The sequence below is a fragment of the Canis lupus genome, chromosome X (assembly GCF_003254725.2).
Source record: "Canis lupus dingo isolate Sandy chromosome X, ASM325472v2, whole genome shotgun sequence".
In the NCBI taxonomy this organism is placed as follows: Eukaryota; Metazoa; Chordata; class Mammalia; order Carnivora; family Canidae; genus Canis; species Canis lupus.
Genome location: NC_064281.1, coordinates 54,454,163 through 54,598,341, shown reverse-complemented (window position 1 = coordinate 54,598,341; position 144,179 = coordinate 54,454,163). Strand labels below are relative to the sequence as shown.

The 144,179-nt window shown below is 41.4% G+C and overlaps 3 protein-coding genes across 4 annotated transcripts; all 3 read right to left on the bottom strand.

The window, feature by feature from the left end:
- Nucleotides 1–14,586: 14,586 nt before the first annotated feature.
- Nucleotides 14,587–21,535, bottom strand: AWAT1 (acyl-CoA wax alcohol acyltransferase 1). The gene is made up of 7 exons (XM_025466282.3): nucleotides 21,403–21,535; nucleotides 20,381–20,488; nucleotides 20,041–20,111; nucleotides 18,947–19,151; nucleotides 18,078–18,249; nucleotides 16,596–16,795; nucleotides 14,587–16,183 (listed from the first exon to the last, which is right to left on the bottom strand). Exons 1-7 carry the CDS (start codon nucleotides 21,476–21,478, stop codon nucleotides 16,029–16,031), a joined length of 987 nt encoding a protein of 328 aa, XP_025322067.2. The 5' UTR covers nucleotides 21,479–21,535; the 3' UTR covers nucleotides 14,587–16,028.
- Nucleotides 21,536–42,857: 21,322 nt separating this feature from the next.
- DGAT2L6 (diacylglycerol O-acyltransferase 2 like 6) lies at nucleotides 42,858–77,918 on the bottom strand. The gene is made up of 7 exons (XM_025466281.3): nucleotides 77,834–77,918; nucleotides 48,325–48,435; nucleotides 47,428–47,498; nucleotides 46,861–47,065; nucleotides 46,052–46,226; nucleotides 43,589–43,800; nucleotides 42,858–43,159 (listed from the first exon to the last, which is right to left on the bottom strand). Exons 1-7 carry the CDS (start codon nucleotides 77,916–77,918, stop codon nucleotides 43,005–43,007), a joined length of 1,014 nt encoding a protein of 337 aa, XP_025322066.1. The 3' UTR covers nucleotides 42,858–43,004.
- A 10,623-nt stretch (nucleotides 77,919–88,541) lies between these two features.
- On the bottom strand, nucleotides 88,542–142,058 carry IGBP1 (immunoglobulin binding protein 1). 2 transcript variants are annotated; one of them, XM_025466092.2, is made up of 7 exons: nucleotides 141,917–142,054; nucleotides 114,915–115,156; nucleotides 114,261–114,554; nucleotides 105,365–105,560; nucleotides 103,261–103,340; nucleotides 102,389–102,501; nucleotides 88,542–89,015 (listed from the first exon to the last, which is right to left on the bottom strand). In XM_025466092.2, the coding sequence occupies exons 1-7, from the start codon at nucleotides 141,926–141,928 to the stop codon at nucleotides 88,870–88,872; spliced, it is 1,083 nt and encodes a 360-aa protein (XP_025321877.1). In that variant the 5' UTR covers nucleotides 141,929–142,054; the 3' UTR covers nucleotides 88,542–88,869. The 2 variants fall into 2 exon arrangements, with proteins under 2 accessions (XP_025321877.1, XP_048963507.1); XM_049107550.1 differs by lacking the exon at nucleotides 114,261–114,554 and having other exon boundaries at nucleotides 141,917–142,058.
- Nucleotides 142,059–144,179: the final 2,121 nt, after the last annotated feature.

The following is a 144,179-nucleotide window of genomic DNA, read 5'->3' as shown; positions in this document are numbered from 1 at the left end:
GGGCTTGGGGATCCCTGGGTGGCGCAGGGGTTTGGCGCCTGCCTTTGGCCCAGGGCGCGATCCTGGAGACCCGGGATCGAGTCCCACATCGGGCTCCCTGCATGGAGCCTGCTTCTCCCTCTGCCTGTGTCTCTGCCTCTCTCTCTCTGTGTAATTATCATAAATAAATCAAAATTAAAAAAAAAGAAAGTGGGGCTCAGGGGTGGCACTTGGGTGAGTTCCTCAGACTCCTTGACCACATTTCATTACCCATAAAACGAGGATCATAATCTCAGCTTTAAGTACTTCAGATTGTAGTAAGGCTCTGCAAATCTAGAGAGCTAACCAAATATAAATCATTGTTATTATATCACCCCATTTGCTTAATAAATGGGGCTTAATAAACATTTGCTGAATGATTACACATTAGTAATTCAGTTTAATGTTTCTGTTCCTGGGCATATTTCCATGTTAAGAGGCCACAGGAACCCCAAGAAACCTAGATATAGATCTAAGGGCACTTTAGGAACAGTGGAGATAGGAAAGGCATTAGAAAGCTATTGTGAAGGAAAGTAGGCCTATCCAGCATCTCTCACATTCCACTCCATTGGCTACTTACTAGTTGGACTACCCGTAAGGCTAACCCGGATGGGAGAGGAAAAGGTGGTTCATCTGAGCTTTCATTTTCCTCACATTTTCTACTACTTCATCCCATAATCCCCAATCATTTAGGCCACATGGTTCACCTAGGATGCACCTAGGACTCTATTCTCCTTCACTGATGTGATGAAAGCCAGCATTTTGGTGAAGAAGATGATGAGAAGTAGTAGAGACAACAAACATTTTTAGTCAGATAACCAGACTTGGCTTTAAATCTTCAATCTGCTACTTGCTAGTTGCATGATCTCAGACAAGTTACTTAATCTCTCTGAGCTTCTGTTTCCTCATTGGTAAATTGGGGGTAGTAATACTCATTTAGCTGGGCTGTTGTGAAGTGTTAATGGAGTAATGGATAAAGAAACATCATTTACAATTCCTGTGGGTGGGAACCAGTTTTCAATAGTTCTCAACTTTTGTGTAGTTGGATGAGGAACCAGAATTCTAGATTTGGATTAAAAGTGATAGTTAAGACCATGACAAAGACTGAACCCTTGAGTGTGAGAAGCAGAAGGCTAAAAACTTATTATTGAGAGATGACCACAGTGATGAATTGGGAGAAAACAGATTGAAACTTTGGCATTGCATCAAGGGAGAAAAGAGTTTCAAAAAGAAGAACTTATAAAAGTTATTTTTTAAAAAAAACTGAATGAAAGGAAAAAAGAAAAATTAAGGAAGTAAACAGCAATGAATGTGTAAGAGAATTCATGGAAGATGATACTCTCAGAAAGATAATAAAAAAAATACTTGATTCCTTGCCAACCTGCCTACAAAAGATATTAGCCAATGGTATTAATTAAAGAGGCCAATCTCAAATAGCTTTTGTAATCAAGATCTGTTTACATGTATTTATACTACTCCTTCTCTTTTAGTTCCTATAGGTCTTTGTCTCTTTCCAAAGATTTCAGAATAACCCACTGAATGAGTTACTTGCCACAACCTATAGACCTTATATTTCAAATAAGATTTAGATGTGATTTGTCACCAAAAGGGAGTACAAAAGATACTTGAGTACAGCCAAAGAGTTAGTCTATATATGAGGACACTTTGGTGTATGTTTGATTGCCAGAGCTTATGTATTTAGGTCACAAAGTGGGAAGAAGACAAATTATTTTTCCTTGAGTCAAAGGGTAAATTATCAAAATGTGAGACCTTTTCAAGACAAAAAGATAAAATCCTTTTTGGGGCTGGCTGGCTATTACTGTATATTTTGTATCGCAGTTTGAAGCCCTAGTCGTGGAACTGCTGATGGGAAGAAGAAACCAGATGTACTTGGAAAACTAAAGAGAAAAATCAATGAATGCCCTCTCAGAGCATTGTGATGTTGGCACCAGCTCAATTTGTTTACTTCTTACTGATATTTAAATTACTCCTCATTGTAAATCCCATCCCCTTTACAACACCAGTAACTCTTTATCTCCAGTGTGAGTAAAACATTTCTTTTTACACACTCAGATCTTGATGGATTTCTTTCAGAGTGTAACCATTGCTCTAGTTCTTTGAAAACGTAACCTAGTTTGATTTTTACAAGTTTTGGTCTTTATTCATTTCTCTACTGCAGTTTCCCAAAGCACATATTCTGGGATATTAATACATATTATTAAGTTTTTAAGGGGTTGGATTAGAAGGGGGTTCCAACATAGTGACATAGGCAGACCCTTGAAATCACTTCCTCCCATGGACACACCAAATCTACACCTACATACAGAGTAATTCCTCCTGAAGAAGAATGGAGGGCTGAATGAACAGCTTCAGCATGACAAAGAATAGAGGGACTACATAGAGAATGGCAGGAGACATTGGGATATAGTAACAACAGGAACCTCAACCCCGGTGCTGTAAACTGCAGTGGGGGAAGGATAGCACTGAGGAACCTGTGCATAGATTTGCCCTTGTTATATCCAGAGCAGTGAGTTATACAGATGGATGGCATAGTCAGAAGGCCAAATTAAGGAGTCTTTATTAAAAGCCAGCAGCTGTGAGGGAGCTCATGCGCTCCAAAATCTCGCAGCCCCGAGTAAGCTCAGGGATAGGTTAATAAAGGCATAAACCACATCCTGTTGACAGTTTCTGTTGAGCCCTAGACATTTGCTAAGCATTGTACAGAAGCAAAAAAACTGGGTTAAGTTAATGTCTAGGGTATACTTCCTGAAACCCTGGGTATTGAGGCATTTTGCAGTTTAAACAGACATAAGGTTACAAAAATAGTGGCTATATACAAGTTGGTGTCTTTTATGCTAAGTCTCTGGTATTTCACTCTCCATCAGGCACAGGAAAAAAGCCATGGTTTAAAAGGCAACTAGACTATAAATGAATTAATGCTAGGGCATCCCCTAAATGGCATAACTGCGGGAACACTATGCAGGGTTGGAGGTGCCAGTGAGCACCATTGTTTATATCCCCCCTCCACTTTGATACTGCAGATTGGAATGGGGTCTGGGCACTCTAGCCAGCCTGCTGCCTCAGTGATCCCAGGGACCCTAACCCATACCAGCTCCAGTCATTCCTTCAAGGTGCCCTCCCCTACTCTTGACTACCTGAGCTCCACTTGTCCTACCAAGGTGGCCCCAGTGTGGTGTATATCAGGACACCCCTGGACTGTGTTCACTACAACTCCAACCATCTCACCTAGGTGGTATGGGTGCAAAGCTCTCCAGGACACTCTGGCTCTTTGCCCACTTCAGTTGCAGCCAATTTGCCAAAGCAGCCCCTGAATGGAGCACCCCAGGGAAACCTCTCCCACCTGTGTCCACTTCACCTCCAGCTGTTCCACCAGGATAGCCCCTGTGCAGAGTGCTCCAGAACTCAGACTGTTCCTGCTAACCTCAGGAAGGAAACATATATCCAGATCCAGGAAGCAAAGAGAGTCTCAAACAAGATGAACCCAATCAGGTACACACCAAGGCATATAATAATTAAAATGACACAAAGATTAAAGATAAAGAGATTCTTAAAAGCAGCAAAAGAAAAGAAACTAGTTACATACAAGGGAAACTATAAAAGGCTATCGGATTATTTTTCATCAGAACCCTTGAAGGCCAGAAAAAAGTGGCATAATATATTCAAAGTGCTGAAAGAAAAAGAAAAAAACCTACAACCAAGAATACTCTACCTGGCAAGGTTGTCATTCAGAATTAGAGGAGACATAGAGTTTCCCAAACAAACAAAATTTAAAGGAGCTTGTCCCCACTAAACCAGCCTTTAAAGAAATGTTAAAGGGACTTCTTTAAGTGGAAAAAAAGGGTCATAAGTAGAAGTAAGAAATTCATAAAATGAAAAATTTCACAAGTAAAAGCCATCATATAATAAAGATAGTAAACTAATCACTTATAAAGTTAGTATGAAGGTTAAAAGACAAAAGTAATAAAATCAATTGTAACTAAAAAATTAGTTGAGATTTACAAAATAAAAAGATGTAAATTATGATTGCATATATGTGAAACATGGAAGAGGAGAGTACAAACATAGTGCTTTGAGATTGTGTTCTAACTTAAGTGACCATCAACTTCATATAAAAAATTGTATATTTATGATGAAATATATGAACCTCATGGTAATCACAAACTACAATCTATAATAGATACACAAAAAATAAAGAGAAAGGAATCCAACCATAATAGTAAAGAAAGACACAGTCACAAGGACAGAGAGCAAGAGAAGAAAGGAATAGAGAACTACAAACCAACTAGAAAAACATTGAACAAAATGGCAACAAATGCATACCTATCAAAAATTACTAAATGTAGTTGGTCTAAATGCTCTAATCAAAAGATATGGGGGACTCAATGGATGAAAAAAAAAAGACTCATCTATATATTGCCTACAGGAGAATCACTTTATTTTTATTTATTTATTTTTTTGAAAATCACTTTAGACCTAAAAACACATACAGACTGAAAGTGAAGGAATAGGAAAAAAAAATACCATGCAAGAGGAAATGAAACAAGAAAAACAACTCAAACTCAGGTAGCAATATTTACATCAGACAAAATAGACATTAAAACAAAGATTAAGAGAGACAAAGGGGGCATTACACAGTGAAAAAGGGATCAGTCCAACAAGAGGATATAACAATTGTAAATACCTATGAATCCCAAGTAAGAGCACCTAATATAGAAAGTATATTAACAAACATAAAGGGAGAAATTGACAGTAGTATGATAATAAGGGACTATAATACCCCATTTATGTCAATGGATAGAGCATCCAGAAAGAAACCCGATAAGGAAACAGTGGCTCTGAATGACACATTACACTAGATGGAACTTAACAGGTATACCCAGATCATTCCATCAAAACCCAGCAGAATATACATGCTTTCTTTTTTTCTTTCTTAATTTTCAAAATTTATTTTAAATTTATTTTATTTTTTTAAATTTTAGTTTAAATTCTAGTTAGTTAAGTACATTCTTTTCAAGTACATGTGGAACATTCTCCAGGATAACTCACATATTAGGCCACAAAACAAGTCTCAAAAAATTTAAGAGATTGAAATCATATTATCTTTCCAAACACAATGATATGAAACTAGAAATCCACCACAAGGAAAAAAAACTTGAGAAAACACAAACACTTGGAGGCTAAACAACATGCAACTACACAGCCAATGGGTCAATGAAAAAAATCAAAGAGGAAATTTAAAACTTCCTGGAAACAAATGAAAAAGGAAACAAAATAGTATAGAATTCTGGTGATGCAGCAAAAGCAGTTCTTTTTAAAATTTTTTTAGAGTGAGAGAGCACAAGTTAGAGGATGGGGAGGGGGCACAGGGAGAGGGGTAGAGAGAGAGGATTTTAAGTAGGCTCTACACACAGCTTGGAGCATGACATGGGGCTTGATTCCAAGATCCTGAGATCATAACCTGAGCTGAAATCAAGAGCCAGATGCTTAAGGAGGAAACTTGATGGGATGAGTATTGGGTGTTATACTATAAGTTGGCAAATTGAATTTAAATAAATAAATAAATAAAAAGATTCAGATGCTTAACCCACTGAGCCACCAAAGCGCCCCACAAAAGCAGTTTTAAGATGGAGGTTTATATTGATATGGGTCTACCTCAAGAAACAAGAAAAATCTCAAATAAACAAATTGATGAATTGTATGATGATGAGTTGTATGTAAGTAATGAATCCTTAAATTCTACTCCAGAAACAATTATTACACTGTATATTAACTAACTGGAACTTAAATAAAAACATGAAACTAAAAAAAAAAAAAACCAACAAAAAAAGCATTCTTAAAACTTAAATGATAAAAATAATTCAAAAATTTTCAGATGTGGAGTTTTCCTCATACCTTTTTGAGTTTTATTTCTAATTCATTCTTAGACAATTATGCCAGCTCTGCTGGTTTGACGATACCTTCACAAATTAAAAATGAAAAATACCTCAAAGTTTGAAAACAAAAATGTTTAAAGATTCATAAAAGGTTGTAAACCATCTCTGGTTTACCAAAATTACCAATATGTGAAGAATCAGTAACAAACCGCTTTTGTATTTTTTAAAAGATTTTATTAAAAAAAAAGATTTTAATTAATTAATTAATTAATTAATTAATTTATTTATTTATTATAAAAGGGAGGTGAGCAAGGAAGCAAGAAGGGTGCTAGGAGGAGGGATAAGCAGACTCCAAGCTGTGCAAGAGCCAAGCCTGACACAGGGCTCAAGCTCATGACTCAGAAATCTAACCCTGACATCACAACCCAAGTCCAAAATCAAGAGTTGGATAGTCAGCTGACTGAGACACTGAGGTGCTCAAATACCAAACTACTTTTGAATCAATTGTTGATTCTTTCTGTATTTCTACTATCTTCTCACCTGGCAAGCTGATCTCTGCATACTCTGGGGCTGGATCTTCATTGATAAATTGGGGCCCTTAGGTCTTTCTGGACACCTCAGATATTTACTAATTTATTCACTTCATTCAGCAATATTTATTGATTACCCATTATATGCCAGGTACAGGGGGAACATAAATCAGACAACTACCTCAAGAAGTCTATTGGATGAATATTCAAACATGGCTGACAGTTATTAATGTTGACTTACTATGTAGCAAGCATTCTCACATGCAGACTATATAAAGCTTTACATGTGAAAGAGTAGTGATGATGTCCGGCTACAATAGAATATATACAATGAGTACAAGACAATTGAAAAATTTAAATTGTTTAAGATTAATTAGGTTCTTGGTTTTCAAAAAAGTTGCTTAAGTCCATTATAAATATGCAAAAATGATATACTGTTAATCTTGTTTTTGTACATGAGCTCTTTCAGAAAGGACTTTAATGTGTCACAAAAATTGACTATGGGAAAACCAGTTTTTAAATCGGAAATAAGCCAAGCAATATATAACAGACTCTGACAGTATCTTACCCAATACCCATTATCCCAATCTTTCTCACCCAGAGAACCTCAATTTTGTTTGGGGCAGCAATAAACCAAACTTCTCAAATATATACCTCAGGGTGGCCACATGACCTAGTTCTAGCCAATGAGATTTAAGCAGAAATCTACTGGATAGGGTTTCTAGAAGGGCTATTGTTTTCCTACTAAAGGAAAACAATTTAGTTTACTAGATCCTTTAGCTTTTTGCCTTATGCTTTTTACCCTTTTCTTCCTGTGTAGAACACAAATGAGGTGTTTAGAAATCGAGCAACCATTTTACAATCATAAAGACATAAAACATACACTAAAAAAGTTGTGAAGCAGAAAGCTGTAAGGATTATCTTGAGCAATGGACCCACCTTTGGGCTGGAATTTTTTTTTTTGCCTAAAAAAACTACCCAGGTGTGCCTGAGTGGCTCAGTCGGGTTAAGCATCTGCATTCCTCTTGGGTCATGATCCCAGGGTCCTGGGATCAAGCCCCAAGTGGGGCTCCCTGCTCAGTGGGGAATATGCTTTTCTCTTTGCTCTGATCCCCCACCATTCATGCTCACCTGCTCTCTCTCCCTCTCCCTTTCATACAAATAAATAAAATATTTTAAGAAAACAAAACAAAACACCTATTTTGTTGCCCCACCACAAAAGTGTTTTTGTTACATGCAGTCAAATGTGGTCCTAACTGGTACACTCTATCTCAAAAGGGAAAGGTTTGCAGGGAAAATATTTTAATTTTTATTACAAGAATGAATAAAAGTCTTCTGATTTGAAAAGCAATGGGATTTCCTGCAAAATAAAAGTACTTTTCTTGATCTTGTATTTGCCTGTGGTGGAGAGCAAGATATCTAGGAGAGCAGGAAATATAAGCTAACTCCTGCCCTCTGATCAAGTGAGATTGAGATATTACATTTTACTTACTGGAGCAGTGTCTCCTAAAATGTATCATAGCACAATAGATTCTTGAGATATACCTCAGGAAAAAAATAAAAGAAAAAACATTTTCTTGGTCAAGTTGATAGATATTGAATATAGAACCCATTCCTCTTAGAAATTCACAGTAGGCATTATGATGTTAAAAGCTCTGGATAAATCCTGTAGTAAAGAAATTGGCTTAACATTGTTTGACCTGGCCTCTTAATAAGCTATTTTTTAACTGTAGTAGAGTTGACATATAATGTCTTATTAGTTTCAGGTGTACAACATAGTGATTCAATAATTCTCTACATTAATGCAATGCTCACCACAATAGATGTAGTTACCATCTGTCACTAAACAAAATTATTGCCTATATTCCCTATGCTGCATTTTTCATCCCTGTAACTTATTTATTTTATAACTGGAAATTTGTACCTCTTAATCCCCTCACCTGTTTTACCTATTCCCCATCTCTCCTGGCAACCACTAGTTTGTTCTCTGTATTTGTTGGTTCATTTCTTTTGTTTTTTAGAATCTGCCAATAAGTGATCATATGGTATTTGTCTTACTCTGACTTATTTTACTTAGCATAATATACTCTAGGTCCATCCATGTTGTCACAAATGGCAAGATTTCACTCTTGTTTATGACTAATATTCCATTCGTATATACCACCTCTTCACCCTTTCATCTATCAATAGACACAGGTTGATTCCATATGTTGGCTATTATAAGTAATTCTGCAAAAACCACAGGGATGCATGTATCTTTTCTAATTAGTGTTTTTGTTTTCTTTGGGTAAATACTCTGTAGTGGAATTACTGGGTCATATAATATTTCTATTTTTAATTTTTTGAGGAACCACCATACTGTTTTCCACTTGGGCTGCCATAATTTGGCTATTGTAAATAATGCTGCTATAAACATAGGGATGCATGTATCCCTTTGAATTAAATGTTTTTTTTTATTCTTTGGGTAAATACCCAGTAGTGTAATTGATGGCTCATAAAGTAGTTCTATTTTTAATTTTTTGAATAACCTCCACACTGTTTTCCACAGTGACTGCATCAGTTTGCATTCTCACCAACAATCTTTCATGTTGAAGAATACATTCTAAAGCATGTACTATGAGACAAACAGTGCATGAGGGTTCCTTTTTTGCCACATCCTCACCAATACTTATTCCTTGTGTTTTTGGTTTTAGCCATTCTGATAGGTGTGATATCTCATTGTAGTTTTTTGGTTTGCATTTCCCTGATGGTGAGTGATGTTGAACATCTTTTCATGTGTCTGTTGTCCATCTGTATGTCTTCTTTGGAGAAATGTCTGTTCATGTCTTCTGCCCATTTTGTAATTGGATTATTTGTTTTTTGGGTATTGGGTTGTATAATTTCTTTATATATTTTGGATACTAACCCTTCATCAGGTATGTCACTTGCAAGTAACTTCTCCCATTCTGTAGGTTGCCTTTTAATTTTGTTGATTGTTTCCTTTACTGTGTGGAAGCTTTTTATTTTTATGTGGTCACAATAGTTTATTTTTGCTTGAGTTTCCCTATCCTAAGGAGACATATCTAAAAAAATGTTGCTATGGTAAATGTCAGAGAAATTGCTGCCCGTGCTCCCTTCTTCTATATTCATTATTTATTTCTAATTTTACTCTACTGTGTCTTGTGACTATAGTATATGGAATTTCTACCTTTTATATTAAGAGCATTTTGAATTCAAATACTAAATAATAGTTGTAAAGATTCATGTGCACTTTAAAAGAAAGTATTCCTTGTCCTAATCATTATCATTTGACAGTCTAGTCTACATTACTTGTATTATTCAGCACCATACTTTTTAAAAATTAGCTTTTTGTCTACATGACTTGTCATATTCTGATAGCCAAGTGTTGAAGTCTCCAATCACACTATATGGCAGACCCTTGATGTATGAGGAATTCCAAAGCATGTACTGTGAGACCATATGATTTTCATCCATAAATGCAGAGAAAGTAGAAGTGAAAATTTCAAGTTTCTCCTTTACACCCTTAATGAGGTTAACCATTAGTAAAGACTGACAAAATCAAGTTCTTATTAGTAGAGCCAACAAAAGGCTAAGGAAGAATGGAGGAGGGGGTTATTAATTTTGCCTAGTGAAGGCTTCACTGAGAAGGTGATATTTGATGTGGACTTAAAAGGTGAATATGCTTTACTATGTAGAGAGAAGGCAAAGAAATGTGAAAATATTGAGAAAACATGAAGAAGTCCAGTGTACTACTTTAGACTATGATAGTGGTGATTGGATATTCATGGGGGTCAGAGTATGAAGGGTCTTTGTTGAACTTCATGATGGGGAAGCGTTGAACTCTGACTATAAGTACAGACATCCCCTCTATGAGGCAGCCCTCTGGATATCACTCAAGTACTCTGCTTACTTTCTGCCTCCGTGATTACCTCTGGAGGTCCCTGGACATTTGGCCCACTAGGGTTACCATTCTGGACACTCTTAGTAAATGTTCCTTCCTGCCTTCATATTCCATGATTAAATCTTACTGATTATTTTCCTTGATGATCACTTCATACAACATTACCGTAACATCCAGAGTGAGGAGCAAAACCTTAGAGTATTAGAGTATCTCAAAAATATTCAGGGATGGAGGAGGAGACAGAGGGAGAGCAAGAGATTGCATTGTAGAGGAGAGTCTGAGGCTGAGGAGCAAAGATATGGGGGGAAAGAATTTTTGAGAAGGAGTATGTGACTGATGCTACTAAGAAAGCTGAGTCTTACACTGGAATCCCTTTGTTATTTCACTCGTATAGCCTCATTCCCATGTGTGCCCTTAAGGTTCTTTTCTGGAAAAATTCTGCTGTAGAATGCTCCTCCTGAACAACTCAAACAGGTGAGAATAAATTGAAATCCAATTCCCCTTTTTATTCAATTACTTTAGGTTACCTCTTATGAGGTTTTGACTCATCCAGTTAGTCCCAGTGACTCCTACCAAGGTTTCTCCTACCTAATCTGATAGGCTCCCAAATCAAATCAGCTACTTTCTTTATATTACCAGCAGCCTTCTCTGCCATATCAAGGGGTTTGAACTTTATCTTGTAGACCAGCATTTGCAAGACTCTATTTAGAGAAACACTTAATGTTCCATGAGATGTTAATAGGTGTTATTTGAAATAAGGATTCTATTATCAGGTAAGCTTGGGAAATACTAAATACTCCCTCTTGGATAGTCACAATGCCCATTAGTGTAGTGACGATTCTGAAAATAATTCAGTAAATACATCCATCTAACTTTGTTTAATCCAGCATCTCCCACAGTTATTTGACCACATAATAATTTTTTTCTTTGTAATATTTATTAACATCTGTGGAACATTAATGGTACCCCAAACGTAATTCAAGATATGCTGGTAGAAGCACTGTAGGAGCAAAAAGGGATTTTAAGCAGAGGTCTAACAAGTCAGACTTAGCATTAATAAGAGCACTCTGGCACCAGTGTGATAAATGGATTGGTGATAGAGGACTCTAGTAGAAGTAGTGGCAATTATCTAGAAATTGCTTTGACTAGGTTCTGACAGTGGAGAGGGAAGATGACACATTGGATTAATATCAAGGTGGTAAAATTAACAGGATCTGGTGATAAAATGTGAGATTGGGAGGGTTAAGATGTTTCACCTGCTATCGGATGTGTTGATATTAAGGTGTTTGTTAAAAATTGGTAAGCTGGATATATTGGTTTTGAGGGAAATCACTTATGAGAGAAATCTGGGTTAGAAATAGATATTTCAGGGATCCCTGGGTGGCTCAGTGGTTTAGCGCCTGCCTTCGGCCCAGGGCATGATCCTAGAGTCCCGGGATCCAGTTCCATGTCGGACTTCCTGCGTGGAGCCTGCTTCTCCCTCTGCCTGTGTCTCTGCCTCTCTCTCTCTCTGTCTTTCATGAATAAATAGATAAAATCTTTTAAAAAAGAGAAATACTAACATTCAACAAAGCAGGAAAGACTATCCACTTTCCAGTGAGACAGTCTCTTCAATAAATGGTGCTGGGAAAATTGGACATCCACATGCAGAAGAATGAAACTAGACCATTCTGTTACACCATACACAAAGATAAACTCAAAATGGATGAAAGATCTAAATGGGAGACAAGATTTCATCAAAATCCTAGAGGAGAACACAGGCAACACCCTTTTTGAACTTGGCCACAGCAACTTCTTGCAAGATACATCTATGAAGGCAAGGGAAACAAAAGCAAAAATGAATTATGGGGACTTCATCAAGATAAGAAGCTTCTGCACAGCAAAAAAAAAAAACAGTCAACAAAACTAAAAGACAACCTACTGAATGGGAGAAGATATTTGCAAATGACATAGCAGATAAAGGGCTAGTATCCGAGATCTATAAAGAACTTATTAAACTCAACACCAAAGAAACAAACAATCCAATCATGAAATGGGCAAAAGACATGAACAGAAATTTCACAGAGGAAGACATAGACATGGCCAACAAGCACATGAGAAAATGCTCCGCATCACTTGCCATCAGGGAAATACAAATCCAAACCACAATGAGATACCACCTCACACCAGTGAGAATGGTGAAGATTAACAAGACAGGAAACAACAAATGTTGGAGAGGATGTGGAGAAAGGGGAACCCTCTTGCACTGTTGGTGGGAATGTGAACTGGTGCAGCCACTCTGGAAAACTGTGTGGAGGTTCCTCAAAGAGTTAAAAATAGACCTGCCCTACGACCCAGCAATTGCACTGCGGGGGATTTACCGCAAAGATACAGATGCAGTGAAACGCCGGGACACCTGCACCCGAAGGTTTATAGCAGCAATGTCCACAATAGTCAAACTGTGGAAGGAGCCTCGGTGTCCATCGAAAGATGAATGGATAAGGAAGCTGTGGTCTATGTATACAATGGAATATTACTCAGCCATTAGAAACGACAAATACCCACTATTTGCTTCAACGTGGAGGGACCTAGAAGGTATTATGCTGAGTGAAATAAGTCAATCGGAAAAGGACAAACATTATATGGTCTCATTCATTTGGGGAACATAAAAATTAGTGAAAGGGAATAAAGGGAAGGAGAGAAAATGATTGAAAATATCAGTGAGGATGACAAAACATGAGAGACACCTAACTCTGGGAAATGAACAAGGGGTAGTGGAAGGGGAGGTGGGCGGGGGGTGGGGGTGACTGGGTGATGGGCACTGAGAGGGACACTTGACGAGATGAGCACTGGGTGTTATGCTATATGTTGGCAAATTGAACTCCAATAAAATTTTTTTTAAAAAAAGAGATAGATATTTCAGATTGAAACAGTATAAAGTGAAAGATAGGGTGGGACCCCACCAAAACTGAATATTTAAGAAGTATGAAATAAGAAAAGTAAAAAAGGTAATCTAATTTTCCCCTTTATTGAGATACAATGTATAACATTGTGTAAGTTTAAGGTGTACAACATGATGATTTGATATACATATATATTGCAAAGTGATTACAATAAGGTTAGTTAACATATCCAACACTTCGCATAATTACACTTTTTTGTAATAAGAACATTTAAGATCTACTTCCTTAGCAATTTTCGAGTGTATATTATTGTTAATTTAAATCATCATCCTGTACATTAGATCCCCAGAAATCATTCATCTCTAATTGGAAACTTGTACTCATCAGCATTGGCCAACATCTCCCCACTTCCCTTATTCCCTAGCCCCTGGCAATCACCATTCTATACAATGTTTTTATGAGATTGGCTTTTTTTCTTTTAGATTTCACATATAAGTGAGATCTTACAGTTTTTGTCTTTCTCTGACTTATTTCACTTGGCATGATGCTTTCAAAGTCCATCCATGTTGCAAATGGCAGGATTTCCTTCTTTTTAAAGGTGAATAATATTCCATTATATTCCACATCTTATTTATTCATTCATCTGTCAATGAACACTTAGGCTATTTCCATGTCTTGGCTCTTGTGAGTAATGTTGCAAAGAATACGGGGTGCAGATATCCCATTGAGATAATAATTTCACTTCCTATGGAAGTGCCCAGGTGTGGGATTGCTGGATCATATGGCAGTTCTATTTTTAATTTTTTGAGGAACCTCCATACTGTTTTCCATACTGGCTGCACCAATTTACATTTCCACCATTAGTGCATGAGGACTTGCTTTTCTCTACATCCTTGCCAACACTTATCTTTTGTCTTTTTGATAGTAGTCATCCTAACAGGTATGAGGTAATATCTCATTGTGGTTTTGATTTGCACTTCCCTAATGATTAGTGATGTTAAGCATCTTTTTTATGTATCTGTTGGCTATTTGGATGTCTTTAGAAAAATGTCTATTTAAGTCTGCTGCCCACTTTAAAATCAGATTTTTTTTGCTATTCAGTTGAATGAATTTTTAAATGATCTTTTCACTTTTGTTCCTTCACTACTTTTTTTTTGTATAGTTGACACATAATATTATGTTAGTTTCAAGTGTATACCTTTGCTGTGTTTTTTTAAAAATTTTATTTATTCATGAGAGACACACAGAGAGAAGCAGAGATATAGGCAGAGGGAGAAGCAGGCTCCCTGCGGGAGCCCAATGCAGGACTTGATCCCAGGACCCCAGGATCACACCCTGAGCTGAAGGCAGACACTCAACCACTGAGCCACCCAGGCGTCCCTTTGCTGTGTTTTTAAGAGTGTCTTTTGTTGGTTGCCTTATGAAGGAAGAGACATCTGTATTTTTATTTACTCTTTTAAAATTCTCAGAATGCAACTTTAGGAAAAACTTTTAAGCAGAACTTAGTAAGACTTTAAAATATAGTTATGAAGCAGATTTCCCATGGTAGACTCTTGTATGGTAGCAAATGCCTTGGGATTATGGTGTTAGAGGACCATCATGAGGACAAAGTGACCTCTGTGAAATGCCTCTGCCAACTGAAAAGTAATCCTGAATAAGTTCCCTTTGATTTATCTGAAAGGCACACTTGTTAGCTTAGTGGTGTGGAGATAAAGGAAGCCTTCATATTTGTAGACAGAAGATTGCCACACAAAAATCTGTATATGGGGATCCCTGGGTGGCGCAGCGGTTTGGCGCCTGCCTTTGGCCCAGGGCGCGATCCTGGAGACCTGGGATCGAATCCCACGTCGGGCTCCCGGTGCATGGAGCCTGCTTCTCCCTCTGCCTGTGTCTCTGCCTCTCTCTCTCTCTCTCCTCTGTGACTATCATGAATAAATAAATAAAATCTTTAAAAAAAAATCTGTATATGAATGTTTCTAGCAGTGTAGGCATAGTAGGCAAAAAGTGGAAACAATCCAAAAGTCCATCAACTGGTGAATGGATAAAAACTGTTGTGTATACATGCAATGGAATATTATTCAGCCACAAAAAGAATGAAGTACTGATACATGCTACAACCTGGATAAACCTTGAAAACATTATGCTAAGAGGAAGAAGCCAGTCCTAATAAACCACATAGTCCATTACTCCATTTATATGAAATGTCCAGAAATGGAAAATCCATAGAGACAAAAAGTAGACTAATGTTTACTAGTGGCTGGGAGAGATGAAGGAATGGGGAGTGACTGCTAATGTGTACTGGCTTTCTTATTTGTGGTGCTGAACAATGTTCGAAAATTAGTGGTTGCACAACTCTGTGAATATACTAAATATTACTGAATTTTACAATTTAAACAAGTTAAACTTATAGTATGCAAAATATCCCAATTGAAAATGCATTATGATAAAACAAGAACAACCTGAGTGGTAGCTACTCAAACTGTTTGGTTATCATTTGAGTCCTTCAGGACCCAGGGGGTTGGGCTTAGGGAAGAAAGCCAGTAAGGGGGGAGGCAGGAAGCATGTCTGCCCCTAGCATGCCCATGGTTGGGTCAGAGGGGCCTCAGGATGCCCCCTTTTGCAGAATGACTGAGTAAAGCTCCTCAGAACAGCAACTACAAGGGCTTTGTGGCAAGGAAGGAATTCCTAATGTCCTCCCCTACCATACACAGCCTTCCTTTATCTCCTTTTCTCTCCCTTTTGGTTAGCAGCAAATGAGTCTCCTCTCCAAAGAACATGCTCTTGGGCATGCAAGCTCATTCGGTCACACGAAAAGCAGCTTTTGGGTCGCTGAGCAACCATACTGGGTCTTATGCTGGTCAAACAGTTTGCACAGGGCATCCATATAGAGTGCATGATATTTGTCCACCACTTCCGGGCTTGGTTTTTCAATTTTGGGCAGAGGCAGAGGCTCCCCAACTGGAGATGGAAAAAGAGAAGGGGCAAGTGTTAGAATCTTCTCTTCCTTTAACCACCTTCTTCCCTGAGCCAGATCCTTTCACTTGCCAAGTCGGATCTCAGATTCTCCCTCTCTGCCACCCTTTTCTTTGGTGGGGGTGGGGAGGAAAGGGCTGAGGTTGAGGTCAAGAAAAGTTGAGGTAGGGCAGTCCCGGTGGCTCAGTGGTTTAGCGCTGCCTTCAGCCCAGGGCGTGATCCTGGAGACCCGGAATTGAGTTTCATGTCGGGTTCCCTGCGTGGAGCCTGCTTCTCCTTCTGCCTGTGTCTCTGCCTCTCTGTCTGTCTGTCTGTCTGTCTCTCATGAATAAATAAATTTTAAAAAATCTTTAAAAAAAAGAGCTGAGGTGGCCTTGGGGCTAAAAGCAGCACTCACCTACAGTGATGATGGGCAGTGAGTATGGCAGGAGCCCATTGGAGCCTTGGCAGAAGCCTCTTCCATAGAAGATACAAAAATAGAAACCAAAGATACTGCGGAAGCAGCTCTGGAACTTGTACATCCAGCTGTCCTTATGGAATAACACCTGTTCATATACCTCAGTTTCTCCAAAAGTGAAGGTGGGAACCAGATGTGCCCTGAAAGAAAACCTCAATTTATTTCTCAAACACAGGCTACAAATGAGAATCACCCAGGAAGAACCCTGGCCAGGCTTCTACCTATATAAAATCCCTGTGACATAAAGCATTTCTTCTTGCACTGAACAGGGCTCCTGTATTTATTGTCTTTTGTCTTGAAATTTTCAAGTCCAGTGAGAATGCTATCTCTGGGCAAGATCACAAGGGCAAGATATGGGGGTGTAGGGAAGGAAGAGGGTTTTGGGCAGAGATCCCCAAAAACCTATATCATGTAAAGAAAAGCTTCCAAGGGGATCCCTGGGTGGCGCAGTGGTTTAGCGCCTGCCTTTGGCCCAGAGACAGTGCAGAGACAGTGCAGGGCACAGTGTGTGTGTGTGTGGGGGGGTATTTTCTTTATCTTACAGATCCAGAAGCCCAGGTTCTGAAGGGAAAAAGTCATTCAGGCAGTCAGTGAGTGACAGGACCTGGACTAGAACCCAGGATTCCTTCCTCTCATCTCAGAACTCTCTCCTATGTTATGCTCCAAACTGATGAACAGGCCCTTCAGGCAAGAGCCTTAGATGAACTACTTCCCTTTCCTTTGAATCTACAATAGGACAATTGTCTCTGTGTTCACTAGGCTGACCTCCTGACCTTACGGTGCACCCCACCGCTCCAGCCTTGGGCACCTGCTCTTTTCCTGCTATCTTTATGCCTGAATTAAAGTGGCTAATAATTATCTACCAGTTACTGTGTGACAGACACATGTAGATGTTTTCTGTAGATGACTTCATTTAAGCCCCACAATGACCATATGAAGTAGGTACAATTATTTGTAACCACATTATGAAAATGAAAACACCAAGACTCAGAATGGTTAAGTAATCTGTCTCAGAGTGCACAGTAAGTTATGGAGCCAGGGTTTCAAATCAGGCCCCCTTACTTCAGATTCCATGCACATACTCACCATACTGTACTGCCTGTCCCTTTCATTTACCATTAACAAACAGATATAGATATTAATATTAATAGAGATGATGTGGGCATCATCTGTATATTAAGGGAGTCCTAGACAAGCCCTCTGATAATGAATCTTGGTTTCTTGCTTGGCTTCCTAAGAATTGGTCCAGTTTGGTTAGAAGGAGTGGATGACATAAACTTTTTTAAAATTCTAGGACCATCTCCCCTCTGCACTAGTAAGTTCCATGAGAGCAAGACTCATATCTGATTAATCTTGGCATCACCTAGTAGGTGATACTGCTCAGAGAAGGCCACCCACCCTAGCCCAGGGAGGAACACCTACCCATGCTGGAGGGCTGTGCGCACAAACCCTTTGCGCTTCTGGAGGATGAGGGTGGTAGTGTTGGGCACACTTTGCAGGGCCTCTCCCACCCCTCCCACTACGATGCCCACGAGGTTGCCAGTGCCGTGGCTTAGCAGGTAGTCGATAGCTGGCTGGCTCACAGAGCACACACCTAAAGAGAATCAAGGAGCAGAGACAGGAGCGAAATAAGGAGAGGAGAAAATAGCTAAGAGAGAACCCCTCTGCTCTACTCCTCATTGGCTTGTTTGTACGCCCTCTGTTCCCATGAGTCCCAGAAGGAGAATCAATGAGACGGGACAAAGGGTGTGGAAAAAAGAAGGCTGTAGGCGAACCCAACATGTTTCACTTTGAGGCAATATCTCCACTTCATTGGAGGCACTGAGTCAAAACTATAGTAGGAAGGTTTCCAGTGGTATAACTAGAAGGACTTTCTGAATATCAACTATAATCTTACTCTTTTCCTTTCCTCTATTGCCTTTAAATAGCAAAAGTTATTATTTACTGAGCATATACTCTGTGGTAGGCACCATATTGAATACTTTACTTGTATTATCTCATTTAGCCATCAAACCACATCTGAGGTTGGACTATTATCGTCAGCATCACCTTGCTGATCAAGAAACTGAGACCAATAGCATGCCGAAGACCACACAGTAGCTGGCTCTGTGTGACTCCACACAGAGCCAGGATTCAAACCCAGACAGTTTAACTCCAGAATATATGCTTTAACTACTATGCTATGATGGGAGTGAGTGAGAGTTGGTTGAGAGGTAGGGGATGGGGCTTTAAAAGGTGCATCCCCTAGCAGAAAATGGGCCAGAAGCTCCACTAAGTATGGTCAGAGTTACCTTTGGCCATGAGGTACTCCCTAACAAGGGGGATCTTGAAAAACCAGGACAGTGTGGCCAAGTGGGGAGTGATGCCTGGGAAGATCTTTGAGAAGCCTGTGGCTTCAGTGCAGAAGTTGCAGAAGGCTCCAAAGGTCAAGATGCCATGGGGGTGAACCCCCATGAGATAGTTGTGCTTCGGTGACAGGTCTTTAGTCTTCAGGATCTGCAGCCATGGAGAGAAGTGCCAGAGGTGGTGAAATGAGATCATGTGAAGAAGCAAGGGTGAAGACACTTCAGTAATCAGGACAATATCTAAAGCAGAGCTTTTCAACATAGGCCATGAGTGGGTTTCAAGGAGCCAAGATATTGGTTTCCTTAGCTCCTGGGAAACCAGGTAGGATCTGGGGCAGCTAGAACTGCTGGGTTTTTTGCCTATGGTTACAAGTAGTTTAGGTCATTTATCTCAGTGCTTTTTTGCATGGTATCATTTTGTAAGAGTGCTATTATGTGAAAAGTTCGGCAAGCTCTGCTCTGAAAATTAAGGCAATGTTTGTTGTCTACTCCAAAGAATGCTCAGAGGATCAGCATAGCAGTACATTTCTAGAAGTCTTCCTAATATGCTCTCCTCTCAACCCCTTTCCAGTTTCTGCCTAACTAACTTCTGCTAAACTTGAAAACCCTGCCTAAGCATCACCATGTCTGTGAAGCTTTTTCTTACCCCTCATCTGAACTACTTGTATACCTTGTACCAAATCATAAATACATACTTGTCTATCCTTCTCATTAGATGTGAGCACCTTGATGGCAGATTGCATCCTGATCACTTCTCTGTACCTCTAACATGTGGTATAGAGTAAGCTTTCAATCAGTGTTTGTTAAACAGAACTGTATTTGCATTTCCATGTGTATCATCTGCTAGGTCATGCCAAGGGTGTCTAAAGTATGCTCGCAGAGTAGCAAGTAACCAGCAGCGCCGTTGGGTCCTGAAGTATGTCTGGCCTGCACTGAGACTTCTCTGGTATGCTCATTTTCCTTATGGACAACCCTAGTTACTTAGCATAAATGCCCAGTATTTTGGGAACTGTGGGAGATGTTGGGGAAAAGACACTTACCGTAATGGGAAAATAGTTCTTGAGGTGGGTCCAGGCACACCAATTCCTTACCCAGGCTGAATGCCTTCCACCTGAGACAGAAATATCAGTGGGGATGGTGTCTGTGTGTGCCAACCCCATCCCTCCCGCTTACTCAGGGCTTTCCTAACAGCATGGAGGGAGCATGGCTCTGCTAGAGAGGTGGAAAAGGAAATGGCCCCAAGACAGTCTTGGCTGGTCCAGGTCCTGTGTCTCTGAGAATTTGGATGAGGGACTTGTGGCATGGTGAGTGGGACTCTCTGGTTACAAGTTAAGCTGGAACATTCTTAGGCCTTGTTCTTTCTAGGTCCATAAGTCTTACCTTGCTCTGGGGTCTTCCAGTCCAGGAAAAACCAGATAAAGTAAAGCACTGGTAGTGGCCACAAGGATGTAAACAGCAAGTAAATGAGCAATGGCTGCAAGATCCAAACTGATGAAGGAGCAGGTCAGACCAAAATTGGGCTGCCAGCAAAACTTGCCCATATACGTCCCCATTAAGAGCTCTCTAAACTACTCAAGCCCCTGTTCCTGGCCTTCTGCACAGTCCAACTCTTGCCCATCCAGAATCCATGTCTACTTGTCCTTCAAACATTCCCTCTCTCATCTACCATACACCAGCCCTATTTCTCTAATTCCCTATCATCCCCATCTACTTGCTTCCCCATCCACTCACCATCCCTCTACTGCTCCCTGCTTACCATTTTCCCCCTGCTCCCATTCATCCACCATCTTTTCCTTCTTGTCTCCTGTCTCCTTCACTGTCCACCATCCCCAAACCCTAGTTAAGCCACAAGCTCGTCATCTTTCCTTGCCCATATACTAGCCACATCTCCTCACACCCTGCCACCTAAGCATCTGCATCCCTCTACTGTTTTCCATTCACCATTCCTTCCATTATCACTCTCTCCCCACATGCTATCACCTCACCCCATCCCAGAATGGTAAACTCTATGGTATAAACATAGGCTATACTTCTCCAAGTCTGTAATTCTAATGCTTCTTCAGTCCCACTCTCCATGCTTCCTTATTCTGGTAGATATACAGGCCTATTCCCTAGGCCTCATTTCCCCCTTCCAGATAGTGAGGATTAAGAAGTGGCTAAAATTAGCCAGATCTACTCATAACCATCATGACCCTGTTCTACCCCTCTGTTTGTTCTCACTGTGTCCTGTGGTATCTCCTCTTTCTCCAGGGCAATCATGGAACTCAAGTCTTATTCTGTAGTATCCTCTGAGATGATCAAAGATAGGACATGAGATTTCCCATGAGCATGAAATTCACCCCAGATCCGGCCCTGGCCTCTGACTCTGGTTTCTTGCTGTGCGCTCTTGGATCAGTACTCACACATGGCAAGGTAGCTCAAGGGCCATTGTAGAAGTATCAGACTCTGGAAGTGCGTAGGCTGCTTGAGACAAGGCATGATGCTCAGAAACCTGAGGAGACAAAGATCCCAGAACACTCTTCCAACCAGTGGTGGCACCAGCCTCTGGAAGCTCACTCGACAGTGATTTGAATGCATATGATCAGGAGGATTTTCACCTCTCTTTTCCTTCTTTGTCCTGCCCCACACCTATGACCCACTGCAGGAGGCAGGCTTTGGAGTACCAAGGACTGCCCTATCAGGTCTGAACCCTGGGCCCTGGCCATTTGCCCTTTGACTCTTTCCTGAGATTATTAAGAAATCAGGATGAAGAAAGGTAAGGACTACCATCTAGTCCTAGTGACTCAGAGACCAAGAGAAGGGAAATACCTTTCATAGGCCACTCTGAGACTACAGGGGTTGTGATCTCAGTGAGGTGGCTGGTGGTCAGGGAGCTCTAGATAGTTTTTGGGGTGGGGATAACCTAGTATAGATTTTTGTTGAGAGACACTATTGTCCTGAAGTAACCTGGCTTGGGATGTCCCCTCTTTTAACTTGCTATTACAAAAATTTCCAGGGCAGCCTGGGTGGCTCAGCGGTTTAGAACCTGCCTTCGGCCCAGGTGATGATCCTGGACACCTGGGATCGAGTCCCACATCCGGCTCCCTGCATAGAGCCTGGTTCCCCTTCTGCCTGTGTCTCTGCCTCTCTCTCTGTTTCTCATGAGTAAATAAATAAAATCTTTTTTAAAAAAATTCCAAATATACACAAAGCTAGAGAATGCAATAAATTTTTATCTTTTTCTTCATGTTTTTTTCTTCAATAACTATTAACATTTTGCCATACTTGTTTCATCTATTGCCCCAATTTTTTTTCTTGGAGCATCTTAAAGCAATTCTAAGGTACATCATTTCACTCTTACATACTTCATTGTGCATACAAAATTATGAATGTTTTCTTCCATAGTGATGCTATAATCATCCTTAACAAATTTTGTAATTCTTGAATAATAACTAATATCCAGTCCATATTCAAATGCCTTTTTACAGTTGGTTAATTTGTTTTTTTTTTTTTTTACAGTTGGTTAATTTGAATCAGGATCCAAACATGATTTGTTGATTGTATTTGAATGCTATGGTTTCATAACTCTGTCTCTCTTAAATTTTTCATTGTAAAATAAAACTTAGATACAGAAAACCACCTAAAACAAATGTATGGCTTAATAAATTATTATAAGATAAATACCTTGCAGCCACCACTACATCAAGAAATAAAACTCCAGAGCTCTCATGTGCCCCATTTCAATCACAACTGTCTCTTCTTCTTCCCAAAATAACCACTATCCTGACATTTAGAGTAATCTTTTCTTTGCATTTCTATGGTTTTATTACCCAAGCATACTTCCTTAATGATTGTGGTTTAGTCTTGCCTGTTAAAAGAATTGACATGTTCCTTAAATTTTCTCTTTTTAAATTTTTTTATTTTGGAAAGTTTTAGATTTATGGAAGAGTTGCAAAGATAGTATGGAGAGTCCCCTATACTCTCCACACAGCTTCCTCTTATGTTAACATATTATGTAACCATGGTATAGATACCACAGCTTAAGAAACCAATACTGGTACATCACTGTTAATGTCAGAGTTTATTCAAATTGCACCAAATTTTTCTACTAATGTCCATTTTCTGTCCCAGGAGTCCATTAAGGTCTCGCATTGCATTTAGTAATCATGTCTCCTTAGTCTCCTTCAATCTGTGATAGTTTCTTGATCTTTCCTTTTATGGCCTTGGCATTTTAGAAGAGCTTAAGTTTGTTTTCATTTATAGGTTCCCCCTCCATCCCTTTCTTTTTCTGACATTATTTATTTATCTCCACATTTGACCTGGAGAATTTTCCACAGCCTGGACTTTGTTTACTGTATGCTCATGGTATGCTTCAGTAGGTTTCTCTGTATTTCATGAAATGAGACATCTGGATTCAAGGAATGGATCAGACTCAGGTTTGAGCCCTTTGGCAAGATCTAAATTTGCTTTTAATACAGAACAATCCTCCTTCCTTCCCTTTTATTTCCCATGTCATTGGCCTGTTGAAGACTGTTCACCCTTAGAGTAAGCTAGTCTTCCAGGCCTCAGCACCAGCTCCACTAAACAGAGGTGATGGTATGGAGCCTTGTTCCTGGGTGAGTTCCAAATACAGGCAAAATGGGAAGGAGGGGAAGCGAAGTCCTCATTCCTCTCTCTGACACCTGTTCTTGCCTTGTTGTAACTTCATGCCCAATGAAGCAAATTGAGTTGTAGGTTTGTTTTTATTTTTGTTCATTTTTTTGCTTTTCACACCTAAGGATTGTATGCTTCTAAAGGGGTAGGGGCTACATCTAAGTTGTCAGTGCCTCAGCCCCTAAGGCCCTTAGTATTGAATGAATAATGATCAGTGAGTGAATATCTTAGTTTGAGATCTTGATAATGATGGTTTCTTATGGGTAATGAAATCACTGGAGTCTATAGAATAGTGTAACCTTGGAGATTTAAGAGGGGGCCAAGAAGGTGTGCAGAAAAAGAAGACAAGAGACACATTACAAAAGAGGAGAGGAAGAATGAGAGAAAGGAAAGGCAGTTGCTGACCTTTGAATTGGTTTGGCAAAAGATGTGGAGGGCACCACTCCAGGTCTTCTTGCTGATTGGATACCAGCCTGGCCCTTGAGCAAATGCTAGCACTCGGGTATTGCAGCATCTCAACCTACATAGATGTTGACATCCTTGTGGTTGAGGGTGAGAATTAGCCTCTGGCAATATAAGGGAGTTTTAGCATTCTGTCTTTCCATAATAGAATTTTCTGAGCCAACATCAACTCCCTCTCCACATTCTCTCAGCCTTCTAAATTACCTTCTTCTGGGACTTCTCCTGGATTAACTTTTAATAATTTGTACATTTTCATTTTTCCCCTCTAGTTCCTCCCATGGCTTCTGAGAAAAAGGTAGTAAGTTGTTGAGAAGACATTCAGGCTACAGAACTGACCTATACATATATTCTTCCTTGTTGCAGCAGACCCTGTCCCTTGTTTTAGTATTTAAAATTTATGGACTTCAACATGATAATAGCTGTATTTTTTATATTCATTGATAGAGAAATATAGAATAAACTCAAGTACTAAGAGTATACACAATGATGCAATAGGTCATTTGAAAAAAATCTGTGGAAACATGTTATTTATTCATTCTAGACAATGCTTGGGTCATGTGGGAATTTCTAGAACCCTTATAATAGTTAAGTTACTCCCCTCACTCCCCAGCAGTTTGGAAACTGGCTGTTCTCTTTTTCAAAATGAGAATTAATTTATCATTTTTCCTGATTATAGAAATAATCCATGTAAATCACAAATATTTCAGACTATTCGGGAAAGCATAAAGGGAACAAAAGTCACTCATAATCTCATCACATAGAAATAACTAGTCAATGTTAACATCCTGGTATTTCTCTCTCTTGACTTTTTTTCTGTACAAATATAGACATAGATATAGTGTCACTGTGAAGAGTTTAGGCTCCTGAGTCCAACATATCTTGGTCTATTTCTCAGCTCTGACACTCAAGTGAACTATGAATAATTACTTACCCTTTTCCTAACTAGTTTATCTGTAAAAATACAAGTATAATGCTTACTACCTACACCTTAGAGTTGTTGTGAGGAAAAAGTAATGTAAAACACTTTGCTCAGTGCCTTGCTTATATATATGCTTATATTTAAAGCTCAGTAAATGTTAGTTATTATGCATAATTTATTAACCAAAAAGTAATCGTATTTTATGCACTGTTTTGTAAACTGCTTCTTCACCCAGCAGTATATTGTGGACATTATTCATGTCAACTTTCTTCTCTAACAACATACATAACATTTCATTGTATGGATATGCCATGATTCATTCAACTAACCTCCTATTATAGAGGAAGCACAAATTTTTAGGCATGCCTTTTCCATTATCTGGTCAGACTTCTAGATCTTCTACTGGTAGGTGATCAGAAACCTTCATGTACCCACAGATTTTCCAGTAACACTGATAAGTTTCCTTTCTCCCAATAATTTTTAGGATTTACTGGTACAGAAAGTGTGATGCTTTCTCAAGCCTCTGTTAACCTGGGAGATGTTCAGGGACCAGGGAACCTGGTGAGCAGAATCAACCTCTCTCTCCAAGGAGATGACTGAGCCTCAAGAGGGGGTTTGATCCTTTTCTCCAAACAACTCAGGAAACAGGGTTTCAGACCCAGCAAGGTTGCTGCTTAGATTCACCTCAGCTCCACCTCAGGAACTCCAAGGAGATGACTGAGCCTCAAGAGGGGGTTTGATCCTTTTCTCCAAACAACTCAGGAAACAGGGTTTCAGACCCAGCAAGGTTGCTGCTTAGATTCACCTCAGCTCCACCTCAGGAAATGTTTGAATGGAAGCCAAGTCCAGGGCTGTGATGGCATATGGAAAAATGGGACTTGTAAGCTGTGGATCACTGAAATCAGCCTGTATCCAGGAAAAATGGATAAGAAATCTGTTTTATCGATATTTGGTTTCTATGCTTTCATATTGTTTTCTTTTATTTTTGAAAAAAAATTAATCCAGTCTCACCTGGACTAAGGGTGGAGTGATTGCAATTTCCTAGACCAGAGACTTTCTTGGTATGTGGGTGATCCTGGCCACCCTGAATTATATAAAAGAAAATGGAATGATGACCAAAAGAAATTAGGAAACCTGGAAATGTGAGAACTGGTTGTTAGTAAACATACTGATAGTTTCTTGTCTTTTTCTCTCTCTTTTTTAAATGTGAGCCCACAGAATTAACATAAATACTTGGATAATGATACACTCTTATCATTGTTTTATGATGTCCCTCTTCTCTATCTGCCTATATTTATTGATTCATGTTTTTCCAGTAGGGATTTCCCTCTTGAGCACTGCATGCAAGAAGTACTGTCTTGTCCCTGGGTTACAACTCAGCAGCTAATTGTCTAATCTTGGCCTTCACTTCCTTTTCAGAGGCCTGAAGATATATTCTTAATGCCCAAGCTTTGGTAATAAAGTTCTTCTTTCTTTTATCTTACCAGTCCTGGCCTGGTAAGGATTTATCAGAGCAACATCAAATCCTCAAGTGAGTTCTGTCACTATAGGATATTAATAGCAAATAGCCAAAGCAGGTCATGGAGAAGGATGAACATGCATCAATATTCCCCCAAGCCAATGCCTGGTTATATGAAGATCTAGATATCAGAAACAAGTTGGAGTTTTAAGATCTGGGACATCAGCAAGATATGGAGATCAAAGCAAGAATAAACCAAAAGCAGTCATTCCAAAAAATGACATGGCCAGTGGAAACCATTCAGTTCTGGTCCTAAGTCAAAGGTGAGTGGGGATCAGAGGAACAAGTGACATTGAACTCTCTGTCCAGGTGATTAGAACAATCATAGAAGGGTCTTGCCATTTCCCCACCTTCTGTGGCAAGCCAGTCCACCTTGTCATACAGTGTCACTGGCCAACCTCAGCTTATCCACCAAGTGACACTGCCTGCCTCTGGCTGTCTGCCTATTCCTTCTAATCCGGTTTTGCATCCTAAACAATTGGATGAATTCATGCTGTATGGTATGTGCAGAAATAGCCAAGTTGGGGGTGGCAAGGATCAAGGATTTGTTTAGTGCAGTATGATAGCTGCAGGAGTGAAAACCAGAGTTTGCAAAGAAAGAAACTGTCATATCACAGAATATGGCAAGACAAATGCTAACTGGGAAGCTGCTTCATGTTCTCTAATGTCATCGGACTCTGAGCAACTAAATCCGTCAATCTGAAGAGGAATGGTTCATTGACTACAAACTTTCTGGTGCCTAGCACCGTCAAGGGATTTTTTTCTAACTCACAAGTCCTGGCATAGGTAACAAAAGAGCACTTTATCTCAGACATTATACACCTGATATAGTAACTACCCCCACTGGTCCCTTGATGTCACTGGAAGATCTTACTTTCCCACCCTTTTCACCTTTGGTGCCAGAGAAACTACAGGAGTCACAAAGAATCATACAATTCTTCATCTTGGGGGATCCCTGGGTGGCTCAGCGGTTTGGCGCCTGCCTTCGGGCTGGGGCGTGATCATAGAGACCTGGGATCGAGTCCCACGTCAGGCTCCCTGCATAGAGCGTGCTTTTCCCTTTGCCTGTGTCTCTACCTCTGTGTGTGTGTGTGTCTCTCTCTCATGAATAAATAAATAAAATCTAAAATCTTTTAAAAAATAAAATAAAATTCTTCATCTTATCTTCTGGGAGAAGCTCGCTGGTGTGGCTTGACTTTTTCAAGGCCCTACCTATATCTTACAAGGTATAGTACAATTGCCAAAGTTACTGTAGTTGCTGGAGGGCTTCCCTCTCCACTGCAGGGTAGTGGTGAATTACATCAGCTTGTATTGTCCTTAACCTGTTATAAAAAACCAAAACCTCATGTATGGTTTATTCAGCTTATGAGAATGAGAGAAACACCTGTCCCAACACCTTGACCTATTTACATTTAGGAGGCGGGAGATCTAGGAGGGACCAAGATCTACAAGCTGAACCACATGTTGCAAACTCAAATATCTCTAGGGAACAGAGATACTAGAAATGACAGGACAGGCTGAAAATTACACTAGGGAATGGTGGGGATTGTGGTGAACTAGAAAGGGCATGCTCCTTCTAAAGAACTTCAAGGTTGGGGCACCTGGGTGGCTCAGTTGGTTGGGTATCTACCTTTGGCTCAGGTCATGATCCTGGAGTCTCCAGATTGAGCCCCACATTGAACTCACACTGAACCCCACATTGGGCTCCCCACTGAGTGGAGAGTTTGCTTCTCCCTCTGCCCCTGCCCTGCTCCTGCTCTCTCTCTCTCAAATAAATAAATAAAATCGTAAAAAGAAAAACTTCAAGGCTGGCTTTTCCAACTTTTTTGGTCAAAAATTTCAAACATACAAGAAAGTTGAAAGAATAGAATAGTACACGCTTGTATATTATCTATATCTTCAACAATTGCCAATACTTTGCATGTTTATTTTATCTCTATATATTTTAATGTATGTATATATGTATCAGTGTGTGTGTGTGTTTTATATTTCTGAACCATTTCAAATTTTAAAAACAACAATATCTGTACTGTCTAAACAAAACACTACCGTGAACAGATTTGACCCAAGGGCTGCTAACTTGTGACCACTGGGGAAGAACTTGTATGAAGGGCACACATCAAGAAATCTGACATGAAACAAAGGGTGGACTGGCAGAAATAAGCATGCGCTTCCAGCTCTTCCTCAGCCTTCTTGTTCTAAAAAGAGTATATAATGCTTTTCAGATTGGCTAGGATTTTTTTTGTATTATTATGAATTATATCATATGTATAAAAGAGTTGAAAGAATGATCATGAGAACAAAGGTGTATTTATTTAATAGTATGCTCTCAGTAGTTTCGAAGGCCCTTACATGCCTCTCCATAATATTCCCCTCATCTCCTCCTCCACCATGAAAAACCACCATAGTGATGAGTTTGTCTATTATTCACTTGCCTTTATTGGTAGTTTTATCACATATGTATGTTTGTGCCCATAAACAATAAAACATTGTTCAGTTTTGCCTATTTTTATATATATGCACATATATGTATACCTACACATATATAAGATGGTATTCTGCTGTGGCTTGATTGTTTTCACTCAGCAGTAAGATTTTGAGATTCATCTTTGTTGATATACGTAGCTCTGCTTTCTGTATCCCATTGTATGAATGTGGATGGATGTAACATGATTTATTCATCCATGCTCTTATTGATGGATATTCGGGTTGTTTCCATCTTGTTTTTGTTACTATTAACCATGCTTCCTGGATATTTTTATTTATGTCTTCTGGTGCTTGTGTGTAAAAGTTTCTCTGAGATATATGCCTAGGAGTAGAACTGTTGAGTCATAGGTTCTGTGCATATTCAATTTTACTTTAACTCACTTTTTAATTTTTGCCAATCAGTTTAGAGTTGAATACTACCTTGTGGTTTTAACTTGTATTTCCCTAATTAGTAAAGAAATTGAGCATCAGTTCATGTATTTATGGCCCACATTTCTTCTGGAAAATGCTTGCTTATGTCTTCTAATCATTTTTCTGATGGTTGTTTTTCTTTACTACTTTGTAGAAGCTCTTTGATATAGTCCATATTCTAATTCTTTGTCATTTAGGTGCTGTAAATGTTAATATACCAATTTATAGTAAGGTATAGAGGACATAGTCTCTGGAGCCAGACTGCTTGGGTTCAAATCCCAGCTCCACCCTTCACTAACTGTAATCTCAGGCAATTAACTTCTCTGTGCCTCAGTCTTCTTAACCTCTTTGAGCTTCATTTTTCTTATCTGTGGAGTACCTAACTCATGGAGTTATTGTGTCAATTAAATGAATTAATATATATAAAATACTTAGAATGACACCTGGCCTGTAACAAATAATATATATTTCAGTGGAATGCTCTCCAAGGACAGGGATTTTTTTATGTTGCTTTGATTTGTTCATTGATTTATCCTCAGAACCATTATCAGTGCCTGGCACATAGTAGGTGCTCAGTAATAGTTGTTGAATGAATACTCTTTCTCTTAGTTTGATTGTCCATTCACTTGCTTTAGAGATGTTTCAAAGTTATTAATTTTAATGTGGTTGAATTTTTCAATCCTTTCCTTTAAGGTTTGTTCTTTATGTGTGTTATTTAATAAAAATTCTTCCCCACTTTGTTGTTATGAAGATATTTTTCTATATATATTTCTAAAAATTTTTAATTTTGTTGTTATTTTCCTTAAGATTTATGTGCATGAGCAGGGGAAGGGGCAGAGGGATAGGGAGAGAGGAAGCAGACTCCCTGCTGAGTGTGGAGCCTAACAGGAGGCTTGAGCTTATGATCCTGAGCCGAAATCAAGAGTCAGAAGCTTAACTGAATGAACCACCCAGGCACTCCAACCACTCCAACCAGCTATGTTTTAGTGTGGTGTTCTTAGTACTGAGGTTATAGCAACAGGGAACTAGACAAAGTCCCTGTCCTCATGATGCTTACATTCTAGGGAGGGTGTGTGTGTGTATATATATAGATATAGATATATATATATACTAGTGGTATAACAATCCACAAGTGGATATACAATCCAATGCCAAGTGGTGATACAATCTATGAAATAAAATAAATCAGAGTAAAGGGGATAGGGAATGGAATGGGCTGCCATTTTAGGTAGATTGATCGGGGAAGGCATGTGGCCATCTAGGGGAAGAGCAATTCCAGATAGAGGGAACAACAAGTACTAAATCCCTGAGGCAAGAGCATACATGTTCAGGAAATTTATTCAAGAAACAGCAAGCAGGCCAGTGTGGCTGGAGTAGAGTTAGCAACAAGTAAAAAAAATAGTAGGAAGTAGAGTCAGAGAAGTGGTAGTAGTATTAACCGTGGTAAGTCTTTGAGGAAATAAATTATTTTGGCTCATCAATGTCTGTTGGGTAGAAGCAAAGCCTGAAGTGGATTCCTATTATGGTCTCCTGGTCTCTGGTTTATCTTCCCTTCTCTATTACTACCCAGTTCATCTTTTGAAAATTCCTTTTGTACTGTCACTTTCAGGTGCTCTCTGTTGCTTGTAAGATAAAGGCCAAATTACGCAGTCTCTGAAACATCACCCATGCCCTTCCCTCCACCTGGAACATCTTCCTACCTCTTCTCTGTTCAAGATCACATGACCAATACAGTCAAGACAAGAAGTCAGTTCTCTTGACTCCCAGAGGTAATAATCAGAGTTTGTTAAAACTAGAATGATCTGTATTAGTTAGGATGTAGGTTTAGTGCATGTGACAGAGATCCAAAATAAAATGTAGCCTAAATAATGTAAAGATGCATTTGTCTCTCTTTCAAACACAATGAGGTTTCTGAGCTGTTTTATGAGTCTACTCAGTGAAGCTCTCAGGGGCCCAGGCCCTTTCAACCCTCAATTGAGTTGTCTACACTTACATCATCAAAAATGGTTTATCTCCCTAGAATATTATAGCACTCTTTGGTGTGTGTGCATAGCAGCCTTTTAATGATCTTGCTTTGGTATTTGCCCTTTTATTTTCTTAATCAATTAACTAATTAATTAATTTTGGGGTGAGAGAGTTGTGAGAGGGTAGTGCAGGAGGGAGAGGCAAAGAGAATCTTAAGCAAGCTCCTCTCCCAGAGCAGAGTCTGATGTGGGGCTCAATGTGGGGCTGGATGAAGGGGTTCGCTCTCACAATCCTGAGATCATGACCCGAACTGAAATCAAGAGTTGGAGGCTCAACTGACTGAGCCACCTAGGCACCCCTGTTATTTGCCTTTTTAAATTCTATTTTTCACAAGGCAGCTAGAGGAAGGCTTCTAAACTTCAAACCAGATTTTGCAAGATTTCCTCTGTCCAAAACCAATGATGGAGAAGATCTTCCTCCAATGATGGAGATCTGGAGACATAGATATGGAGTGATTTCCAAGATATATCTAAGCAGAAAAAAGAAAGATACAGAATAGCATATACAATAATGCAACCTTCTGTCAAGAAGAAAGGGATAAAAATATATCCATACAACATACAAATATATACATACAAATGTTTCTAATTGTAAGAACTCTAGAGAAAACCTTCAAAATAACAAAAATACTTCCTGATAGAGAGAGAGAAGGAACAGATCAGAGGGGGTGGAGTTGGAAGTGAGATTTATCAATATACTGCATTATGTGAGCTAGTAAGTGTGGATGGAATGATAGAAATAGAAAAACACGATTGTACAACCTCTGATGAAATAACTGTGTCATGCAATGATCATCACTGACTGCTAAAATCATGGCATAAAAGGTTGATATGGAATGTTACAATGAAAAGATTAGGTTATTAGCACATATATTTTGGATCAATCTTAGAAGCACTATAAGGAAGATAACCCCAATGTGCAGTGTCTACCTATGCCTACTTTTAAAGTATTCTCCCTGGGCTCCTGGGTGGCTTAGTAGGTTAAGCATCTGCCTTTAGCTGGGGTCATGATCTCGGGGTCCTGGGATGGAGCCCCAGGTTGGGCTCCCTGCTCATCATGGAGTCTGTTTCTCCCTTTCCCTCTATTCTCCCCCCTGGCTCATGCTCTCTCTCTCTCTCTCTCTCTCTCAAATAAAGAAATAAAATTTAAAGACCCATATTCTCCACTCCAAAGGAGAACCTGAATCTAAAAAAGCCTCTGGCTGGCTTCCAGTTCCTAGGAAATAGGAGAAATAGAGAAACAAGTTAAAAAACATCATGAGGAAGCTAACAGATAAATCCACAATTTAGGACTTTATATAGAGCAGTGATCTAGTTTCTTCAAGAAGTCAATGGTATAAAAAATGGGGGAGGGGTGAGGGAATGCTGCTCTAAATTAAAAGGATTTATTTAAAATAATTTAAAACATTTATATCATAAACCAACTATAAAAAACATTTTGAAGGCAATGAGGGAAATTTGACTATGGACTATGTATTAGATGGTACTAGGGAATGGTTGATTTTTTAGGTATGATAATAACTTTATTGATATGTAAGAAAATGGTAATGTTTTTAGATGTGACATATGTTAAGGTGAAATTTACTTTAAGACACTTCAGCTAAAACTAAAAGAAGTTGGATACTGCAGCAGTATCTTTTTAAAATTAACTAATTTATTTTAAGTAATCTTTCCACCCAACGTGTGGTGGGGCTCAAACTCACGACCCTGAGATCGTGACCCCAGCTGAAGGGAGTCAGCCAGGAAGCAGCAGTATCTTGATAATTGGTGAATCCAAGTAATAGTTTATAAAGTTTCATCATACTATTATCTCTAGTTTCAGATATGTTTAAAATTTTTCATAACAAAAATAATTGTAACCCTTCCAGCAACATTTCATCTCACTTAGTAGAATATCCAAAACCATCACACTGGCCTATGGGCTCCTACTTAATCTAGCTCTTGTTGCCCTCCCTCACCTTATCTTCCATTCTCTTTCCCTATTCATTCCACTCCTTCCAGTTACTAGGAAATCTTGTTGTACCCTGAATATGCCAAGCAGATTTCCTCTCAGGCTTTTGTCTTTGTCGGTCTCTCTGCTAGGACTGTTCTTCCTCCAACATTAACATGACTGGCTGCCTCACTTTAGTCAGATCTCTATTCAAATATCACCTTTCGGGAAGGCCTCCCTCACCAGCTTCACTGAAATAGAACTCCCCATCACACGCTGATCCCTTATTGTCCTTATTTTTCTTCACAGCACTTATCACTATCTGATGGGGTTCCTTGCTTGCTTGTTTATCTGTCTCTCCCAGCTAGGATGTAAGCTCTGAGAGGGCAGGGTCTTTGTTTTATTCAGTGCTACAATCCCAGCATCTAGAGCAGTGCCTGTCACATAGTAGGAACTCCATAAGCATTTGTTAAAATATTGAAAGAATAGTTATGATAGCTTGAAAGCACTAGCGATGTGGGATAAATAACAATTTAAGCTGACACATTTGCTGAATTGCTAATCCTCTATGAACAATGTGTGCTATAATGATCTATATATGTCATATGGTATGAGAGATCCTCGGGATGAAAAGTGAGGCAACTCCCAGACTCTGCTTGTCTTCAGGGAGGACTTGTTTGCACAGATGCTTTTGGACTGTGTCACCTGGCTTACCTCCAGGCAGTTGGGTTTGTCAAAGGGGTGGAGTCCCGCTCCAGCTATTTGTGTAACTGCTGTTTTCTGACTCACTCTTTCCTTGTCCTAGGCCATCCCTAAGCTGAATTTTCTTCCAGTTACTGAGGAAGAGAGGAAAACTAGTTATTGAGAACCATCAGGTCCTGAGAGCCAAAGCCAGAGCCAGAGCCTCAGAGCCACCTTTAGAGCCTGGCTCTAAAAAGGTCTTAGTTTTCTCTCAGACATTATGCCTTCAGACTGTGGTGTTTCTGCAGAGGAGGCCCAAGAAAGGTGGGTCCCCTGTGAAGACTTGGACCTGGGGGGGCAACAGTGAGTCTGAAGGTCCTTTCCCTCCCCCTAACAGGGAACATTTTCCTTCACCTATTTCCTTCCAACCTCTCTCCACTGTCCTTCTTGATGTTCTCTTGTTAAGCAACCACTGAACAGTAAGTAGTGAGCTTGAATCTGTGGCACTTCAGGGAAGCCTGTTCAGGGATGCCTGTGCAGACACCCCATTCAATTCTTCAGCTCAACAAATTCTGAGGGACCTTGACTTTGCTGCACACTCAAACAGTAGTGTTGTGCCATTTGGTTGGGGTCTTGCTTTGTCCTAGAATCCACCAGGGCCAAGGAAAGATCTTTCAGCCCTCATACTTGAGTAACTTACTATTTTACCCTAGCTAACACCAGTACTATTCTATTTTAATGCTTGAATATTTATAACATGTTTAACATCTAGTTGTGCTAATTCCTCCATATTACTTTAGTTTTCAAAAATTGGTTATTTTTTTAAATTGACTCCACACTGGGCATGGAGCCCAACGTGGGGCTTGAACTCTTGAACTTGAGATCAAGGCCTAAGCTGAGATCAAGAGTTGGATGCTTAACTGACTGAGCCACTCACATGCCTCTGCCTGGTTATTTTCTGACTGTATTCTTTTGGATGAATTTTAGAATAGCTTTCTTAAGTGCCAAACAAAACTATTAGGATTTTAATTGGAAGTGCATTAAACATTCAACTTAATTTCTTTCTTTTTAAAAATTTTTTATTTATCTATTCATGAGAGAGACAGAGAGAGAGAGAGAGGCAGAGACACAGGCAGAGGGAGAAGCAGGCTCCATGCTGCGAGCCCGATGTAGGACTTGATCCCGGGACTGAGGGATCATGCCTTGAGCCAAAGGCAGACGCTCAACTGCTGAGCCACCCAGGCGTCTCAATTCTCTTGAGTTTTTAAAATAAGCAATCATATTGTTTGCAAATAACTCATAGACTATGACCTTGACCAAGACTATGACTATGACTATGACCTTGATCAAGACTATGACCTTGACCAAGTTCAGACATTAAGTTGTCATAAGGTAAACCCATATCCTATTGGTGCAATATAATACACTGTAATTTGTTCCCGAAAATTCATCTTACACTGTAAAAATATCAAAATTGGTAATGAAAATAATAAAAATAAAATTCAAGTATATGTTTTTTCTAATTTCTCAAATTTTAATTATGATTTATATTATTTCATTATTTAACTTGATTTTTTTGTATATTTTTTATTGGAGTTCGATTTGCCAACGTATTGTATAACACCCAGTGCTCATCCCGTCAAATGCCCCCCTTAGTGCCCATCATCCAGTCACCCCCACCCCCCACCCACCTTCCCTTCAACTACCCCTTGTTCTTTTCCCAGAGTTAGGAGTCTCTCATGTTCTGTCACCCTGTCTGATTTTTCCCACTCACTTTCTCTCCTTTCCCCTATAATCCCTTTCACTATTTTTAAATTCCCCATATGAGTGAAACCATATAATGTTTGTCCTTCTCCCATTGACTAACTTCACTCAGCATAATACCCTCCAGTTCCAGCCACATTGAAGCAAATGGTGGGTATTTGTCATTTCTAATAGCTGAGTAATATTCCATTGTATACATAAACCACATCTTCTTTATCCATTCATCTTGATGGACACCGAGGCTCCTTCCACAGTTTGGCTATTGTGGACATTGCTGCAATGTCAAGTATATGTTTTTATAAAATTCTCATTAACTGTATAAAACAAAACACTAAATAGAAACGTTACATCATAAATGTTTCTTTTGGGGTTATTTTTCCTCATGGGCTAGCCTAAGATGTACATTGTGAATATATGAAAAATCATTGAATTGTATATTTTAAAAGGTGAATTATATGGTATGTGAATTTTTGAAAAAAACAAAAATACAAGTCCTCGAATTTCAGAATGAAGGTGTCACATTTTTCTGCTAAATATTCCTTAAGTAAATAAACATAGGCATTCTTTTTTACTCTTAAGAACTTTGAGTGCATTTTAAAATAGAGTCATCTTTCTGGAAAGTTTTTGTTATCAATAAGATATGTATTGACACATGACAAATATTTGGAGTAGGATAATTTCTGGAGCATCTCTAACAATGACCCTTTGCTCTCCTATTTAAGTGAAATCTTTATGGCTGAGTTCCTCTAAGAATCTAACAATTCAATACCTCTGATTTATAGCCAAGGCTTGATTTGTATTTCTTGACATGATAGATTTGTGACAGTGTAAGATTACAAAAAGGCCTGTTTCATTGATATTAGACACCTGTTTGGAAATAGTAGCCTTCCTCCTCAATGATTTCATTTAACTTTGCCAGGAATTCCATTAATGCTTCTACAGATAACCCCTTCCCCAGTTCTGATAGTATAACAAATGGGTTCTTTTTCTGTAGCTATTAAACCAGAAATATACTCTACTCAGGAAAAATATTTTCCTTTGATATCTCACTCTATCTTTATGTTATTAAGAGTTAATATTTTTGTCAAAATTGTTGCTTGGATTATTTTGTGTTATGGAGTCAAAAGTCAAAATATCATATTTTAGTCTTAAGTTATGGCTTTTCTTAATTTTTAAAATTGATTTGGCATTTTTCCTCATATATTATAGAGTGAGAAAGCCACTATAATGTAATTTGTTACAGTTACAATACTAAACTGATAGAGTTCATTAAAAAAATTTGGTAAACTCAACTTCATCAAAAGTAAAAATATTTTCTCTGTAAAAGACCCTGTTAAAAGGATAAAAAGACAAGCTACAGACTAGGAGAAAGCATCTGCAAACCATATATCCAACAAAGGACTAGTATCTGGAATATATAAAGAACTTTCAACAGTCAAGATCTAAAATGGGCAAAAGTTGTGAAGAGATGTTTCACTAAAGAGGATATATGGCCAGCAAATAAGCAAATGAAAAAATGTTTAACGTCTTCAGCCATTAGGACAATTGTAGTGTAAGTGCATGACAATTAGCTTTTGGATTGTAACATAAATGCCTGGCATTAAGTTTTTTATTGCCAAAACATCCATATCAAAGACATTCATCTCAAATAAATACATTACCAGCCACACAGTGAGATAAAGAGCCAGGTGACACTCAATCTTAAGGTTCCCCTTTTAGAAAGCCCTGGTGACCTGGATAACTGACTGCGTGACCTTCCTTTTCCCTTCCCAAGTTTTAATTCCTATTCTGATATATTAAATTCACCAATTAAGAATGAACCTGTGAAGCCCTAGGCTCCCCACTCTTGATCCCAGTAATGGCAGAACCCCAAGTCTGCATACTTTTTCTATTTCTACCTATGACCTCACTGTGTGGCACCTGGTGTGCTGTGTATTCTCCGGAACCTGAGTAATAAATCTTGTTTTTTCAAAGTTCTCTGATGGTTGTTGCTGAGGTGTGTTTTGCAATAATAATAAAAACCACAAAAACTGGGCCAGCCACGACATTGAATCCAGTGGGGAAATGTCTGTGGGCTAGCCACAAGTAGTCAGGGCCCAGGTGAGTGCCCCCAGGCATTTCTAGCCGACAGAGATTGATCTAAATCAAAAATGCAAATTAAAACTACAAGAAGATATCACTACATCTGTATCAGAATGGCTAAAATTAAAAAAGAAAGTGACAATATGAAATACTGGCTAAGATGCAGAGAAGCTTAATCCTTTATATATTGCTGATGGGAATGTAAAGTGGTACAGCCATTCTAGAAAATAGTGTGACAGTTTCCTATAAAACTAAATATGCAATTTCCATATACCCCAGCAATTGCACTCCTAGGCATTTGTCCCAGAGAAGTCAAAACTTTCATTTATACAAAAACTTGTACATGGGTGTTAATAGCAGCTTTACTTGTAATAGCCAAAAACTGGAAACAATACAGATGTCCTTCAATGGGTAAATGGTTAAACTACCTGGTGCATCCAGACCATGGAATCCTATTCTGCAACAAAAAGGAATGAACTATTGATACATGATGACTTGGATGGATCTTAAGGGTATTATGTTTAAGGAAAAAAACTAATGTCAAATGACAGCATGCTGTATGATTTCACTTATATAATATCCTTGAAATGATAAAGCTATAGAGATGGAAGATGGATCAGTGATTGCCAGGGCACAGGGATGAAGGCAGAGGTGTGTGATTATACAGGTGAGGTTCTAGATAGTTACTCTATGGTGATGAAACAGTTCTATGTCATGATGGTCATGGGGATCATACAAATCTGTACATGACATCAAATTGTCAGTTTACACACACATACACAAATGAACGTGCATAAAAATAGTAAAAACTGAGTAAGGCCTCTAGTCTAATTAATAGTATTGTACCAGTGTCAATTTCCTGTTTTTATATTGTACTCAATTATGTAAGATGTCACCATCATGGGAAGCTGGGTAAAGGGTCCAATGGACCACATTCGCACCTTGCTGTGAATCTGCAATTATTTCAAAATAAAAAGTATTTTTTAAAAAAGTATTTTAAAAATATTGTGTATTTTTAAACTTTTATACAACTTTTAATACAACTCACATGTTTTTCCTTAAATTAGAAGGATGATTTTTGGGGTACCTGGGTGGCTCAGTTGGTTAAGTGCCTGCCTTTGGCTCAGGTTATGATCCCAGGGTCCTGGGATGGAGCCCCATATCAGGCTTCCTGCTCAACAGGGAGCCTGCTTCCCCCTCTCCCTCTGCCACTCCCCCTGCTTGTGGTCTCTTGCTCTCTCTCTCTCTCTCTCAAATAAATAAGTAAAACCATTTTTTAAAGGCTGATTTTTCTTAAACATTACTTTTTCGAGATATAGTTGCATACTATAAAATTTTCCTATTTAGAGTGTACAATATGGTGGGTTTTAATTATTCACAAGGTTGCACAGCCACCATCACTATCTAATTCCACAACATCTTCATCATCCCCTAAAGAAGCTTCATACCCATTAACAGTCACTCCCATTTCCCCTCTCCCCCAGTCCCTGATAATCACTAATCTACTTTATGTCTCTCTATCTCTATATTTGCATATTCTGGACATTTAATAGAAATGGAATTATGTAATATACAGCCTGTGTTTCTGGCTTCTTTCAATTAGCATAATATTTGCAAGGTTTGCCCATGTTGTGGCATGTAACAGAAGGAATGAAATTCCTTCTATGGTTGAATAATATTCCATTGTATAGATATACCATATTTTGTTTATTCATTCATCAACTGATGGACTTTTGGGTTGTTTTCATTTTTTGGTATTATAAATAGTTGTGCTATGATCATCGACGTACAAATTTTTGTGTGATCATGTATTTTCAATTTTGGGGGTCTATATGTAGGAGTGGGACTGCTAGGTCTTACAATAACTCCATATTTAACTTTTTGAGGAACTACCAACTTGTATTACAAAGGGGCTGCACCATTTTACATTCCTAAGAGCAATGCCTTAGGGTTCTAATTTCTCCATATCCCTTATTAATACTAATACTTGTAATTGCCTGCCTTTATTATAGTCATCCTAGGGAGTGTGAAATGGTATCTCATTATGGTTTTGATTGGCATTTCCCTAATGATTAAAAATTTTGAGCACTTTTTCATTTGTATATCTTATTTGGAGGGATTTCCATTCAAATTCTTCACTCATTTTTTAAGATTTACCTGTTTATTTTTAGAGAGAGAGAGAGTGCACATGTACCTGCATGCAAGTTAGGGGCGAGTGGCAGAGGAAGATAATCTCCAAGAAGACTCCCCACTGATTATGGTACTTGCCCTGAGCACCCTAGAGATCACAACCTCAGCAGAAACCTAGAGTCCAGTTGCGTACTTAACCAACATTGGGTGCCTGAGCCACCCAAGCACCCCCCTTTGCTCACTCTTAATTGTGCTTTTTGTCATTGTAAGAGTTCTTTATATATTCTGCATACTATATTCTTATCAGACATGTGATTTGCAAATTTCTCCTGTGGGTTGTCTTTTCATTTTTATGATAGTGTTCTTTGAAACACAAGTGTTTAATTTTAATGAAGTCCAACTTAGCTATTTTTTCATTTGTTGTTTGTGCTTTTGGTGTCTTATCTAAGAGTCCATTGCCAAATCCAAGGCCAGCAAACTTTACTCTTATGTTTTCTTCTAATAGTTTTATAGCTGCAGCTCTCATTTTAGGTCTTTGATCCATTTCAAGTTAAATTTTGTATGTGGTATGAGGTAGAGTTCCAACTTCATTCTTTTCCATGTGAATATCCAGTTGCCCTGAATCATAAATTGAAAAGACTATTCTTTCTTTCCATTGAATTGTCTTGGCACTCTTGGCAAAACTCAATTGATCACACATGTATGAGTTTGTTTCTGGATTCCCAATTCCAATCTATTGATATAAAAGTTTTTTAATGAATAAATTACTTTCCCTGAGGTGTAACATGGATCCACTCTGAATAAAATCCATATGACTTTGCCCACACTTATGAACTAATTTAAGTGGGGTATCATGGGTCCTTATTTAGGAAAATTAAGCTGATTAATAAATAGGTCTCTAAGAAATGAGGAATGGGAGGTGTGGTGGTTGATATTAGAAAGACCTTTGGATTAGAATTAGCAAGACTTGGGTTTGAATGCTAATTCTATACAAAGCAATGTAACTTTGGGCAAGTTACTTAACTGCTTTGAGTTTTAGCTACTGAGAAATGGAGATGACCTCAATCTCACAAGGCTGGTGTTGGCATTAAGAGACAAAGATTGTGAAAATGATGGCATAATCCCTATTACACAGTAGGTACTTGACATAAAGTAGACTCACAGTGTGTGCCTGGTCTCATGGCTCCCTTCTTTTCTTTTCTTTAAAGATTTTATTTATTTATTCATGAGAGACACAGAGAGAGAGAGAAAGAGGCAGAGACACAGGCAGAGGGAGAAGCAGTCTCCGTGCAGGGAGCCCGATGTGGGACTCGATCCTGGGACTCCAGGATCATGCCCTGGGCCAAAGGAGGCACTAAACTGCTGAGCCACCCAGGCTGCCCTCGTGGCTCCCTTCTTTCTGACCCAGAATTGTTACATGAGTCTAGGAGTACGTGAGTCTAGGAGAGATGGACTACTCAGTGGATATCTATGTCAATTTTCACAGTTTTGCTGTCTCCTACACTGTATAACAGTCCTTCTTCCTCACCTTTTTTGTCAGAGGAAGTATAAAGGATGGATGAAGAAGAGGAAAATGGCTCTCCACAGACCAGCTTCCTGGCAGGGTTTGAGGGAAGACCAGTAGTGAACTACAGTAATTAGAAACTAGTCATATGACGACATCAAGAAGGTGGTGAAGCAGGCATCGGAGGGTCCCCTCAAGGGCATCCTGGACTACACTGAGGACCTGGTTGTCTCATGCGACTTCAACAGTGACACCCACTCTTCCACCTTCAATGCCGGGGCTGGCATTTCCCTCAATGACCACTTCGTCAAGCTCATTCATTTCCTGGTATGACAATGAATTCAGCTACAGCAATCGGGTGGTGGGCCTCATGGTCCAAGGCCTCCTGGACCATCAGCCCTAGCAAGAACAAGAGGAAGAGAGAGGCCCTCAGCTGCTGGGGAGTCCCTGCCCCGACTTAATCCCCCAACATACTGAGAATCTCCTGACCTCCAATTTACATCCAGAACCCCTGAGGAAAGGAAGGGGCTTGGGGAGCCCTACCTTGTCATGTACCATCAATAAAGTATAACGTATCCAGCCCTCCCCCCAAAAAAGAAACTAGTCAAAGCCTGTTTTATGTATCTAGACCTTTATTATTTTTTTCAAAATTTTATTTATTTTAAATTTTATTTATTTGAGAGAGAGAGAGAGTGAGAGAGAAAGCACAAGCAGGGGGAGGTAGAGGGACAAGCAGACTCCCTGCCAAGCAGAGAGCCTGACAAGGGGCTTGATCCCAGAATCCTTGGATCATGACCTAAGCCGAAGGCAGATGCTTAATCAACTGAGCCACCCAAATGCCCCAAAATTTTATTTAATTTATAGTTAGTTAACATATAGTGTAATACTGGTTTCAGGAGTAGACCTTTATATTTATAGAAGAGACAGCATAACTACATGTAAAAATTTTTGCCAGTGTAGAACTGGGTCACAACTGAGGGAATCCTTTCAACTTGGATCAGGAACTACAGGTCAGGTTCCTGGTTTACCTTGTTGTATTTCCCAAATTGTAAGGAGGTGGAGGAAACAAATCATTCCTATTCTCAACAAGTCTTCTAAGCCTAAATCTACATACTGATGGTGCTGCTAAGGCTTGGGAGGAAGGAGCCCTGGTGCTCTTTGGCTTCTCATTCCTTTGATCAGAGAGCTGGTTGGAGTCAGGGGACAAAAAAAGACTTGTGGATTCACAAGACTCCGATTTCTTCTCCTTTTTTAAAAAGATTTTATTTATGAGAGATACAGGGAGAGAGAGGCAGAGACATAGGCAGAGGGAGAAGCAGGCTCCATGCAGGAAGCCCGATACGGGACCCGATCCCGGGACTCCAGGATCATACCCTGGGCCGAAGGCAGAAGCCCAACCGCTGAGCCACCCAGGCATCCCAAGACTCTGATTTCTAAAGTGGGGGATATATAGCTCCTGTTATATGATTGTCAGCTCCTGGGTCTCAGGAAGGCCATATTGAACTTTGTGCTGGTCAAACAGCTTGCGCAGGGCACTGATGTAGAGTGCATGGTACTTGTCCACTGTCTTCTTGTTTGGCCTCTTAATCTTGGGGATTGGCAGGGGCTCCCCAACTATGGGACAGGAGAAGAGATAAGCATCAGAGCCTCCCCTCCCCAACTCAAATTACCCATCCTTCAGAGGGAGCCACATACTCAATCAAACTCAGTATCTGTGTCCCCTCCCTTTCCTTTTTTTCCCTGCTGCTCTAGCTCCTTTCCATCCCACATTCTCCAAATACCTTATCTCATGCATGCTGATGAGAATGAGAAGAAGGCTCAGAAGAATGATGAAGGAATGTTTGTGAATAAAAATGGTTTCATGGGAGCTATTAAATGGCCACAATTCTTACTGTTTAGTTGTCCTGCCCACCCTGCCCTCAGCCAATCCTACTGGAATTCCCATTGCCCATCCCAGCTGTTTGCTAGGCCTCCTGGACTGATGGATGACCTGGGTGAGGTGAATCAACAACGAGGGTGGTCCAAAGGTATTGGAAAGCTCACCAACAGTGGTAATGGGCCGATTGAAAGGAAGGAAGCCCCAGGAGTCTCGAGTGAGGCCCCGACCATGGAAGGTACAGAAATTTAATCCCAGGATTTTTTTGAATGTGGCCTGGAAGGTTTTTTGGAAGAACCTTATCCATGTGCCTTCAGGGAAGGTCTCTTGATTGTGAACCTCATTCTCTCCAAAGGAATAAGAAGGGACAAGGTATGCTCTGCAAAGAAAGGAGAAGTATTAACTCTTCCAGGGAGCTCCCCCCCAGCAAAATCCTCTCCAAGGTGTGAAACCTTTCCAATCTGCCTATTATAGGACAAGAACCCAAGTACCCAAACATCTTCAGCTTTTGTTTCATTCTTGCCATGCCCCACCCTTTTAACTGAACCCTTTGGGGGGCGGGGGGGGGAAGGGGGAGCTGCTGTACCTTGTCTTATGATAGAAAGAAACTAATCTTAGGCAATCTAACTGCCGTCATTACACCCAGCATCCAGAGTGATCTTCCTTAACTGCATATCTGGACCTGTCATTCCTCTCTTTAAAGCTCTTCCAGAGATCCTCACTTTATATCATGCTGCTTGCCATGGCTTTTGTGCTCTAGCTTTTGTGCTAGCTTCTCCTCTCCCCACTCCTTTCTTGCAATCTGCTTAGCCATACTAAGTGTGCCAAGTTGTTTCTTGTCTATGATTCTTTGTACATTCTGCTCCCTCTGCCAGAAATGCCTTCCTTCTGTCTTCACATGGCTAATTCTATTTTGCCCTTCAATGCTTAGCTCCAATTTCAATCTCTTGAAGAAAACTTTTTTGACTACCTCCAATTCCCTCCCCCACAATGTGAATTAGGTACTCTTTATCTAGTGCTCATCTTTCTCCGCACTAACACTATTCTAATTCAGTTATTACAGTCATCCCCTTACCTATCTGACTTCCTAGTTGCCTGTCAAGCTGATCAAAGGTGGGAAATCTGTCATTCATCTTTGGATCTTTAGGGCCTCACATAGTGCCTGATACGTTGTAGGTTTCCTGAGTCCTTTCTCCCTTTTGGTCTGGCTGGCAACTCCTACTAATATTTTAGCTCATAATTCAAATGTCACTCACTCATGAAACTTCTACTTGGAGTGAAAGTTTTCCCATCAGTTGTTGTTCCCATAGCACTTTGTACATAACTCTATTATAGCACATTATACATTCAACAAATGTTTATTGAGCTCTTTCTGTGTGTCAGCACTGTATAAAGCCCTAGCCCTGTTCACTGTCACACATCCGTGAACAAAATAGATTTTTAAAATACCTTGCATTTTTTCTTGGGGGAAGACAGTAAATAATAACAAACAAAACAGATATATAAATAAAATCAATGATATATAAAAAGATGATGAATACAACAGGGAAAAAATAGAGCAAGATGGTCAGGATAGAACTTCCTGAGAAGAAACATTTGAGCAAATACCTGGAGTAAGTAAGGGAATGACCCAAACAGTTATTTGGAGGAATAGTGTTCCAGGCAGAGGGAACAGCTAGAGCACCCTAAGGCAGGAGCATGTGGCTTGTTTGAGGGACAGCAAGATCACTGTAGCCCTAATAGAATGAGTAAGGGGGAGAGCAGTGGGTGATGAGGGGTTGCTAAGGACTAGATTATTCAGGGTTTTGCAGGCCCTTGTAAAGACTTTGGATTTTGCTCAGAGTGAAATTGGAGCCATTGGAGCATTTGGAGTAGTGACACAATCTCACATTTAATGAAGTCATCCTGGCTACAGTTGAGAGTAGACTCTTGGATGTGGGGGAGGCAGGGAAAGAAGCAGGCAGAGCGTTAGGAGACTGTAATAATGAGGGGAGAGATTATGCTAATTTAAACCAGGGGGTTTACAGCTGAGATGTAAGTCGTTGGCTTCTGGATATATTTTGTAATTATATGTGTGCATATCTATTGTTCCCATGGGACTGTCAGTTTCTTAAAGGCAAGGATCAGGTTTCATTTATTTTTATATCCTCAATGCCTAGTACTATGCCTGACACACAGTAGTTGTTCACTAACTGCTGAACAAATGCATTCTATTTATCAAACCAGATTATATGCTGTTTGGAGGCAATAACCATGTCTTATTTATTTTTGCAATCCTCCCAGCCCCCAGCCCAATGCCTTCCTTGTCCTGGGTAGGTTCTCTGGACCTCTCAGTTAGTGAGTTGAAAGCAAAGCTCCACTTCCCCTGACCCCTAGCCTACTAGACTAATGGGCAGAAGATAAAAGTCTTTTCCCATTGTTCTTTCTCCAACTTCAAATAAAAAAAATGCCTACAAATGTTATCTGGAGGCCCAAACACCATTAAGACGGGGCAAAGGAGCAGAGGGAAGCAATCAGAGTAAAGAGAGAGCCCCCTCTAACAGGTTTCCAAAGGAGGGAGCCATTCTGGAGAGGTGCTACAGAGTACCTATGGCACTCTGACAATAGGGCACCAGAACCTGGGGACCCACCCTGTCTTCAGTGCCAACTTCACAAAACCTTTACGTTCTTTAAGGTAGATGGTAGAGACTCCCGGTCGGCACAAGAGGGCTTCAGCAGCTCCACCCACCACAATAACCACAGCATTGCCTGAGTCTTTCTGGGTCAGCAAATACTTCAAGGCCAAGCCACTCACTGGGCACACACCTGTGAAACCAAAGAGTCAAGTGGCATAACAAACTTGGTGCCTGAGATTTGGGAAAGGGGTTCCTCTGGGCTCTTCATGCTGAAGACAGTTCTGTTTCCTGACTATTGTTTCCACTCTTCTGTCTTTGACCTCCACATCCTGGGTTAGCCCTAGCCTGAGGTTGGTCCTTAGGGTCAGCTGCTTGTCTTGTGGGGAATCTGTGATACTACATTGAATTCCTCTACCTGCTGCCTCTTAGATCAATACTATCCACTCTCCCCAGTCTTACAGCTCTAGAAACTGTCCAGAGTTCTCTCCCTCAAGAGTGATCAGGACTAGCCACTAGCCACCACTAACCTTCTGTTTTACACTTTGGCTTTGATCCTGAACTCGACTTCTGCTTCCTCCTCTGAAAGAATTCTTGGCAACTCTTATAAATGCCTGTAACTTATCCTACTGTCTAACTAAACCCTGCCTCCCAGATCTTAGACAGAACCTGATGCATGGCCACATACTCTTGTTACTGGCTTTATGTGTTCTGGACTCATTTTTTACAAGTCTTCTTCCATCAAGATATGAGATGTGGACTGTCAGTGCTTACTGGGGTTGGAGGTCTGAGGTAGGCCAGAGAATGGGATGATTTCTTATACTCACCCATTGACATCACATAGTCTCGCACAATGGGGATCCAGAAAATCCATTCCAAGGTCCCTATGGAAGGAGTGATGGCTGGAAAAATTTGAGCAAAGCCAGTGGCCTCAGTAGCAAAGTTGATGAACACACCATAAGAAACAATCCCATGGGGGTGATTGGCAATAATATAGTTGTGTTTGGGAGGGAGGTCATGAGTCTTCACCAGCTGTTAGAGAGAGATTGAGTCAGAGTGGTGGATAGGAAGAAGGAAGAGAGGACATGTGGACCCAGATACCAGCAGATAGCCTGTGTTTCCCTTGGGGAGCCCCAAATCTCTGTTCATTGGGATGTCATCACTGTCAGAGGATTGCCAGGGGTTATGATGCTCAGAGAGTTTGCCACTGTGAAGAAAGGCTGCTATCCATTCATCTCCCCACCTGCCCATCTATCTTATATGCCTACTCTGCATTATGCTTCTGGGACTTGACTTTCACTGCTGGCCACTAAAGCCTTTGAAAACATGGCGCTGAGTGGGGAGGGAAAGTCTGGGCAACAGGACCCAAGAGCACCAAAAGGAAGAGTGGTTACCTTTATTGGGAAATAATTTTGAAAATACTTCCAGAGGGTCCAATTACGTACCCAAGCTGAACGCCTACCACCTGTGGGTACAGAAGGGAAGGAAAGAGCTGATGAGCTACAATCCCTCAAACATCTCTTAGAGGTAGAAGGTTCTTCCTATAGTCCTCAGGTCACAGAGGAAGTCCCCTTTTCACATTTCCGTATCTCTAGAACGTAGTGCTGTAGGCACTGTCCCTGAGTCCAACCCCCAAGAAGATATAGGAGACCCCTGCTTCCCTGGAGCCAGCCAGGAAAGTGATAGGTAAATGTCCCAAAACTGAGGGCACCTGCCCTGAAACCTCTTAATTCTTCCTCAGAAGCCTGGGAGAGATGAGATCTCTTTTCCTTGCTGAGCTTTGCTCTCCTCTCTCTGTCTCCTTCCCTGTACACCTGTTTGCTTCTTTCCATCTTTCCAGCCCTCCACCTTCCTAACTCTTTTCCTTTCCCTTTCCCCTTCTTTCCCCTTCCTATCCTATCTCCCTCTTCTTTTTTTTAATTTATTTTTTATTGGTGTTCAATTTACCAACATACAGAATAACCCCCAGTGCCCGTCACCCATTCACTCCCACCCCCCGCCCTCCTCCCCTTCCACCACCCCTAGTTCGTTTCCCAGAGTTAGGAGTCTTTACGTTCTGTCTCCCTTTCTGATATTTCCCACACATTTCTTCTCCCTTCCCTTATATTCCCTTTCACTATTATTTATATTCCCCAAATGAATGAGAACATATAATGTTTGTCCTTCTCCGACTGACTTACTTCACTCAGCCTTTCTCCCTCTTCTTCTCCCACTCTCTCCCTCCATTTCCCTCTCCCTTTGGTTCCATCTTTTGCACAGACAGGGACCATCACACTTCCTTTGTCTCATACCTTGACTGTGGGTATTCCAATCATAGGCGAGCCAGGCTAAGGTGAGCACAGACAAGATCCATAATTTAGTGAACACCAGAAAGTAGGGTATAAGCAAAACAGGAATCGCTCCTGAGGGGAAATAAAATCAGTTTCCTTTGGTTTCTTTCAAGTTTAATATAACTCTAACTGCCATCTCCACTCTATACAGAAGGAGCAGGTCAAGGCTGATGTGAGACCCTTCTCTCCCTTTCCCGTCACAACCTCTTCCAGCTCTGCTGTAGTTCAGGCTGTACTCTGAGTCCCTGGACCTGGGTCCCTTTTTGATGGCTGAGATCTTAACTGAGGAAACAACATAACCATGATATTCTCAGAGCAGGCCCTCAGCTGGGGTCAAATGACAGCACTGCTTGGCAAGAACAGCACCTTGAACCAGTGGCTGACATCCCATTTCTGAGACTTCAGGAATTCCTTTCTAAAAGCTTGACCCTCCTTTCTTTCTTTTTTTGGAGAATTTATTTATTTATTTATTCATTCATTCATTCATTCATTCATTCATAAGAGACACACAGAGAGAGGCAGAGATACAGGCAGAGGGAGAAGCAGGCTCCCTGCGGGGAGCCCAATGAGGGAATTGATCCCAGGACCCCGGGATCACTACCTGAGCCAAAGGCAGATGCTCAACCACTGAGCCACCCAGGTGTCCCTTGACCCTCCTTTCTTTGTGGAACTGCTAAGTCAGTACATACTAGTGAAGAGGGCTGCCTGTCGTATATAGGCTGATGCTGAGAAGAAAACACATATTTAGAAAGCACTTTCCTATGTTCAGTTTTGTCACATTCAGAATGTCTCAAAAATCTAGAAAGGGTAACATTATTTCTGTTAGCAAAGGGTCACAGTAGACTTTGAAATGTAAACATGATACATCTCACAGCAGTAAGGAATTAAATCCCATTTTAAAACCTACATTCATGGGATACCTGGGTGGCTCAGTGGTTAAGCATCTGCCTTTGGCTCAGGTCCTGATCCTGGGGTCCTTTGATGGAGTTCCACATTGGGCTCCCACAGGAAGCCTACTTCTCCCTCTGTCTATGTCTTTGCCTTTCTTTCTGTGTCTCTCATAAATAAATAAATAAGATCTTAAAAAATAAAATAATCTGCACTAATGGGAAAGAGGGGCTAAGTACACATGTGAATGAAAAAAGACCCAGCTAAAGGAATGACTTATTTGGCCAGGTAACCACATTAGGTAGATGAAATTTCCAAAGAAGGGGAAGAAACTCAAGAGTTATTTAGCAGCAGGTTTGTTTCTTGCATTTTGGACATAGATGAAAAAAAAAAAAAACAGGAAAAAAGATGGAATGGGCCTTTCTTTAAAAAATCATGTTATGGAGTAGAAGAAACCTTAGTGATCGGCTGAATTCTCTTTGCAAGAACTAGTTGAGATGGTTGTTATAATCATGCTAATTAAATAGGAAATAGTGGTGGGAGGAATTTCGCAGGAAGCTTACCACTGATAAACATCCTGCTACCTCTGACCCTCATAAAAGATGAGAGTAAATTTGCCAGGTAAGCTTCAGAACAAAACTCAGCAAGAATCATTAATAATTAAAGGTAGTCTAAATGTATCATTTCTTTTATATCTTGCTCCAAATAAATTTAGTTTGTATCCCCAGTATTTAGAACAGTGCCTTGCACACAGTAGGTGTTTAGCAAACATCTACAGATTGACTGAAAAATAAATGTTTTCTCTTTTCAATAATTGGTTAACTTAAATTATTAGTGTTTAGGCAACATTTGTGTTATTTTTAAATAGATGCTATTTAAAAATCATAGATGGATTATGTACCTAATATCTGGTCTCTTTCAGTTATACACAAGTTCTAAGGGTAGTCTAGCCAAGAGCTATACTTCCATAAACACCATCCCCCTTGTGGAATCTATTTGAACTGCAGGTGTGACACCTCAGAAGACCATAAATGTCCTTTGAGGACCAGCCTGCCAGATGCAGCCTGTTTGAGTGTCACTGGTATCACTCACAGTGACAGAAGGGTGATTTAAAGAGATAAGGGAGGACAGCCCCGGTGGCGCAGCGGTTTAGCGCCGCCTGCAGCCCGGGGTGTGATCCTGGAGATCTGGGATTGAGTCCCACGTCGGGCTCCCTGCATGGAGCCTGCTTCGCCCTCTGCCTGTGTCTCTTGCTCTCTCTGAATAAATAAGTAAATAAATATTTTTTAAAAAATAAAGAGATAAGGGAAACGGAGGCCAAAGGTGGAAGAGCTAAATCTCATGGAACAAGGAATTCTATGACAGAAAGCAAAGTTATCTGAGGCAAGAATGATAAAGAACAACCTTTTGTGCATATGTATATGTGACCCTCCCTTAGATATTACGGCCTTGACACCAGGAGATGCTTCCAAAAATTTGTCTGTGTTCAAGTGAGAAATCTTAGTGTGGATTATCAAGGAAGAGGTTCACATAAGGCAGGCTCTTAATTTAGTTTGTATTGAAGATGGCCAAGCCATTCTAATAGATGTGTGGTGTGGCATCTCAAATTTTAATTTTAATTTCCCAAATATCTAATGATGCTTAACAGCTTTCTATGTGCTTATCTGCCTTCTGTATCCTCTTTGGGGAGGTGTCTATTTCACTTTGGTTCATTTTTCAATTGGGTCGTTTGAGTTTTCTTACTGGTGAGTTTTAGGAGTTCTTTATACATTCTGGATACAAGTTCTATGTTGGATATGTGATTTGCAAACATTTTCTCCCAGTTTGTATCTATTTTTTCATTCTCTTAACACGGTCTTTCTCAGAGCAAAAGCTTCTAATTTTGATGAAGTCAAATTTATTATTTTTCCCTTTATATATTGTGCTTTTTTTAATTAAAGATTGTATTTATTTATTCATGAGAGATACACACACACACAGAGGCAGAGACACAGGCAGAGGGAGAAGCAGGCTCCATGCAGGGAGCCAGATGTGGGACTCAATCCTGGGTCTCCAGGATTAGGCCCTGGGCTGAAGGCGGCACTAAACCGCTGAGCCACCCAGGCTGCCCTATATATTTTTAATCTAAAAATCTAAGAACCTTTTACCTCACTTCAGGTCATGAAGGTTTTCTTCTAAGTTTTTTACTAAAAGTTTTACAGGTTTTTTTTTAATTTTTTATTTATTTATGATAGTCACAGAGAGAGAGAGAGAGAGAGGCAGAGACACAGGCAGAGGGAGAAGCAGGCTCCATGCACCGGGAGCCCGATGTGGGATTCGATCCCAGGTCTCCGGGATCGTGCCCTGGGCCAAAGGCAGGCGCCAAACCGCTGCGCCACCCAGGGATCCCTACAGTTTGTGTTTTACATTTATGTCTGTGATTCATGTTGAGTTAATTATTTAAATAAGATGTGAGGTTTTGACCAAGGTTCACATACTACATATGGATATCTGGTTGTTCCAACATTTGTTTAAAAGACTACCCTTCAGCCGTGCCTGAAGTTGGTTAAGTGACTACCTTCAGCTCAGGTCATGATCTCAAGGTCTTGGGATCAAGCCCTGCATCTGGGCTCCCTGCTCAGTGGGGAGTCTGCTTCTTCTTCTCCTCTGCCCCTCCCCCTGCTTGTGTGCATGTTCTTTCCTGAAATAAATAAACAAAATCTTTTTAAAAAATAAAAGACTGCCCTTCTCCATTGAATTGCTTTTGCATCTTTCTCAAAGATCCATTGGCCATAGGAGGGTTCAAGATGTGGTATAGAAAGATCTTAAACTCATCTTCTCCCATGAACACAGCAACTCTACAGTTACACAAGGAACAATTTCCTCTGAAAAGGCCCTGAAAGATACCTGAGCAGAGCCTCCACAACAAAGGATAAAAAGTCACATTGATATAAGTAGGAGAGGTGGAGACACAGTCTAGCAAGAAACTCTCACATTCAGGAACAGTAACCCACATTTGGGAGGGTGTCTCATAATCTGGAGCTCGTCCCTGAGGAGTGAGGAGTTTGTCCCTCCTTTCAGGCCTCCCAATCCTTGGGAACTGCACCAGAAGTGTCTGGTCTTGAAAACCAACAGGGTTTACTTCAAGGAGAACCATAGGACTAGGAAATAGAAAATTCACACTTAAAAGAGCTTGCACACAGATCCACTTGCCCTAGGACCCAACACAAAAGCAATCATTTGAAAGTCACTTGGAAACTCATTTATTAATCTTAAAGCATCTGCTAGAGAAACAGAAACCTGTTTGGATGCTCTTCAAAGATGGAGGCACCTGTGGGTGTCATTTTTTAGTTCTTCTGCTCTGTTGGTATTGGCACTAGCAGGTGACTTTTTCACACCCTATCCCTAGCCTGCTAGCTCCAGTAGGACTGCCACCCTCGCCCCATGCACTGCAAGTGCAGACTATCTCACTGCAGCTGGGCTGGCCAAGTGCCCCACCCCAATGTGCTATAGTCGTGGCCCACCAAGCTATAGCCAACAAGCACATGCAGCCCATACAAAGGACACCTCTTGAGTACCTGGCTCTGGTGGCCAAGGGGAATGTATTTATGGGTCCCATGAGTCCAAATCAATTGGGGAGATAGTCTTTGGCAGGCTACCACCCACAAGGCACTGCACAAACAGCAGACTGAAACAAACTCCTACTTTTCATGTGAAGAAGTTTTATTTCCTTGTCCTGAAGCTTCAGCCTGAGAGACAGGCTTTAGGTTTGCCATACATCCAGAGGCTACAGAGGCACACCCCAGGGAATATGGACAGGGAGACACCGTATTAGTGGCCTCCCTTGTCCTCCCCACAGCTGGCTAATACCACTCAGAAAGGAGCTTAAAGTCTAAAGCCACAATTTTTGCAACTATTGCCCAGGGGACACCTCCAGAGCATCTTGTCTGGATGTCAGCAGGATTTATACTGTAGACTCACAAGACTGTATATATTTACCTACCTTAAAAACTGTTGCCTGAGGATCTGGCTTATAATTAGCCTGAAACTAAACTGTTTGAGATATCTCTCTCTTGAACACTAACAGGTGTTGCATACCCTCAACAAATGGAATCTATGGAGAACAACTCAGGCTACTTAAACAATTACAAAGGTCTGAGAAACAACCAAAAGATAGAGAAAAGCTAAATGATAAATTTAATCTCCTACACAAAGCCACTCTTTCAAGACTGGGAGAAATAGCTGTTACATAGTAACAATCATAGAGGGTCAAGCAAATTGAAAATAGAGGGATATGTTCCAACTGAAAGAACAAGAAAAAAAACCTCAAGAAAAGAAACCTTAAAAATGGAGATAATCTACCTGATAAAGAATTCAAAGTAATGGCCATAAAGATGTTCACTGAACTTGAGAAGTAAGAACAAACACAGAGCTTCAACAATGAGATAGAAAACAATAAAGTACCAAATAGAAGTCATGCAGCTGGAGAATATAGTATCTAAACTGGAAAATACAGTAGAGTGGTTCAATAGCAGTCTAGGTAAAGCAGAATAAAGGATCAGTCAATTTCGCAGGGCAGAAAAACTAACATCAAGCAGCAAAGAGAAAAAAATGAAAATAAGTGAATATAGCTTAAGGGATTGATGGGACAATATCAAGCAGACTAACATTTGTATTAAATGGGTCCCAAAAGGAGAAGAGAAAGAGAAAGCAGTAGAAAACTTATTAGAGAAAACAATGGCTGAAATATTCCATAACCTAGGGAGGAAAACAGACAGCTTCAAGAAGCAGAGTTCCTAATAAGATAACTCTCTATCGCTCCTTTAAATCTGAATGATAACCTTGCCAGGTAGAGTTTTCTTGGTTGGATGTTTCTTCCTTTCAGCACTTTGGTTTCTTTTATTTACTTTTCTCTTTTCACTGAAGAATAATTAACATTCAGTGTTACATTAGTTTCAGGTGTACAATAGAATGATTCAACAATTCTATACATTATTCAGTGCTCATCAAGATAAATGTATTCTTGATCCTTTTTAAAAAAAATTCTTGATCCTTTTTATCTATTTCAAAGAGATGTGTACCAAGACACATTATAATTCAAATGCCAAAAAATAAAGAGAGAATATTAAAAGCAGACAGAATAGCCAAAGTAATCTTTAAAAGAAGAAAAAAAGCTGGAGATATCACAATTCCAGATATACTACAACAGTGTGGTAATCAAAACAGTATCGTTCTGACACAAAAATAGACACATCGATCAATGGAATAGGATAGAGAGCCCAGAAATAAATCTATGTCTATTTGGTCAGTTAATCTATGACACGGGGGGCAAGAATATATAAGGAGGAAAAGTGTCTCATCAACAAATGGTTCTGGGAAAACCGGACAGCTACATGCAAAAGAATGAAACTGGACCACTTTCTTACACCATACACAAAAATAAACTCAAAATGGATTAAAGACCTAAATGTGAGACATGACCATCAAAGTCCTAGAAGAGAACACAGGCAATAATGTCTCTGACATGAGTCACAGAAACATTTTTCTAGATCTGTCTTCTTCTGCATGTCATACATGCTGAGGATACAGAGGCACCCCCTAGGGAACATGGACATGGATACACCATATTAGGGAAACAAAAGCCAGGGAAACAAAAGCAAAAATAAACTATTGGAACTACATCAAAATAAAAAACTTTTTCACAGCAAAGGAAACCATCAATAAAACAAAAAGACAACCTACTGAATGAGAGGTTTGCAAATGATGTATCTGATAAGAAGTTAATATCCAAAATATATAAAAATCTCATATAGTACCAAAAAAATAACCCAAATAAAAAAATGAGCAGAGGACATGAACAGACATCTTTCTGAAGACATACAGATGGCCAATAGACACATAAACAGATGCTCAACATCACTAAAAATCAGGGAAATGCAAATCAAAACCGCAATGAGATATCACCCTATACCAGTCAGAATGGCTCGAATCCAGAAGACAAGAATTAGAAAGTGCTGGCAAAGATGTAGAGAAAAAGGAGCCTTTGTGCACTGTTGGTGGGAATGCAAATTAGTGCAGCCACTGTGGAAAACAGCATGGAGGTTTCTTAGAAAATTAAAAATAGGGGCTCCTGGGTGGCTCACTTGGCTAAGTGGCTATCTTCAGCTCAGGTCAGATCCCAGGGTCCTGGGATTGAGCCCTGCATCAGGATCCCTGCTCAGTGGGGAGTATGCTTCTCCCTCTCCCTCTGTCCTGCCACACTCCCCCCAGCATTTGTGTTCTCTCTCTAGCTCTGCTGACTCTCAATTAAATAAATAAAATCTTTTTTAAAAAGAAAATTAAAAATAAAATTACCATATGATCAGTAATTCCACCACTAGGCATTTACCCCCCCCCCCAAAAAATGAGAAACACTAATTTGAAAAGATATATACACTCCTTTGTTTACCACAGCATTATTTGCAATAGGCAAGATAATAGAAGTAACCCAAGTGTCTATCCATAGATGAATGGATAAAGAAGATGTTATATGTATATGTGTATATATACATGATCTTGCCATTTGTAACATAGCTGGACCTGGAAGGTATAGTGCTAAAAGAAATAAGTTAGTCAGAGAAAGACAAATATATAATCTCACTCATATGTGGAATTTAAGAAACAAAACAAATGAACAAACAAACAAAAAGATACCAACAAAAAAGAGACTCTTAAATACAGAGAAAAAATGGTGGTTGCCAGAGGGGAGATGGGCAGGGAGTGGGATGAAATAGATAAAAAGGATCAAGAATTTTTTTTAAAAAGGATCAAGAATACATTTATCTTGATGAGCACTGAATAATGTATAGAATTGTTGAATCATTCTATTGTACACCTGAAACTAATGTAACACTGAATGTTAATTATTCTTCAGTGAAAAGAGAAAAGTAAATAAAAGAAACCAAAGTGCTGAAAGGAAGAAACATCCAACCAAGAAAACTCTACCTGGCAAGGTTATCATTCAGATTTAAAGGAGCGATAGAGAGTTTTTTACACAAGCAAAATTAAAAGATTTGATCACTACTAAACTGGCCTTACAAGAAATGTTAAAGGGATTTCTTTAAGCTGAAAAGAAAGGCACTAACTAGGAACATGAAGACATACAAACATAAAAATCTACTGATAAGTGCAAATGTATAATAAAGGTAGCGGATTAACCTCTTAAAAAGCTAATATGAAGTTAAAAGATTTTTTTTCTGTTAAGAGCAAATATATGAGAAGTACTTCAGCTGCTCAGCACACTGCATGGAGTATTTTTTAAAGTATTGCAAAAGATCAAAGCCCAGCGACGGGGCCTGGAACAGCTGGAGCTTGACTTGAGATGCATACAAGTGTATTCTGCCACCACAACCACTGTCTTTGTTACTTTTTTATGAATAAGAATATATCCATTCTGCCTAACCCTGGGTTTTTGGATCACCATAGTTGTCCTGGGAATTAATTGCATTTCATAGGTCATCTGAATTCCCATTTCTAAAATGGGGGTCCTGGCCCTGCTGAATACTACAGGTAGGTAGATCTTTAAAAGGCCACTAGTAGAGAATGTCCACCTGATTGATATGCAGAGTGGGGAGCTCTGGAATGTGGCCTGATTATGATGGCCCAGTAAGGACAGCCCTGAATTGTCTCTGACCAACCTCTGCTGCAGGAGTGGCCCACAGTACCAGTGAGATCTGCCAGCTGTGGCTGCAGGTTCCTGAGAGGGCATTCCAGAATATAGTAGCACATGTTGTCTGCAGCTCTTAGTGATTGAAAATTATTAAAAATATTTAAACATATTTAAATTAAGAATCTATTGATAAAGAAATATTTATAAGAGTGCTTGGGTGGCTCAGTCGGTTAAGTGGGGCTCAATCTCATGACCTTGAAATCACACCCAGAGCTGAAACCAAGAGTCAGTCACCTAACCAACTAACCAACCTAACCAACCAGATGCCCCAGTAGGGGACTTTAATACCTCGCTTACATCATGGGTAGACCATCCTGACAGAAAAGCAATAAGGAGACAGCCTTAAATGACACACGAGACCAGATGGACTTAATAGATATATACAGAACTTCCCAAAGCAGCAGAATACACATTCTCCTCAAGTTCACATTCTCCAGGATAGATCATGTTAGGCCACAAAACAGGTCTCAATAAATTTACAGATTGAAATCATATCAAGCATTTTTCCCAGTCACAACGGTATGAAACTAGAAGTCAATTACAGAAAGACAACTAGGATCAGACGGCTTTGCTGGTGAATTCTACCAAACATTCACAGGACATTTAATACCTATCTTTCTCAAAGTCTTCCAAAAATTTAAAGAAGAGAGAATACTTCAAACTCATTTTGTGAGACTAGAATTAACCTGACACTCAAACCAGACAAGAACACTGCAAAAAGAATGAATAAATGAACAAAAGAAAGAAAGAAGAAAGGTAGAAGAAGAAAGAAAGAAAGAAAGAAAGAAAGAAAGAAAGAAAGAAAGAAAGAAAAAGGAAAAAATTACAAGCCAATTTCCCTAATGAACAAGACACAAAAATCCTCAACAAAATATTAGCAGACCAAATTCAACAATACATTAAAGGATCAGATACTATGATCAAGTGGGATTTATTTCAGAGATGCAAGGATGGTTTAGTTTAGCATCCACTAATCAAACAACATGATATATCACACTAACAAAATGGATAAAGATCACACAATCATCTCAATAGATCCAGAAAAATGACTTGACAAAATTCAACATTCATTTATAATAAAAACTCTCAACAAAGTGAGTATGGAGGGAATGTACCTCAATATAATAAAGGCCATATATGACTAACCCACAACTAACATAATATTCAACAGTGAAAAGCTGAAAGTTGCTAAGATCAGGAAAAAGACAGAGATGCCCATTCTCACCACTTTTATTCAACATAATATTGGAAGTCCTAGCTACAGCACTTAGACCAGAAAAAGAAATAAAAGGGAAGGGATCCAAATCAGAAAGAAAGAAGTAGGGATGCCTGGGTGGCTCAATGGTTGAGCATCTGCCTTCGGTCCTGGGATCGAGTCCCACTTCGGGCTCCCCAAGGGGATCCTGCCTCTCCCTCTGCCTATGTCTCTCCCTCTCTCTCTGTGTCTCTCTCGAATAAATAAATAAATAAATATTCTTTTTTTTTAAAAAAAGAAAGGAGAATGTAAAACTCTATTTGCAGCTCACATGATACTATACATAGAAAACCCTAAAGACCACGAAAAGCTGTTAGAACCAATAAATGAATTCACTAAAGTTGCAGGAAACAAAATCAATATACAGAAATCTGTTGCATTTTTATACACCAAGAACAAACCATCACAAAGAGAAAGTAAGAAAACAATCCCATTTACAACTGCTTCAAAAAAAATTCCTAGGAATAAATTTATCCAAGGAAGTGAAAGACATGTACACTGAAAACTATGAGACACTGATAAAGGAAATTGAAGAAGACACAAATAAGTGGAAAGATAGTCTGTGCTCATAGATTGGAAGAATTAACATTGTTAAAATGTTCATACTACCCAAAGCAATCTGCAAATTCAATTCAATCTTTATCAAAATCCCAATGGCATTTTTCACAGAATTAGAACAAATAATTCTAAAATTTGTATGGAACTGCAAAAAATCTTAAATAGTCAAAGCAATCCTGAGAAAGTAGAATAAAGCTGGAGGTATCAAACTCCTGATTTCAGACTATACTACAAAGTTATAGTAACCAAGACAGTATTGTATTGGCATAAAAACATATAGATCAATGGAAGAGGATAGAGAGCCGAGAAATAAACCCACACATAATATGATCAATTAATTTATGACAGAAGAGTCAAGAATATATAATGAGAAAGGGGAAGTCTTTTCAATAAATAATGTAAGGAAAACTGGGCAGCCACATGCAAAAGAATGAAACTAGACCTTACGCCATACCCAAAACTTAAAATGGATTACGGACTTGAATGTAAGATCTAAAGCCATAAAATTCCTAGAAGAAAAAAACATAGGTAGTAAGTTCCTTGACATTGTTCTTAGCAATTTTTTTATCTGACTCTGAAAACAAGGGAAATAAAAGAAGAAATAAACAAATGGGACTAGATTAAGTTAAAAATATTCTGCACAGTTAAGAAAACCATCCATAAAACAAAAAGGTAACCTGCTGAATGGGAGAAGATATTTACAAATATGTTTGTAAAATATAAAAGATATTTACAAATCATAAATCTGATATAAGGGGTTAATATTCAAAATATATAAAGAAGTCATACAACTTAACAAAAAACCAACAACCTGATATAAATAGGAGCAGGGGATATGAAAAGACATTTTTCCAAAGAAAACATACAGATGGCCAATAGATACATGAAAAGATGCTCAGCATCACCAATCATCAGGGAAATGCAAATCAAAACCACGATGAGAAACCACCTCATACATGTTAAAATGGCTATTATCAAAAAGACAAGAAATAACAAATGTTGGAGAAGATGTGGAGAAAAGGAAACACTTGTACATTGTTGGTGAGAATGTAAATTTGTGGATCCACTATAGCAAACAGTATGAGGATTCCTCATATTAACAATAGAACTACACATATGATCCAGCTATTCCACTCCTGGGTATTTATTTGAAGAATACGAAACAGTAATTTAAAAAGATATATGCACCCCCCAATGTTTGTTGCAGCAATATTCACAATAGCCAAGATATGGGAACAACCTAAGTGTCTATGGAAAGATGAATGGATAATGATGCAGCATATATATATGATGGAATTCTACTCAGCCATAGAAAGAAGGAAATCTTGCTAGTTGCATCAACATGGATGGACCTAGAGGGTATTATGCTAAGTGAAATAAGTCCAACAGTGAAAGACAAATACCATATGATTTCATTTACATGTAGAATCTAAAAACCAAAACAAAGAAACACAGCAAAAATAAACTCATAAAGATTGGTGGTTACCAGAGGGGAATGGGGTTGGGAGGTGGGCAAAGTGAGTGAAAGGGCTCAATTGTATGGTGATAGATGGTAACTAGACTTAGGATGGTTATCATTTTATAGTGCATACAAATGGTGAATTATAATGTTATACCTTGAAACTTATACAATGTTATACACTGATTTTATGTCAATATAAAAAAATCAATTGGTCATATTTGTGTAGGTCTATTTCTGGACTCTTTTTTCTGTTCCATTGATCTATCCCTTGCTAATACATCACTGTCTTGATTACTGTAGTTGTATGCCAATTCTTAAGGTCAGATAGTGTGATTCCTCCAATTTTATTCTTTTTCAAAACTGTTTTAGTTATTGTAATTCCTTTGTTTTTCTATATAAGTTTTAGAATCAACTTGCCTATGTCTACATAACTTCCTGGTGGGAGTTTTAAAAATTTTTTATTTTGAAAAAAACTTTAGATTGATAGAAAATTTGCAAGAATGTTTTAATAAAATCCCATATAACCTTCACCTATATCTTCCTATTGAAAATATTCTACGTTTAATTTATCTTTAAATATGTCTATACATCTGTGTTTGTATTTGAAAGTACATTGCAGAGATCATAACCCTTTGCCCCTAAATATCTAAGCACATATTTTCTAAAAACAAAGACATTCTCTTCCTGTATCACATCCACAGTGCTATTATCAAGTTTGGGGAATTCAATATTTATGCAAAAGTGTTATCTAATATACCTGCTGGGATTTTTATTTGAATTATGTTACATTTATAGATAAATTTAGGGATAAATGGCATCTTTATTATATTGAATTTTCCAATCCATGAACACAGTATGTCTCTAACTATTTAGATCTTTAATTTTATGCATTAGTACTTTAGTTTTCAGCCTACAGATGCTGTACAGGTTTTGTTAAACTTATTCATAAATCTTTCATTTCTGGAGAGGGCATTTAAATAGCATTGTCTTAAAATTTCTATTTTCTTATTTTTTTCTTTTTAGAAGGGAGGGAGGGGCTCAGAGAGAGGGAGAAAGAGAATCTTAAGCAGGCTTCATGCCCAAGGCAGAGCCTGATATGGGGCTCGATCCCAGGAGCCTGAGATCATGACCTGAATCAAAATCAAGAGCCAACTGAGCCACCAAGGTGCCCCTTAAATTTCTATTTTCAACTGATTTCTACTAGTATATAGAAATATGTGATCTTGTATCCTGTAGCTTGGCTAAACTCCTTTGCTAGTTCTTGAAGGTTTTTTTCTTCTTTTTTAATAGATTTCCTGGGGCACCTGGGTGGCTCAGTGGTTGAGCATCTGCCTTTGGCTTGGGTCATGATCCCTGGTCCTGAGATTGAGCCCCGTGTCAGGCTCCCCGTGGGGACCCTGCTTCTCCCTCTGCCTATGTCTCTGCCTCTCTCTCTGTAGCTCTCATGAATAAATAAATAAATAAAACCTTTTATAAAAAAAGATTTCCTTGGTATTTTCTACAGCCAATCATGTCATCTGTAAATTGGGCAGGTTTTTTTTCTTATTTTTCAATCTTTTTTTCTTCTTCTTCTCCCTGTCTTATTGCACTTGCTATGACTTTTAGTACAATGTTGAATACAAATGGTGAGAGTGGACACCCTTGTTTTGCTGCCATCTTAGGGAGAAAGCTTTCAGGCTTTCATAAAATATGATGTTAGCTGCAGTGTTTTTTATAGGTGCTCTGTATCAGGTTGAGGAAGTTTCTTTCTATTCCTAGTTTACTGAGAGGTTTTATCATGATTGAAATGGAAGTTTGTCAAATGCTTTCTTTACATCAGTTAATATGATCATGTGTTTTCCTTTGTTAATGTGGTAGTTTACATTGATTTTCAAATATTTTCACTTGCATTCCTGGGATAAAGGCCACTTGGCCATGATATATTATGCTTTGTATTGCTGGATTCAATTTGCTAGTATTTTATTGAGGATTTTTGCATTTATATTCATGAGGAATATTGGTCTATAGTTTTCTTTCTTATACTGTCTTTGTCTAGTTTTGGTATCAAGGTCTGGCTTCATAAATGAATTGACAAGTGTTCCTTCCTCTTTTTTGTAAAAAGATTTTATATATTTATTCATGACACACACACACACACACACACGTAGAGGGAGAAGCAGGCTCCACTTCAGGAGCTCAACACAGGATTCGATCCTGGGACTCCAGGATCACGCCCTGGACTGAAGGCAGATGCTCAACTGCTGAACCACTCAAGCATCCCTGTTCTTTTCTCTTTTATTTTCTGGGAAAGATTGTGTAGAATCTGTGATATATCTTCTTTAAAATGTTTGGTAGAATTTGCCATTGAAACCATCTGGGCCTGCAGTTTGCTGTTTTGGAAGGTATCTAATTATACAAAATTAAATATTTAAAAAAAACAAAATTAAATATTTAATTTAATTAATGGTTATGGATTATCTATTTTATCTTGTGTGAGTTTTGGCTGTTTGTGGTTTTTGAGGAAGTCCCCAAACATCATTGTTAATTTGTCTATTTTTCTTTTCAGTTCTGTCACCTTTTGCTTCATATATATTGAAGCTCTATTGTTAGGTGCATCTATATTTGCATAGTTATGTCTCCTTGGTAAACTGACCCTTTTAACCCTGTTCCTGACTTAAAAACATAAATTTAAACTTGTACAGCCTCAAATTACTAATGAATACTAGCTTAAGCTAAAGATGGCACCAATATGAATCTAAGTGGGTCCTTTCTTCAAAACATCTTTGGTTCATCTTACTTGCTCACTTTCCCATATAGTAATAGCCAATATTTACTGTATACTCATTACGGAAAACTAAGTGCTTTACATGCGTATTTTATTTATCTTCATAAAGACTCCATTAAGACAGCAATTAATCTTATTTTGTAGATGAGGAGCCCAGGTTTAAAGAGGTTAAATAACTATCTGAGACCACAAAGCAAGCTTGTGGTGAGCAAGGGTTGAGAACTCAGACTGTTTTACTCCAGAGACTGCACCTTTAACTGCTAAGCTCTAATTATTTTTCCCTTTAGTCAGTTATCAATTCCTGGCAGTTCTGTCTTTCAAACACCTTTCAAATTATTCTATTCCCCATGTCCATGCTACCACCCAGTCCAAGCCACCATTATCTCTCTCCTAGATGACCCTCAATGTCTTCTAACTAGGCTCCCCACTTCTATTTAAGCCCTGATGCAGCTAGCATGCTAAATGCAAATCTGACTCTGTCACTGTACAACATATAACCAAGAACATAGCTGGCTTGTCAAAGAAGCATTTCTGTGGCTTTGTATTTACTTATTGGGTCTAAATTATCTGTAAATATGAGAACGTGTGGGAGCAAATGGTAATTTAATAATTCAGCATCTAATGTGGCTTCCTATGACTCTTAGGTGAAGACTCCTAAGGTCAGGTCTTGTAATCTTGGTTTCGAAGGCACTCTGTGGTGGAGGCTCCGGCCACCCCCCTGTTTTCTGCATTCCACCATACTGTTCTGTCAGTTCCTTCAACTCATTCTGCGCTCTAGCCTCTGGGCTTCTGTGCATGCTGTCCCTTTTACCTGGAAGAATCTTTCCTCAGCTCTTTCCTGGCTAGCTTCTATTCATCTTTTAGGCCTCAAAATTTTGGAGTTCTCTTTGACTTCTTTCCCTTTCCAAAAGATCTCTCTCCCATTCATTCTCCTGTTCTATCTCCATTGCTCCTGTTACGGATTAAGGCTCTATCTCCCCTGGTCTGGACTGCAGTCTTTGTCTACTCTTTTTGCCTGCTGGTGTCTTTCCTTCTGGTCCATTTACCATGCTACTGCAAGATTTTTTTTTTTTTGAAAGCACGGTCATGGGGATCCCTGGGTGGTGCAGCGGTTTGGCGCCTGCCTTTGGCCCAGGGCGCGATCCTGGAGACCCGGGATCGAATCCCACATCGGGCTCCTGGTGCATGGAGCCTGCTTCTCTCTCTGCCTGTGTCTCTGCCTCTCTCTCTCTCTCTGTCTGTGACTTAAATAAATAAATAATAAATAAAATATTTAAAAAAAAAAAAAAAAAAAAAAAAAAAAGAAAGCACGGTCATAATGATGTTTGCCTCTGAAACCTTCAGTATTTTCCCACTGCTGACAGGAAAAAGTGTACACATGCTATCCTGATGTGTAAGGCCCCCCATGGACTATCCACACACAGCTTCCTAGCCTCATCTCTCACTATCTGCAGTGACATTGCTTATGCTCTAGCCCAGGATTTCTCAAAGTGTTGTCCCCATACCACTGTAGGTATGCTAGATGGTCTCGGGTGGTGTTTGGATGGAAAATTATTTTAATGTACAATGAATAAAATTGAATTTATGGTAGTAATATAAAATTTCTGTTAAAATAGATTAATTTGGGGATGTTTGGGTAGCTCAGTCCGTTAAGCGTCCAACTCTTCTTGGTTTTGGCTCAGGTCATGATCTCCGGGTCCAGGGATGGAGCCCTGCCCCAGGCTCCATGCTGAGTGCAGATTCTGCTTGAGATTCTCTCTCCCCATCCCTCTGACCCTCCCACTTATGCTCCTCTCTTTGTCTCTCAAATAAATAGATGGATCTTTTCAAAAAATAAAATGTATTAATTTAGGTAACAGCAATGAGTCAATTTGGAAAAAATGTTAAGTCATAATAGCACAAGCAGTTCTCAGCTATAGAAAAAAAAATAGAGGATGGGATGTGAATGGCTGAAATATAGGAAACAGAAGCCCAACTACCTTAGTCTACTTCCCATTCCCTTAACTCACCATACAATTTCATATCTCTATACCTTTGGTGATGCTGTTCCTTTATTCTGAATACCCTCTTTCAACTTTCTGCCTATCAAAATTCTTTCAGCCTTCAAGGATTAGCTGAAATGATACCCTCTTTATGCTGAGTGAAGTAAGTCAGTCGGAGAAGGACAAACATTATATGTTCTCATTCATTTGGGGAATATAAATAATAGTGAAAGGGAATATAAGGGAAGGGAGAAGAAATGTGTGGGAAATATCAGAAAGGGAGACAGAACGTAAAGACTCCTAACTCTGGGAAACGAACTAGGGGTGGTGGAAGGGGAGGAGGGCGGGGGGTGGGAGTGAATGGGTGACGGGCACTGGGGGTTATTCTGTATGTTAGTAATTGAACACCAATAAAAAATAAATTAAAAAAAAAGAAATGATACCCTCTTGATGATATTTTTGGTGATTCTCTGCTCAGAATTAAGGATTCTCTTCCCCACACATGGCACATTACTTATGCTTCTATCTAGGCCAGTTTCATTCTGCTGCTTGTGTACTTAGTACCTCATATGTCTGGCCCTCTCCCTATTAGACAGTAAGCGTCTTGAAAACAGCCTTTATCACAGTGCCAAGCACAGGGAGATGACTCCTGATAAATATTTGTTACATGAAATTATAACACATCCGGAAGTTTTGATTTCAAAATTCACCAAGCAGCAGATGAAAGCTAACAGGGACAAAAACCACTAATGCTCTTATTCCAACAAGGAAAGGCCTTCTGGGGATCCAAGGTGTACATGTGTGTATAAGGCTATAGGCAAGCAGTTCTTTTATTTTATTATATTTTTAGATTTTACTTAATTATTCATGAGAGACACACACACAGAGAGGCAGAGACATAGGCAAAGGGAGAAGTAGGCTCCATGCAGGAAGCCCGATGTGGGACTTGTCCTGGGAATCTAGGATCATGCCCTGAGCTGAAGGCAGATGCTCAACCACTGAGCCACCCAGGCATCCTGGTAGATAATTTTATTATCCTCATTTTACATATGAAAAAAGTTAGGCTCAGAGTGGTCAAGCTTTAGGGAAAAAAACCTCCAAGCTTTAGGAAAAAAGTAGGAAGTGTTTGTTGAGTCTTTACTATGTGCCAGGAGCTATATTAGGCACTTTCTGTGTATTAACTCATATTAATACATGTAGAAAGGATAATTTCTTCATTCCAGGAACTCATATTCTATTGGGAAGATTGATACCATAAATACTAAATACATTCCACAGGGTGAAAACTATATACTCCGAGTTCAAGACTCATTTTAGACCTAAGGACACCTCCAGACTAAAAATGAAAGAGTGGAGAACAATTTACCATTCAAATGGTCCTCAAAAGAAAGCCGGGGTAGCAATCCTCATATCAGATAAATTAAAGTTTATCCCAAAGACTGTAGTAAGAGATGAAGAGGAACAATATATCATACTTAAAGGGTCTATCCAACAAGAAGACCTAATAATCATGAATATTTATGCCCATAATGTGGGAGCTGCCAAGTATATCAATCAATTAATAACCAAAGTAAAGACATACTTAGAAAATAATACACTAATAGTAAGAGACTTCAACACGGCACGTTCTGCAAATGACAGATCTTCTAAGAACAACATCACCAACGAAATAAGAGCTATAAATGATACACTGGACCAGATGGGTTTCACAGATATATACAGAACTATGCATCCAAATGCAACTGAATACACATTCTTCTCAAGTGCACATGGAACTTTCTCCAGAATAGACCACTTACTGGGTCACAAATCAGGTCTCAACAGATACCAAAAGATTGGGATTGTCCCCTGCATATTTTCAGACCACAATCCTATGAAACTAGAACAAAAAGGAATTTGGAAGAAACTAAAACACATGGAGATTAAAGAGCATCTTGCTAAAAGATAAATGGGTCAACAAGTAAATTAGAGAAAAATTAAAAAGATTCATGGAAACTAATAAAAATGAAGATACACTATTTAAAAAATCTTTGGGATACAGCAAAAGTGGTCCTAAGATGGAAATATATTGCAATATAAACATCCCTCAAAAAATTGGAAAAAACTCAAATGCACAAGCTAACCTCGCACCTAAAGGAACTGGAGAAAGAACAGAAAAAAAAAAAAACTACACCAAGCAGAAGAAGAGAGATAATAAAGATTAGAGCAGAACTCAATGAAAAGAGACCAGAAGAACTGTAGAACATATCAACAAAACCAGGAGTTGGTTCTTTGAAAGAATTAATAAGATAGGGGCAGTGTGGGTGGCTCAGTGGTTTAGTGCTGCCTTCAGCCCAGGGCCTGATCCTGGAGACCTGGAATAGAGTTCTATGTCGGGCTCCCTGCATGGAGCCTGCTTCTCCCTCTGCTTGTGTCTCTGACTCTCTCTCTCTCTCTCTGTGTGTCTCTCATGAATAAATAAATAAAATCTTAAAAAAAAGAATTAATAAGATAGATAAACCATTAAACAGACTTATTAAAAAGAAAAAAGACTAATAAAATCATGAATGAAAGAGGAGAGATCACAACCAATACCAAGAAATACAAATGATTTTAAAAACTTATTATGAGCAGCTATACACCAATAAATTAGACAATCTACAAGAAATGGACACATTTCTGGAAAACAAATTACCAAAACTGGAACAGGAAGAACTAGAAAACCTGAACAGGCCAATAACCAGGGAGGAAATTGAAGCAGTCATCAAAAACCTCCCAAGACACAAAAGTCCAGGGCCAGATGGCTTCCCAGGGGAATTCTATCAAATGTTTAAAGAAGAAACAATACCTATTCCACTAAAGCTGTTCCACTAAAGATAGAAAGGGATGGAGTAGTTCCAAACTTATTCAATGAGGCTAGCATCACCTTAATTCCAAAACCAGACAAAGACCCCACCAAAAAGGAGAATTATATACCAATATCCCTGATGAACACAGATGCAACAATTCTCAACAAGATACTAGCCAATAGGATCCAACAATACATTAAGAAGATTATTCACCATGACCAAGTGGGATTTATCCCCAGGATGCAAGGCTGGTTCAATACATGTAAAGCAATCAACGTGTTAGATCATATCAACAAGAGAAAAACAAGAACCATATGACCCTCTCAATAGATGCAGAGAAAGCATTTGACAAAACACAGCATCCATTCCTGATCAAAACTCTTCAGAGTGTAGGGATAGAGGGAACTTTTCCTCGGCATCTTAAAAGCCATCTATGAAAAGCCCACAGCAAATATCGTTCTCAATGGAGAAACACTGGGAGCCTTTCCACTAAGATCAGTAACAAGACAGGGATGTCCACTCTCACCACTGCTATTCAACATAGTACTAGAAGTCCTAGCCTCAGCAATCAGGCAACAAAAAGAAATAAAAGGTATTCAAATTGGCGAAGAAGAAGTCAAACTCTCCCTCTTCGCAGATGACATGATACTGTACGTAGAAAACCCAAAAGACTCCACCCCAAGATTGCTAGAACTCATACAGCAATTTGGCAGTGTGGCAGGATACAAAATCAATGCCCAGAAGTCAGTAGCATTTGTACACACTAACAATGAGACTGAAGAAAGAGAAATTAAGGAGTCAATCCCATTTACAATGGCCCCCAAAAGCATAAGATACCTAGCAATAAACCTAACCAAAGAGGTAAAGGATCTATACCCTAAAAACTAGAGAACACTTCTGAAAGAAATTGAGGAAGACACAAAGAGATGGAAAAATATTCCATGCTCATGGATTAGAAGAATTAATAGTGTGAAAATGTCAATGCTACTCAGGGCAATTTAAATGTTCAATGCAATCCCTATGAAAATACCAAGGGCGGGGAGGGGGGTGGCAGCCCGGGTGGCTCAGCGGTTTAGCGCTGCCTTCAGTCCAGGGCCTGATCCTGGAGACCTGGGATCAAGTCCCACCAGGCTCCCTGCATAGAGCCTGCTTCTCCCTCTGCCTGTGTCTCTGCTTCTCTCTCTCTCTCTCTCTCTCTGTCTCTCATGAATAAATAAATAAAATATTAAAAAAAGAAAATACCACGGACTTTCTTCAGAGAGTTGGAACAAATAATCTTAAGTTTTGTGTGAATCAGAAAAGACCCTGAATAGCCAGGGGAATATTTAAAAAGAAAACCAGAGCATCACAATGGGTGCATCGCAATGCCAGATATCAGGTTGTAGTTCAAAGCTGTGATCATCAAGACAGTGTGGTACTGGCACAAAAACAGACACAAAGATCAATGGAACAGAACAGAGAACCCAGAAATGGGCCTTCAACTCTATGGTCAACTAATATTCAACAGAGCAGAAAACACTATCCACTGGAAAAAAAAGACAGTCTCTTCTATAAATGGTGCTGGGAAAATTGGACAGCCATGTGCAGAAGAATGAAACTAGACCATTTTCCTACACCATACACAAAAATAAACTCAAAATGGATGAAAGATCTCAATGTGAGACATGAATCCATCAAAATCCTAGAGGAGAACACAGGCAACACCCTTTTTGAACTTGGCCACAGCAACTTCTTGCAAGATACATCTATGAAGGCAAGGGAAACAAAAGCAAAAATGAACTATTGGGACTTCATCAAGATAAAAAGCTTCTGCACAGCAAAAGAAACAGTCAACAAAACTCAAAGACAACCTACTGAATGGGAGAAGACATTTACAAATGACATATCAGAAAAAAGGCTAGTATCCAAGATCTATAAATAACTTCTTAAACTCCACACCCAAGAAACAAGCAATCCAATCATGAAATGGGCAAAACACATGAACAGAAATTTTACCAAAGAAGACATAGACATGGCCAACAAACACATGAGGAAATGCTCCGCATCACTGGCCATCAGGGAAATACAAATCCAAACCACAATGAGATACCACCTCACACCAGTGAGAATGGTGAAATTAACAAGACAGGAAACAACAAATGTTGGAGAGGATGTGGAGAAAGGGGAATCCTCTTGCACTATTGGTGGGAATGTGAACTGGTACAGCCACTCTGGAAAACTGTGTGGAAGTTCCTCAAAGAGTTAAAAATAGAGCTACCCTACGACCCAGCAATTGCACTACTGGGGATTTACCCCAAAGATACAGATGCAGTGAAAAACCAAGACATCTGCACCCCGATGTTTCTAGCAGCAATGTCCACAATAGCCAAACTGTGGAAAGAGCCTCAGTGTCCACTGAAAGATGAGTGAATAAAGAAGATGTGGTCTCTATATACAATGGAATATTACTCAGCCATTAGAAATGACAAATACCCATCATTTGCTTCTATCCAGAACTGGAGGGTATTATGCTGAGTGAAGTAAGTCAATTGGAGAAAGACAAACATTATATGGTTTCATTCATTCAGGGAATATAAAAAATAGTGAAGGAGATTAAAGGGAAAAGGAGAGAAAAAGAGTGGGAAATATCAGAGAGGGTGACAAAACATGAGAGACTCCTAACTCTGAAAAACAAACAAGGGGAGGTGCGCAGGGGGATGGGGTGACTGGGTGATGGGCACTGAGGGGGTAACTTGACAGGATGAGCAGTGGGTATTATACTATATGTTGGCAAATTGAACTCCAATAAAAAATATACAAAAAATACCGAGATACCTGCACCCTAATGTTTATAGCAGCAATGTCCACAATAGTCAAACTGTGGAAGGAGTCTCGATGTCCATCAACAGATGAATGGATAAAGAAGATGTGGTCTATGTATACAATGGAATATTACTCAGCCATTAGAAACGACAAATACCCATCATTTGCTTTGACATGGATGGAACTGGAGGGTATTATGCTGAGTGAAATAAGTCAATCGGAGAAGGACAAACATTATATGGTCTCATTCATTTGGGGAATATAAATAATAGTGAAAGGGAATATAAGGGAAGGGAGAAGAAATGTGTGGGAAATATCAGAAAGGGAGACAGAACATGAAGACTCCTAACTCTGGGAAACGAACTAGGGGTGGTAGAAGGGGAGGAGGGAGCGGGGGTGGGAGTGAATGGGTGATGGGCACTGAGGGGGGCACTTCACGGGATGAGCACTGGGGTGTTATGCTATATGTTGGCAAATCAAACTCCAATAAAAAAATGAACAAAAAATATAGTCAGGGTTCAAATGTCATTCTGCGAACCCATGGGAACCCAGGCAAAAGACCATTCCTTACTACTGGGGAATCTAGAAAGGATTCTTCTAGAAGGTAAGATATAAGTTAAATTTTGGAAGGAGAGTAGGATTTTGACAGAAAGATTAGTGGAGAAAGGATCTTCCATGCATGAGGAAGAACTCAAAGACCTGTCGATGGAGTCCAAGGCCCATAACACCATAACAGGGAGGATAAAAAGCCATGGAGTAGGAGTGGAACTGGGAAGGAAGCTGGGGCAATTAGGCGTGATACTAGAGGGAAGATGAAGCCAGTGAAAGTTCTTAAGCAGATGAGCAGCATGATCATATCTGTGTATCAGGAAGATAATTTGCAATAACTGTGGTAGCAAGAGAAATTGTTGGCAGGGAATCAGCTAAGAGTTCCAGTAATTTAGATGAGATGAGAGGCAATGGGAACCTGAAGCAGGTTACTATTTGTCAACCGAATTTGAAAGATACTATGGAGGGAGAATTTTCAGAGTTTGGCAGTTGATTGGATGTAAGGGGTGAATGAATGATGCTTTAAAGGAGCCTGTGGGAATGCTAGGAATGTGTCATTGTCTCTTTTTGCCTAATAATCTAGGATCTAGCTGCGTGTTATTCTTCCTGAAGGTACAATGAAATCAGAACCTAGGGTGCCTGTCTCAGAAGTGGTTGTCAGTCCTCTGTTGATCAAACGGCAAGATTTGACAGTGTCTTACAAGGTGGGGGGCTGGGCTCCAAGTAATGTCAATTTCTATAACAGAAAGGAAGAAAATGAACATCTGTTGAGGATATTTTTTGCTCTTTGGTCTTCAGTATGGTCTTTAGAGGGAGATACTTTGCTCTGTTTCTACAATGGTAAGAGTGAATGACTTAACTCATGAAGGTCACATAAAAAATAAAAGTGACTTACTTGCACAAGGTCACATAGCAAGCAAATGGCAGACCTGGCCTTTCTGACCCCCAAGACTATTTTCCATTTCATGTAGTATCAGAAGCCAGAGAAAGAAGGAAGGCTTACAAAAAACAAAAAACAAAAAACAAAAAACAAAACACACACACACACACACACACACACACAAAAGAATGACCAGGAGAGAGGAAAAAGAACAAGAGAGTTCTTAAGGTCTCTACTGAGGAAGAAGAAATCCAGAAGAATCATCAATTTAGTGTCACGCCTGGTCTTGTGAGAACTATAATAACCATGACAAGACATGACTCCTGATGGGGGCAAAGGATATAAGGGCTGCTACCTAACCTATTTTTACAAAGTGCTTTAGACTTTCAGAGGTGATGTAGTCGTGATGTAGTCTTGGGTTGTCTAGGAAATGTTGCAGAGAAGCCATGACTGAGCAATATCTCAAAGGAGGGTTTGCCCATGATTAGGTCAGCAAGAGTGATCAAAGCATCTTTCTAGTGGAGGGAATAGTCAGAGCAGAGATGAAGAAGTGGGAGAGTACCCTTTACATTTGTCTGTGAATAGACTGCCTAGAACACAAGCTTCGTATAGAGGAAGCATAGGGGGATGAGCTGGTAAAAAGATTAGAGCCAGAGAGTAGAGGGGGGCCTTGAATGCCCAAGCTAATACATTTGTACTTCACTAAGTAGGCAGTAGGAAAACACTGACTATATTTGAGCAGGAGAAGGCTGTAATCAAAGATGTTTTCAGGGACGCCTGGGTGGCTCAGCGGTTGAGTGCCTGCCTTCAGCTCAGGGCATGATCCTGGAGTCCTGGGATAGAGTCCCACATCGGGCTCCCTGCATGCAGCCTGCTTCTCTGTCTGCCTGTGTCTCTGCCTCTCTCTCTGTGTCTCTTATGAATAACTAAGACTCTACTGGGAGCAAGCAGTGGAATGGCTTGGAGAGGGTGGAGAGTAGAAGGTAGAGGACCATGAAAGAGGATATTGCAACAATTTAGGTAGATAGTGATACAAGCACAGAAAAGAAGAGACTGATGGAAAGCCATCCTCTAATGGAAGCTGGCCCTCAGGAGGACTGTCAGGGACATTGAGTAATTCTAAGGCTCATGAGTATTTGTATTTCACATCTCCCTCAAACTGTCTTTCCATTCCTCTCTTCTCATTTTTTTCCTCCTTCTTGTCCCTGTGCCTTTTTTTTATCTCCCCTTTTCCCTTATTTTGTCTCCCATTATTTTCAGTGATCCTCAGTAATCAGCCATGATTCTGAACATCATTTGAGAAGGAGAGGCATTGAGGGAGGCTCTGAGCAGGAAATGAAGGAAGGTGGGTGTGAAAGAGAAGAAGGAAGGAAATTAAGAAGAGAGGAAGAGGGCAGCCCCGGTGGTGCAGCGGTTTAGCGCCACCTGCAGCCCAGGGTTTGATCCTGGAGACCCAGGATCGAGACCCCACATCGGGCTCCCTGCGTGGAGCCTGCTTCTTCTCCCTCTGCCTGTGTCTCTGCCTCTGCCTCTCTCTCTCAATCTCTCTCTGAATAAATAAATAAATCTTGGAAGAAAGGGGGAGAGAGAGGGAGGGACACTTTTCTGTATGGAGCATTCACTGTAGGCCAAGCTGAGAGGATGGAGATACTGAGACTTAGAGAGGTCACAATACTTGCTGGAAGTCACACAGCTACTTATTAAAGTTTGACAAATTCCAGAATCCACGTCCTATTCACCATGTTTCACTATTTCTCTTCTCTGCCTTCCCCAATTCCCTCAACTTTGTGTAATATTTTTTCCCCTGACGCCTGAATATCATTTCATTGTGACTCTTTCACTTACTACACTGTTTTTTAAATTGTAGTGACTTGTGTATGTGTCCAGCATGATACATAAACTGTGTACAATGGTGGAATTAATGGTTGCTTTGTCTTTGTAGCTAGATAGTAAGGAGTTGGTACTTGACTCATTGTAGTCTTTTAAAAAAATATATTATTTATTTATTCATGGGAGACAGAGAGAGAGAGAGAGGCAGAGAGAGAAGCAGGCTCCACACAGGGAGCCCGATGTGGGACTCAATCCCGGGATCCCGGGACTCGACGATCCCGGGACTCCAGGACTACGCCCTGGGCCAAAGGCAGGCACTAAACCGCTGAGCCATCCAGGGATCCCCCTGACTCATTGTAGTCTTGACAAGGACAGTCATTGTCTTGTAATTAGTATCTGCTCTACAACAATTGAACAGATTTGAATATTTTGGCACCTCTGTGGGCATCTCACATTGTTAGATGCTACAGGTACCTTAGTAAACTCCAAGACCCAGGATTCATGTTTTAACTTCTAGTATAATCACTAAAATAATAGAAACAGGATGTATAACATCTAAACTAGTAGAGGAAGCCAAAAGGAATGATAAAGGTAATCAATTTAAAAAGTCAAGACAGGGCAGTCCTGGTGGCGCAGCGGTTTAGCGCCGCCTGCAGTCAGAGGTGTGATCCTGGAGACCTGGGATCGAGTCCCACGTTGGGCTCCCTGCATGGAGCCTGCTTCTCTCTCTGCCTCTGTGTCTCTCATGAATAAATAAAATAAAATCTTAAAAAAAAAGTCAAGACAAATAGCCAACAAGTAAACAAGCATACTAAAAGATGCTCAACTCCACTAATCATTAGGAAAACACAAATCAAAATCACAATGAGACATCATCACATTCATTAGGATGGTTCTTGTTTAAAGAACCTCAGAAAATAAAAAAGTGTTGGAGGGAATGTGGAGAAATCGGACCCCTCATGCATTGTTGGTGGTAATGTAAAATGGCACAGCTGCTTGGAGAACAGTATAGCAGTTCCTCAAAAAAATTTAAAATGGAATTTCCATATGATCTAGCAATCCCCCTTCTGGGAATATATCCAAAAGAATTGAAAACAGGGGGCAGCCCGGGTGGCTCAGCGGTTTAGCGCCACCTTCAGCCCAGGGCCTGATCTTGGAGACCTGGGATCAAGTCCCGTGTCGGGGCTTCCTGCATGGAGCCTGCTTCTGTCTCTCTCTCTCTCATGAATAAATAAATAAAATCTTTTAAAAAAAGGAATTGAAAACAGGACCTCAAAGATATATTTGAACATCCATGTTTATAGAAGCATTATTTGCAATGAAGCATTATTTGCAATATCCACACAGTGGAATATTGTTCATCCTTAACAAGGAAGGAAATCCTGTCACATGATACAACACAGGTGAAACCTAAAGACATGGTAAATGAAATAAGCCAGTTGCAAAAGGACAAATAGTGCATAATTCTACTTATATGAAGTACCCAGAGTAGTCAAAATCAGAGATGGAAAGTAGAATGGTGTTTTCCAGGGGCTGGGGGAAGGGGAAATGGTGAGTTCTTATTTAATGGGTAGAGAGTTTCAGTTTTACAAGATGAAAAGAGTTCTGGAGGTGGATGGTAGTGATGGTTGTACAACACTAGATGTATTTAATGCTGCTAGAATGTACACTTAAAAATAGTTGATGTTATGTGTATTTTACCACAATTTAAAAAAAAAACTCAAAAATACGGGAGAAAGAAAACATTCACATTTATTATTAGTGTTTTCACTGAAGACACGTAAGTGACATCATTTGTCCCTAACATCCCTACTCCACACCTCCAGCTCTTCCAGGAAAACTGGAAACTAGTAAAATGGGGGTCTGGGGTGGGCATTACTAGGAGGCTAACCCTCACCTCTGAGCCCTTACATATTCAGTGATGGATATGCTTTTAATCCTCATCCCTGGGATCCCTGGGTGGCGCAGCGGTTTGGCGCCTGCCTTTGGCCCAGGGCGCGATCCTGGAGACCCGGGATTGAATCCCATGTCGGGCTCCCGGTGCTTGGAGCCTGCTTCTCCCTCTGCCTATGTCTCTGCCTCTCTCTCTCTCTCTCTCTCTGTGACTATCATAAATAAATACAAATTAAAAAAAAAATCCTCATCCCTGTCTAGAGACAGCATCCTTTGAGATGGGGAAAAGAGAGAAAAAAATACTTTAAAACAAATAATTTTCTGGTTGAAAAATGAAAACATTTCATTGAAAAGAGCTCCCAGAAGAGCCAGAACATTTTGGGCACTTGTGTTTAAATACCACACAAAGGCTGGTATTTAAAAAAATAGTCAAAGTGTGGCAGACCCCACACTTAAAGGGATCAGCTTAAATAGTTCTTCTTCTCTTGACTTCTTTTCTCTCCTCTCTAAAACCTATCTTTTCCCACTCTCTCTGGGATCCAGACTTGAAATGGTGGCTGTCACCACAATGCCAACCAAGTCTTTTAGGACATTCCCCTGTCCCTCACTTTCTGAACTAAGGGCTGGAAGTTGTCAAAGGGGTCTGTTTGAGGAAGTTAAGATAAAGGCACAGAGAGACAAAAAGAAAATATAAAAGACTAAAAACAAGTTTATAGAAAAATAGCTTTTTTCCCCTTAATACAACTAGAGTCAGGCCACTGATAGACTAAGAGCTCAGCATGACTTGATTTCAATGAGGCTTAATACGTCATCATCTTTTGGGGGTCATGGACCCCACTGGCAGTCTGGTGAAGCCCAGGGACCCCTTCTCTGAATAATATTTTAAATACACAAAATAAAATATACAGACTTACAAAGGAAATGAATCATATTATAACACAATTCTCAAAACATTACAAAAAATGTGATATAGTAACATGGGCCTCTTGGTTTATGCTTTAAATAACCAGACCTAATGGTAGTTCCAATAACTACTGGAATTTAGAGGTAGTCACAAGCATAAATGAAATTTCGAGACGCCTGCAACAACTGGCATATGAAATGCAAACCTGTGATGTCTATTATTGACAAATTCACTGGTACTGCTAACGCTTCTGTGGTTTGTTGCCTACGTTCATTACTTCAATTCGAGGTTAGTGAAAATTAAGGTGACTTTTTCTATCCAAATTCAAAGCTGTCCCCCCACCCCACCTCAAGTTCTAGGTCTATAGGCCTTTGGTTAAGACCCTCTGTTCTAAGGGGTCATATAGCCTCCCATAGATTGGCATTGACTGCCTTCAGGATGACATTTCTTCCCATACAGTTCTCAAGCTTGGTCCTGTAATTGGCTGCGCATGAAGTCCTAGTTTCTAAGCTTAGAGCTTTCAACCCATTTGCCCAGCACTGATGATTGCCATGCCTTGAATCCACTGCACAATTGGCATTTTATTAAAATTCTATCTAATGAATCACTCAGGCAGCTCTCAGACTTTCCAGAATTTTCTCACCATAGTTTTATACTGGAAAATCACATTCTACCTATCTAGTAACACCAACTCTGCAAGTCATCACCACCTCTGCTCCCATCCCTGAATATGACTTTTCAGCTTAGTTCAGAGGAGGGTGGTCAGAGGGATGGGCTAAATGGGTGATGGGTATCAAGGAGAGCATTTGTTGCCATGAGTACTGGTGTTATATGTAAGTGATGAATCACTAAATTCTACTCCTGAAACTAATATTACACTATATGCTAACTAACGGGAATTTAAATAAAGACTTGAAAAGAAAAAAAGAGGGGGCAGTCCTGAGAAGACTGTGATGATCTTTAAACCAGAACAACCACAGACTCACTCATGGCCTTCATACCCCTCAGTTGGAAAGAGAGAAATCTAATGAACTCAATGGTAGCCCTCTCCCTAGGTGGGGAGGCACAGTCCTTTCCAGGGGAAGGGGACTGACCAGATAATCTCTTTAGAGCCTTCCTCATGTGGGGATCCCTGGCCTCTTTCTTGGTGTGTTCCCATGTACTCTCCAGCCCCTGGGATTCACTCACCCAAAAATATGTAGACTGGGATCCATTGCAAAACAGCCAGAGTTTGGAGGCATTCCTGAAGATCTAGTCTGAAGAGGAAGGCCATGGCTGTGGTGCTCTTCTATTGCAGCAAGAAGCCCAAACAGAAGGCCAGCACTTCTAAAGCTGAGCTGATTATAGGTGCTTTGCTCTAATCTCTTATCACTGAGTCCTTTTTGCTGCTGAAGGTTTTAGGTTTGACTGAACCTTTACTCCAGTCTTCCCTGTTGTCAGCCCTGGCCCTGCCCCAGCTTCCTACACACATCAGGTTTCAGATCATCCTATCTAATCTCTCTAACATATATCCTTTCTCCAGGTGTGCTCAATTGCAATGAGGCAGATATAGCCGTGGGGTGATTTTTGCTGTGTGTGGGGATGTCCCCGATAAATGAGTACTGGAAAAGAGAATGATTAAGGCCTCCGATAGGACCTCTGAAAAGCAACATACTTTCCTGCTTAAGAAAGGAGACCTGGTGACTATACTTGCTTCTGCCTTAAGTGGCTGCTCTATGGCTCCTCTTGTCTTCTACTGAGAACTACCTAGTCAACTTGGGCCTTTTTCTACACTGCTTTCTAGACTTCCTGGATCTGTCCTGGTGCCTCTATTCCCAGAGGCTCTGTATCAGCAGCCAGATATCATATGATAGAGTGGGAGAAGCATTATAGAGAGAGCACACCTGGCTTCCAGGCCGACTTCCACCATGTTATTCCCATGACACCTTTGTTAATTGCTCCATCTCTCTAGAGCTCAGCTGGAGCATTCATTGTTGGAAGCAGTATAGTGTTTAGGGACATGGATTTTAGAGCTGGATAGCTGGGGTTAAATTTCTCAGCTCTGCCACTTATAAGTTGGCAAACATCTGTGCCTCAGTTTCCCCATCTATAAAACAGGGACAGTACCTACTTCATATGGCTTTTCTGAGGATTAGATGACTGAATGAATGTAAAGTGCTTAACATAGTGCCTGGCACACATTAGGCACTGTGTAAGTGTTTCCTGTCTATTTAGTTTGGTTAATGGCTATTGAACATCTACTATGTTTCAGGCTAAGAGGCCTGCTTCTACACATTGCCTTTACAAAATTAAAGATTGTCCCCAGGTCCCAGCCCTCTGGATTTATTATTTTTTTCTGTAACTATCTATTGAGTGACTGCTGTTTGCCAGGTACTGTTATAGTTACTGAAGATTTGGTGGGGAAGAAGATGGACATGATTTCTGTCTTCATTGAATGTATAGTCCAGGGGAGGAGACAGACATTAAGCAAAGGAAAAGCACAAAAATATCTATGCACAAAAACAGCCCAGATAAGCATCTTAAAGTCCTTGAATATAGAAGGTGCTCCAAAAAATCTTTTGAATGTAATCAGAAAGGTAGCTAGGAAAACCAAATACAAAAACGGTATCAAGTATCCTACAAGTGCAAGGAAATATTGATTCCTTAGCCTTTTCCAGGAGGTTAGCAGAATTCTGGCTTCTTCCCTAAACCCCACTCTGGTTCAGAGCTCCCTGACTAGACTAATGAGATTTTTCAGAGTTAAGCTTAGGGAAATTTCTTGGTATGTTGCAGGGGTGTGCTTTCATTACCTAGTGTACCCTAGATGGCCACCCAGCATATAACCCTATTTGTCCACTTCCTCTTTCCTTTCTTCTTCTCACTACCTGGGGTTCTCAAGCTACTTATTGGGGATACTTGGCCACATACAGGATGAGATGTATTGGGACATGTCTGCTCAGAATTTTCATGAGAGGAGAGAGAGACATAGAGGAGGCAAGCCTGGTTCTGTTAGGGGAGAGTGCAGATGTGGAGAGCTGGAGTATCTGGAATGGACAAGATCCACAATATTGAGAGCTCCATGTCCCCTTATAGATCAGGTCTCTACCCTCCTTCACTTTCAGATAGGTAAACGGTAGAGACCTAGAAAGGACTCAAAGTCACACTGGGAGCTAGAGACAGGGCAAGAACAGATGGATTTTTATTTCTGTCTCCCTAATGTCCAGGTCAGAGCCTGGTACAGAGTAGATACCCAAGTAAATGTTTGTGGAACAAATGAAGGAGATCTGGTCTCCGGGTTCCTCAGGCAAAATGGACAGGCATGGCTGGGCCAAGGCCCTGACTAGTCACCCTCTTCTTCCCAAAGCAGAGAGTGTGCTTCCAAGCTGGAGGTTTCTACAGCCACATGGACAAGCATCACATAGATGCCAGGGAATGTGGAAAGAGCAGGAAGAAGCGAAGTAGGCCAGTAGACAAACTTGAGCAGCCAACACTCAGGATTTCCCAATTACAGTTCATTTAGCCAACCAACAAAAGCCTACCTGCCTTCGAGTAAGCGGTACCAAGAGAAAGGTGGCCAAGAAGCACAAAGGTCTGCCAATTCCATTCATCAACATTGAAGGCTGACGTGATTTCCCTCAGGAAACAGTCCAGATGTAATCATTGACACCTTTGGGGGACTGTGAGGTGTGCAGAAGAGAGAAGCACCCAGTGACCTGAGGAGATGAGGGAGGGCTTTATGGGAGAGGGGATGCAACGGGGAGAGGCGGGGACTAGGCACAAAAGGCATGAAGGACCCTCCAGGAAAGACTGCCACTAGTTCACCGGACCAAAAGGAATGGGGATCTGATATAAGCTGGCAAACTAAGGAGTTTCTAAGGAGCAACAGAAAAACAAAGAAAGGAGAAAAATGGAAGGAAAAGATCACGGGGGCTGGGGAGCTCAGAAGGAATGGTGGAAGTGAGGGAAGCTCAGGGACAGAAGCAGCCCCAGGATTCTTATTCCTGGATTCGAAGGTCCACCCTCAGCCCTCAGACTGACTCAGTTTCAGAAAGCTTTTGGATAGCTGGGGTTTTGCCATAATGAGTTATCTTCTGATCTTTCCCCTTCTGCCATACTCTTATTGGGTTAATTACTGCAATTTCATATCAATTAAAAATATTTATGCAGGGTGCCTGGGTGGCTCAGTGGTTGAGCATCTGCTTTCAGCTCAGGGAGTGACCCTGGGGTGTGGGGATGGGTTCCTGCATAGGGATCCCTACGGGTAGCCTGCTTCTCCCTCTGCCTATGTCTCTGCCTTTTCCTTTCTGTGTCTCTCATGAGTAAATAAATAAAATCTTTAAAAAAATAAAAGTATTTATGGAGAACCTACTTAATGCCAAGCATCAGGTGAGGTACTACAGAAGGTACCTACCTAGTCTTTCACTCACTAAATTTTTCCTGAGGTCCTTCTATAAGACTGGTACTATTCTAGGTTGACAACTGTGTGTGGGGGTGGGGTGGGGGGGCAGGCAGAGAGTCAAAGAAGTGCATACAGCATCAATACAGGGATTGGGGCCATCAGAGAATCACAAAGAAGACAGAGGGGAAGGCTAGTAGATGTGTGACCCTGGACAAGATACTTGTCTTCTCTGAGTCTCGGTTTCCTCATCTGGAAAATGGGACTAATCATATTTATTCACTGTGAGGATTAGTGGTAAGTTTTGAAAAGCTCCTTCCTTGGGCAGTCAGTGTCTGACACCCAGGAGCCCCTTGATGGGACTGGTATTCGGCTGTAGGGAGGTGGTGTTTGCAATGGGCTCCAACAGGTAGAGAAGGAGGGACTATAACACCCCTCCCCCATGGCACCCAGTAGATGCAGAAATCTGGAGGTTTGCTCTGGCACAAGGACTGGTTTTGGTGTTTCGGGAGCCTTAGCTTTGTGGAGGGGAGTAGAAGCACGGAAGGCTGGCCACTGTAAGTGGGGGTGTTTTCCTTACAAACCTCTTCATGCCTGGTGGTCTAGTGAAAGTAGACCCTGGACAGGTGGTTCTGAGGAGGGGCCTATGGACGTGGAGTCAGGGCAAAATGGGGTGGGTATTTCAAAATCCCCTGGGAGTCCCTGGATCACTTCTCAGGGCAGGCAGGCCCTGGGGAACAGTGGCATCTGGTGTCTTGATTCAGGCAAAAGTGACCAACTGTGTCTGTGTGCCAGGGACTGAGGACATGGGATTTTTCAGTGCTGAAACCAAGAAAATGGTCTCAGGTAAACCGGGACAGTTTGTCCCCTAGTTCAGGTGACTGTTACTCTCTCCTGGACTTCAGCAGGCTGCTCCCTGCAGGTCTCCCTTCCTTTCTGGCCTCCATGCTGCAGGATTGCTGTCAAACACAGCTCTTTGCCACTGCCCTGTTTGAAGCCCTCCCAAGTCTCCCGTGGTCTCTGGAATCAAGTTCAAACCCCAGAACCTGGCATCCAGAACCCTTCTACAGTGGGTTTTGCCTTCCATGATTGTCTTCTTTCCCATTACTTGCACCCCCCAGTAGATATGGCCTCCTTCCCCAAACAAGAAGTGCCCCCTTCCTCTTCTGGGCCTTTGCCCCTGATTGTCTCCTACCAGCCTGACTAATTCCTACCCTTGCTTTCTCTCCCCTGCTCTCACCTCTGGCTTCCCAAGGTACATTATGCCTGCTTTTGGGAGAGTGCATATCAGGAGTTAGTTTGGGATCACGGACCCCACTTCTACGCCCAGTTTCTAGTGCAATGCTTGATAAGCTTTTGGTATATTTATTTTGAATAGTCAGTATATTCGTGCGATTCAAAATTCAAAAGGGACCATAAGGAATTCAGTGAAAAGTCTCCTTCCCACTCCTGGCCTCTAAGCACTCCCACACTTTTCTCCCTCCATGCACGCAGAAAATAAGGTACTTTACTTTGTTAAATGAACACAGGAATAAACAGGGGAGACTCAGAAACAATACAAATGCTCACAATCTGGAGCTGGCTAAGGAAGCTCTTGCATAGCAACATTATAGATGAATCTGCAGTCCTTCAAAATCATGAAGATTAGAAGCTCCTGGGGGGCGCAGTGGGTTAAACATCCAACTCTTGGTTTGGGCTCAGGTCCTGATCTCGGGATCCTGCGATCTGGGATTGAGCCCCCAGTCGGGCTCCACTCTCAGTGCAGAGCTGCTGGAGATTCTGTCCCTGCCTCTGTCCCTGCCCCCGACCCCGGCCTTGCTTTCTCTCAAACAAATAAATACATACATGAAATCTTTTTTTAAAATGTCATTAAAATTATTGTAAGGCAGACTCTGTAGTGTACCATACGTTAAGCTGTAAAAACAGACCTCTCCATTGAATGCACTTTGTAAAAATGTGGTCTTTTCAGTGATAGGATGAAAGGATGTCTGAGAGAGAAATGATTGCAGCTTTAAGGTGAAGAGATTCTGGGTTGTCTTTTATGTAAAGTTGTTTGAATATGAAAAGAGAGAGGCTGGATTGTTGTGAATCTGCCTGATGAAGAAGTGTGATTCATGCTGGGACTCATTCAATCAGTAATGCATTCCACAAACACTGAATGCTTGCTTTGTCAGGAGGAAAGAGCCGGAAACAATGCCGAGCTGCTCAGGATGAGCACTAAGCAGGCTCTGGGGACCTAGGAAGCTCTGAGACAGTGACACAGGTGGGGAGTGTGATGAGTTCATTTCAAGACTGTTGAGTTTGAGTTCTGTGTGTGCATGAAGAGGACCTGTGTAGTGGATGGTAGGATCTAGGTCTGGGTGCTGAGCGGAAAGGTCAGAGCTAGTGCTGGCCATCAGGGTCCCTGAAGTTAGGGAAGCCAGAGCTCACCCAGGGAGGTGAGCAGGTAAGGAGAAGATAGGTTACATAAAGTAGCGAGAGGTCATTCTGCAGATCTCTCAATCTCTCTGAGCCAGGGCCAAGAGCACAAGCAGGGGGAGCAGGAGATGGGGAAGCAGGCTAACCCTGAGCAGGGAGCCTGACACGGGGCTCGATCCCAGGACTCCGGGATCATGACCTGAGCCAAAGGCAGGCACTTAACAGACTGAGCCACCCAGGCACCTGCCTCATGCGTTCATCACCTGGGTCTGGTTTTAGTTGTCTAGGAAGGCCTTGGACCAAGGGGGTCTTCAACTGGCTTAAAAATATATAGGGGCCCCTAAGTAAGAGGCTGGGGTAGAGGGTTTAAATGATTAAAGATCCGGAGAGGAGCACCTGGGTGGCTCAGTCAGTTACGTGTCTGACTCTTGATTTTGTCTCAGGTCATGATCTCGCAGTCTTGAGATAGAGCCCTGAGTTGGGCTCCGTGCTGGGCACAGAACCTGCTGGAGATTCTCTCTCTACCTCTCCCTCTGCCCCTCCTCTTTCTAATAAGTAAATCTTTAAATTTTAAAACAGCAAAAACAGATTAATGATCAGCAAGGACTGGAGGGGGAGAGCAGGTAGGCCTGGCACTGGGAGCAGGAATGTTCCCCTGCAGGTTGAGGGATGGTGGGGGCCCCAGGGAGGGGAGGGGAGGTTAGGTTTCTGAGTAGGGGTTTCCCTCTAATGAGCAGGTCTCTGATGTGCCCTTGGAGGGCCTGTTGGGCAAAACTGATGGAATTGTTGCTCAGAACTTAGAGAAGGGGGAGGGGTTATTCCCAGAGTGGTGTGCCACTGGGGTGTTATTGCCACCTTCATATGTCCCCTGGGCTCTGCGCTTCCCAGGGAGGCACTGCAGTGGACTGGAAGACTGTGTGGCCTTTGGAGTCTGGTCGACCTGGAATCCAGGCCTAGCTGTACCACTTAGGGCTGAGTGATTTTTGGGAAATCACATCTCTGAGCCTCAGTTTCCTCATTTCTAAATCGAGGTTCTAATAACATCTTATTTGGGCTGTTGTTCTGAGGACTAGAAAGAAGGTATATCTCCTAGCATATAGCATAGCATAGTAGCTATTATTTGTGATTCGTGATACCACATAGGAGGAGGCTAGCCGCAGTGACTGCTGATTTGTACTCTATCTTTGAGGGACTTATTGCCAGTTAGGACAAGAAGCTGAAATCGAAGACTTTGTTCACCATGCTGTCACACACATTTGGCAAAGGCGGCCTGGCCAGCAGATCTGTAAAAACTGGTTCTCAGTTTCCACTGCACATAACCATTCTCTCCTTGGCTGGTCATTTCAGCACACAAAGAAAAGCATTTCACAAACCCTCTTGCTGGTGGTGATATATGGACAATAGGTTGAGAAAGCATTAGAGAGGCAGGGGTTAAAAGAGAGTTGTGAAACTTTGGATTAAAAAAAATGCATCCCCTCCTCTGTCCCCTTCCCTCACCAGCAGCCTCTGGCTCTCATTCCATGCTCTTGTGCCATGTTTTATAACTGTTCCAAGTGTGGTTACAGATTTGATTTCATTTGCTCCTTACCTGGGCCTGTCAGGTTAAGTAGGGCAGAGGCTGCCTGCATCTGGAAGGGGCACAGAGTTGGGATTAGAACCCACATCTCCTTGTTATGGCATAGGAGCAAACTGTGTGTCAGGTTAAGCTGTACCTTCAATGAATGGGTTAAAAACAAACTGTGAGGAAACAACATGCAGGTGTCCAGGAGCTGTTTTGGCAAGGAGGCAATGGCAACAATACTATCTTACTGTAGAGCATCCAACAGAAATGGAAGGCCATGTGTCTTGTGTTGATGAGCAAGCTGGAGGCCCAGAGTGAGCAGAGGAGGACCGTAGGGTTCAGGTGATACAGGTGGATTTAGTTCCCATAGTTTCCCCCTTTGCAGGTTGTTTTATTTTTTATCATTATTTTTAAAAGATTTTATTTGAGAGAGAGACAGCATGAGCGGCTGGTGGGGGGAGGCAGAGAGAGAGGGAGAAGCAGGCTCCTCACTGAGCAGAGAGCCCCACAGACTTGATCCCAGGACTCTGGGGTTAATGACCTGAGCCGAAGGCAGATGCTTAACCCACTGAACCACCCAGGTGCCCCTGCAAGTTGTTTTAAATGACAGAAGTGACCAGGGTGGCCTGGAGTCACTCTGCTCTGCTCTGCTCTGCTTGGAGTGGCTCAGGACTCTTGACACCAACCTCTGGGGCCTGCAAGCAGCTCATTCAGTCCCCTGCCCTCACAGGGATGCTGGGAGGGACAAGAGTGGAAGCAACAAATCACTGAGGAACTGCACGAAAAGATGGTGCTCAGCATTCACCTTTTTTAAAAGATTTTATTTATTTATGAGAGAGAGAGAGAGGCAGAGACACAGGCAGAGGGAGAAGCAGGCAGGGAGCCCCACATGTGGGCCTGGATCCCGGGTGTCCAGGATCACGCCCTGGGCTGAAGGTGGCGCTAAACCGCTGAGCCACGCGGGCTGCCCAGCGTTCACCTTTTAAAAATCCAACTGGCCACCAAGGGACCGCTATTGAGGGCAAACATTTTGGTCACACTGATAGGTTTGCACCTTCTTTCTACTTATCAGCTGCGTGACTGCACCGTTTTTCCTGAGCCCGCTCCCTCCTTCATCAAATGAAGATATCATCTCCAGCCTGACAGGTTGTTAGGATGAAAGAAGCAGCATATGCGAAAGGTTTACTAGCTGGTGAATGCTTCCGGGAGCCCACCAAACCCGGCTCTCTCTAGGACCCTGAAAGACCCAGCCACGGTGGGAGTAGAGAAGGTGGTTCTTTTTTCAGGCTGGCTGTACTCGGGAGGAAGATGGAGGAAGATGGGCCCGCTCACCGCCTCTGTCTTCCTACTTCCCCTCACCCCCCAGCTGAGGGGGGGTCCTGGCGGGGGAGCTGGCATAACCTTTTCTTTGGTGAGTCAGCCTAGAAGGAATTTCTAGAGCTCCAATGATGTATAAGTGGTGCTTTGGGTTTGCCGTTTTAAAAGCTGCTCCCTCTGGATCAGAGCTTTTCTTTTTTTTTAAGATTTTATTTATTTATTCATGAGAGACGCAGAGAGAGGGAGAGGCAGAGACACAGGCAGAGGGAGAAGCAGGCTCCATGCAGGGAGCCCGACGTGGGACTCGATCCAGGGTCTCCAGGATCAGGCCCCGGGCTGAAGGCGGCGCTAAACCGCTGAGCCACCCGGGCTGCCCTGGATCAGCAGCTTTAAGACACAAACCAGCACCAGCGACTGGGAAGCAAAAGGAAATTGAAGGAAGCACGGCTTACTAGTAGGAACTTGAAGAAGTCAGCTTCTCCGGCCTGTTGTTCTCTCTTCTGTCAAACGGGGACGGCGATACCTATTTCACAGGGTCATTGCATTCCTAGTTGCGTGGGAGTGCTGGGTTGGGCGCCCTGGACCTGTCTGTTTCCATTCCCTTCTTGGTGAACAGACTGTAATCACAGAGCTCCAATGGAAGGCACTTCTTCCTCGGCGGCTCGTCTTTTCTAATGGCTGTCACTATTGAACAACCCCCTGCTACAACTGAGGCAACAGGAGCAGTTCAAAGAAATTGTATCGCCGGAGATCACACAGGTTGCAATTTGTAAAGCCAGGATTCAAACTCGCCTTGTCTAGTTTACCTCTTAGGTATCAGAATGTGTGAGGGGGCTTAATTAAGTTGGATCTTCTGGAAGGCCTGTCTTTAAATAGACTCAGACCAAGGGGGTAACCCCAACCTGACCCATTTTGAGAATGAACTCCGAGTGGAGTTTCAAGGGCAGGAAATAGGCCATCGCTACAGGAAACCTCGCAGTAATTGGGAGAGAGCTAAAAATGAACGCTTGCTTCCCCAGGCCTTGGGGAAACTTAAAATGTGCTCTACCAGTTTCCGGAGTTTTCTGTTGTGAGGGGGAGGTGAGTCCTTTATTAAACTGTATACAAATATATTACTGATATTACTGGTAGTCTTCTGTCCTCTCTCACTAAACTCTACCCCTTACTCATGGCCCCACAGCCCTCCACTCCCACCCCTCACCCCATAAACAAGAGGGACTTCAGTCTCCTATTCAAACCTAAGCTAGACTGAAGAAGCTAGAATAGGAAGGCGGAGTCATCTTCCTCTTAAAAGCAAACCTAAGGAGCGCCTGGGTGGCTCAGTTGGTTGGGCATCTAACTTTGGCTTAGGTCATGATCTACGGGTCCTGAGATCAAGCCCCACAACAGGCGGTCTGCTTGTCCCTCTCCCCCTGCTCCCCACTCCACTTGTTCTGTCTTGCTCTCAAATAAAATCTTAAAAAAAAACAAAACCCAAACCTGTGTGCCTGTCACATAGAACAAGAATGTTTTCTACACAGATCATGTTTCAACACATGGCTGCTGTTTTAAGGAATCAACCCAAGAGCTGAGGACTTCTACCAGAGAGTAGGTACCCTTCCATGTCATCTGTGCCACCCTCCTCACTCTGCACCCAGTTATGGGCATGGCTGCAAACACGTACTAACAGCAAAGTGACTGCCATGGCACATTTACCACTACAGACCATGCCAGGTATCGTGCAGCATAGGCAAGCAGGGTCAGAATGGTCTTAGGATAGCCCAGTTAAGAGCTGGACTACAGCCTGAGCTGCTCTTCACCCTAAGGGCTAAGGCAAATAGTCCCAGGAGAGTCAAGGTCCTAGCCCCAGTTGCACACACAAGGATGACTCTCACACAGCACCTTACCTATTTCTCTCATTTCTCCTGGCCAAGGCAGACCAAGGAGAGAGGATTCTTAACGGTTCATTCATTTGCAGCTCTATTTCCCGAAATTAGTGCTGTGTGGCAGGAAGAGTCCTGGCTTTCGCACCTGTCCCTTATAAAGCAGAGTGTTAGGTCATTCCACAGTGCTAGGGCAGGAAGGAGAAAGCAAGCTCCAGCTCCTCTGGGCAGCTCGGATGTTGGGAAATTTACTGCCCACATCAAAGAGAGATGACAGGGATCTCCCCGTAAGCTTGAGGGGACCCACAGCTGACCCCTCCCCCTCAAAAACAAAGCAGCTGATACCCAAATTTCTGCACAGGGTCATGTAATAGAAGGGACTTTTATTATATTTTTAAGATAATTCATACAGCCATTGATTATACAGAGCCACTTCTCAGTACTTTTTTCTTTCCACTTAAGAAATTGGAATATGCCATGATGAGGAGAAGAATGCCAAAACAAGATTGCTGGCTCATCACCTAGGGTACAAACACACACTTAATTGCTTGACACTTTATTGAACGCAAAGCAAGATTAAGCATCTTTGCCCTCGTTGTACACAGCTGAAGCAGGAGCCCAGGGAAGACTGCACAGCTTTCCTTGGCAGGGAAGATGTGAGCCCCTGTAGTTCCATCTTGTTGTGGGAAGACTAACCCATGTTCTGTCGGTTGCCGTAGCCACGAGGATGGGTGTCCTTCCAGTCATCCCACTCCCGAGCTCTGTGGAGCATTTGCTCATCATCCTCGTCCTCCTTTTGTTCCTGATCTTCCTGTTGCTGCGTACCTCTTTTGAGCTCTGCCACAGTGGAAAAATGAGAAAGCAAGGGTGAGAAATGGAAGGACTGTCAGGGGCCTCAGCTCCATTCTGAACAGAGCTGCAAAAAAGGAGAACAAGGAAGACAGGTAGCTACCTACCCCGGGGGCCGGAAGAGTCATGGAGAGTACTTACATTGTTTAATACCTGATGTGTTAAATAATAGTTAAGAAACGATGCTCTGAGTGATTTTCACAAGAAGGCAAGAACATAAAAGTTGAATTCGCAGAATGAATTCTATTTGGGGAAAGATTTCCCTCTAAAAAGGCCAAATACCACCTCTTGTATGTGCGTGTACACACACACACCAAAAACACCAACTGCCCAACAGAACTTACATCAGGCCAAAAAGGCTCAAGTAAAGAAATATTTAATGATTTGTGGTATGTCAGGAAGGAGGGACTGCAGGTGACTTTTCTCCTCCATCCAGTTCCTTTATTAGTTATTCACTTCTGTGTGTGTGTGTCAAACTGTAAATCACAGGGCAGTTGAACCTACCAGAAAAGAATATCTGCTATTTGACACTGGTTTAGAACAGGGTCTGAAGTCCAAATGGCACTTGTTATGCCATGTACACCCAAAAGAAATTAAAACAACTGCTACATCCCTCTTCTGCATTAATTTTGTATTTCCCTTTGTGAGGTAAAGGAGCCTTTTCCTGGCTACCCTGAATGTGCCCATGAGAAAAAAAATCTCATTACTATGATAAAGAAAAATGAAATGCACAGGATCTGAGCTCTTCCAACAGCTAACCTTTTTTTTAAACATTTATGGTAAAATAAGAGATACTGGAGATCACACAAAAATATATATGTTTTTATGAGGAGGCTAGATGTCTGTAGTCTCCATTTGGGCCAAGAAATAGAGCTTCTGTACCTATACCAAAAGCTTCTCCAAACATTTTCCAAATCAGAACTCCTCCCTTCCCCTCCCAAAAGGCAACCATTATGCCAAATTTTATAGTAGTAACTTCCTGAAGTTTATTGTAGCTTTATGACCCCAAATGCACATCCCTAGATGCCAGAGATGTCCATTTATACCTTTTTTTACTTGATGATTTTTAATAGAGTTGTGAAACCATCACCAATGAAAAATAATTTCCATTACCCCAAAGACACATCCTTGTGCCCACATACTGCTGATTCCCATTCCTTCCATACCCCTAGCCCCTGGCTGCCAGCAAGGTACCTCTGTCTCTCAAAGATGTGCCAGTTCTGGAAATTTCCTATTAATGGCATCAAACAATATATGGTCTTTGGGCCTGACTTCTTTCACTTAGCATAAAGTTTTTATTTTTTTTAAGGATTTTATTTTCATTTATTTTTAAAAAAGATTTTATTGAGAGAGAGAGAGAGAGAGAGAGAGAGTCAGTCAGAGACACAAGCAGGAGGAGAAACAGGCTCCATGCAGGAAGCCAGATGTGGGACTCGATCCCAGGTCTCTGGGATCATGCCCCGGACCAAAGGTGGAGCTAAACTGCTGAGCCACCAGGGCTGCCCAGGATTTTATTTATTCATGAGACACAGAAGGCAGAGGAAGCCCGATGTGGGACGTGATCTCGAAACTCCAGGATCATGCCCTGAGCTGAAGGCAGGCACTCAACCTCTGAGACACTCAGGTGTCCCTAGCATAAAGTTTTTAAGGCTAGTCTTCCTCATTTAAAAATATTTTAGTATCTTCTTAACCTACAGGCTTCAATTCCATCCCTTTCTTCCAAGTTCTCTATTGAAGGAATTAGAACATTTGACATGTAGAGTTTCCCCAAATCTGGATCTTGCTGACTGCATAGTCATGCTGCTGTTTCAATAGGGTCTTCTGTATTTCTGCAGACTGGCAAGTGGATACAAAGGCCTGATCTGACTCAGGGCTGATCCCTCTGGCATGACTCTAGCTGGTGCTGTGCTCCCTCGTCAGGTGTATGAGTAACATCTGTGTCTCAGGTGCTGTTAGCAGCTTTTGATGCTTGATGGCTGGGTTCACGGATTTTCTGGGGGTTTCAAAATGTTGATACTCCTAATTTTAACATTTATTTTTTATTAACTAGAATGCTTTTCTAAAGAGAGGCTTCCCCTCAACCACTCCTATATAGTTACCCAGGGGGAAAAAATACAAGATCAATGCTTGATTCTTTCACTTTATTTACCACTTACTAAGGTAATCAATGGGTTCCTTGTTCTCTGAAACTGAACAATTTTTGTTTTTAAATATGACTTACGGATTTAAATGTATCTGATGAGTTTTAACCAACCACAAGGTTTTCTAAAAAAATATGTAAATAAGCTTTTACATTTTAGAATAGTTTTAAATTTATAGAAAAAATTGAACAGTATAAATTTCCCTTCTATCTGTACCCAGTTTCACCTATTGTGAGCATCTTCTACTTTTTCCTTGAGATTTTACCTAACGTCCTTTTTGGCTCCAGGATCCCATCCAGAATGCCACATTATATCTGGTGCCCTGTCTCTTTATCTCTTTAGTCTCCTCTTGGCTGTGACAATTTCTCAGATATTCCTTGTTTTTGAGGACCTGGGCAGTTTGGGTGAGTACTGATCAGGTATTTTTATAGAATATCCCTCAATTTAGGGTTGCCTGATATTCTCTCAAAATTAGACCAGGGTTATGGGTTTTGGAAGAGTTATCACAAAGGCTGAAGGGCTTTGCCTTTCTCTTTTTTTTTTTTTTTTTTTTTGCCTTTCTCATCCAATCAAGGCAACATACCGTCAACATCACTTCTCAATGCTGATGTTAACCTAGATCATCCGACTAAGAGAGTGTTTTTAAGGTTCCCAATGGTGATGTTACTCCCCCTGCCCCCTTCCACTTCCATACTGTTGTCTTTAGAAGTCACTGAACAGCCCACACTTCAAGGGTGAGGAGTTATGCTCCAAGTCCTTGAGTCAAGAGTATATTCACAAATTATTGAGAAATTTTTCTGTAGGGGAGCTTTGTCTCTCCTCGTCCATGTATTTATTTGATCATTTATCTCTTTCACTATAGACCCATGGATGTTTGATTTTTTTGTATTGTAATCCAATACTGTTATTTTCCTTTTGAAATTCTTCCAGTTTTGGCAAGAATTCTTTTAGCTGGCCTGTGTCTCATTAACATACTTAAATTGTGGGGTTTTTTTTAAAGGTTTAATTTATTGATTCATGAGACACACACAGACACAGGCAGAGAGAAGCAGGCTCCCTGCGGGGAGCTCGATGAGGGACTTGATCCCAGGGTCCCGGGATTACTCCCTGAGCAGAAGGCAGACGCTCAACCACTGAGCCACCCAGGCATCCTTTATAAGATTATTTATTTATTGAGTGCTTCTTTATTTCTAGTACAAAAGATGCTTTAGGCTCATCTTGTATACTCTCTGCCCCAGCCTAAAAGCAGCCATTTCCCTAAGTGGCCTTTTTTTTTTTCTTTTTTTTGGGGGGGGGAATGATATTAGAAACCCAGATGTAGCCTCTGGCTGTGCTCATTGCTATTGCCTATTACCCTTTTTAAAGCCACAATGTCTCTGGCCAGTGGAGACATTTTCAAATTAGCTTCTGAGTCCTATTGATATGACCCTAGTTAGCTTTGAAAACGTCTTCCCTGTCTCCGTAACAAGATGTTCCTAGTTCATCTTGTCCATTTCCTGCCCCAGACTTGGAATTAGCTATTTCTTTAAGGCATCCTGGTTTCTTTTAATGGGAATGGTCTTTCAAGACCACAAGCTGTGCGTTTACTTTTCAATAAAATTTCTCAAAATAAATAAATGAATGAATGAATAAATAAAATTTCTCATGAGTTCCTATTCAGCACTACAGGTTTATTTCTAACTTAAACGTTTTTGAAATTACATCTGTATTTTTCCACACTAAAAGTCTTACTTCTCAAAGACAGAGGATAGGATTAGAATAATTACGTATATTATCTCACATTACACACAGCCTTGGAATAACACTAACAATTCCACCAATATAATGACTGAGATCAGGTTTTTTTCCTTACATACGCTTTCCCCAATTTGCCATTTTCAAAAATAGTTGTACTGTATCTCCAGTATCTGAGCACCAAGGCATATAAACATTACATACTCTGCTCTCTCCCTTTTTATCCCACTTAGTTTTAGTTCTACAAGTGACTATAGTGCTCGCCACCAGTTGATGTCCTTCTCATCATTTTGGTTGTCTGAAGCTCATTCTCTAGCAAATTCCTTAGGAGGGGATCGTGGGAACAATATTTCCTGAGCTCCTGTATGTTGATAAATGTCTGTACCCTTTATACTTAACAGCTCGTTTTACCGGATATAATATTCTTGGCTCACATTCCTCCCCCTGAGTATCTTAAATATGTTACTCTCCATTTTATTCTGGCACAAAGCATTAATGTTACAAAAGTTGGAGGGTGATGTAGAATTTTCTTTCCTTTATAAATCATCTACTGTTTTTGCCGAAATGTCAAAGTATTTTTCCCTCTTCTTTAAAGTCTAGTAATTTTATTACAATGTGTCTTGTGGTTGGTCTCAGGTACACGGTGTGCTTTATCAAAGTAAATTTCTTTTTTAATTCCAGGAAAGTTTCCTTAACACTAGCTTTTAGCATTTATTCTTTTTCCTTGCTTTGGTTTTCTTCTGCAGATAATCCTGTTATCTGTAAATCAGATATTCTTAGCTATCTTTTAGTACTTGACACTTTTTCTCGAGTTGTGTTTTTTATTTAAAAGTTTCCTTTAAAAAAATTTTTTTAAAGTGTGATACCAGGGTCCGAGGATCGAGTACTGCATTGGGCTCCCTACAGGGAGCCTGCTTCTCTCTCCCTCAGCCTATGTCTTTGCCTCCCTCTCTGTGTCTCTCATGAATAAATAAACAAAATCTTTTTAAAAATTTAAAAAAGAAACAATAAAAGTTTCCTTTTTTACCTTAGCAAGGCTTTTTGTTTTGTTCAATTCTTGTTTTCTTCTGGTTTAGTTTTTACTTCTGAAATAATTCTCATTTCTCACAAGTTGTCACCACATTTCTGTTTTATGAATCCTGCTTTATATTGTTTGTCCATGTCTTAAACAGTTTTCTTAATGCCTTCCAACTAATTTTGAACTATATATTTTTTAGCAATGAACATATTAACTTCATCAAAATTTTTTTATTTTTATTTTTTTTAACTTCATCAAATTTTTAAAAACAGTATATATATTTTAGATTTATTGGTTTTTGAGTGTAACTTTCTGGAAAGTTTTTGATTCTCCCCTTTCCCCCCTTTATAATAATTTTGTGTGGGATGTAACCTTGATAATTTTACATTAAATTTTTTCACAGCTTGAGATATATTTCACATACCATAAAATCCACCCATTTAAAGTGTACAGTTCAGTGGTTTAGTATATTCAGAGATGTGCAACCATCACTGCCATCTGTTGTTCATTCTTATGCACAGTAGGTTTTCCTGAACTTTTAGAAAGTATGGTTCAGGGTGGCTCTTCAAACGTCAAAGAGGCTCCCCTTTCTGCTGCTTTTATGTCTGTTAAAGAAATACTATGACTTGCTTCATTGGAGTTCTTGGCTCTGGTCCTCTCTCCCACTTTTATTTGAATCTTCTCTTTCCTTCTTCTTTATGGTCCCTGTTCTACTCAATTTCAATTCCATTCTCAGCATATTCTCCTCAGTGTGGGACCCTGTCCTGGAAGCAAGATCTGGTGGGTCCTTTTTAAGAGTTCTTTAAAGATTAGACTTCTCCATCTCTTTCAGACTCTGACCACAGGGTTCCCTGAACTCAGTTTTTGTTGGAGGGCAAAACCCCTCCCATTTCAACTGCTGTCCTTAAATTGGTACTGCCACACTTTTAAGGGAATACCTGTTTGCTGTTTTGGAATTCTGCTGTTTGTCAGTTCTCTCAGATGGTCTGTCAACACTTTCTGCTTTCTCCTACACAGATGCCAATCACTTGTTGATCTTGTGGTTATGAGTTACTTGCTCTTATTTGTTTTTATTTTGAAGTTCAGGGGGATATGCGGTCACCTAGTTTGTTGAAAAATGTTGCCCAGATTTTTTTCTTTTGTGTTATTACTGAAACATACATGTAAACGTATACATAAACGTGGCACAGCTCAATGAATTTCCACATCTGAACACATCCATGTAATCAGCACTCAAATCAGATGCAAAACACTAATTCCACAGAAGTCCCCTTCAAGTCCAATTTCATTCATGATCCCCCACTAAAGGTGAACACTATACTGGTCTTTTTTTAAAAAAATTATTTATTTATTCATGAAAGACACAGAGTGAGAGGCAGAGGGGGAAGCAGGCCCCATGCAGGGAGCCTGATGTAGGACTCGATCCTCAGACTCAGGGATCACGCCCTGAGCCAAAGGCAGATGCTCAACCGCTGAGCCACCCAGGCGTCCCACTATACCAGCATATACAAGTTTCACCTGTTTGGGCACTTCCTATGAATGGAATCGTATAGTGCATGTTCTGTTGTATCTGGCTTTTCTCACTCATAATTAGGTTTGCAAAATTCTATCTTTGCCACTGATAGCTCAAGAACTAGAGGTAGTTCAACCTTACTGCTAAATAGTATTTTATTCTGTGAACACACCAAAACTACTTTATCTATTTTATCCTATATAGGCATCTGAGTAGCGTCCAGCTTGGGTTATTACAGATAATGCTGCTTTGGACATTCTTGTATAAGCCTTCTGTGGACAAATGGTCTCATTACTCTTAGGTATAAACCTAGGAATGAAACTACCAGGTCAGGAGGGTACACATATGTGCAACTTTTGTGCATCACCACCACCACCATCCCAGGATTCTCTACATCTTTATTGCTTCCTTTATTCAGTTTACTTTGGGTTTATTTTGTTTCCCCCAACTTCTTAAAATAGAATCTTAGGTAATTAATTTTACCTTTCTCTTCTTCCTAATAGAAGTATTGAATATTATACATGTAAGTATTGGAAATTATACATTTCCCTGTCAGCACGGCTTTAGTTGTATGCCACAAATTTTAATATATTTTGTCATTCAGTTAAAAATATTTTCTCTTTTTGACCCATGAGTTACTTACAAGCATGTTGTTTAATTTAAAAATATTTGAAGACTTCCTAGGTATGTTGTTGATTGCTAATTTAATTCCACTGTGGCCAGAAAACATATTTAGCATGATTTCAATCTTGCAAACTTATTGAGACTTATTTGATGGCTCAGAATATCATCTCTCTTGGTGAATGTGCCATGTGCATTTGAAAAAAGGTATAATTTCCGGTTGTTGGATACATTGTTCTATAAGTGTAAAAGAGGTTAAGGTGGCTGCTAGCTAGTATTGTCCAGATAATCCATACCCTTACTGATTTTCTGTCTAGTAATGCTTTCTTAGTGAAAGAGAAGTATCAAACTTTCCAACCGTGCTTGTAGATTTGTCTGTTTCTTCATTTAAGTCTGTCAGTTTTTAATTCATGTAACTTAAAGCTTGTTATTAGATACAGACATGTTTATCACTGCTAAGTCTTCCAGATAAACTGCTCCTTTTGTTGGTATGAAATGCCCTTGTTTATATCCAGTAACACCTTCTGTCTTGAAGTCTACTTTATCTGATGTTACTATAGCTACTACAGCTTTCTTATGCTTACTGTCAGCATGGTATATCCTTTTTCATCTTTTTACTTTCAACCAATTCTGTGCTTTTATATTTAAAATGCATCTCTTGTAGACAGCATACAGCTGAGTCTGAAATCAATCTCTGATTTCTAATTTGAAGGTTTATTCCTCTTACATTTAGGATAATTACCGTTATGATTGGAATGGGATCTACCATTTTGCTATTGGTTTTCTGTTCACTTTATCTGTTTTATTTATTTATTTTTTGCCTCATCATTCCTGGTTGCTTTCTTCTTATTTTCACTATTGACTATAAAGCTTTGTCTCTTTGCATTAGTTTTAAAAATAGACTATTTTTTCAAATGGTTTTAGGTTCACAGTAAAACTGAATGGAAATTACGCAGTGCTGCCATACACTCCCTGCCCCCACAGATGCACAGCTTCCCCCACTATCAACATCTTGTACCAGAGTAGTACATTTCTTACAATCAACAAACTGACACATCAGTATTGTCCAAAGTCCAGTTTACAACAGGGTTCTTGGTATTGTACATTCTATGGGTTTGGAAAAATGTACATAATGACATGTATCCACTATTATGCTCTCATACAGAAGAGTTTCATTGCCCTAAAAATCCTCCATTCTCCACCTATTTGCCCCTTCTCCAACCTCTGGCAATCACTGATCTGTTTATGGTCTCTCCAGTTTTGTGGTTTCCAGAAAGTCCTATAGTTGTAATCATGGAGCATGTACCGTTCCCGGACCAGGTTCTTTCACTTAGTAATATGTATTTAAGGCTTTCCTGTGTCTTTTTGTGGCTTGACAGCCCCCCCTTTTTAATAAAAGCAATGAAGGGAATCCCTGGGTGGCACAGCGGTTTGGCGCCTGCCTTTGGCCCAGGGCGCGATCCTGGAGACCCAGGATCGAGTCCCACGTCGGGCTCCCGGTGCATGGAGCCTGCTTCTCCCTCTGCCTGTGTCTCTGCCTCATTCTCTCTCTCTCTCTGTGACTATCACAAATAAATAAAAATTAAAAAAAATATTTTCAAAAAAAAAAATAAAAGCAATGAATACTATACTATGGTCTGGATGTACCATGGTTTATCCATTCAACCTACTGAGGACATCTTGGTTGCTTCCAAGTTTTGGCAATTATGAATAAAGCTACCATAACCACTTGTGTGCAGGTTTTTGTACACTCAGTTCTCAGCTTATTTGGGTAAATGTCAAGGAGCAGGACTGATGGATCTTATGGTAAGAGTATGTTTAGCTTTGTAAGAAACTGTCTTCCAGAGTGGCTGTACCACCTGGCATCCCGATCAGCAGGGAGTGTGAGTCCCTGCTGCTCCATATATGTGCCAGCATCTGGTATTGTCGGTGTTGGATTCCGGCTGTTCTTATATGACATATGATGTTGGGCTTCTTTTCCATATGCTTATTTGCCCTCTATATATCTTCTTTGGTGAGGTGTCCATTCAGGTCTTCTGCCTATCTTTCAATTGAGGGGTACTTGTTTCCTTAAGTTGAGTTTTAAGAATTCTCTGTATGTTTTGGGTAAGAGTCATTTATCAGATGTGTTCTTTGCAAATATTTTCTGCTAGCCTGTGGCTTGTCTTCTCATTCTCTTGATACATTTTTAAAAGATTTTATTTATTTATATAATTTTATTTGGAGAGGGAGAGTGAGTTGGGGGGAGGGAGGAAAAGGAGAGAGGGGAGAGTGGGGGAGGGGGAGGGAGGGAGGGAGGGGGAGAGAGAGAGAGAGAGAGAGAGCAAGAGAGCGAGAGCACATCCCAAGCAGACTTCATGATGAGTGTGAGCCCAATGCAGGCCTTGATCTAATGACCTGGAAATCATGACCTGAGCTGAAATCAAGAGTTGGATGCTCAACCGAGCCACCCAGGTGCCCCTTGATGCATTATTTTTTAAGTGGTTGCTCTAGGTAATACAATATTCCCTCCTAACTTTCCAGTCTACTTAGAATTAATTTTGAACCATGTGGGAGGCAGCCTCAAAGATGGACCCCAACTATCTCAGCCTCCTGGTATTCATGCTTTTACAGAGTCCCCTCCCACACCACATGACCAACAGAATATGGCAGAAGTCATGGTATGTCATTTCCAATGTTAGGTTCTAAAAGATAACCAAGGCTTCTATGCTGATCATTCTCACTCCAATCATTCACTTGGGTGAAAGGAAGCTCCTAGCTGTGTGCAGTCCCATGAAGAGACCCACAAGGAGAGGCCTCCTGTCAATAGCCACATGAATGAGCCAATGAGCTGGAAGCAGATCCTCCAGCTTTCAGAAGACTGCTGCCCCTACTCAGAATCACCCAGTTAAGTTGATCCTGGATTCCTTGCTCTCAGAAAATATGTGAGACAATAAATATTTATTATTTTAAGTTGCTAAATTTTGGAGTAATTTGTTACAAAGCAATAGATATTATGCACTACTTTATATAAAACAAAATAATCTCACAAAAATGGTTCCATCTAGTCTGTCTTTTTTGCTATAGCTATCATGTATTACATCTACATATGTTATAATCTCCACTGGACGATATTATAATTTTTACCTTAAGAAGCCTTATGTAGTTTTGAAAAGGTGGGAGGGAGATAGTCTTTTGTATTTACCCATGTAATCACCATTTCTGCTGCTCCTCATTTCTGGATTATCCAGGTTTCCATCTGGCATTGTTCCCTTCGGCCTAAAGAACTTCCTTCAGAATTCTCATAATGCCAGTTTCAGGGTGAAGACTTCCTTCCGCTTTATCTAAAATGTCCTCATTATGACTTTGTTTTTATGGGTATTTCCACTGGGTATAAAATTCTGGGGTGACAGGTCTTCCCCACCCCCAACACTTATTTAGGTGTTCATTCCACTGTCTCTGGCTCCCACTGTTTCTAATGGTAAGTCAGAACAACTCATACCATTGTTTTTCTAAATGTAATGTGTACTTTATTCCTAGATGCTTTTAAGATTTTCTCTTTTCCTTTGGTTTTCAACAGTCTATGATGTGCCTATATGTGGTTTTCTTTCTATTTAACTTGCTTGGGGCTTGATTAGATTTCTGAAGCTGTATATTTGTGTTTCACTGATTTAGGGAACATTTCAGCCATAGTTTCTTCAATTTTTTTTTTCTGGCCCCTTCTCTCTCCCCTTTTCTACTAGTATTTTAATTGTACATACATACGATAGACCTTTTTACCTTGTTCCACAGGTCACAGAGGCTCTGTTTACTTTTTTTCCAATTGTTTTTGTTTCTCAGGCTAATTTGTACTCCTCTATCTTCGAGTTAAATGATACCTTCTTCTGTCACTGCCAATTTGCAGTTAACCTCATCCAATGGTTTCCAAACTTGAGATATTGTATTTTTCAGTTACAGAATTTTTTGTGTATAGTTCCTACTTTGCTATTTTTTCCTTTTTCTTCTTTTGTGCATGAAAATAGAATCTTTATTTTTAGTTATTACCCACCAATAAGAGAAAGTGAGGTTCACAGTTTTAATTCTTGACTCAAAGTGAATGAGGAGGCAAATTTACATCCAACAGATACAACTAATGGGCCAACTTTTTCAAGTTCAGACTATCTTGAAAGCCTGCAACATACCAGATATTGCTGTATTCTCTAGTGACAGAATGCCAGCAATGGCTGACACTACTACATAGAACTTGTGAAGTGTTTTTAATAGGAGGTATTGTCTAACTGTTGCTAAAAATTAAGAGGTTTATAAACATGTTACATGTCCAGAAACAAGGTACTTGAAAGTCTACCCACAATGATTTAAGAATGTGTATGTTGTAATCTCAGAAAGGGTCAATAGTTCATATGGACTAAAATAATACTTGCCTCTGGGTAGCAGGTATGTTTATAAATGTAAAATTATATTAGACATTACCTGCTGAGATTTCTTATTTTTTCATTCATATCAAGCATATTTTCCCCTCTGCTCTTGAGCATGCAAATAAGTTGCTTTAAAGTCCTTCTTTGTGAATTTCAACATATGTGTCATCTGGGACTGGTCTCCATTGACTGCTTTTCCTCTTGAGTATAAGTCACATTTTCCTATTTTTCTTTCCCCCATATATAGAGTAGTTAGGATGAAATCCTAGACTTTGTGCATGTTATGTTGCAGACATTCTGAATTGTTTCATTCCTCTATAGAGTACTGATGTTTATTTTTTTAAGGTTTGTTTGTTTATTCATGAGAAACACAGAGAGAGGCAGAGACATAGGCAGAGGGAGAAGCAGGATCCCTATAGGGAGCCCAATGCTGGACTTGATCCCAACACCTTGGGATCAGGGCCTGAGCCAAAGTCAGATGCTCAACCACTGAGCCACCCAGGCATCCCTGAGTTTTCATTTTAGCAGGTAATTCATTTGTCTAGAACCAAAATTCCAAATTCTCTTTCCTCTGCATTGGGCAGCAGCTGAATCCTCCATTCGGCTATTTTAGCCCTATCTAGGACACTTCGAGTCTATCTCAGGCATACATAGCTTAGGTGTCAGCCTGAGATTTAGGAAAGGTGTATATAGAGAATGAAGGCTCCTCCTCTGTGGTTTTTTCTTTTATGGGACACCGTCTCATTTTTCAGTTGCCAAAGTCACCCCGAACTCATTTCTCAATCAGTAACAGTGTACATTTCTATCCAAGTGTCACCTACCCCCACATCACCACAATTGCAGACTGCCAATGGGGGAGAAGCTGTAAGAAATAGGAAGCCCTTTCAAATGACCACTCCTCTCTGTGCTACAGTGGAAATAGCTCTGGAATTGGGAATTTTAAGACCTTAATTCAACTCCTAGCATGGCCACTTTCTAGCTATGTAGACTTTGTGTAAGTCAGTTCTCAGACACCATTTCCTCATCCTAATATGAGGATAAGAATGTTTGCTTCATAGGGTTGTTAAGAGGATCAAATGAAATAATACACAAGATAAGGAAACAGAGGCTCAGGGGGGACTAGATGATGTCTTACCTATTAATTGGTTACCTCAGGTCTGTCCATGCTTTTTTTTAACATACCATATTGCTTCCATCTTTATAATGGCCACCCTCTCCACCTTTCCCTTCCAAAGATGCCTCCAAGTATGTACCATGATCTAATTACCAAGTTGGGCACCAGGAATACAGTTAAATCAAAGTCCGTGCCCTTGAGAAATTCCAATCATTCCCTTCTTCTAAGTGTTGACTACCCTCCAGTCTGTGTCTGCTCTTGGTCATTCTCTAGTTCGTTTGTTCATTCATTCATTCATGAGTGACACAGAGAGAGGCAGAGACCTAGACAGAGGGAGAAACAGGTTCCTTACAGGGAGCCTGATGAGGGTGGGACTCAATCCCCGAACTGGGATCATGCCCTGAGCCAAAGGCAGATGCTCAACCACTAAGCGACCCAGGTGTTCCTCTCTAGTTCCTTTGGATAGCTGTTTTATTATCTTCAGTTTGTAATTGTTATCAGTAGGAGGGACTGGCCTGATACAACCTACTCTGCCATTACCAGAAGTGGAACTGCTGTCCATGGATTTTTGCTTTTGCTATCTAGCTGCTGAGTCTGTTTTTAATGCCACGACATCTGAAAGGATTCCAAAATCATGAAGCTGCTGCATCCCCATCCTCCCAGAATCATCTGCTATTTATCTTAAAAATAAATGAAAAAAAAAAAACACTGCCTAGAATCTTTGTCCAGATTTCTGCTCCTAAGGGGCAAGAATACTTGGTCTGAATTTAATTTCTAGGGAGTAAGGAACCAATAGTATAATTACTTTCCTTCTACCCCTTCATACCTGGTGTTGTCTTGGCTACGCCCTGATCTGGTAATACTCCATATTTCTGATGCTGATCGTACCAGTCATTCACCGTCATAGATGCCAGACTTGGATAACCTGCTCCAAATACTCTGCAAGAATCACATTACATTTAGAAAACTAAACATTAATAGCACTATTAAAAAGCCTCTTTTCTTTATTTTTTAAAATTTTTTTTAGTCTCTTTTATTTAGTGACAAAACCTGTGTCTGTTTCATCCTTGTTCCCTTGTCCAGCTATCTTCTGAGTTTTGTAAACTCCTGTGAGGATATGTAAAAAGAGGCATCCAGGAAGGTACATTAAAGTCAAGAGCTTTCATGAGAAAATAAATAGCTCAGGATCATTGCCCAGAAAGCAATCCCAGAGGCCAATGTCCCACACAAAGCAGTGATGACAATGTGGAAGGGGTATTTATAGTTGGTGGGTCTAAAAGGTACAGAGGAAGGAGCCTTTCCTGCCACCCAACAGAAAAGCATCTCAAGAGCTCAGAATTAAATCCTAAACAGGCAAATCTGTCCTTTTGAGAATTGTAGCTGAAGGCAATAATGAGAAACAACTGATGTATGTAATTCTCCATTAGATTTCCTTCCTCTTTATGATTTATTTTTGTTGGTTTTCTTTTGAGCCTATTTTTCGGCTTGAGTTTGTGAGGGAAATGTCTGATGAAGACATATAAAAAAAAGACAAATGTATAAAGTATTAGAAAAAATACCCTTTTGATGAAAGAAAAACCACCACAGGTGAGGGTATGGCCTTTTTACAATGCCCATTCTGTCTGTTACTCATGCACTGTAACTGAGCCATAAAAGCAGGGGACCTACAAAGGCAACCCACTTTTTAGTACTACCTACTTGGCTTGGGCCACATTCCGAGTGAGAACGAAGGGTTTCATTGGAGGCCGGTCCTGATGAGAGGAGTAAGAAGTTGATTCCTGGAAAGGAAATTAAGTTATCAGAAGTGCATTTGCCATTTTGACTACCCCACTCTGCAGGCTCTTAAGTCTTCAGGTGCTTGACAAGCCCTGGATACAAACTTTGCCCACTCCTTATTTATCATTCTCTCAGAGACAGCAATTGAATACTATTGGTGGAGGCTGCTCATCTCTCCTAAGGAGGTCTGAGTATACTGCTGAAAAGGGAGGAGAAAGCTCTCCCAGAAATCATCTCATGAAAGGTAAAATGATCGCTCGGTTTTAAAACATTTCTCTCCAAAGAAGGAGATTCCAAAGGCTTTTTCCACGGTCCAGCTAAATCCCTTGAGCTGAATTTGAAGTCCCTTTCCTGAACCGCCAGGCCTTCAGTGCTAAAGCTGAATTATTAAGACCCTTCTAAAACCCCTTCTGATGTAACTATGCAATTGATTGTCATGAACCCCTAGGTTTTTAGAAGAGGGTATTCCTAAATGCAAGAGGGAAAGAATGGGGTAAGTAGTGTTCATATCACGGCATACGGAAATGTGTGAAGGAACCTTGGCTATCCAGGGGCATACAGAAACAAAGTATGGTCAAAGTAAAGGTGCTTACTTGGTTCTAGGTTCATCACTTTCCAGAGCCAATCCCAAAACCAAATAAGAGAGCATTAAACAACAACAACAACAACAACAACAACAACAACAACAAACAGGACAGGAGAAGACCCAGAAGAGTCCAGCCTCAAAACGCCTGAAAGCCATTCATCCAGATATGCTCTAGGGGCCTTATGGCCTTAGAATTGTTTGTTCTTTGATCCTCATTAACATGAGGAACAAAGTTGATATTACCAAAAGGCCTGAGTTCCTGGGCTTAATTAGTATGGATCAAATTAGGAAGAGGTTTGTCTGGGGTACCTGGGTGGCTCAGTCAGTGAAGCATCTGCTTTTGGCTCAGGTCATGAGCCTGAGGTCCCAGGATCGAGCCCTGAATTGGGTTCCCTGTTCTGCGGGGAGTCTACTTCTCCTCTGCCCCTCTCCCTGCTCGTGTTTGCATGTGCGCTCTCAAATAAATAAGTAAAATGAAAAGAAAAAGGAGCAGAAAAGCTTCTCTGAGGTCTTAAATAAATGCCTGTGGTGAGCTGATAAATTCAACTCAATCCATGTTTGAATCTTGCACCAAAAAATAAGTGGCAGCAGAGCCTAAACTTCTGAAGCAGCAGCTCCAAAACAGGATGATGATTTTCAAAGACAACCAAAGCTGCGTCTCACCAGATTTTATTATCAGTATATCTAACATTTTGTGCATGGGAAAGTACTTCTGTATCTCATACTTGGAGGATCTAAGAATGTGAGAGTGCATCATTGTGTAAGATTAAATTCTGATTCCTCCCCCAACCTAAATACTCAATCTTTCCTTTTATCTTCTTTCTACTGTTTTCTCACTCTCCTCCAGTGTTACTCTTCTTCTCCATTCCTATCCCATTCCTCTTCTCCTTTATCAAAGTCAAGGACAAATTTTAAAGGCTCACGTTCCTGTGCATTCCTTCAACAATTATTACTTCCCACAGCCAAAACCAATTTTTTAAAGGTTTGATTTATTTGACAGGGAGAGTGAGAGAGACCACGAGCCGGTGGGGAGAGGCAGAGGTAGAAGCAGGCACCCCACTGAACAGGGAGTCTGCCACAAGGCTTGGTCCCAGGACCCTGGGATCATGACCTGAGCCGAAGGCAGGCTCTTAACCGACTGAGCCACCCAGGCACCCCCAGCCAAAACCAATTTTTACTTCTAAGAAGTCTCCTTCCCTGTGGCATGTCACGAAATTATACATGGCTAGAAGTGTGTTACAGGTGAGAAAGCACTGGGGAGCACTACTGTAAGCTAGAGAGAAGGCTACCCTGATGAACCTTCAGCCTTCCTCCACTAATCTTAACAAGAACAATGATTTTATGGAGACTTAAAAGGATTTTATTTTGATTACTCTCCTGTAGGACATTCAAATCTCTGATAGTAGCTTTTTGAGCTATTTAAGCAGTGACCAGGCTTACCTCTTTTGAGGAGTCTTTTTCTCTCAGGATCTTTATCTCCTGGTCAATGCTCTCAATCTCTTCTAAGCTGATACCAATCCACCTTCGAAGGTGAAGAAGGTAATATTCACGAACACGCTCATCATCTGCTTGACCACTTTCCACAGCAGATTTCAGTGCAGACAACCTATGCTCCACCTCCTTCTTCTGCTTGTATCTGTTCCACAGAAAAGCATTACCCATGAACTTAAAAATAAAGAGGTATTCCTTCAAAGAAGGCCACATTAAGAGTTTACCTTTGCAAGTGACCAGGCAGTAAGTAAGCCGGTGTCCACTTTGGCAAAAATACCCCAGAATTCACCACCAAGGCTGCAAGTCCTCAAGATTGCCAAGACAAGGTAGGGATCAGTAGGGGCTGAGAAATAAATTCTAAAGCCAGAAAAATACAGAAGTAACCTGATCTGAGCAACCCCTCTCTCCTCATCTTTAGAGATGGAAGTCCCTCAGTAATTTTATTACATTAATCCTTACTAAGTTGGATACTTAGTATCACACAATGTCCATTTGGGACCTGCCACTTCAAAGAGTCACATATTCTTAGGGGTTGTTTACCTGCCACTGACACAGGAATTCCTTGGGAAATAGCCTAAAAAAATTGGTCATTTCTTCTTCAGGGCAAAATAATCTTAGCTCTTCTGGGTCATCCTTCTACTAAGGGCATCATATTGTTTGAACCAAGGAAACACTCTCTTTTATTTTTCTCAAGTACAAGGTGCTATACTCAGTGCTTTTTGTCTATACAATCACATTTTAAAAGTAAACTTTACACCCAATATGGGACTTAAACGCATAACCCTGCGATCAAGAGACAGAGGCTCTACTGACTGAGCTGCCCCTTGAAGACTCAAAGCCATCCTGCCTGCCTTTTTCAGGATGTATTCTAATACGTCATCTATCATTCATTTGCCAAGTATTTACTGAGTACCTATTGTGTGGCAGGCACTATTCTCAGTGCTGGACACACAGCAGTGGATACAAGAAAGTCCTTGCTCTCCTGAAGCTCTCGTTCTAGTGGAAGCAGACAAAAGAACAGAGATGATGAGTTGGGTGGTGGTAAGTGCCATGAAGAAGCAAAAAGCAAAGTAAAGTGGACAGAATGATGGTACAAAAGTAGAAGTGCTATTATATACAAGGTGATCAGGAGGAGGTGACATTGGAGCAAAGACTTCAATAAGGAAACAAGCCATGCTAATATTTGCAAGAGGTTCTATGAGGTAACAAATATGATGATCCTGGAGTGGAAGAAAGCTTGGTTTGAAGTGTTTGAGAAATAGAAAGTAGGCCAGTGTGGCTGGCATAGAGTGAAGAAGAATGATAGTGAAATGAAGTGAGAGAGCCAGGGCTACAACTTGTAGAACCCTGTAGGCAGTAAGACCCCAAATATCAAATGCCATGATATTTTGAGACAGGAAAGCCACTGGAGGCTTTTGAATAGAATACATGACATGAATAGAGTGACATGAAAACTTTTTTTATATGGGCCACTCTGGCTGTTGTGTGGAATGCAGACTATGGGAGGAGGAGGGGAGAGGCAAGGATGGAAGCACGGAAATCAACTGATATAGTGCTACAAACTAGATGAGACAGTGACTTGAAATATGGAGGTGGGGAGATCTGCATGTATTTAAAATATAAAAGATTTACTGGGTGTAAGGGCTTGAGAGGGGAGAGGGAGAGGGCAAAGGCGAGAGAAGTCAAGGAAAAGTTCCATGATTTCCAAGAAAAGTCTTTTGATATATCTATGACTGGAACCCCACTCTAGATCTCCAGAATCAGATGCTCCTCTGCAGGTGTTCACCCAAATCTAGAGTTCTTAACCTGAGGTGTATGGATACAGTTTAGGGGGAGATGGGTCATGAATTCCCTGGAATTTTATGCAGAATTTTACTTTTTTTTTTTTTTTGGCCTGGAAGAGGTTTGTAGTTTTCATCAGATTATCAACAAGGTCCATGACCCATGTAAAGTCAAGAACCACTGCTCTGGAGACATTCTTTTATTATGTAGACTTTTTAGGTTCTTTTGCTCCTTTTACCCAACAAGTGGAGTAATTTATATAATGTTTCAAATAACTGTCACACAGCATCATCATCAGTAGCCTCTGAGCAAAATACCACAAAGGTAAACTACTAGTTCATGAATGCTATTACAGATATTACTTGAGAACGTTTAATTCTGGTCCCACTCCTACCCCCACCCTCTTTCTTGGATGTACCTACAACAGGAAAAAACCTACCAGAGCCTTAGAATGTATATAATCCAGAGTAAATTCTGGGTCAGTCTACTGATCCTCTGAATAAGGTTCGTGTGCTTCCTTTCCCATTCTCTGCAAGCTCACGGTCTAACTGCACTCAAAGGCTTCTTCATTTCCTTCCTTCTGTGACTTCTCTCCTGTCATCTTTGAAACTTTAGCTCCTCCACTCCTGCTTTTTTTTAGGGCAGTGTTTTTTAAACCTTTTCGTCCTAGCAAAAGAACCCTTGCTTCTTATGAGAGCTTATTTGGAAATCCAGTAAGTAGCAGATAAAAATCCACTTTAGTTAATCAGAGGACGGTTCCTAACATACCCTCTACTCATGCCCAGGCACTGTGTGGTGGATTCTTAGAGCTCCAAGAAACAGATTGAAAACCACTGTCCTAGACCTTTTATCACGGTTCTAGATTTCCCATGGTGAGCCATTACATGGAAATACTGCCTACCGCCTTAGAATGCCTGTCACCCTTCTGACTCTGGACAACTCTCCCCATTCCCTTTTGCTGTTCTCAGGCTGCTGTAGAGAGCTAACAAATTATAGATTTGTGTCACATGAATCAACAACAAATTCAGATGATCGAACTCTGCCTGAGTGGTCACCCTTGCTCAGCTACCCTCTTGTTCATCATTTGTGGACTCCATGCCACCATCAGTCACCAGATAGCCAGCCAATGTAGAATTCAATTTCCCTCTTGACCTTAAAATCTCTGTACTTTCATCTTTCCTCACCTTTAAGGAGCTAACGTTGTTTTTACCAGGGTGATGTCTTTACCATTCCACTTTTGCTATCAATCCTGTTCCCTACCCAGATTTTCCCAGGCCTCAGTCTAACAATCATCCTGTCATCAGCAATTTTTTTTTCACTCTACTGGTGCCCTTCCCTCTCCTAGAGAACATCTTCCCTCAATCTATGTTCTCTCCTTTCAAATGACCACTCTTCTCTTTTCTGTGCTATAGTGGAGCGAACTGGGAACTTGAAGACCTGAGTTTAAATCCTAGCCTGGACACTTAGGAGGTGTGTTATCTATGGACAAGTAAATTCTCTTATCCCATTTCCTTAGCTCTAAAATGGAGGTAACAAGATCTGCTTCCTGGGGTTAAGAGGATCAAATGCAACAATACACACGAAAGTACTTCATTAGCAGCGAGAGAATACAGATGCCGAGAGAATACAGATGCCGTTAGGGGACAGGAAAAAGAAGGCCAGCAGGGGCTAGATGATGCCCCATCTATTAAGTGGAGGAAATTGGATTGGCCACTCCAGGTCCATCTGACTCCAAAGTTCAGGCTTTATGTGTAACACCATACTGCTTCCATTTTTCTGATGACCACTCTATCCGCTCTCCCAAGATATTTCAAGTACCTACTTATTGGGTTGGGCCCCAAAGATACAATGATACAATTAGGATACTAAAGATGCAGTGAGTGGAAGTCTCTGACCTTTAGGAGTTTCAAATCTAGAGAATGATAGTTACACTGTGATAAGTAACAGAAACGAAGTGCTACAGTATCTGGGAGGGGGCTTGACAGGGAGAAGTTTCAGAGTACATAACATTTGCTCTCTCTCTTCCCCAGGCTTCTATAAGCACTTCTATCTATACCTTGCTGGGTATTTTACCTCTGATTCCTCTTTCTTCTCCCTTAACTTGCCCCAAGATTTTATGCTAGGCTTTTCTTCTCTCTGTTTTTCCCTGGTAAACTATCCATATCCACCAAAGCTCCTAAATTTTTTCACACTAGTCACCAGCCTCCTAAGTTTTAGTCACATTTCCACCTGCCTATGGACATGGCTACCCAGTTGTCACTTCAGAATCGAAGTTCAGTTAGGTCAAACACTAGACTCATTACTTACCCAACTTCTACTTCTTTATTTCTGTCACAAGAATGGAGGTGCAGTTTATCAACCAGACTCACACTCTCATAAATGAGAATCAGAGTAGAGAGAGGGTATGTGAAGAAAGGAGTTTTGAGAGAGGATATGTTATACCATTTAGGTATGTTTTATGTAGGATGTTATCAGTATGTACAGTGGGGAGGACTTATAGAAAATAAACAAGGATCTCAACAATGTATTTTCTAATCATATAAACGCTTCTTGCAAAATAATACTTTTGACAGCTGTCACTTCATTTTCCTCTCTTCTTTCCAGCTGAAGTACTATTGTAACATGTTAATTTGTCTTTCTGCCTCTCCCTTCCCTTTCAGTATTCTATATACATCGCTTCTTTCCACAGACCTCCGACCACAGTAGTCTTAGCTTCTGCTGAACTATTCTGTGTTCCCTATATACACCTCAAACTACCCTGCTGTGGGCTTTTGCTCATGTTGTTCCTCCTGCTTGTCAACAATACATGTTTCTTAAGCATCTCCTATATGCTAGGCCCTGTGCTAGGCATACCACGGTAAACAAAGAAACAGCTCCAGCCCTCAAGGAGTATACATTCTACTAGAGTTCAAAGACAAAGCCCAGGAAGACAGAAAAATGAAGAGCATTTCATGCAAAGAGAACATGTACAAAGACTATAGAGGGGAGGAGCCGGGTCTGTGCAAAGAACTAAAAGAGGGCGATTATGGTTGGAGTCTAGTGAACGAGGGAAGACTGAAGAGAAGCAGGTGCCAGATTGCGCAGGTCCTTGCAGTTAGTGTTTTAGCTATTCCAGCTGAAGTGCCAGCAGCCTACGCTGAGGTATGACAGTGGAGATCCAGAGAAACAGGACCTAAGATTCATCTTGTAGCTAGAATTGGCAGGCCTTGCTGGTGGACTGGATGTGGAGAATCAGAAGGGAAGAACTGAGGCTAACTCCTAGCTTCTGGCTTAAACACCTAGGCAAATTGTAGTGCTACTCACTAAGATGGTGAAGACCACGGTGTGGGGGCACATCAGGGGTTAAATAACTAAGGGTTCAATTTAGGTCATGTTAAGTTTGAGATGTCTGTGAAACATCCATGTAGGGTGTTGGAAGTAGCAGTCTGAAGGTCAGGAAAGGTCTGAGCTAGTGATTTAAATGTGGGATCCATTATAATATAATATAATAGTGTTCCCTTTATGTGTTCCCTTTATCCAGTCCACCAGCAAGGCCTGCCAATTCTAGCTACAAGATGAATCTTAGGTCCTGTTTCTCTGGATCTCCACTGTCATACCTCAGCGTAGGCTGCTGGCACTTCACCTGGATTAACTATTATTTTGTCCGGCAGACATTTAAAAAAATGTTCAAAGACAAAGCTTCCTAACCAAAGAAATGCAAATAAAAACAATGACATACCTTATTTGGTTTTCCCAATTGGATTTTCTAAGTGTTAACATCTAAGACCAGTGCAAAGGGACATATTCTAAGACTTTGTTATTGTTATATCAACAGTCTTAAAATATTCAAATGCTTTGATCTAATTACTGGTCCTTCTGGGGATCTAGCCTAAGAAAACAGTGACAGATGCAGTTATAGATGTCTGTTCATACTACTACTTAGAAGAGCAAAAACAAAAAAACCCCGAACCTGTATATAGTCTAAGTATTTGGTGTTAAAAGATTAAATAACTATGGTACAACTATGGGATGGAACCATTAAATACCATGGTTTCAAAAGGCATGAGGAAATGCTCACAATACAATGTTAGGTTTGAAAAGGATTAAAAAAAAAACTATATATACAGTATTACTCCAAATTTATTAACTAAAATATCTGGAAGGAAATACATCAGGAAGTTAACAAAGATCTCTGAGTGCTAGGATTAAGCCCTTTTTAATTTTAAAAATATTATTTTTCCAACTTTCCACAATGAGTATTATTACTTTTATATTCAGGAAAATCTGTAATTTCTGTTTTCAAGCACAATTCAAGGCTCATCTCAAATGTTATTACATACTGAAACCTCATCCTCATCCCTCCAACCAGATGTGCTTACTTCCTGGTCTTTCTTCTCTACCACCCTGTATATCTCTATGGCATTTACAGGCCTTTTTTGGATGTACTATAATTATTTGGATACCAAACTTACTGTTCGAAACTTTCTGTTATATGCCAATGGGTTGCCCTTATCTTCTGACAAAAGACAGGATGCTGAATTCCAGTTCCTAGCAGTCTATCCTACTCCCTCAAAAATTATTCACTGTCACAAACTAACCCTGAACCATACTTTCTTATTCTTTATAGACCATATCATCCAAAATTACATGATTTACTAGCTTATTGTCTGTCTCCTCCACCAAAATAAAAGCTTCACGAGGGCATGGATATCATCTGGTTCTCCATTACTTAGAATAGTTTCTGGCACAAAAGAAAAGGCCAATACATATTTGCCAAATGAAGGAATCAATTTTCAGCTCTTTAGCCCAGACCTCTCCTGTGAGCTACACACTACCGGATACCTCTACCTGGATGACTCCTAGAACACCTTAAATGCAACACGGCTCAATACTGAATTCATACATTCTCCTATCCCCTGATGTGTTCTTCCTCCTCTATTCCCCATCTTAAGGAGTTCTGCAAGCCATCCACCTATGACAAACATCCCTTGTTGCTTCCATACCCCACCTTCCAGAACCAACTGATCAGCAGGTTTTCTGAAGGGTCGACCCTTGTAAATAAATACATCCCTCTTATCTCTTTTGCCATTGCTGTAGTGATGCCTCATCACTTGTGACCTAACTCTGCTACACTGCTTCCTAACTGCTGCCGGTGTGTGCTAGTTAAAATGCAAATATGAGGGGAGCCTGGGTGGCTCAGTCAGTTAAGTGTCTGCCTTCGGCTCAGGTCATGATCTCAGGGTCCTGGGATGGAGCCCCACATTGGGTTCCCTGCTCAGTGGGGAGTCTGCTTCTCCCTCTGCCCCTACCCCCTGCTCATGTGCGCTCTCTTTCAGATAAGTAAAATCTTAAAATAAAAATAAAAATGCAGGGCAGTCCCGGTGGTGCAGCGGTTTAGCGCCGCCTGCAGTTAGGGGTGTGATCCTGGAGACCCAGGATCGAGTCCCACGTCGGGCTCCCTGCATGGAGCCTGCTTCTCCCTCTGCCTCATTCTCTCTATCGCTCATGAATAAATAAATAAAAATTTTTAAAAAATGCAAACATGACCATGCTACTCTTTTAAAAACCCCAAAAATCTCTAGTGGATCCCAGTCACCAACCAAAATTTAGGTTCTTTAGGAAGGCCTACTAGTAAGTAACATCTACAGAATATTAACTACGTGCCAGATACTATGCTGTTTTTGTGTGGTCTATCTTATTTTTCTTAATCCTACAAGACAGGTACCCTTATTACTTGCACATAATTTCACACATGAGGAACCCTGAGGCTCAGAAAGGTTAAATACGTCACCCAAATTACAACGGCTTGTAAGTGAAGCTGGGGCTCAAACCCAGGTCTCTGACACCACAATCTGTTCTCAGCTACAAAGATATAACAATAGCTAACTTTGAGTACTTACTGCATCCGCCACTGTGCTAAGTGCTTTTAATGTATTAATCCTTTAATCTTCAAAACCAGTTTATGAAGAAAGATCCATTATTATCCAATTTTACAGCTGGGGAAATTAAGGCACCAAGAGATTAAGCAACTTACTCAAAGTGAGAGTGATTAAATGGTGGAACTGGGATTCAAATCCCTCCCCAAGTTCTTAGCAGCAGGGCTGTTCCTTTACCTTCCTCACACCCCAAGCTCTCTTTGGTCTGGACCCCACAACGTTCTTTAGCATCGTTCCATTTCTCCACCTGCCTACATGTTCTAGCATTATCTAATTGCTTACAGTTGTTCCCTATCCACACACCCCGCCCTAGCACTGTAATCTTAATATCTTTAATATCTCTGTAGCTTTATTAACGCTATTACCTCTGCTGGCTAATGCACTTCTCTCCTTGTCCTCTAGATAACATTCCTATTCATCCTTAAACAATTCATCACAGGAGTTACCTCTTCCAGGAAGCCTTCTCCTCTCTCCTACTCTCTTTGATTAGGTGCCCCTCCTGTCTGCTCTCACAGTACCTGTGCATTTCTCTATCATATCATTTTTTATGGCTACTTTGCTTTTCCTCACCAGAGTATAGGTGGAGACCACCCATACTCATACAAACACCCATACTCAGTTTCTAGCTCCAGTGCCTGGAGTAGCTCCTAGACACTGAGCACTCATTAAATGTTTTTTAAAACTGCGAGTAAACAACTTGTTCAAGGTTACACAACAAAGCTGTGCTAGGATTAAGATCAGCTGAGGATGTTACACACCTGATCCATTACTCTTTGAGAACTTCTCACTCAGTGGATCATCAGTGGATTATTGCTACAAGACGCTGTGCCCTTCAGAGAGATCTACCCCATTGTACATATGAATAATGTTATGCTGTGATGTGGGAAAAGACTGGGAGATGCTATGCTAAACTAGATTCTACTGCTGGGAACCACAAGGTAGCAGGGGCTTGATGGTTAGGTATGACCATCTTATCAAAAGCAGAGGTGTCTTGAAATACTCAGGAGGGTTGACTCTCACCAGGGCCTAATGCTCAATATGAACCAAGAGTGACAGATACCACTGTTGCCCTCACCACCCCCAAAAAACATGCACCACCCCCAAAGCACTGCCACTGGGCAGTCCTCAAGGTACAGCTATTGACCCACCTCTCTATTTTAGCCTGTCTTTGAGATGCCATAGCAACGAGGCTGGGATAGGCCATGGAGGAACTAGCAGTGTTATTATCAGTTGAGTTGTTCTTGGTTTTGGGCAGCTCAAACTCTGCCACATGATAGTACTGGCACTGAGTTAGGTAGTTTAAAAAGTGTTCTCGAGCCCACTCCAAATGATCTAGACGCTTGCTGGGGTTGACTTGTTTCATGGTGAGCGCTCCTTGAAATGCTGGCACCATCAGGTACTTCAGGTCAGTGGAAGCAATCTCTTCCAAATCTTCATTTCGGCTGGAAAGAGCAAAGAGGAGGCTGTGAAGCCTGGACGGGCATTCACACTGTAGCCCTTGCTTCCAGGGGGAGGAGAGGGCTGCGGTGGGTGTGTGGCGGGAGAAGGCAGGAGGAATTAAAGTAGCTGACCACTCACACCCAATGCTTATGCAAACAGCCAACTTAGGGAGCAGAGTCGTGGGATATCAACTATCTCCAAGTCAGGTGGAGAATAAACGATCTACATAAGATCGCAGTGGGAGGTAGGAATAAATGGTTCCTAGGCCTTTTAAAGGATCTCCTCCACCCAGGCTCAATGGTTCCACCCTTGGTAACCATTATTACCTCCGTCCTCAGACGTTATTCCCCTGTCCCCCATACCTGAACAAGTCGAGCTGCGATAACATTTCGGCAGCCTTCTTAAGGAGGTCTAGTCCCTTGGACACCTTATCCTGGATTATGCGGGAACCGGTGGGTTCAGTCGCTACTTCCACTTCGTCTAGAAGCTGCTTGCTGGTTTCGAACAGCTCGGGGAGCCGCGGTAGCAGTAACTCGTCTTCGGCTGTTGCCATCTTGGGAGAGGGAGGAACGCGGAAGACCTCACTTCCGGGGTCAAAGGCAAACTTGGGAAAAAAGAACTCGGTGAGCGCAAACGAAACCGGAAGGAGGGCCGTATTGGTCCAGTCGCTCTATTGTTACCAAAGGGTCAAAGAACTTCCGGAAGCCGTCGATCGCCGACCCTGGCAACTGTTTCCATAGATTCATTTTTGCATGCGGCTGCCTATCACAAGTAGTAAGCATCTGCTAAAAGCAAGCAAACTAACAAGCACAGCACCGGCTGCTGTTTTGCGGGTCGCTGACGCCAGGCTGGGAAGTTCCGTGGGCTCTGAGCTTAGCCCTGGCGTGACCAGGCGGAATTCAGAGCGAGCTGCGGGAGCCGGCCAGGAGCGCGCCTTACCTCTCGAGGCGCTCCCCTGGTTGAGGGGCCGGGGCAGCCAGAGATCCGGCAGCAACGCCGCTCCCCGGCTTCGGTCGTCTGCGCGTGCAAATGCCAGTGGCGCCCCCCTCCGGCTTCCGTCCATCCAGCAGCCGCGAGAGCCCCAGGCTTCTCCCAGCCAATCCTCGCCCGTCCTCTTCACGTCATCCCTCCCACACACACGCACACCCCCTGGTAACCTGCAATTCTAGTCACTCCATAGCCAGCTTCCTCTCAAAAGTTACTTATTTTGTGAGACCTTCCTTGAGCCCCCTTACCCCGCCAAGCCACTGAAACTTTTTACTTTCTGTAGATCTCTGTCAGAACACCTACGACAGTGTGTTACAGCTAGTGATTTCCCAAGCTATCTCCCTTACCAGAATGAGTCTAATTAATTCTTACACCCCTGCGGCTAACCTAGTGCCTGGGTCTTATCTAGTGCTCAGTGTCCTAAACATGGAAAAATAATTGTTCGGTTGGGACTCAGCCCAAACGTGTAGGGCTGCGCTGTTCAGTAGGATAGCTCTAGCCATATGGGACTATTGAGACCTTGAATGTGGCTGTTTTGAGGTGAGATATGCTGGAAATGTAAAATATCCAATTTCGAACACATCACGGAAAAAAGAGCATCAATTATCTCAATTTGTAGACTGACATGTTAAAATGTTAATATTTTGTATATGTTGGGTTAAACATACTCAAATTAATTTCAGTTGTGGCTTTTCACTTTACCATGCCCACTAGAAAACTTAAAATTACATATTGAGTTCATATTATATTTCTACTGGACAGTACTGATGTAAAAATAGAATTTCAGGACTTTGACAAAAGGGGTGTCATTGCTTTGAATGGATCAATATAAATATATATGGATTACTTCCAGACACGCCCCCAAATTGTCCTAGGGGGTTTAAATTGAGCAGAATACACACTGCTTAACTTGGAAAATAAGCTTTTTAAACTAAATATATTTTAAACTAATTATAGTTGAGAAAAAAAAGTTCACGTAAAAACAACTAGAGGGCAATATAGGACAGTACAGAACCAGGGGATCTGTTGTATTGCATAGGCTGTTGGGAAACTAAGCAATGACAAGTCATTCCATGCTAAGAGTACTTCAGAAAGCTTCTCAGACATGATATGCAGTCAGAGAATTTCAAAGCTGGAAAGAGACCTCAAAAAGCAGAGGAAAAAACAGACCAGAAAGGGTAAGCGACTTGCCCAACCAGTTGTGACAAAGCCAGTGGCTTCTAAGGACCCATAAATCTTCTAATAAACCTCACCTGGCAATCCCTCAGCTTTAGAAGCTGAGGAAGAAAGGTGGCTCTGATGAATTACCTATTTGATTTGTCTGGCACCTCTAATTACTCTAGTAAACTGAACTTTCCAGGTCAGTCTCAGCCAGGAATACAAAGAAGAAAGATAGTACTTGGGGAGACTTGGAAACTCAGTAATTGTGAGACTAAGGATAATCAGTTTCCATGCAGTTGCTGTTACCTAAGAGAAAAACAAATATATGCAGAATTTGAATTTGCTCCTCAACTTTGTATGCCCCTTTTCTTATTTATTTATTTATTTATTTATTTATTTATTTATTTATTTATTTATTTTTGTATGCCCCTTTTCTATGGCTTTCAAAATGACAGTCTTTATGGGAGTTGCCAATTGACGTCAGAGTGCATATTTAAATTGTCATGTTAAGTATTGTGTCATATCTTATTTTGAGATAACAGCTTAAAAAGTGGTTAGAAAAAAAGGTAGTAATAAAAATGAATTGCTTACTGTGTTTCTGTGTATAAACACGTTATCATTAAAAGCCATTTAAAAAAAAAATCCTACTTTAGGGAAGCCAGAAGATCCCTTGGAAATCATGCAAACATAATGGTACTTAAACTTTTTGTAATAGCAGAATTCATTTTCCAAACCAGATTTGAGAGGGGCCCATAATTTCTAAAACAGCTGCTGTGTTTTAAAGTGGATACACAGAGGCCTGACAACTCAGCCTCTGGCCCACCTCTTCTCCCAACCTGCTCAGTGGTGCCAAAGGCACCAACGTACCTCTGAGGGATTCAAGGGGCTCTAAATAACACAGTATAAAAAATACTAATCTAGCACAGCCCCCTCATTTTGCAGATAAAGAACCTGAGACACTGAGAAGTCAGGTGACTTGCCCAAGGTCACACAGCTAAGATGATTAACTAAGCAACAGTATAAAGAGTGAGTTGGGATGAGGCGAAACTAGAGTTCAGGAGAACAGTGGAAAGCATTTTAAGTAACCTATACATGACTGTAGAACTGAGATGACTGCATGTATTTTCTGGTGTGACTCCCTGATGTTCATTGGTCATGTGTGGATCTTAATACAGATTTGTGATCTTGGAAAACCAATTGTGTGATTGATGAGAGAAACATTAAAGTAGACCTTTCCCTGCCTGTCTGAATTGATGTGCTTGGCATCTTAGATCTTCTTTAGTCTGCTTTAGAGATCAGCTGCTGTTTTGTCCCAAGCGAGTAATACCCTACAGATATTTGGATCTGAAATGCCAGCAACTGATTAATACTCTACAGATATTTGGACCTGAAATGCCAGCAACAGCACTAAATGAGATCAACTTGTGTTAGAGGGTAAAGCCAAGAGCAGGCTATAACTTGCCAAAAATTATTTGGGGAATCATTAGTTTATCCTTAGGGTTCAAACTATCTTCACCAAATATTTTTTTAAGTAATCTCTGTGCCCAACATCGGGCTCGAATTCACAACCTCAAGATCAAGAGTTGAGTGCTCTACTGACTGAGCCAGCCAGGCACCCCTCACCAAGAATTTTTGAGATCTGAATTTGTCTAACTAGTGGCAAGTTTATTAAGCTGGGGGAGGAGTGGGGTCACATAGGGAACCATGGGAAGTGAACCTTTCTCTGATGCTCGAGGGCTACTGGGGATTCACTTAGACCCACTGAAATATTTTCACTGTTCTTCCATGTACCACCTCAATTCATCTCTCATATCACTTGCATGTCCCCATACTTTGGGAAAGGCTGGACAATTATACAATAGTCCCTTTCAGAGCTACTGTGGAGCTCAGTTAAGACCCTGTTGTCTTTGTTGACCTCACTACCTGCTACGGAGGGACTCAACGTTAAAAGAATCATGTGCCATAATAATAATGCATAACCTTCTCTGAGTGCTCACTTCTTCCAGGTGACTATGCAAAGTACTCTACATGCATTTTCTCAATGAATCCCTCACAACTTCCAGGAGAAATAGATGTTGTTACAACCTTGTTTTACAGAAGAGGAAACTGTGGCTCAGAGAAGCTAAAGTAACTGGCCCCTGGTATTGGCTTATACTGGGATTTGAACCCAGCTCATTGAATTTAGATCCAATTCTAGAGCTCAAGCTCTTAATCACTACACTATACTACAGAAGAGGGGGTAGTTTATAGACCCTGGTGGAGAACAAAAGAGGACACGAACATGTAAACGGTCTGTGTTAAGAGCAAAAGGAAATAAGATTGAATCAGTAAGCTGGTCCATGTTATGGAAAACATATAGTCAGCCAGGGGAGTGTAGATTTGGCAAAAACTATAGGGAGACATCTGGTTCAATTAAGTATTTATTGTGTGTATTTTAGTGGGCCAGCCACTGTGTTAGCTGCTGTGATACACATATGCATAGTCTTTGCTCCTAAGGCTCTAACAGCTAAGGTGAAGGAGAGAGAGATAACAAATGATTTCAGTGTAATGTGGTAAATGCTGTTATAGCGACACACGGAGGGTGTGATGGAAAACCCCCAGGAAGGGAGCCTAGCCAGAAGGTTCATAGAAGGACTCCTCAAAGGAGATAATGCTGAAACTGAGTCTTGAGTGGTGACAGCATGTGGGGGGAGCCTGAACCATTTTCCTATGATTGGAACTTACAGTCAAAAGCAACAACAGGTAGGTGATTTATTCATTCATACTTTATTTACTGAATGCCTGCTAAATGCAAGACACTGTTCTTAGGCACTGGAATGAACAAGGCAAACAAACCCTCTGCACTCATGGATCATGAAAGGCGAGCAGGGGCTACTGCATGCTCATTTGTATAACACTTATTTTGAAAGAACTAAAATAAAGTGTCAACTGAACTCCACAGTAGCTCTGAAAGGGACTATAGTAGATATAGTTGTCCAGCCTTTCCCAAAGTATGGGGGCATGCAGGTGATATGAGAGATGACTTGAGGTGGTACATAGAAGAACAGTGAAAATATTTCAATAGGTCTAAGTGAATCCCCAGTAGCCCTCTAGCATCAGAGAGAGGTTCACTTCCTGAGGTTCCCTAGGTGACTCAATTCCTCCCCCATCTGTCACCATGGAAATGAGAGGCTTCATTTCTCTGATTCTCTTACTTCCACTCCTAAGTGAGCCTCAGAAAGCTCCCTCCCCATCTCTGTGGAAAGAATTACATGCTCCTCAACCTTTCTGCCAAATCATATCCCGCTTCTCAGGCTGTTACCATAGAAACTAAAAGTTTCATCCCCCTTCCCCAGTCATCTCCATGGTGACCCTCAGCCCTACCCCCAGGATAGTACCAGGATCAATCTCTACTAAAGGTCTAGAACTCAGGGAAGGCTGGAATGTGGGGGCGACTCCTTGCTGTGGCCGCAGTCTTTGTCTCTGTCTTTCCTGGCTTTGAAGGCATGGTGACCCCTCTCTCAAAAAGAGAGGTTTAGTTTCCTAAACCTACAGTTTATAGAGTACCAATTATGTGCCAGGCACTGGGCTAAGTACTGGAACTCACCACCAGCCATTTTGCAGAGCTTAAGGAAGAGATGTTCACAGAGATGAAGGCACTTTGCCTGTTGCTCCCACTGAGCCCCTTATCATCCTCACTGAAACTGGGAACCAAAAGGATTTTTATTTCCATCATTCTCTTTTGCTATATGGCCTTGGACAAGTAGCTTCCTATCTCCGAGACTTATTTTCCCCACCTGTAAAATAAGAATATTGGGCTCATTGTCATCTTGGATATCCCCCTTATTAATGTCAGATCATAGTAGCTCTGATCTTCTCATTGATTTCTTAGGTATGAATGCTGGTCAATCTTGTGGGTGTTCTTGTCGTTTTTAAACTGGCATAGTGGAGGTCCTCAAACTTTTCTGATAAAACACTCCAAGGTTTTGTTTATAATCTTTCAAGGTCTCTTCTAGGGTTTTTTTGTTTTGAAATTTCTATTTTGAAGTAATTCATAGGAAGTTGTAGGGCATCCTTCATCCCACCTCTGCCAATGCTGGCATCTTGTATAACTGTAGTACAGTATCAAAACCAGTCAACTGACATAGAGACAATCCACAGAGCCTATTTAGATTTCACCAGTTTTACATGAACTAATTGTGTGTGTGTTTTGTGCAGTTTTGTCACATGTGGAGGTTCATGTATCACAGCCCCAGAAAAGGTACCTCAGTCATCACAAGGATTCCTTGTGTAGCCGTTTTATAACTACACTTGGTTACTTGCCTCCCCTCATCTCTAGCAGCCACATATCTGTTTTCCATCTCTAGAACTTCCAGAATGCTATACAAATAGAATTATATAGTACGTAGCCTTTTTGAATTGGCTTTTTTCACTTAGCATAATTCCCTGGGGATTCATCCAAGTTGCTGCCCGTTCATTCCTTTTCATTGCTGAGTAGTATTCCAGAGATGTACAGTTTGTTTGACCATTCACTTGGTGAAGGACATCTTGGTTGTTTCCAGTTTTGGGCTAAACAAAGCTGCTGTGAATGTTGATTTGTGTGTGTGTGTGTGTGTGAGAGAGAGAGAGAGAGAGAGAGAGAATAAAAGATTTCTTTCAAAGAGCAGAAGTTTTGAATTTTGACAAGGTTCAATTTATCAGTTTTTCTTTTTATGAATTGTGCTTTTAGTGTCAAGCCTAAAAATTCTTTGCCTGGCGCCAGGTCCCAAATATGTTCTCGTATTTTTTCCTGAGAGTTTTTAAATTTTATGTTTTACATTTAAGTCATACCTTTGAAGTCATCCATAAATGATCCATTTTGTGTTCTATTTTGTATAAGATAGGACGTTTAGGTCAAGGTTTCTTTTTTTGCCTATGGTTGTCCAATTGCCCCAACAGCATTTTGTTGGAAAGACTATTCTTCCTGTACTCAATTTTTATATCTTTGTCAAAACTCACTTGGGCATATTTGTATGGGGCTATTTCTGGGATCTCATTCCTGTTCTGGCCTATGTTCTATCTCAGTAGTACTGCATAGCACAGGCTTTTGAGACAGAATGCCTAGTGCCACCTGCCAGCTTGGGTGATACCAATGGCTTCCCATCTCACTCAGTATATAAAACAGCCCTTCAGAGCCTCACATGATCTTACCCCTGCCTACCTCTCTGTGCTCATCTCCTATCACTCTTCCCCCTTATTCACTCTGTTCTAGCCAGCCACACTGGCCTCCTGACTGCTTCTCAATCACATATGTTTGTTCCTACCTTAGTCTTTCCTGGGCTGTTTTCTTATCCTAGAATCCTCTTCCCACAGACAACCCCATGGTTAACTCCCTCACCTCCTTCAGGTCTTTTCTCAATTTTCACCTCAGTGTGGCTTTATTTAAAATGGCAAAGGTTCTGCTCACCCCTTGCCTGGCTTTTCCTCCATAGCATTCATCACCATCCACCATACCATGTCATCTACTTCCTCGTTTTTTGTCTCCCGCCACTAGAATAGGAGCACAGTGACAGCAGGCATTTTTGTTTGATTCACTGCAGTATTCCCAGCGCCTTGACTTGCCTGGTATAATACACATTTGTTGAATGAAGAAATGAGTGGAAAGATGGATGAATGAATGAGTGATTGAATGAATACTGTGAACCAGGGGCCAGCCCACTTGAGCCGCCTCTCAGCCCCTTGGCTTGGGCCAAGGCAGCACCCCAGCCCCATCCACTTGCCTCTTTAAGGCTGACCACCAGGTGGCAGTTGGAGCCTGAACTCTAGCCTCATTTGCTCTTCCTGATCCCCTCTCCCTGCCACCTGTCAGTCTTGCCCAGAACTGTTTGACCTTCTCTGTCTAGGCATGGCCAGGGGATATTGTGTGGGCTGTTGAAGTAAGCAGTGTCAGTACCTGAAGCTTTGTTATCTTTTTCTTCTTAGAAAGGTACTAGTTTCTGGGGTGCCTGGGTGACTCAGCTGGTTAGGTGTATGTCTCTTGATTTTGGCTCAGGTGATGATCTCAGGGTTGTGAGATCTGGACATGGAGCCTACTTAAGATTCTCTCTCCCTCTGCCCCTCCCCTCAAAAAAGGAGAAAGGTACTAATTTCTTTCCTGTCTCACCCTGCTTTCTGTCTCAGATGGAAGAAGTTAAGTTACAGATTCTGACCATTAGGCTGCCCCAAGATCATTTCTGTAGCCTCTAGGACATCAGGGCACATGGACCCAAAGGAATTTCATCCCTGCTTCTACCCAGCAAGCCTCTCCTAATATTACTACAGCACTTGAAGGGGTTAAAACTAGTGACAGGGTTAAGCCTTTTAAGTCAGCCTGGGTTTGGATCTCCACTGTGCTGCTTATTGACCCTGTATCCTGGGTGATGTTGGGTAACTGACCTAGATTCCTCAAGCCTTGGTTTTCTTATTGTAAAATGGGGACAATAATGGCAATGTGAAGATTCAATGAGATAATGTATGTACAATGTTAGCAGAGTTCCTGATACAGAATAAACCTCAAGAGGAAAAAAATCAGGGGCTGGGGTGGGGATAAGTAAGACCAGACATGACAAGAACTGGCCAGAGAGGATGAGGAGGGTGCCACCTAGGTGACTAGGAGTCTAAAGCCAAGGAAAGGTAGAAGGTCAAGGAAGGTTTCAAAAGAGAGATGACATTTCAGCTGCAGCTTATAGGAAAGTCAAACTGCCAGAAAGCCAAGCTGGAAAGAGCATTCCAAGAAGAAAGAATGGTATATGCAAACAGAGAGGTGTGAAACAGCATGGGCATATTCCAATAACTGCAATTACTTAAGTATGACTGGAATGCAGGTTTCTTGTGGGGGAATAACAGGAAATAAGAACAGATAAGCAGGGGCCAGATCACAAAGGGCTTCACATGCCAGGTGAAGGAGGGAGGCTGCACTGATCTGCTGGGCAATGGGGAGTCATCAAAGAGCATAAAGCAAGGCAGTGGATGGCTATAATTGCTGGCTTAGCAGTCCAGCTGCTGTGAAGGAGGGCAGGTGAGAGCTGAGCCGGACTTCAATCAGAGAAGTTGTAGTGGAAATGGAGATGGAGACCAAGGGATAAAGTCCAGGGATTTTTTTCAGAGGGAGCAATCAGCAACTAAGTTTTTCTAAGAGCTCGCCTATAAAGGGAAGGAGAGCCAGGACCAGAGAAGGAAATCACAGTAGTTTTTGTGTTTCAATACAAGTGAGACCTGAGCTCTTCTATCCCCCAACAGGGTTTGGCACTAATGAATTGGGTGGATGGATGGAGGGCACCCAGCAGGATACCTGCCAAGTGGTAGAGGCAGGTACCTTTACCAGAGGTACCAGATCCAACCTGGCTACCATCCTCAGACTTTCATCTCTGAGCCAGGGTCCAATGATATAGGGGCTGAGAGGCTGGCCAATTTACTCAGAGCTTAGATTTCTCTTCCACTGAAGGGGTTTCCCTGTAATGACCCCATAGAACCGAGGAAAACATAGGCTGGTCAGGGAAGAGTTCACATGTTGTTCATTTCCTGGCACCTCAAGATCTTAGAAAAACCTGGCAACTCTCCTCTATTTCCTTTTCACTTTTGAAGGCCTTCATTCTCCTCCCCAACTTCTTTGCCTTATGTTTCCCCCAGGGAGAAGTTGCTTTTTTGGTTCCTTTTTTGGTTGGTTCTTGCTTTTTTCATCCTACATCAGCACTTCCTGCCTGGCACGGGCCTATTTAAAAGTACCCAAGGTCCAGCCAAGTTCATGGTCTGGAGAAAAACTGAAGGAGCCCAAAAGCAAGGCCCAACCAGACATCAGCCTGATCCTGGCCTTGCTGTTTCTGAAGCCCGTGGGTAGCAGCCCCACAGCACCTAACTTCCCCATGCTGGGGACTTTTGCCTTTCTGGTCGAGTCTGGGGTGAAAATATGGGAGTCTGTGGTGGATAGGAAAGGGACAAAGGAATAGCTATAGATGAGTACTTTGTGTTAAGTGCTTTATAGATGTCATTGCATTTTATCTCCACAGCAAGTCTATGAGAGAGGTATTAGTATCTTTATTTTACAGGTCAGGAAACTGAGACTCAGGGAAACTTCAGAATTTGCCTTATTAAGCTAGTTGATGGTAAAGCCAAGAATTGAACTCATTTGTTTTTACCTCAAAACTCATTTTTCCACGTTGAAGCAAATGGTGGGTATTTGTCATTTCTAATAACTGAGTAACATTCCATTGTATACATAGACCACATCTTCTTTATCCATTCATCCTTCAATGGACACCGAGGCTCCTTCCACAGATTGGCTATTGTGGACATTGCTCCTATAAACATCGGGGTGCAGGTGTCCTGCCGTTTCACTGCATCTGTATCTTTGGGGTAAATCCCCAGCAGTGAAATTGCTGGGTCATAGGCAGTTCTATTTTTAACTCTTTGAGGAACCTCCACACAGCTTTCCACAGTGGCTGTACCGGCTCACATTCCCACCAACAGTGTAAGAGGGTTCCCCTTTCTCCACATCCTCTCCAACATTTGTTGTTTCTTGTCTTGTTAATGTTCACCATTCTCACTGGTGTGAGGTGGTATCTCATTGTGGTTTTGATTTGTATTTCCCTGATGGCCAGTGATGCGGAGCATTTTCTCATGTGCTTGTTGGCCATGTGTATGTCTTCTTTGGTGAAACTTTTCTTCATGTTTTTTGCACATTTCATGATTGGATTGCTTGTTTCTTGGGTGTGGAGTTTAAGAAGTTCTTTATAGATCTTGGATACTAGCCCTTTATCTGATATGTCATTTGCAAATATCTTCTCCCATTCTGTAGGTTGTCTTTGAGTTTTGTTGACTGTTTCTTTTGCTGTGCCGAAGCTTTTTATCTTGACAAAGTCCCAATAATTCATTTTTGCTTTTGTTTCCCTTGCCTTCATAGATGTATTTTGCAAGAAGTTGCTGTGGCCAAGTTCAAAAAGGATGTTGCCCGTGTTCTCTTCTAGGATTTTGATGGATTCATGTCTCACATTGAGATCTTTCATCCATTTTGAGTTTATCTCTGTGTATGGTGTAAGAGAATGGTCTCGTTTCATTCCTCTGCACGTGGCTGTCCAATTTTCTCAGCACCATTTATTGAAGAGACTGTCCTTTTTCCAGTGGATAGTCTTCCCTGCTTTGCCGAATATTAGTTGACCATAGAGTTGAGGCCCATTTCTGGATTCTCTATTCTGTTCCATTGATCTAGGTGTCTGTTTTTGTGCCAGTACCACACTGTCTGGATGATCACAGCTTTGTAGTACAACCTGAAATCTGGCATTGTGATGCCCCCGGCTCTGGTTATCTTTTTCAATATTCCCCTGGCTATTCAGGGTCTTTTCTGATTCCACACAAATCTTAAGATGACTTGTTCCAACTCTGTGAATAAAGTCCATGGTATTTTGATCAGCCATTAGAAACGACAAATACCCACCATTTGCTTCAAATTGGATGGAACTGGAGGGTATTATGCTGAGTGAAGTAAATCAATTGGAGAAGGTCAAACATTATATGGTCTCATTCATTTGGGGAATAGAAAAAATAGTGAAAGGGAATAAAGGGGAAAGGAGAGAAAATGAGTGGGAAATATCAGTGAGGGTGACAGAAGATGAGAGACACCTAACTCTGGGAAACGAACAAGGGGTGGTGGAAAGGGAGGTGGGTGGGGGGTTGGGGTGACTTGGTGATGGGGACTGAGGGGGACACCTGACAGGATGAGCACTGGGTATTATGCTATATATTGGCATATCGAATGCCAATAAGAAATATATACAAAAAAATAATTACCATAAAAGAGGCTATTTGAAAAAAAATATAAAATGAAACCAAAAAAACCCAACAACTCATTTTTACCCAGGAATGTCTTTGGGGGCAGGGTGGGCAATGGGAGTGAGTTGGGGTATGGGAAAGGAACCTCCCAAGGTGACCCTTTTCCCAGAAGAAGGGGCTAGAAATTGGGTTTTCCCATCCTGGGTGGGTACCCCATCTCTAAGAAAGAGTAGCGAGGGGGAGGCAGTATCTACCCAAGGAACCCAGAAATGGGTTCACTGTTGCCTCTCTCCTTTCTTCATCACCCCCTGCCCCCACCCTGTGAGCTCCTGGGGCAGGGCATGAGTGGGACCACTCAGGTTTGCTGTTCCCACAGACAAGCCTCTTTTTCTCACTGAGCCTTTTGTCATTTCGGCTCTAAAATGAGTGTGTTATCAGAGAGAAATGGTCTCTAAAGTCTCTTCCAGTTCTAACAGGCAAGGACTGTATTGATTGTACTGTACTGTAGGATCCCCGGATTCATTAATGGCTAGAAACAAATTTCCTGTTGCCATAGAGAATAAAGGCCTTTTTAACTAGAAAGAGATACACTCAAGGAGGCAAGATAAATAGTGGAAACAGCACAGGCTTTCAGTCAGTCTGACTTGGATTAAAATCCTGTACACGGGGCAGGTCACTTTGCTTCTCTGAGAGTCTTTCATCATCTGTAAAGCAGGAACCACCACCCCTACTTCTTGGAACAAGGTCATGTATGTGACAGTGCCCTGGGAGGCACTCTGATGAATGGGATCCAGCCCTTGCTTCCTGACTCCACTTCACTCTGTAGCTCATGGGGTACTCTTTTCTCTCCCCCACCCTGATAGCCAGGCTAGGTTTCCTGCTGGGGCCTTGGCTTCCAAACTTTTCTGGCAGGGCTCCCATGGAGTGTAGGACAACTCAACCTCTCTCACAACCTTCTAAAAGCCCTAAGGGTGGGGATAGTGCAACTGAGGCCAGACCAAGCCTGTACTTTCAGGACAATCAGCTGGGGGGGGGTCTGGCCTCAGAGGCCCTTCACTAGCTTCATCAGTCCAACTCCCCCATCCTGGCCTCCAACCTCCTGGCCCATAACCATCTGGTTCATGACAAAGTGTTCCAGTTCTTGTGTCACCTTCAGGTTCTGGACCTCTCAGCCAACTGCCTCAACAGTGACGATGACTGCTTAAAAGGTGGCCAGACTCCACTCAGTCAAGAGCCCAAAATTCTCAGACAACCACATGACTTGCCTGGCCTGGGGCACCTTGTTGGAGACTCTCTGCTGTTGGACATCCACCTGAGCAACAACCACACCCTGAAAATTTGCTGGCTTGCTCCTGCTATAGGAGCTCACCGTGGCCAGGAATGTTCTTTGTTGCTTCTCTGCTCCCACAACTTATGGCTGCTCCATTTGAGCTCCTAGTGGCCTGCAGTTACCTGCAGCCAAGGAGTGGGATAGGGCATACCAGTCTCAGGTATTAGACCTGAGTCATAACTGACTGTGTACCTTTCTATTTCTCCCTATCCCATACCATCTCCACTATTTTAACCTCTCTGACAACTGCCTGGCCTTGCTAGAATTAAATCTCCTGTCCCCAGCTTAAGGAGGTTGCCAGGTGGCACCAAGAGATGACTGGGTGGTAATCTGAGAGTGGCCACGACATAACATCCAACTGAAACAGCATCATTTTGGCATATGTCACTTGGCCAAAGTAAGCAGAATTCCCAAAACACTTACTGCCCTTTAACACCTCAGCTTGGCCTGGAACTGTCTTCAGAATGTGACAACTCACTGCTCCGTGGCATCCCCAGTTCTGAGGCCAGTCCCTATTTCTCTACTGTCCTTCTGTCCTTGACATCTCTGGTTATCCAGGGGAGTATGATTCAGTATTTTATCAGCTGGTTCTTTGAGATTATGCTCAGGCTGTAAGCTGTGGACTTAGGGGACCAGGAGTTGCACCTGTTTTGGAGGCATGTCGCTATGGGGAAAGAGCCCCTCAAAAGGAACTCCACCCAGCCCTTCAGGACAGCTTCCTCCTAGTGAAGCCTTTGGGCCAACAGAAGAACAAGCCCAAAGTCTTATGTGCAAGAGTCTGCTCCTGCCACTCTTCATTCCCTGGATCTCTCGGGCAATATGGGGCTGACCTTAACCACAGGGACCTTTCAGGGCCTGCAGTTCTCCTCAGGGAAGCTTTCTCTGTAGGACAATGAAATGAAAGGCTCCCAGGCATGGTCTCCTTGCCCTACAGAAGCTCAGTCCCTTGTCTTCCCTGACCACAAAATGATCAGCTGTCCCAAGGGCCTTGGTTGCTCTCCCTTGGCTAGTCTAGACCTTTACTACCATGGCTTGCAGGCCCTGAAAGGGGTAACCCCAAGGGTTTCTGGCCACCTCATGAGCTTGGCCATTTCTAGCAATCTTCTCCACTGCTGAATGCTTTGTTTAGGGCTGGTGTGATGTGCCAGACTTGAGTATTTATCTTGGTGGTGAGAAGGGCTCTTGGGATGACCAATGGGTGACCACAGTCCACCCTGTGTGAGGCATGAGGGCCTGTGGGCTACATGGACCTGGCTGGTGGTGACTGTCCTGTTAGCTATAGTTTGACCATCTTGAGAAAGAGCTGTTTGGGTCTTAGTCTGGAGCTCCCCAGCAATGATGTTAGCACAAAGGCCTGTGTAGGAAGCTGAGGGGAAGACTATGAGTGGGATTCTTTTGCAAGGCATGGCCCCAAACCCCTTGGTGGCAGACAAGAGAAGAGAATTAGGAGATATATGAAGGAGGATGAGCACAGTCAGGCCATAAGTGCTCCCTGTGTACAGAGGTAGACACATGGCAGCTGGAATGCAGATCCACTGAGGACTTTAAAGAGGTCATGTTTGGGTCTCTAAGCCAGTGTGTAGCCAGAAAATAGAGACGTACACCCTATGAGAAAAACTACAAAAGACCTTTAGACACATCTTCCCCTTCCCCCTACCTGAATGCTCATCCTCTACTTAGCCATCTCCCTTCCTTTCCAGGAAGCCTGTCCTGGCCATGGACAGTTCTGACTCCTAAGACAGGTTTTTTTTCCTTGTATGGAGTCCATATCTGCTTCTACTCTTGGGTTCCAGCTCTGCTCTCTGGGGCTACAAATATATATATGTTCTTTTAGACTCTGACAGAAGCCTGAAGACAAGAGATCCACGTTCTCTTGAACCCCCTTTTCTCCAGGCTAGATAGCCCTACCTCTTTCAATCAATTCTTATGATACTAAAATGTCACCAAATGTAACCTCTCTGTGTTTCAGTTTCCTGTAAAATGGGGACTAAATCAGATAAGACATACAAAAAGCTTAGACCAGTGTGTGGCATATTGTAAACATTCAGTAAATGTGGGTTGTTATTAAACTTGTATTTCTGGGATGCCTGAGTGGCTCAGCAGTTGAGCGCCTGCCTTCTGCCCAGGGCGTGACCCTGGAGTCCCGAGATCGAGTCCCACATTGGGCTCCCTGCGTGTAGCCTGCTTCTCTCTGCCTATGTCTCTGCATCTCTCTCTCTCTGTGTCTCTCATGAATAAATAAATAAAATCTTAGAAAAAATAAACTTGTATTTCTATTTTCTATTTGTAATGACGTGGATGGAGCTAGATTATATTATGCTACATGAAATAAGTCCAAGAGAGAGACAAAAATCATATAATCTCATCTATATGTGGAATTTAAGAAAGAAAACAGATGAACATATGGGAAGGGAAGGTGAAAGGGGGAGAGGGAAACCAGTCAAAGAGACTCTTAACAATGGAGAACAAACTGAGGGTAGTTGGAGGGAGGTGGGTGGGGGATGGGCTATATGGGGGATGGGCATTAAGGGTGCTTTTTGTGATGAGCTCCAGGTGTTATATGTAAGTGATGAGTCACTGAATTCTACTCCAGAAACGAAAGTTGCACTGGATGTTAACTGAGTAAAAGTTGAATTAAAAAAAAATTTTTTTAAACTTGTATTTCTAGATGTGATCACTCATTGAAGTTAAAAGACTGGGCCTTATTAATCTCTGTATGTCCAGTGCTTTGTCCAGTGTCTGGCACACAGTAGGCATTTAATTTATGTTGGCTGTAAGACAGTGACATGGTCTCTAGTCCCTGTTCCATTCTATTTACTCTCCCCTGAACATATTCTAGTTTGTAACCTTTAATGTATGAAGCCTAGACCTGAATACTGTCTACTCATTCCAGGATCAAGTAAATCACAAGTGTAAAATCTCAGAATCCCAGAATTTCACATTATGGACAGACTTTAAAAGTCATTTATCTACTCCACAGAGTCCACCTTCATCCCCCAACTTCTCCATCTGATGCTACAGGCCCCAGCAAGTTGTCATCTATCTCATGAATATCCCAGTGAGCTGGGTTCTGGGAGGACAGCAGTTCCTCTGGGGGCTGGAGCCCTGTGACCTCAACGCACACCAGAAGAAGAGTTAAGGGGCTTGGTTTGGCATCCTGACTGAGGCCGACATCTCTGCTCTGGATCACTTCCTTTCCCTTCATTTCTAAGAGAAATTACCTTTTTAAATGTGTGTTTGTCAAAGGGACAAAATGGGTGTTTCTGTGTCTAAGCTTGTGGAGTGAGGAATGAGCAGTGCTGAAGGGGTGAGAGGAGAGACAGAAGAGTAGTGAGTGGTAGTGGCAGAGAGAGGCAGACAGAAAAGCCACAGAGAGAAACCAAAAGAGACACACACACAGAAACAGAGCAAGAGAAAGGAAAGACACACACAAAGATAGAGAGAAGGGGACGCCTGGGTGGCTCAGCGGCTGAGTGCCTGCCTTCAACTCAGGGAGTGATCCTGGAGCCCCAGGATCGAGTCCCACATCAGGTTCCCTGCATGGAGCCTGCTTCTCCCTCTGCCTATGTCTCTGCCTCTCCTTCTCTGTGTCTCTCATGAATAAATAAATAAAATCTTAAAAAAAAAGACAGAGAGAAGGGAGAAAGAGCCTGAGACACATCTACATAGAGACAGAAAGAGTGAGTAAGTGAGAGAAAGAGAAAGGGGGAGAGAGACACCTAAGCCAGCAAGAGCAAGTGAGCGCTGGGCAGTGTCTGTGTGTGGAATCTGGAACCCTTTCCTGTGAATGACAGCCCTGAGGCCTTTGGGGAAACATAATCAGCCACCTAGATTTTCTGGCAAGGAAACTCCAAAGGCCAGTCAGCTGCAGACCCTATAACTAGCAAGATTCTTGTCTCCCTCCTAATAGCTGCCCCCTGAATGTAGTTCCCTCAGGTCCTGGTCGATAGACTGGGCATCACAGAGAAAGCAGCCAGATAATGCTTTCTCCAGCTACCCCATGGCAAGAATATATATGCAGACATCTCTGGTGATGCTGGCCTGCAAAAAGTATACCAGTTCCCCAGACCAGAGGGATGCTATGGCACTTCAATGCACTGACCAGACCAAAAAAAATCCCTTGTGCCTGAGGTCTGGGGGAGCTTGGACTCCCTACCACATACTGTCCCTATAACCACCTAGTTTGGCCTCTGGCTTCCTGGGCTTTCATTTTCAAAGAACCCATATTAAGCACCTGCACAAGGGTGGGGCAGGGATGAGCCAGCCACACATGAAAGAAATCCAAGGCCAGGCCTATGCTCACAGAGGGGTACCAGAAAGAAACAGCCAAAGGGCTGTTCAGGCATAAAAGGCATGTGATAAGCCAAGTTAACAGGTAATCAAGGCTGAATGAACAATCCATAAAACATATCTACACTATCACAAGAATAAGGATAAATGCATACCTGACAGCAGAGTGTGGACAGGAGAATAGGCAGGGCAGAGCCAGCAAATTGGCCACTCTTCTAACTAATCAGGAAAGGCTCTCTGGATAAGGTGGAATTTCAGATTGCTGAGCATGTCTGCCCTCTCTGTAATGTGATTAAAATTGGTTTAGAAATTTGTGCTATATTTCGAGTGCTGTGCTTAAAATGTAATTGCATTTGGCCGCATATTTGACATTCTTGAAATTAGAGCAGCTTGCATGCAATAAGAAAATTTGTCTAGAATGGAATTTGATTTTTAAGCCAATGCATAGAAGAGCAGTTGCAATCTGAGCCTCTGATGGATGGTTCCTTCAGGGTTGGCTCTCTCCTTGCACTTCCTGTTCATTCTGGGACTCTTCTCAGCACTCAGCAGGAGGGAAGCTTCTTGCCCTCTGACTTCAGAAACCACATTTCTCCTGGCAGTCAGAGTCTGAGCTATCGTGACTCCCTGATCTAGGCGTCTCTTACACATCTGCCAGCTTCCAATTGTATGCCAGGCTGAGGCAGTTAGGGACTGTCTTTATCACCCAGGATTTAAGAACTTGTTCTGGGATCTGAAACACCTGGATCTGGTTCTCTGTTCCTCCTGGTTTGTTCTTTGTCAAAACCCAAAAGAGCTATTGGGATTGTTGGCTAATTCTCTCCCTCCACTGTGGTGGAGGCTGAATGACTGCTCAAGATTCTGTCACCACCTCAATAGGGATGGTGAAGAGAAACGAGAGCAAAAGAGGGGGAAAAAAGAGATGTCATATATCAGGGTGTCCCAAACCCTTTCCAGACTAGACTCTGGCTTGTCAGCTGTGCCCTTGTCATTGGAGATTATAGAGAAACAACCTGCCTGTGTGACCCTAGAATCTTAAGACTTAGAGACACTGCAGGCATCATCTAGTCAGTTAACAAATATCTGAGCACATACCATGTACCAGGCACTGTGCCAGGTGATGGGGTTTTAGAGCTGAACAAAATAGGCTTTGGCCCTCCCTCAGGAGCTTCCAGGGCAGTGGGGTGACAGTCTTGGTACAGAAATGCACAATCATTTCATTTCTTGTAGGTGCAAGGGGTTCAGGCCAAGTACAGGTACTTCGGCTAGTTCAATAGTCTGGAAGGCTCCCTTGCAGAATCCATATTTAAGGTCAAGGCCAGTAAGGAGGAGAAGTTAGCTGGGAGAAAGAAGGCTGGGAGTGGGGATTTGTGAGGGTTCAACATAGGAGGGAGCAAAGTTCAGATTACTTCACAGACTGATTAGGTTCCCATAGAAACACTGCACCTCAGGCCAGCTGTCTTGCAAATGACTGCTTTTAGTCACAAGACCAGACAGTGGCAAACCTGGCAAAGAGATCTAACCACCCTCTTCTCAAGCAAGCCCGTGGCCCAAGAGCATCAGCTATGTATTTGATGGACAAGTACACTGTCACGCTGGCCAGTAGGTGGAGAGCAGCTTTACTTAACCTTTTTCTAATCATGTTTTTCTTTCTTGGGCACAGAATCTAGAAGCCTCCAGGTGGTCACCACTCCAAGGGACAGGGCTGGCCTCAGAATATCTCAACTTTCCTTGATAAACATATTCTACCAAGCCAAGGGAAAGGAAGGAGCACACTGAGCCCATGCCCTGGGTCAAGTATTTGGACAAACACCTCATTAAAGCCTCCTGGGAGACTTCAGAGGTAGGTACCTCTTTGCTTTTGTGGATGGGGAAACTGAGGCACAGAGCAGTGAAGTAACTTGCCCAAGGCCACAGGGCTAGAACGTGGGGGAGCAGGAATTCCAACCTAATGGGGTTGATTCTCAGAGCAAGGTTTTCCTGCAGTTCAACACAGCCTCTGCCACAGCTGTGGTGTTCCTACCAAGCATCAGTTTATCTGGGAGCAGACCCCACTGGGTCCTGTTAGTTGTCCATCCTGGGGCCTAACTTCATGTCCAGCTGGGGGGGCCATCACCATTCTCATCACACCTGTGAAGGACCAGCTGGAAGAGGTCCTTGGCTTCTCTAAACTCTAATCAGGCTTGATCCAGCACAGAGATGCAATCTTACAGGGAGGGTGCCAAGAGGCAGGCTTGTAAGGATATCATTTGATTCCTCTGGGGGTGAGACTCCCTCTATGTGTCCAGAGCATACTGTGAAAGGGATAATGCTCTGGAGCTTTGCAAGCAGCTCGGCCTTCTCGCAGGAGAGGTAGCTAGTTCTCAGAGCTCTTTCCTCTCCTTAGGATCCTTGGTGTTTCCCACTCCTAGCTCATTTGGCTCTGTGCTCAGGTTGTGTGCAATGACGGACTACTCATTTTTGAAAGTTAGCATAATTCCTTTTGGGGAGGTATTTGTATTTCCATTATGAAAAAGGGCTGGAAGGTGTGAGGAAATGCACAACATCCTGTCTCTTCTGTAGAATGAGCTGGGTTCTCCTCTCCAATGCCACTTCCCAAGGGTCCCAAGAGGGTTGAGATGAGCTGTCTTATCAGTGCTTACAAACCTGGGCTTAAGTCTGTTTCCTTACTGGACAGTCCTCTTGTGGAAGAACAGTGCTTTCACTGAGCATTGTGATTCCAGCATCTGACCCTGACAGTAGATACTGAGCCCTGAAATAAAGGACTCATGTTTACTGAAGACTTATACCCAAGAACTGAGCCTAAGAACCATACTTTCCTGGGCAGGTAAAATTCTTGTTTGGGGGAGAAAGATTACTTGGGAAAATAAGTGCCAACTGAAAAATCTGCTTAAGGAATAGAGAAGACACCAAGGTGTTTCCAAGTGGGAGGTGACAGTGGCAAGCTGGACTAAATGACATACTCTAAGATCTCTTCCAACTGGGAGAGTCAAGGATGTCCCTAAAATCAGAGCAAAAGCAAATGTTCACAGTGATGCTTTGCTCTGGTTTGAATGACAGCTTGAGAAACCATCCTTTCCCTTCCCAAACGAGTTTCTCTCCCCAAACCTAGGAACAGGTTTGTGACTGGATTTCTAGAATTAGAACACCTTCTCTGTGGCAAAATATATTTTTCATCACCAAATTTCCATATCATTACAACCACTCTCTTTTCCAATTTTCCCCTTTTCTGGAGGGAGACCTAATATGTAGGATCCTCCTCTGGCCCAGAGCCTTTACCCAGTTCACCTCCTACCCCCTCTAACTGGGGGGTTTGTCCTGTAGTCTACTGGCCAAAATGAGTACAGCAAACCTGTTTAATATGTGTGTGCAAGGGGGGATGGTGGGAGGCTAGAAATAGAGATACTCATTGCTAATTGTATTGAATGAAGATGAATGAGCCCTTTGTTTCAGAGGGAGAAATCTGAGGAAAGTGCCAAGGAAGCCTTCAGTTGGGTAAAATGGTGTGTGGGATCCTTGATCCCAGGAATCCAGAGGCACCTGAACAGCAAATGGTTTATCCTTTTGTTCTCCTCTCAGATCCCCTGGGGCCTCTACCAAATTTAGGTCAAAATGAGGGGCTTCTCACAAAGAATTAAACACACACACACACACACACACACACACACACACACAGAGTGGATACAGACTCATAGACCTCTCAGACTAGGTATCTACCCTCTGCATTGTTTGTTATGCTGGGTCTCAATCCAAACAGCTTATAATTAATTGTGTTAGTGGCTTCACTTGCCCATTTATATTAATCGTTATAAGCATTTGAGTTTGCAACTCTTATTACAACTCTGCCATAGAACATATGACCATAGCAATAACCCTGATATTTGTATAAGAATTTAGATCCGTGGACCAGCAGCATCAGCAGCACCTGGAAGCTTGTTAGAAATGCAGCATCTCAGGCCCCTGAATCAGAATCTACAGTTTAACAAGATCCTCAGGTGATTCACTTCCATTCAAGTCTGAGAAGCACTTGTTTAGTAAACCATGGACAACCACACTGTGGGAACCTGGTCAGAGTTCTTGGGTCTCTGGATTACCTGCCATGTTTCCTGTCTTGTCATCTCCCATCAGTGATTCTATACCCTAAATCCTAAAGGGCCTCTGAGGTTGTTTCAGAGACAGCAAGAAAGCAGGGAACTAGAGAAATGTATTTGACTTTGTAAGGCAGTCTGGGAAGGGAGAGGTGATGGTAGCTAGAAGGGAGAGATTATGCATAGACCCAATTCCTAGGGCCTATGGTATACTCAGAGTGCTCCCCAAAATCCATTCCCTAGTATGTAAAATATGACCTGGTTACCAGATATTAGAGCAGGGCTAAGAAAGCCAAGGGTTATGGAAACAAAACCCGGCTGCTGAAAAACATAGAACAATGTGTTCTATGCTATAAAGTTCAACCAGCCACTTAAATGTTCTCTGTGATAAAGCTGTCATCCAACTGCAGCTTGCATTCCTCCAGTGATAGGGAGCTCATTACCTCACAAGGTATCTATTCTGTTTCATGGTTGATCAGTACCGTTAGAAAGGTAATTCTTTGTGTGAGCTGAAATATGCTTCCCCATGGTTTCTATCCATTTATGGGTCCTGGCTCTGCCCTCTACCTCACGCCATCTGCTCTTGCTGTCTTGTAACAGCCTTTCAGAGGTTTAGAAACGACACTGCCTTCAAGTGTTCTCTAAGCTAAACAGCTCTAGCTCCTTCAATTGTTTCTCATGGGACCTGGGTTCTAGCTCTCTCCCCAGCTCATTCATGCTCCCCTTAACAAGTAGGAATAAGTGCAAAGGTGCATAAAGAGAAAATAAGAGGCTAAGCGATGGCCTGAACCAATGGCTGGAGACAGGGCTCCAAGTACCTGCCCAAGAGGCTCAGTTTAGAATTTAAGGGCAGGACCCTCTTCAGATGAGTAACACAGGACTTCTGTTCACTGAGAACATTTTTAGAACCTGGGCTTCCCATAAGAGGCAAAACAAGGCAGGTTTTAAACAGTTAGCCCTTGATACAGTACCAGTTCCCATCCACGTAGAGAGGACATAGCAGTTATCTCCACCAACCCCACTTTGTTTTCCATCCCTTTGGAGGGGGTAGCTCTAGTGCACCTTGTCAGTGACCATCTCTGTCAACCAGGGACCCTAGGGAGTGGGTACAGCCCTCACTTTGCCACCTCCCTTTTTGCCCTGTGAGCTCTTCTCTGGTCACAAGACTGTCTTTTCTACTCTCTCGGTGATTTTCACAAATCTGCTCTAACATTCCATTGCCTAACCGACTTTTCATAGGTTACACTGTCAGTGGCCCTGGGCCCTCCACCTATGGTGAATAATAAACAGCAATACTAATAGATAATATTTGTTGAGTGTTGACTATGTTTCAAGCACTTTACATGCATTAATTTATTTAATCCTCACAGCAACATGAAGTGAGTACTATCTATTATTAGCCCCATTTTTCAGATGAGGAAATTGAGGCACAGAGAGGTTAACTAACTTACCAAAGGTAAAATGGGAAATAAAAAGCAGTATGTAGGGATCCCTGAGTGGCTCAGTGGGTTTAGCACCTGCCTTCAGCCTGGAGCCTGACCCTGGAGTCTCAGGATCGAGTCCCACGACAGGCTCCCTGCGTGGAGTCCGCTTCTCCCTCTGCCTGTGTCTCTGCTTCTCTTGCTCTCTCTCTCTCTGTCTCTTATGAATAAATAAATAAAATCTTTAAAAAAAAAAGCAGTTTGTAGAGTCTAGCTCCTAAGCCCACATGCTCAGCCACCATCACCTTTGAGGCAAATTTCCCCCAGTGTATCCACACACCACCTATATCAGAATCACTTGGGGAGCTTATTTAAAACTTCCAAATCCTGAGGAAAACTATCCCTTCATGCTCTATATTGCAGGGTGGATTCATCTTCCCTTCATCTTCTGAGGCCTGTGGATCTCACAAACTAGTAGGTTTCTAAACTCAAGGGTCATTGGAACTGCCTTCAGAGTTTGTTAAAAACACAGACACCTCCAGAGTCTGACTCCGTAGGCCTGGGGTGGGATCCAGAAATGAGCAATTACTATCATTTTAACTGTCATAAACACTGAATGATCCTCACTTCAAGTTTTTTTCCACTTTTTTAAAAATTTATTTTATTTTATTTATGATAGTCACAGAGAGAGAGAGAGAGAGACAGAGACATAGGCAGAGGGAGAAGCAGGCTCCATGCACCGGGAGCCCGATGTGGGATTCGATCCCGGGTCTCCAGGATCGCGCCCTGGGCCAAAGGCAGGCGCCAAACCGCTGCGCCACCCAGGGATCCCTTTTCCACTTTTTTTTAAACACTCCTGGCCTTATGGCTCAGCAAAGGTCCTCACCATGTCCTTTACCTGGTATGGGATCTCTCAGCTCTCCACTGCACAACCTCTCCTTTCCTCAGCTCTTAGAAGGCACCTTTCCCGTGGGCAGAAGTGTACATATATGGGTTCTTTTTTTTTAAAGATTTTATTTATTTATTCATAAGAGACACACAGAGAGAGGCAGAGGGAGAAGCAGGCTCCATGCAGGGAGCCCAATGTGGGACTCGATCCCTGGTCTCCAGGATCACACCCTCGGCTGATGGCGGCTCTAAATCCCTAAGCCACCGGGGCTGCCCCATATATGGGTTCTTGATCCACCCTCAGCTGGCTTCTCAGGTGAGGATCAAGCTCTTTTGCTCTCTTTCCCCTTCTCTCTCTGGCTGCTCTCCTCTAATCATAAATGAACTCAACACCACCCACAACAACAAAAAAAACAAACTTCCTGCTTTTGCACGAATCACTGTCCTGTGTCTTTGTTCACCATAAATGTCTTGAAAGAGTAGTTTATAACCTCCCTGGACAAGTTACTTAACCACTCTGTACATCAGTTTCTTCATCCATGAGAATTGTAACAGCACATACCTTAAGGGATTAGGGAGGATTAAGTTTATTAATATATGTAAAGTGCACAGAGCAATTCTTGGCACATGGTTAAGTGTTCATTATAATTATTAGCCATATATATGGTAGCTCTTGTTTTATTATTATTATTCTTCACAATATCCAACAACCTAGTCTCAATCCTCCTGAAATTCTGTGAACTTCAACTGTTTCACATCCCTTCTTTTGTTTTTAATATTATTTATTGAAGAATAACACACATATGGAAAGGTGTCCATTTTATAATGACACAACTTCTGAGTTTTTCCACAGGAATATATCTGCATGTACTCAGATCAATAAATAGAGCAGTATCATTACAGCTAGAAGCCTCCCTTTGTAAACATTTATTTTTTTAACATATTATGGTTTTTATGTAATACCTAAAAATTTAGGACAATTAATTTTATCATAAATTACCTACTTGCTTATATGGTCTTATTTTTACTTTGTAGCTTCATTTTTCTATTAAGCTCTAAAAATATAAAGCTATTTTTAGGAAAACACTGAATTAAAAATTATTTAATTTGAATTATTCATTATAATGATTTTCAGTGTCTTAAGGAAGATCTTAACTTTTAATCACATTAGCTGTTGTATATAGAATTAGCACACTACATCACCAAAATGTTTAAAATTTTAACATTTACAGCAAGCCTGTTTGGGGAAATTTTTATTCACTAAAAAAACATGATGACTGATTGTTTTTTCCACTAAAACAAAAAGAAAGCATTTGAAATTAAATATTTTTCTTGATTAAAGAAAGGTATTTTGTTTGCAGAAAAAATACTACAAAATAATTTTAATGAGTGTCTCATGGTATCTAGGAATCATTACACTGATTTGTTGTTACTGAAATACAATGTAAAATAAAATATAATAATATGCTCACTGGCAATAATCTGGAGAAATTTAATTCACCTATAATTCCACTGGGAGGAAACCTCTGTTAATATTTCGTGTCTATTCTTGCCAAGTTTATTCTATGCAAGTGGAACTACGAAGAGCTGCTCCCCAGTCCTCTCTGCTTATCACCCTCTCTGCTTTGGTCTCTGGGGGACTTCCCTTCTATGAGGGAAAGTGAGTGAGGGGGGATACATGAAGGCTAAAAAGCTTGACCTGACTCAAAGTAAAGAAAAAAAAAAAAAGTAAAACCCAAAGTTCTTAAATTTCAAAGCTTCTGCTGCAGTGTTTTTGTGTTACCAGGATTTAGTGGGTCTGCTTTTAGACAAGGCATTGTAATTGGCCTCAGATCTCTACACCAGTAGAAGCAGAAGCAAGAAACCGAAACTGCTTTGCAAACTATGCAAAATTCAAAATCCATTGTGGGTCCGAATTCAGAAAAATATATATATATTGCTTTTAAAATGCTGATTTAAATTTTCTGATTTCTGAGTTTTGGTGCTTTCCTTGAAAGGGGTGGGTTGTAGGGGATCCCTGGGTGGCTCAGTGGTTTGGCGCCTGCCTTCAGTCCAGGGCGTGATCCTGGAGACCCAGGATCAGGTCCCACATCAGCTCCCTGCGTGAAGCTTGCTTCTCTCTCTGTATGTCTCTCATGAATAAATAAATATAAAATCTTAAAAAAAAGAAAGGGGTGGGATGTGCCTTATGACAAAGAGAGCTGCTATGAACTCTGATCAAGTAGTTTATCCACTGGACAATTATGTGAAAAAGGATGCAGAGTGCATTACATCTGCAGAAAGGGTGCCAGAGCCCTCACTGCATTATCCTGCTGAAGCTCCAGTCTCATTATTATCAACTGAATTAATTCCAAGTTTGGTGACAGTACTGTTGAGAGTAACTGCTGGGTGCTGTTGGCACACACTTGGCTTGCTACTGACGTTATTTAATTTTAATTATATATTTGAAATTTGAAACTATATTTATATTTTGAATAAGCAATGCATTCACACCCTTTTCTCAGCAATATGAAGTTGCTTTCCTTGGAGTTTCTTGTATATCCATTCTAAGACAGTCTGTGCTCGCTCATGCTCACATGTGCCTCCTTTTAGTTTGGCTCGGAGGTACTGGGGACACTACCTCATTGGCAATTTAAAGGACTTCTAATGGTCAATCTCAGTGAACCATTTCCTCAATTACTCCAGCCAAAAAGCAGGGAATCACCTCTGATCCTGCCTTCCTCCTTACTCTATACATAAAACACATGTTAATTCCCCTCCCAGTGTTCATCACTGGTCTTGTCTTCTCTCCCTGCTGCCAGTCCCAGGCCAGGTCACTGTCCCCTGTCATGAAAAGAGAGCCTCTCAAATCACTTTCTTGTCTCCAATCTCTCTCCTTGCATCATTTTATCTCCCAAATGCCATCAGATTCCTCATCCCCAAAGCATAGGTTTGATGTGTCATTCCGACTGAAAAACTGTCAATGTATTCTACTGCCTCTAAAGCAACATTCTAACTCCTCAGTAGGGAAGATTTTTTTCCTCAATGGGTGGAACAAATTGTAGAAACTTTGTCTCTTTTTAGGTGTGTCTGGTCGCTGAGTCTGGGTCCTATAGGAAGACAGCTCCTGCAGCTGCCACAGAAGCTGGTCCTCAGGATCCGAAACCAGATACTCCCAGAATCAACCCCCACCCCCCCTCCCCGTCCCCCACGGTCATGCTGGCATTCCCAGGAAAGAACTAAATCAGGCTGCCACGGACCCCAGACCCAGTTGCTACTTAGAAAGGCTACTCCCTAAGGGCTAGAATACCCTGAGTATTCCCTTCTTGGTTTCAAGGTAGCTGAGAAACCCAGCTAAAGTGGCTACGTGAACATGGGAAAACAGTTGTTGCTCTCCATTTCCGTCCTACTGTCTTTCAAACAAAATCCTGATTGAGATTTTCCCAGAACTTAGAACTCACCTCCAATTCCATAAGGCCTTACTAGCCGCTTCCTAAGAACTGATTCAATTTGGTGATTTCCCATGATGGCTTCACCTGAGGCTGCCTCGTACCTGCGGGCTCCCTCTAGCCCCCTCCCCCAACGGTTTGTTGTAAGATGGCCGGGGCTCTAGAGTTTCTCACAGGTTCAAAAGAGCCACAAAGCGCATGCGCCCATTGAATCCTGGGTTTCACTCTAATTGGACGAACCCAAGACACAGATTTCAGTTTGAGCCAATCACTGTGGCCAGAGAGAAGCAGTGCTTTGATTGGTGGGCTGGAAGGGGGGCGGGTCCTGGCGATGAAACAACTCCCCCGCCCCCTGCCCACCCTTTTACCCAAGAGGGTGACAGAGGGATGACAGCCCAAAAGGAAGGTGGGGAGTTTTTGCTGGAAGGTGGTGATGTGAGCGGCTGACTTCTTTCTTCACATCTCTCCCACTGCCAACTCTGTGTGTTTGCCTAACGTGGTCCTCTCAGCCTGAATGGCCCTTCCCTTCAAGGGCTGCCCACCTAAATCTAAGCCGATCTTTCAAGGCTCCCCATTCCCTCTTCCACCCAGCTTCAGTCAGTCCCAAATTGGCCCAGAGCATTCCCACTTCATTTCTTCATCTTCTTACTGGATCACAGCACCTACTGGTGGGCCTTGCATTGGCAGTGCCTTGGATTTGTGTGGCTCTCACCTCTGAGGCTGTGAGGCCACCTTGGAGAGCACGAATGCAGTCTCTGGGGCTCCTCCCTTGGCCTTCCTGGGGCCCTACCCAGCCAGTGGTGCCTGCTACCAGAGATCCTCGGTATATTTAGTTGAACTGAATAGGATATCAAGCTGTTTTCAAACCTCCTCAAGTATTTCCAGAAGCATTATTTATACACTTGTGAATGTGTCCCAGTCAATCCAGACTACTCATTATAATAGGTCCCTTGAGCAGTTCTCCAAGCCGGCTGAAGCAGCAGTTTTGCACTTAGGAACAAGGGCTAGACTCAACATTGCAGTTGTGGTATCTCCACTTCTGGCTACTTGTACACCTCAACAATTCTGGTGTGTTCTCAAACTCCTCAAGACTGATCATCAGAGAGGGGAGAAGGATTAACATTTGTATGGTTCTAGAGAGAGGGCTCACCTGGGTAAAAGGGGCCTATCAAACCTTCTTTAGGGCTTCCCTAGCTCCCAGCCCAGCTTTGCTCATGCCCTGGTGCTTTCTGTGCTTCCCTTCTATTTCTTTCCCCACCCCCAAGCAAAACAAAAAACAAAACAAAACAAAACAAAGCCCTCTTTTGTTTTCTAATTTCTTAGGTGAGGTGGAAAGTTTCTTTCTTTTTTTTTTTTGGAAAGTTTCTAAATGTCCACTAGATACTTGAACTACCTGAAAACCTCTGTGAGGTGGTGTTTATCCAGCCTGGGCTTACACACCTCCAATAACAGAGACCTCACCACCTTGTGAGATGGTTCTTTATATTTCTGAATGCCTCTGATTATCAGCACATTCTTTCTTATGCCAGATAAAAACTATTTCCCTATTGCTCCTGCCTTGTGGTATTGTGGGGTCACACACCACGTTTAGAGACAGGTCCTAGATGTGTGTGTGTGTGTATGTGTGTATGAGAAAAAGTGAGACAGGCAGACAGACACACCAAAAGAGACATGGCGGGAGCTGGCAGGGCCTATGGAGGGCCCTAGGTCAGCAGTTAAAGTTGTTTTGGCAAAAGTAATTGAGAAGTAATAAACATATTTAGGGGGCACATTTTTACATTCAAACTGAGATTTGATGGTTGAGTAAATGTGTATTTGCATAATTCCCTTAGGAAAGACCCACTGAAATAAAAAGGAACCAAAAAGAGATAAAAAGACATCTTCTTTCTGAAACTAGGTATAGGCCACAGAAGCATAGCACAACCTTGGTATTTTCATATGTGAAATCACCGACATCAAAGTAAAAATGAAGACACCAGGAGGAAAAGGCATAAGTTACCCTACTCCTCTCAAAACCTCCCCTTGCCCCATGATGAAGGCCAGTAAATTTTTTTCCATTTCCTTTGTTTTCTATTTGTTGTTCCAAAGAGCTGGGTTTTCTTTTTGTCTTTCTTTTTCTTCTTTTTAAAAAAGGCTTCTAAATGGAAGCATAGGCAATCTGTGTTTAGTTCTACCAGTGGTTATTTTTATGATGTTAAGCACCATGCTTAAGCCTATCATTCTCAGGCAGCCTGGGTGGCTCAGCGGTTTAGCGCCGCCTTCAGTCCTGGGTGTG

Coding starts and splice junctions, on each gene's coding strand:
- AWAT1 (XM_025466282.3), bottom strand. CDS start 21,478: ATGCCTTGTCTCAAGCAGCCTACGCACTTCCAGAGTCTGATACTTCTA. Junction 19,152..20,040: donor AGAACTATTTTCCCATTACG/GTAAGTGTCTTT, acceptor CCATGGCTGCAG/ATCCTGAAGACTAAAGACCT. Junction 16,796..18,077: donor CGCACAGCCCTCCAGCATGG/GTAGGTGTTCCT, acceptor GTTTTCTTTCAG/GGCACATCTGGTTCCCACCT.
- DGAT2L6 (XM_025466281.3), bottom strand. CDS start 77,918: ATGGCCTTCCTCTTCAGACTAGATCTTCAGGAATGCCTCCAAACTCTG. Junction 47,499..48,324: donor TTGGAATACCCACAGTCAAG/GTATGAGACAAA, acceptor CTGTACCCACAG/GTGGTAGGCGTTCAGCTTGG. Junction 43,801..46,051: donor AAGTTGGCACTGAAGACAGG/GTGGGTCCCCAG, acceptor CTTTCTTTGCAG/AGCATACCTTGTCCCTTCTT.
- IGBP1 (XM_025466092.2), bottom strand. Junction 114,555..114,914: donor TCGCAGCTCGACTTGTTCAG/GTATGGGGGACA, acceptor TGCTCTTTCCAG/CCGAAATGAAGATTTGGAAG. Junction 89,016..102,388: donor CGTAGCCAAGACAACACCAG/GTATGAAGGGGT, acceptor CCACTGTGGCAG/AGCTCAAAAGAGGTACGCAG.